Source organism: Castor canadensis, chromosome 12 (assembly GCF_047511655.1).
Source record: "Castor canadensis chromosome 12, mCasCan1.hap1v2, whole genome shotgun sequence".
Classification (NCBI taxonomy): domain Eukaryota; kingdom Metazoa; phylum Chordata; class Mammalia; order Rodentia; family Castoridae; genus Castor; species Castor canadensis.
The window spans coordinates 40,747,609-40,885,148 of NC_133397.1; the positions used below are offsets into that span (position 1 = coordinate 40,747,609).

General features: G+C 41.1%; 2 protein-coding genes across 3 annotated transcripts; both read left to right on the forward strand.

Annotated features, from left to right (window-relative positions):
• The first annotated feature begins 33,170 nt into the window (after window positions 1–33,170).
• Window positions 33,171–44,394, forward strand: Epcam (epithelial cell adhesion molecule). Its single transcript, XM_020171707.2, has 9 exons — window positions 33,171–33,368; window positions 35,449–35,556; window positions 35,824–36,064; window positions 36,968–37,033; window positions 38,494–38,557; window positions 39,728–39,829; window positions 40,163–40,363; window positions 42,618–42,662; window positions 43,947–44,394. The coding sequence occupies exons 1-9, from the start codon at window positions 33,302–33,304 to the stop codon at window positions 43,986–43,988; spliced, it is 936 nt and encodes a 311-aa protein (XP_020027296.2). The 5' UTR covers window positions 33,171–33,301; the 3' UTR covers window positions 43,989–44,394.
• Window positions 44,395–51,800: 7,406 nt separating this feature from the next.
• Msh2 (mutS homolog 2) lies at window positions 51,801–118,374 on the forward strand. Of its 2 annotated transcripts, XM_074049635.1 has the most exons (16): window positions 51,801–52,101; window positions 57,958–58,112; window positions 61,780–62,058; window positions 63,320–63,466; window positions 65,717–65,866; window positions 66,581–66,714; window positions 81,544–81,743; window positions 89,025–89,134; window positions 104,403–104,526; window positions 105,468–105,618; window positions 106,607–106,704; window positions 110,208–110,453; window positions 111,476–111,680; window positions 113,398–113,645; window positions 115,788–115,963; window positions 117,938–118,374. In XM_074049635.1, exons 1-16 carry the CDS (start codon window positions 51,891–51,893, stop codon window positions 118,106–118,108), a joined length of 2,805 nt encoding a protein of 934 aa, XP_073905736.1. In that variant the 5' UTR covers window positions 51,801–51,890; the 3' UTR covers window positions 118,109–118,374. The 2 variants fall into 2 exon arrangements, with proteins under 2 accessions (XP_073905736.1, XP_073905737.1); XM_074049636.1 differs by lacking the exons at window positions 51,801–52,101; window positions 57,958–58,112; window positions 61,780–62,058; ... (2 more) ...; window positions 66,581–66,714; window positions 89,025–89,134 and having other exon boundaries at window positions 81,574–81,743.
• The last annotated feature ends 19,166 nt before the right edge of the window (window positions 118,375–137,540 follow it).

Sequence of the window (137,540 nt, forward strand, 5' to 3'; positions counted from 1 at the left end):
TAACAATGCGAAAGTAACAATTCCAGCACCTAATAAAAAATTAGCAGTCATAGCAAACAAGGAAGGAAAGTATGACTTTCCTCCACAACAATGAGAAAAGTCAGTAAGAACAGACCCAGAAACAGCATAGATTATGGAGCTAACCAACTAAGACACTAAAATCACTATGTTTAAGGATTTAAATGAACACGTGGCACCATGAGAAAAGAGGTAGAAGATCTAAAAAAGATACAAATGGTGCTTCTAGACATGGAGTTAACAGTAGACTAAACACTGTAAAAGAAAAGATCACTGAACTTTGAGACACAACAAAAGAAATTGATCAAAGGGAAACAGAGAAAAAAGAAAAATGAGGGCTGATGGAGTGGCTCAAATGATAAAGCACCTGCCTAGCAAGCATGTGGCCCTGAGTTCAAACACCAATACTGACAAAAATATAAATAAATAAATAAATAAATAAATAAATATGAAAAAAGAAAAACTAACAGCACCTCAGTCATCTGTGGGAAAATACCAAGTACTCTAACATAATTGCTGCCCCTCTACCACAAAATGAGAGAAAGGCAGAGAAAATATTGGAAGAAATAATAGCCAAAACTTTTCAAACTCTGATACCATTTAAAGTAAAAATATTAATAACAATAGTAATGTATTAAGGGTTTCTAATACATGTGGAAGGGAAATTTGTGGTCATACTAGCACCAAGGGTGGGGGAGAAAAAAGGAAATACAACCTTGTTGTATGTGAAGGGACATAACAGCATCTGAAAGTACCCTGAGTTGTGCAGTCCATCCAAGGTTGCACATCAGTGAAGCTGAGACACAGATGAATCTTGCAAGTTGCAACACCTGCTGGGGAGATGAGTCATGAGGTCAGGCTCTCACAGCCTTAGAGCATACTCTTTCCAAGACAGCATTTTACCAGAGGCTGTGGGAATTCAGCTCTTCCATCTCTGAAGAATTGTATCTCCTAAATAGTTATGCTCAAGTCCTAACCCCCATATTTGACCTTATTTGGAAATAAGATCTTTACAGATGTAATCCAGTCATATTGAGTTAAGGTAGATCCTAAGCCACCTTATAAAAAGAAGGGAGAAACTGGGTACCAGTGGCTCATCCTAGCTACTCAGCAGGCAGAGATCAGGAGGATCGTGGTTTGAGGCCAGCCCAGGCAAATAGTTCATGAGACACTATCTCGAAAAAATCTATCACAAAAAAGGGTTGGGTAGGCTGGGGTCATGGCTTAAGAGCTAGAGCACCTTACAAGGCCATGGGTTCAAACCCCAATACTGAAAACAAAAACAACAACAAAAAAGGGCTGGTGGAGTGGCTTAAGTTTTATGCCCTGAATTCAAGCCCCAGTACTACAAAAAAAAAGAAAGGAGAAGACAAGTACAATAGTCCCAGCTACTTGAAAGGCTGAGGACAAAGAATCACTTAAGCCCAGGAGTGGGTTTTTTGTTTTATCTTTTTGGTGGCACTGGAGTTTGAACTCAGGGCCTCATGCTTGCTAGGCAGGCATTCTTACTGCTTGAGCCCTCCACCAGCCCTGTTTTGTGCTGAGTTTTTTTGAGATAGAGTCTGGTGAACTATTTGCCTGGGCTGCCTTCAAACCATGATCCTCTTGATCTCAGTCTCCTAAGTAGCTAGGATTACAGGTGTGAGCCATTTGGCACCTGGCTTAGCCCAGGAGTTTGAAAGCAACCTGGGCAGCATAGTGGGGCCCTGTCTCTGAAAGAAATAAGTAAGAGGGCTGGGAGTGTAGCTCAGTGGTAGTGTGCATTCCAGGCCCTGGGTCTGATCCCCAGCACTGCAACAATGACAACTGTTGGCAATAATGGCGCCGATGGGTTTTGGTTCTTACTGCACACTTAAGCTTCTGTTTCCCAGGGTCACAGTCCTGCCTCAAGTCTAGCTTGAATTCTCCTTCTGCCCCAACCTCCAATCAGCATGAACCATAAGATCCTAACCAATCAGATCATGCCGAGTCTCACTGAGGGGTATTTAAGCACCTGCCCCCCTCTCTCTCTCTCTCTTGGCTCTCTCCATCTCCCACCTGGCAATAAAGAATCTCTTGGCCAGATCACTCCTCTCAGCGTGGTCACTTTGGGGCCTACATTTGGTGCCGTGACTTGGATCGGGTTCCCCCACTAATCCTGGTGGGACCCCGATTCCGATTCACCCCACAACCACCCTGAGGACGTGACTGGCCAGGACTCATCCTCCTGATTGCCCTCACTCGCATCCAACACCGGACATCCTTTGGTGAGTCCACATACCCTTATTGGGCTTCCTTTATGGTCTCTCCCTTCGGTGTCTCCAGGGTTCTAGCGTATCCCCCTTTCTGATCATCTCTGGGGCTCAGACGGTAGAGGAAAGACCTCTTTCCCAATCAGCCTCAGCTCAGGTCTTTTTCATTCTCAGTCTCAGAGGCTGCCCTCTGAAAAGCCTGGCGCCAGGTGACCCACAGCCCCCTTGGCCTTTTGGCCCTACAAGCCACCAGAACACAGTGACAACTGCTTCTCATGCGTCTTGTACCGTTCTCAGATATTTGAGCCATGTGGGGATGCCCCGCAATTCATAATATCCTCCCAACCCCTTTTCAGGACCAGGTCCCACCATGGAGGCCTCCTCCTCTTTGCCATCTGACTCCCCACTGAGATGCCTCCTCAATAATTTGGACACCTTGGGTTTAACCCCAGATATAAAACCAAAAAATTTGATCTGCTTTTGTACCCAAATCTGGCCCACTTATCCTTTAGACAACCGAAGTCACAGGTCCTTTTTCGGGTCTTTAGATCCCAGTCTCCTGCGGGACCTATATAACTACTGTGAGCGATCAGGATGATGGGGAAAGATTCCATATGCCCAAGCTTTTCATACCTCCATCTAAATCCGGCTCTCTGCACCACTTGCAAACCTAAACATGTACTTCTTGCTCTAAAGCCCTCAACCTTAACCTCCGCCCTCTCTTCAGATTTCGACCTGGCCATTGAACCTCCTCCATACCGCCGACAGGCTCCACCCAATCCTCCTCTTCTGCAACCTACTCCACCATCTTTAACAGCCCCTCCACTTCCTTCTTCATCATCCCCTTCATTGCTGTCACCCTCCACCCCCACCGCTCCCTTGGCGCCTCCTCCTCCACTTCCTGCTTCTTCATCCCCTTCATCACCACCAGCTCCTACCCCCACTCCACCCTCTGCCCCTTCTCCTCCCTCCTCCTCCTTCAGCCGCCCTGCTACTCGATCACACACACTCGCTGCCCAGCTCCCCCCTTCCCTCCTGGCACCCCTTCAGGAGGTGGCTGGATCAGAGGGAATTGTCAGGATTCATGTCCCCTTCTCCATGCTCGATCTCTCCCAAATCGAAGCCCGCCTGGGCTCCTATACAACTAACCCCTCAGCTTATGTCAAACAATTTCAGTATCTATTCCAGTCTTACAGCCTAACCTACCATGATATATATATCATTCTCTCTAGTACCCTCCTACCCAAGGAACATAGAAGGGTTTGGGAACAGGCTCACACATATGCAGATGAGGTCCATCAGACAACTCCCACTCACCCTACAGGTGCCCTTGCGGTGCCTGACCATGATCCCAATTGGGACTACAACACCCAGGCTGGACTTACCTTCCGGGACCAATTTGCCACCTGCCTCCTGGCAGGACCAAAACGGGCATCACAAAAGGCCATTAATTTTGAAAAACTCCAGGAAATTATCCAGGATAGAACAGAAAACCCCTTTACCTTCCTAGACAGGTTAACCAGGGCTCTCCAAAAATACACTAACATTGACCCAGAATCCACAGTTGGTAGACAACTCCTTATGACTTATTTTTTCTCCCAAAGTTACCCCAACATTAGGGCAAAATTAAAGAAACTTGATAGAGGCTCCCTCACACCTCAGACTGAGGTACTGGCAACCGCCTTCAAAGTGTTCCACTCCCGGGATGAAAAGGTGAAACGCCAAAAATACCAGATATTGGCTCAGGTTATGAGAGGCCCAAACCCCCAACCTTAACGGGGAAATCAACACCCACCAAACAGGAGCCCACCAGGCCCCTGTTTCAAATGCAGAAAGGAGGGACACTGGGCCAGATTCTGCCCTAATCCCAGGATGCCGCCTCGGCCTTGCCCTAGATGTCATGCTCATGGGCATTGGGCGACTGATTGCCCCAGCTCCCGGCAGGGGGCCAGATCAAACTCTCGCTCCAGTCCCGACCTCATAGGGCTGGCAACAGATGATTGAAGGGACCTTGGGACTTCCCTCCCGGCAACTACCATCTTGTTTCTGGAGCCCAAGGTAAGCCTTTTGGTTGATGGGTGCCCCATCTGCCTCCTCCTGGACACCGGTGCCACTTTCTGTCCTGACAGAGTTTTGGGGGGCCACCAGCCCATCACAAACCCCTATTGTCGGGGTAGGGGGACAAATCATTTTTCCCAGAAAAACTCCCACACTTTCCTGCTCCTTTTTGGGTCATCCTTTTGCCCATCAGTTTCTGGTCATGCCCCAATGTCCCACCCCTTTTTTGGGAAGAGATATTTTAACCAAATTTCAGGACTCCATCTCATTTAACCTCAGGCCTATCCCCCTTCTCGTCCTTATGGCTACGGATGGCCCCTCTGATTCCACTGGTCAAATCCTCCCTTCAGGGGTGGACCCTAAAGTAAGGGACACTGAAACTCCTTCTCTGGCAACTTGTCCTCCCATTAAGATCCTCTTACAGGACCCTCATCACTTTCCATGCCAGCCTCAGTACCCCCTCCCTACTTCCAGCCTGTTGGGGTTACAATCATTACTGATTTACTCCACAAGGGGCTCCTCAGACCCACCCATTCCCCATACAACTCTCCCATCCTAGCTGTAAAAAAGCCAAATGGCACCTACTGCCTTGTCCAAGATCTTAGACTCATTAATAATGCTGTTAAACCTATACACCCCCTCGTCTCTAACCCTTACACCATTCTTCCTTCTATTCCTGCCTCCTCCACTCACTTCTCTGTCCTTGATCTCAAGGATGCCTTTTTTACCATTCGCCTCTCCCCCGAGTCACAGGACATTTTTGCCTTTACCTGGATGGATCCACACACACATCACTCACAGCAACCCACCTGGATGGTCCTCCCTCAGGGTTTTAGGGATAGCCCACATCTGTTTGGACAGGCACTTGCCAAAGATCTCAGGGACCTCCACCTCTCTAGGTCTACCCTCCTCCAATATGTAGATGATCTACTCTTGTGTAGCCCTTCTCTGGGCATCTCTCAATCTGACACCACTCTACTCTTAAACTTTCTGGCTGACAAAGGATACCAGGCTTCCCTCCATAAGGCCCAACTTTCCCAAGTAACAGTCACATACTTGGGAGTTCAATTGTCCCATGACTCCAAGGCAATTACTCTGGACAGAAAGCAGCTCATCTGAGAAATATCAGCTCCCAAGACAAAGGAGGAAATATTTTCCTTTTTGGGGCTGGCCGGACACTTCCATGTCTGGATTCCCAACTATTCCCTCTTGGCAACCCCCTTATAAGATGCCACTAAGGGAGACCTCTCTGAACCCCTACTTACTTCTGTCAACACCCCTTTCTGGCATCTTCAACAGGCACTTCTCTAGGCCCCGGCCCTCCATTTGCCAGATACCCAAAAAACGTTCACCCTCTATGTCTGTGAAAATAAAGGCTTAACCTTGGGAGTTCTGGGTCAGGGCAAGGGTCCAACATTTGCCCCAGTAGCATATCTATCAAAAAAACTTGACCCCACAGTCTGGGGATGGGCCCCCTGTCTACAGGCCTTGTCAGCAGCTTATGTTCTAGTTCAGGAAGCAAAAAAACTTACTTTCAGGAGGTCAATCACAATCATCTCCTCCTATCACCTTGTGGAACTCTTGACATATAAGGGCTTAAAAACCCTTTCCTCTTGCTGGATCTTGTTGCCTCTTGTCTCTTTCTTCCATGACTCCTCCATTACTCTCCGTGCTTGCTCTTCCTTAAATCCCACCACCCTCCTGCCCACCTCTACTGCCATGCCTACCCACTACTGCATTGAGACCCTGGAGGCCCTTCTCCCCTGCCCTTCACACATCCAGGAGGGGCCCCTGCAGGGCTCCACCTACACTTGGTTCACGATGGCAGCTCATATGTAGTGGGGGGGGGTATACGGAGAGCGGGTTATGTTATAGTGTCCCTAACCCAAGTCGTTGAGGCACAGCCCCTCCCTCCCAGTACCACCAATTAACAGGCTGAACTGTTTGCAGTCACGAGGGCTTTTGAGCTGGCAGCCAACCATTCTCTCACTCTATACACTGACTCTAAATATGTCCTCCACATCCTCCTCTTCCACTCAGCTATCTGGAAGGAAAGGGGATTATTAACCACAAGAGGGACCTTTGTCACCAACTCCACTTTCATTACCAACCTTCTCTGGGCCTCTCTCCTTCCTTCTAAGATTAGGATCGCCCACTGCCTGACCCACCAAACAGATTCATCACCCATAACTATGGGCAACTCTAAGGCAGATCAGGCTGCCCGACAGGCGGCAAGGGAGAATTACTCCACTCTGGCTCTTGTAAAGCCTCAAGACCAAACTCCTGAGCTGGCCCATGAGTCACTCCCCAGACACATTCTCCTTTCGTATTTACACTCCATCTTCCACACTAGCACTCAGAATCTCAAGGTCTTCTTAAATTCATTCTTCCCCCTTGCCCCGGAGGATTCCCAATACCTACACCACCTCACCTCCACATGTCCCACCTGTCAGAGGACTAACCCACACACCCCTTTAAGGCCTGGCTCATTCCCTACTCACCAGGCCAGGGGACAAATCCCGGGGGTGGATTGGCAGGTGGACTTTACAAATATGCCCAGAGTAAAGAAACACAATTACCTTCTGGTCCTGGTAGATACCTTTTCAGGATGGGTAGAAGCCTTCCCAACCTCCAATATGAGGGCATCAACTGTGGTCTCTCTTATTGTAACCCATATCATCCCTAGGTTTGGAATGCTTACCTCCTTCCAATCAGATAATGGCCCAGAGTTCACATCCCAGGTAACACAAACAATTATCAAGGCCCTTAATATCTCATGGCATTTCCATATCCCTTATCATCCCCCCTCATCAGGAAAGGTAGAGCGCACTAACCATACCTTAAAGGAGGGTCTCACTGAACTCACCTTGGAACTACACCTGGATGGAGTTCAACTCCTTCCACTAGCCCTCTTCCACCTATGGGTACTCCCATGGAAACCCACACAAATATCCCCTTTTGAGGTGATGTTCAGTCGCCCAGCTCTGCCTCCAGGAATCACCTCCTCCCCGGGCCCCCTCACCTTTCCTCTTCTCTCCTTCACTCGAACCCAGTTATGGTGACACCATGACACTTTATCTCCAGACCTTTCATACACCCATCTCTCTTTCCCTTTAAACCCAGGGGACTGGGTCTACTTCTCACCCCCTTTCCCTGAAAAGAAACCCCTTACCCCAAAATGGAAAGGGCCCCTAAAAATCATCCTCTGTACTCCTACTGCAGCCCAGTTAGAAGAAACCCCAGGAAAACTAACATCTTGGATTCATAACTTCAGGCTAAAGTCAGCCCAATCCCCCTGGAACATCCAGCAGGACAGCCCCATCGGCCCTCCGTCTCTGCTTCCTCTCCTGGCTTCGTTTGCACCCCCTCCCTTTGAAACCCCTTAAAACTCCACATCTCTCAGCTTCATGTTCCTTCCCCCGTCCCTGAGGATGTGCATTAACCTTCCCCTTTTGTTCTCTGTTCTCAACCTCCTATTTGTGGGTGGGCTGACTAGCACCAGAGGGTACTTCTGGAGATTTAAGATATGGGAAACCTACACCATCTCACAAACTTCTATCACCAGCCTAGTCGGCACTGGTGACTGTTATCCTAAGGGATGTCAGGTCCCTATGTCAATCCCCTTCAAACCCAGGTTTGGTTCCACCCTAAGGAGTGGCTCCTTTGCATTCACTTGCCCTTTCTTCACCCAAACAAAAAATTACAGTAAAAGGGGAGCAAAATGGGCCCAGGAGAACAGGGGATGTCCCTATTGGTCTTGTCAGGTCTACTGGGTACTAGGATCAAAAGGACCAGACAACCAGTTTCACTTTTATCTGGGAAAAAATGGGACTACCATGCTCCACATCCCTGACCCATGGGACAACAAATGGGCTCAGGGTGAACAGGCAGCCATTTATGCTCAGGGTGACTCCTCAAAACACTCGGCTCACATTATGATATCCAGAGAACTAACCCTTCCAATTACCGCTCAGGAGGTCGCTACTAAGGTTCTACAATCCGAACAGAATTTACACAAATCCCTTCACCAGCCCTCCACCCCCCTAACCTGGCTCCAACTATTCCAGGCCTCACTACAACTCTTAAACCTGATCGTGCCCAATAATGTCACTGACTGCTTTCTTTGTGCCTCCCTCCAACGTCCTTTACTGACCACAGTTCCCATTAATGTTTCATCTTCTATCAAAGCTTCCCCTGCCTTGTGGAACTTCTCATGTGCTCCTCCCTTGCCCTCTGTACCTTTATGGGAACCTGACTTTGCACAAGGTCCTCCTCCCACACACACCTGCTATGTCCAGTCCTCAGTGCCTTGGTCCAACTTTTCTCTTTCCTGTCATACAAATTTTATGATTACAGAATAACTGGCATCCCCCCCGGGGCTATATTTCTGGTGCCACAACACCCTACACTCTTGCATAACAAGCTACTCCCGGGCCCTGCACACTGGTAGTTATAGTCCTCCAACTCACTCTCTACAGGGAAGCTGAATTCTCCCTCCTATTTGGTGCTCGACCAAAGCACACCGCCTTCTTGCCCATCATGGTTGGTATAAGTCTGACGACCTCCGTTGTTGCTGCAGCTTTGTGGGGGGAGCCCTTGGCCATAGTTTTATTACTGCAAAAGACTTTGAAGATCGCATACAGATCACCCTCAAATCCACCTCAGCCTCACTGGCTTTCCTTCAACGTCAGCTCACTTCTCTAGCCCAGGTGGCCCTACAAAATCGCAGGGCCCTAGACATCTTAATGGCTGAAAAAGGGGGCACCTGCTTCTTCCTCCAGGAGAAATGTTGCTACTATATCAATGAGTCTGGGATTGTAGAACAGAATGTAAAAAAATTAACAGACTTGGCCGAGGACCTCCTAAAGAGACCCACTAAAAACACCTTAACCAACCTGGTAAACTCTCCTCTTGTCACCTGGCTCCTGCCTTTCTTGGGCCCTTTGCTTGTGCTCGTTACTCTATGCACCCTCCTACACTATTTACTACAATTTCTCAGATCCCAGGTAAACAAAATCTCTAAGCAAACTTTCAACCAGCTTCTCCTCCAAGGGTACCAACCCCTCATAGCTCAACCAGAGGACACCTATGATGGATCCTACTGGGACACCGGGTTATAAGCACCATGGACCCCTCACAGAACACCTGCTTCAATTCCTCAACTCCCTACACGAAGATGGATGGCTATTACCCGCCATACGGAGCTCGGAGGATTGGCTCCAGACTCCTTATGACCTATGGCTACAAGGGATCTTCATCAACCTCAGGGAAGAGGAAATCTTCATTTTTGGAGCCTGGGTGTACACCATCATGAGGCTCACCATCCCAACATTGTTTGCCAACTAACCCTCCCTTCCCCTACGCCGCCCCTTGCCAGCTCAAAGAAGCCAGAGCGAACACAACGCCCCCCTTCCCTAACAAACAAAAAAGGGAGGAATGTTGGCAATAATGGCGCTGATGGGTTTCGGTTCTTACTGCACCCTTAAGCTCTTGTTTTCCAGGGTCACAGTCCTGCCTCAAGTCTAACTTGAATCCTCCTTCTGCCCCAACCTCCAATCAGCATGAACCATAAGATCCTAACCAATCAGATCATGCTGAGTCCCACTGAGGGGTATTTAAGCCCCTGCTCCTCTCTCCCTCTTCCACCTGGCAATAAAGAATCTTGGCCAGATCACTCCTCTCCGAGTGGTTACTTTGGGGCCTACAACAATGACAAAATTTAGAATCATAATAAGTTAAAAAAAAAGAAAAAAAAAAGAGGGAAATTTGTATACACAGAGTAGACACACAGGGCAAATGCCATGTAATGATGCTCAGCATCTATAAGCCAAGAAACACTCTCAGGATCGAGAAGAGGCCAGCAAGTAGAATCTTCTGGAGCCTTCAGGGAAAACACGGGCCTGCCAACACCTTGATTTTGGATTTCTGGCCTCCAGGACTCTGGGAGAATAAATTTCTGTTATTTCAAGCTGCCAAATTTGTGGCATCATCCTTGGGGAACGAATACAGTCCCTAAAACTTCCTTTTTCTAGATGCTCCCAGTCTTTACAGGTTAAAGTGTTGACAAAACAGACCTACTTCAGGAACTTAGAGCAGAGGAGAAAGCTGAAGAGTAAAACCAGTTGGACTGGTTTTCTCATGAATCCCTGTGACTTTAATCCGAACCAGGGAGAATTTTAAAGTCAATTGATTCAGGGAATAAAAGCCCTTGGAGCAGTACCTGTGTGAGGCCCTGTTTTTGGCCCAGTGGGGAAGCCAGATGAGTCAGCTGCTCTTGATCTTTGAGGAGCTCTTTCTACCAGGATTCACCTGTGTGCAAGGTGTAGCGGACTAGGTCAGTAATTAGTCAAAGTGTGAGTAACAGGCTGGAGGAGGAGGGGGAGGAGATGTCTCACTCAGCAATGCCTGACTGGAGTCCATGGTCCAGAGAAGACAATGTTATGTGTCATTGAGAAGACACCTACCGGAAATGCTGGTGGTTTTCTGGGGAGTGTTTCACTGATAATGGAGTGGTGCTCTGTGCTGGGATGGGGTAGAGTACAAAGTTGTCAGCCCTGGCTTGCACAGAGCGTCATTCACTGGGCTCTCAGAATCCCTTCTGGCCATCCACTTGGGGACAGTGCGTGTCACCACCTTTTGCACAGCTGAGGAATGAGGAGAAGCAGCTCTCTTGCTGTGGTCCCCTCCGCAGGGCTCCTTCCCGGAACAATAAATGCAGTGCTGGAGTTTGAGCCTCTCTCTGCCTCTTCCAAGTCTCTTTCATTTCTAACAGTACAAAGGTGACATACAACATCTACGTTTTCTTAGAGAGCTGATGGCAGACCCTTTTCTTACATTTAGTGGTTCAATAAAGAGTATGGCCACTCTGTCTAACCTCCATCTGCATTGCCAAAAATTGACACCCATCAGCCCCACTTGAGGGTCCCTAGTGGCATGGCCTACAATCTAAAGAAGAGACCCAGAGAAGAGGCCATTAATGTTGGAGGTTTCACAGCCATGGCTGGTGCAGACTTCCAAATTCTTTGTGTCCCACCGGGAAGAACCCATGGCAGGACACATGGATATAAAGGGAGTTTATTAAATGTTAGGGAACGGAAATACAAAAGGGAGCCTGGTGGGCGCAGGTGGAGTCTGCCAGCAGAGAGAGAGCGTGCTTCTGTTGTTAGCTGCTTTTACAATTTACACTAATCTAGGGGAAAGGATGAACCAGGTGATTCCCACCAATAATCAATGAGTGGGGAGGGGCATGGGTGTGTCCTGGCCAGGTGAGTTTCGAACTTTCCCTACTTCTAGCCTGCCTCAGAAGGACCTGGACCTTCGAGGGAAGTGGGTCATAGAAGCAAAGGTGAACTTGGGACTGCACTATCAGCCTGAACAAGTGGACTTGGGGGCCAGGAATAGGCTGTACCACCTAAGACCAGTCAGTCCTGACTTGTTGATTCCTTCCTTGTACAACATTGTCATCCACCATGCCTACCATCCTCTGCACAGGGGAAGCTCTCCATCTAACTAAATCTTCAGTACTTACGCTGACTACCTGGGTTTTCCTGTACGGCAACACTGTCCTTGCCTCACAGTGTCTACTTTTCTTTATCAGGCTGTGGAGCTCTAGACATGGGCAGAATTTAGACTTAGGTCCGGGTCATGCTCAGCTGAGCAGCCACTCCCCCAGAGCAGCAAGGGGTCTGGAGGGATGTTTGGGACATTTTACCACGTCTCAGGCCATTTCCTCTTTGGAATTTGAAGGCTGGGACCCCAGAAGTTCTGGGGTCTAACAACTTTCCTGGCTCCTAAAACACTCTTTCCAGTAATGTTTTTTCTTTGAAATATTTCCCAAATAATTAGCTGAGCAAAGAGGGAAGGAGCAGATTCTCATTGTTTACTTTTAATTTTTGCAGGGCTGGTGATTGAACTCAGAGCATTGCACATGATAGGCAAGTGATCTATACTGATCTACCAAGAGGGTACTTTTACCATGCAACCAATTCTTGATGAGTCGGGGGAGGGGATTCTCACATTTTAGAAATCTTCTTTTCTCCCAGGCTTTTTTTTTTTTTCATTCCTTCCTTATTATCTGGCATCTGCTAGGTCCCAGGGCCCGTGCAAGCACAGGTGCACGGCCATTTTTCTTGCATAATATTAGCCAAGCTGACCCTCAGATTTAACACCTCAGTCAGTAAAGGGAGAAGAGCACTGATGAAATATTTGCTAGGCAATTTCACTAGCATCAAAACAATGTTACGAGAAATAACTCTAGTCTTAGTGCTTTGGAGTGGGTACGTGAGGGTACCTTTAAGAACAAGGTATAATAGAGGAAGGGGAAGGTGACTGGTTGCTTTTACAAGCACCTCAAACTGGTGCATTTCCTAGAAATATAGCACCCACTCCTTTGGATAGCTGAGAACTACTGGTAAGCATCGATTTTTAGAATTGAAACAAAGTGTCCCTTTTGCAGTAAGAATATATAAGCTTAATGTTACTTTAAAAAAGTTTCCACTGACCTTAAAAATATTGAGATCTAAGAAACCGGATTCTGGAGTTGGAGGGTGAGGGAATCCCAGGATGGTGGTCACACAGTCACACCACCAACAAAAACAAAAGGGAAATGAGAAAAATGGGGCAGCCACCTAAATACTAGGAATCCTCGTCCCAGCAGGGAGCCCAGGGCACTGCCAGGAACACAGCCCCATTCAGGCCACGTGATCATCCTCTAGTCTTCCCCTGGGGCTGGGAGACAAAGGAAAGGGAGGAGACTTGGGGACAAAGAGCGAGCACTATAGAAACTAGCTTCGGGGCGAGGATGCCTCTGCTCCCTGGGTCTGAGTTTCTGTCTTCTGCTTTATCTCACCCAGCAGGTGTTAAAAATTAACCCGAGCTGTAAAAAGACAACATAAGGCAGGGCACCTGTGAGGAGCGCTGGGACTTTGGCTCGCCAGGCTGAGAGAAGAGGGAAAAGGCTTTCCAGCCCCCACTCTTCCTTTAGGTCTCTTGTCTTTTCATGGTCTCCCCTTTTGCCTCTCCCCAACCCCTCCGGATCTCTGGGCAGACCTGTCTCTCTTGGCTTCCTTCTTAGCATTCATGCCTTAATTTGCTGTCCCTAGGCAGGGATAGTAAAGGGGTGTCACCAACACACAAACTGTGGGGAAGGAGAGTGCTTTTATTTGATGATGTTTTAACAAATGCAAGCATCAGGATAAGGAGGCTAGTCTAGAAGATACTTGAAAGCAGGACAGAGAATCAATCCTGACCCTGCCTGACCACAGAGTTCATTTCTTCTGAACACCATGAAACTATTTCTTCTAGCTTCACATGTATAAAGATTTCCACTGTTTGGAATGCTTGTGACTCATTTTCTCTCTCTCTCTCTCTCTCTCTCACACACACACACACACTGAGAGCTAGATGAAATTTAGAAATCAAATCTACTGAACAGTGAATTTAAATTTTGCAGAAAAGGAATAAAATCTCATTCTGTAATTCAGTGTTGAATTGTATTTCAATAAATACAATTGTATGTATTTATGTGCTTTGTGTTTTTTTGCAGTTTTGCCTTGGACTTTTACCTGTCCTACTCTCCTGAGTTCTCTTCTGGCTCAGGGAGAACGAACTTGGATGTGGAAACACACACCAAACTCCTAGAAGAGCCTATGGATATTTGACCAGTCAAAGTGAGGATTCACATTGACAGAATCAGTCTCTTAAAAATTGTGTGGCTCATTCCTCTATCAAAACATAGAGCATTTCCATTACACCCAAAAAGTTTCCGCACGCCCCTTATAGCCCCTCCCCCCCTTGGGAGGTATCTCTCCCAAGCAATTTGATTCTGATTTCTGGCCTATAGATTAGCTTTGCCTGTGTAGAATTCCATATAAATGGGATTGTGTGGAATGCACCTTTCTGTATCTGGCTTCTACTGCCAAGCGTAATGCTCTTGAGGTTCACTGTGTTGCTCCTCTGTAGTTTTCTTTCTTTTTTTGGTGGTAGTGGGGTTTGAACTCAGGACTTTGTGCTTGCTAGGAACGCACTCTGTCACTTGAATCAACCTCCAGACCCCCTTTTCTTTGAGACAGGGTCTTTGTAGCCCAGACTGGTCTCAAAGTCATGATCTTCCTGCCTCAGCTTCCTGAGTACTGGGATTATAGGAGGCACATACCACACCTGGTTTATAGAAACTTTTGGTAGAAAACCCCAGAAGTTTTTAAGTCCCTTTGCATAGGATGTATTCCCAGGCATTCTCTTGGATTGTGATGGCTTTCTTCTGGGTCAACTTAGTTGAGGTGGGCCAAAGTTTTCCAGAATCAGGCTGGGTGCCAGGGACTCATGCCTGTAATCTTAGCTACTCAGGAGACAGAGATCAGGAGGATCAAGACTCAAGACCAGCCTGGGCAAATAGTTCACGAGACCCTATCTCGAAAAAACCCATCACAAAAAAGGGCTGGTGGAGTGCCTTAAGCTGTAGGCCCTGAGTTCAAACCCCAATACCTAAAAAAACGAACTAAAACAAAGTTTTCCATGACCTGGGCGCTGTATGTTCCAGGTTAATGTTGGCTACAAGAGGAATTTGCATGATATTTGGAAGTTATAATGAAGCAGCAGCCAGGTTTTTTGTTTGTTTGTTTGTTTTGTGGTACTGGACTTGAACTTAGGGCCTACACCTTGTGCCACTCCACCAGCCCTTTTTTTGTGAAATAGGTTTTTCAAGATAGGGTCTTGCGGATTATTTGCCCAGGCTGGCTTCAAACCTCGATCCTCCTGATCTCTGCCTCTTGAGTAGCTAGGATTACAGGCGTGAGCCACCAGCACCTAGCTATTTTCTATTTTTTAAGAATTGTAGAACTGTCTTTTTTATTTTTTATTAGCATATAGTAATTGTACAAGAGGTTTCATTGTGATATTTTCATACAAGTATATAATATACTTTGACCAAATTCACCCCCTCTAGTACTTTCTCATCCCTCCCTCTGTTTTTAATAATTTTAATGGGGTTTCATTATTTTCATACATGTGTATGAAATTAATTTGATCCTATTCAAATTCTTCATCCTCTCCTTTCATCCTCCCCTCTTCCTCTGGTTCCCCACCCCCAGTCAACTCCCCCACCACCATCATTTAACACTCTTGTCATTTTCTTTTTAAGGCCTAGATTCCACATATGAGAGAACATATGGGTTTTGTCTTTGTCAGGACTATTTATTTCACTTAACATGATGATTTTCAGTTTCACTCATAGTCTTGCAAAGGACATAATTGCATTCTTACTTGTGGCTGAATAGTACTCCACTGTGTGTACACATCACATTTCTTTACCATTCTTCACTTGATAGGCACCTAGGCTGATTCCATAGTTTGGCTGTTATGAATTGCACTGCTATGAACATGGGTGTGCAGGTATGGGTCTTTTGTATGCTGACTCACATTCCTTGGGATTTCTGCCCAGGGGTGATATAGTAGAATCATTACAGAGTTCTATCTTAGGCTTTTGAGGAAACTTCATACTAATATACTGATTTCCATAGTGGCTACACTAATTTACATTCTCACCAACAATATGTAAGTGTTCTTCAGAAATGAGTTACCTAAGCCAGGTGCTGGTGGTTCACACCTGTAATCCTAGCTACTCAGGAGGCAGAAATCAGGAGGATCGAAGTTCAAAGCCAGCCTGGGCAAATGGAGACCCTATCTCAAAAATACCTAACACAAAAAAAGGGCTGGTGGAGTGGCTCAAGTGGTAGAGTGCCTGTGTAGCAAGTGTGAAGCCCTGAGTTCAAACCTCAGTAACAACCCCCCCCTGAAAAAAAGATTGCCAGTATCTATATTTTCAAGGGTCTTCTCTATGTTTTCCTTTAAAAGTTTATTTTATTTTATTAGTAGTCTGCATTTGAACTCAGGGCCTCATACTTGCTAGGGCAATGCTCTACCACTAGAACCACATCCCCAGCCCTTTTTTGCTTTAGTTATTTTTCAAGCAGGGTCTCACTTTTGCCCAGGGAAGGACTCATATGGACAGCCTCCTATGTATGCCATCCCACATATCTTACCTATGCTCCCTGTGGGATCATAAATGTGCACCACCATGAGAGAGATGAGGTCTCTCTAACTTTTTGCCTGGACTGACCTCAAATCTCAATCCTTCTGATCTCTGCCTCCCAAGTAGCTGGTATTACAGGTATAAGCTATCCCACCTATCTTTCCTCTAATAATTTAGACCGTTAATCCATTTAAATTAATTTTTGTACAGGATGAGTGGTAGGGGCCTAACTTCAGTCTTCTACATGTGGATGTCCAGATTTCCCAACACCATTTGTTGACGGGGCTGTTTTTTTTCTCCAGCATATGCAAAACTGTTTTTCTTTAAAAGACCTTTATTACAAATTTAAAATCTGGGGAAGCCCTTTATTCCTACCCAAAGAGCTCATAAATTTGGAGAGCATAGCAAATTTTTCATTTAAAAAGATAATGTTGAAAATTAGAGATAAGGGCAAAATTTTTTCTGCCTGGTATTGGGGGGGAGAGGGAGGGGGTGGAGTGGGTGGTAAGGGAGGGGGTGGGGGCAGGGGGGAGAAATGGCCCAAGCCTTGTATGCACATATGAATAATAAAACAAACAAACAAACAAAAAGATAATGTTGAGAGCCAGGCATGGTACTATACACCTGTAATCCTAGCACTAGGGAAGCTGAAGCCAGAAGATTGAAAGTTTAAGGCTATGTAGCAAGACCTTATCTCAGTCACTCCCCCTTGCAAAAAAAAAAATCATGTTGAAAATGGTAAAAGATGATATCCAGGCATTAGTCCCACTTCTTTTTTCTTTTTGGTGGTACTGGGGTTTGCACTCAGTGCTTCATGCTTGCTAAGCAGGCCCTCTACTGCTTGAACCATTCTTCCAGTCCTGTTTTGTGTTGGGTATTTTCAAGATAGGGTCTCAGGAACTATTTGCTCAGGGGTGGCTTCAAATCTCAATCCTCCTGATCTCTGCCTCCTGAGTAGCTGGGATTATAGGTGTGAGCCACCAGCACCCAGCAATCCCATGTCTAAGAGGCAGTGAAAACCTCAAGCAGTCAGAGCACCAAGGTTAGTAAGGTTACTACACCTTCCAGACTTTATAGCTTAATTTTGATACTCAACAGGGTTTTTTGGTTTTTTTTTTTCTTATACTCAATAAGGTTTTTATGGCTCAACAAGGGAAAACTGACCCCAGGTAACACTCCTGGATGGATTCTCAAGTAGTCAACTTCACATAACATTGAGCATGTCTGTCCCACTGGCCTTTTAGATTCAGGACTATTATCCTATGTCTTTTTTTTTAATCACAAAGTTTATTGGAAACTTTCTTTGACTGTAGTATGATACTAGGATGTGGCCAGTAAAATCTAATTGTACCGGATCGTCTGTGGTTGGACTTTCAGTGAGAGTAGTTTATGGGGGTATTCATGAGCCTGATGACACACTAGAAGATAAAGGACTCAAAAGGAATCTGACTCAACTGTGGTCACAAGGCAAGCATAGCCTAGGTACTGTGTGTGTAGCTGAGCTTGTAAATTATTCACTATGGATGCTCCTCTTACTCTAACCTGGAGTCAGGATGTACAGGTTACAGACAAATCAGCAAATCCATGAATCAACACACAAAGCATGAGGAGCCTAACATGCCAGAAATCTCCATCATTGCTGGAAACCTCAATCCAGGTGTCAGGAAGCAGGAAACCCAACAGGCAGGTTTTTTAATGCTCTGAAGGTAAGGAGCAGGCAGCTGGTACTGAGCAGCTCAAGCGTGTCATTATTGAGATGCTAGATCACAGGCACGAGGAAACACCTGGATCTTAGCTCTTCTAGTTCCCAGCAGAACACCTTTAGCTTCCAAAGTCTGCGTTGAATACATGCAACTGCCACTGAAGTGTCACAGCATCTTCTGCAAGGCAGCAGAAGAGGTGTGATTCAGATCTGGCTTTTAGTTAGTCCTCGTAGTGTGTCGTTGTCCTCATAAATTCCTGTGCATCCTTGCTGGCATCCAAATCTGGCTTTCTTTCCTGACTGCCATGTGGACACTTACAATGACTTCAGGCTACACATTAGATGCAGAGGAAACACCTGCTGTCTTTCTCCTATTCCTTCAATTTGGTGATTGTATCTAATCCCTCCAATAAATCATTCAATCATTATTGTTCACAGTGGACCTGATTCTGTGGTCAAATCCCAACCAATTCAACAGGCTCAAGATGTCAGCACACAAGTGGACTATGCACCCAGCATCCAACCTCACCTCCTTGCTCCTTAGTCTTGGAGCCAGCCATCATCACCTACTGTTCACTTCAGCAGTCCTCTGCTGGGACCATACCCTGGATACTGGGAACCCCCAGAGACCATTCCACCTCTGTTTCTCCCTATCCAGATTCTTGTTCTTCCCATTTTCTTATTCCCTGAACCACATCTTGACCGTATCCTTGACCTTGGTCTGACAGCCTTCTTTGGCTTCCCTTTTCCTCTTCTCCTGTTTATACCTCATAGACTATCACCTTACTTGTTTTCTTGCTAGCAGCTTCAGAGCTGTTAAGAAAAATTATCCAGGGCTGGTGGAGTGGCTTAAGTGGTAGAGTGCCTGCCTAGTAAACCCCAATACTGCCAAAAAAAAAAGAAAGAAAAAGAAAAGTAAAATTATCAAGGCTCAAGGGGTAGAATGCCTGCTTTGCAAGTGTAAAGTCCTGAGTTCAAACACGATACCACCAAAAGAAAATTATCCAAAACTCAGAAATTCTGTATTCCTTTCCCATTTTTATTTATGGATTATTTTTGTTCAATAAGAAATTTTTAGTCATGTGCCAGTGGCTCACACCTGTAATCCTAGCTAGAGGTAGAGATCAGGAGGATCATAGTTCAAGGCCAGCCCAGGCAAATAGTTTTTGAGACCCAATCTTGAAAATACCCAACACAGAAAAGGGCCGGCAGATGGTTCAAGGGGTAGAGTGCCTGTGTAGGAAGTGTGAGGCCCTGAGTTCAAACCCCAGTACTGCAAAAGCAGGAAGGAAGAAAGGAAGGGTGAGAGGGAGAGAAGAAAGGAGGAAACATAAAAGAATAGAGGGTTGGTGGAGTGGCTTGAGTGGTAGAACGACTGCCTAGCAAGCATGAGGACCTGAGTTCAAACCCCAGTGCTACCAAGGTTTTTTTTAAAAAAAACTTAAAAAATAAAAGAATAGAAAGAATCACTTTAAGTTATTTAATTTCCAAGTACAGGAACTGTTGTTTTACTATACAGTGAGGACAAATCAAGATCCCGCTCCCCAATCTCCTCCAGCCCTTTCTCAGAAAAACCTTTATTGTATTCCTATAATCAATTTTCTGTCAAAATGACTATTTTCACCAATAATTTGTCAGAATTAACAGGAGAAACAGCAAGATAGGAAAACAACAGAATGGAGCTAATGTGTGCAAGGCCCCAGGGTTTGGTCCCCAGTGCCACACACACACACAAATTTCCAGTATCACTGCATGAGTTATATTCATCTCTTGTAAAGATAAGCATTCAATAACAAGCTCCTTTGAGAATGAATCAGAAGTTAAATGCCTGACTTTATCTGATACACAAACATTTTTCAAAGTTTTCACTACTGAGACATAAACCTTAGAGTTGACAAAAGCATTAAATTAGTTAATGTGGGCTGGTGGAGTGGCTGTAGTGGTAGCATAACTGCCCAGAAAACATGAGGCCATGAGTTCAAACCCCAGTACTGCCAAAAGAAAAATATGTTAATTTGTATATGTTATCGCTATTAATGTCACAAATTACTGAAATGTTGAGGTTTCATGTCCAAATTATTCTAAGTTGCTAAGAATGAACTTGCAGAGAAAATTAAAGCATAATAATAAATATGCTTAATTATTAGCCAAAATGCTCTTTAGCTAAAATGCTTTCTCATTGGTCCGTGGTGAGTGCTTTCAAATAACAATCAGTCTCTTTGGTGTTAGGAACAGATCCATATCCAGGCTGAACTTTCGAGTCCTGAAAGAAAAATGATGAACTTTTGCTGAAAGACATTTATGGAGTTTAGTTTAAGACTCCACCAACCCCAGCCTCATGGTGCAGCTGGGCACCGTGATGTCTCTGTTTTTCTGAAAAACTCAGTGTTGCACCCTAGTGCTATTGCCTGGTATTTTTTAACTTCCCACATACCTCTGATTTCTCCCAACTGGGCTGGTGCTCCTCAAGAGCCTATGTGTTTTACTTCCTGGATACCATTAATACTTGGTACATAGTTTCTTGCACATAAATTTTCCAGTGGTTAAATTACAAATTAATCCCATGCCAAGCTGTGCTTCAGTGGAATGATTAGAAAGGTCATAAAAGCTGCTTATAAATGACCAGCTGTCTCAAATATGTCCCTCAAAGATATCCACCATGTCTTAGATTCTCACCATTACCTGCTTCTTTTGGATAAAGCGTTAGTTCCAGAAGGTTTGTATGAAAGCATGAGTATCTAAGCTAGGGCATGCAACTCTCTAGAACACTGTCCCTGTTTCTTAACAGAGCTCTTAGGTGTAGAATTGTGTCCAGGAAAAGAGCTAGAGAACCTGGAGCCTCACTTTGGGGGTGCTGATGAAATGCTGCTTCCCATGAGAGTGTGAACAGGGTAGTGTCTAACCGGATGAGAGGGCATCTTCAAATAACCAGAGTTTATCTGTAGCCTGGATCCTTCACAAACTAACCAGTGCTGTTGGTTATGAACCAATCACTAGAGTGAATTCCCCTCAGACATTGGTGGACAAATGACTGACCCAAGTTACACTCACAGTGCTCTTGGTGGGCTGCTCTACTTTCGGAAATGCTTGCTGCTCTAACTGGTCTCATTGCAAGTACAATGAACAGAGAGAAGCAATTTCTGTGATATCCAGAGGGCTTTGTGAACTCAAGTTCTCATCTGGACTGTCCTCAATAATCATGCAGGGATGGGTTGAAATGGCACGTCCCTTGACCTACAGTAGAGTTTCTAAATTCCGAATGATCTGTACAAAGCACACCCATGCCTATGTGTTACATTTAAGGGCTCCATGTCCCTAACGCCAGTGTGTTTTCATAAGAGCTACTTGCTAGGTTGATGGGTGGAGCCAGAAGTCAGCAGGTTCCTGAGTGGATAGGTGATAGCTGCCATGCAGGATCTCTGACCTCCAGCAACCCCCAACAGGATAGCAGACAGGGAAGGTTTCTATGGCTACAAGGGCTTGGCTGCTTTATTACTTTATGCTGATGAGCGCTTTTACAAGATATAAGCAAAGTACAGACTCTTGGATAGGCATTTGGGTAGAAAGGCTGACACCCCATGTGAAAGAACGAAGGCCCTCTGTAGAGACACAAGTGTGTCCTTTGGGAATCACCCAGAAGTTAAGTACCAGACCTTATCTGATACACAAATGAACACTTTCTCTAACTTTTGACTTTTGAGACATAAGTTTGGGTTGACATTAGGGAGGCTACATAGTGTAGGTTTTAGAGCCTACAGACCTAGATCAAGCCTTTTGGCCGCCTTCACCAGCAGTGGGATCTTAGGTACTACCTAACATTGCTAACCCGGTTTGCCCATTTGTTTTTGTTGGAAATAAGTGATACCTCGTTTACAGTCTCTGTGACGATTAAATGAGATATGGAAGAAAGCACATTGTGAATGCTTACCAAACTTTCATTTTCCTATCTCTTCCTTTATCAATGGTCAGCTGAGTTAACTAACTACTAAGGAGGATTTCTGACCAGAAGCTAAAAAAGGCTCTGAAAACTCTCAACGGAAGAAGAATCTAAAAAAATAACTCACAAAAAGAAAAGTAGTGTGTTTCAATTAAGACTCGTAATTGTTGCTGGGATTACATGCTGAAATGGAAGGCTCCTGAATTTGCTGCCAGCCTAGGCTACATAGTAAGATGCTATGCCAAAAAAAAAAAAAAAATTTATAATTATCTAGACCTGGATAGTGGCTGGGCCAGTCCTATGAGTTGGGGACATCTCTCTGGCCACTGAAGTTGAATACAGGAGGACCAAGAACCCCATCTGTGGAACCTGAATCTCCACAGAACTTGTATAGCGCCTCAAAGAGTTTGATTGCTTATTAAAATGGAATCATTTTTGCGGGGCATGGTGGCATATGCTATGATCCTAGAACTTAGGAGGCTAAGGCAGGAGGATCAGGAGTTCAAGACCAGTCTAAGCTACATAGTGAAATCCTGTGTCAAGAAAACATATTTTTAAAAGGACTAATTTTGAGGCAGGCTAAAATTAGAGAAAATTTGGGACTCATAGAAAAATAGTACATGTTAGATTAACCGTGCTTTGGCTCCGGAACCACACTCACCTGGCCAGGAACTACCCATGCCCCGCCCCACTCCACTCACAGATTACTGGGTGGGAATCATCTGGTTTTCCCCTTCCCATAGGTTACCATAGGTTTTAAAAGCACCTGAAGAGCAGAAACATGCTCACTTGGCCGGCAGACTCCACCTAGGTCCTGCCATGCTTTGTATTTTCCTTTCCCAACTTTTAATAAACTCTCTTTACACCCACATGTCCTGCCATGGATTCTCCCCGGTGGTATACAAAGATCTGGGAAGTCTTCTGGTCACAGACTGCGCCAGTGCCGGTAACAATTTCATCTCTCTTCTCACCAATTGATTCTGAAAGAACATTCTTAGGTAATTCTGAATGCCCTTAATTTTCACTCATAAGCTGCTCAAACATTTTTGTCCCATTTTATGCCCAATGACATGCACTGAATGGTCACCTGTGCTTTTGGACAGAATTTTTTTTTTTATAAGAGTGAGTTGAGGGTAATGTACAAGCCAAAATATGCCTGTGTCCTTATCTACACCTGCATACCTCCAACTGGCTAGTGATGTCCATTGAGTGGGTTTCTGCTTTCTCCTACAAAGCCTTTTGTACCTTAGCATAGAGGGCAAGTGACATGTCCTCCATGTCTAAGGCTTACTAACCCTTTACCACTCTGATGCATTCCTGGAGTTGTTTGTAGAATGTAGACCCACAAGCTATTTTTCCTGGCCTGACTCTTTGACCAAAGAAAGAGGATATGGAAACCTGGGTCTTAACTTTGCTCCAGCTGTGTAAGTAACTCATCGTTCACCACTTGCTACCTGAATTCTACCAAGCTGTGTGAGCTGCTGTTGAGGGAGGTGGGGAAGGAGAATGCTAACTGTAGATTTACTTTCTATAGAATATTTTATCATCGTATCACTACCACTATTCCAACCAGCTGCTCGTCCACCTAATAAATTGTGCATGGAAATGGAAATGTGGTCACTTCTTTATCTGTTCACAAGACTTCTCTCCAGACTCCTGGAAGTTCCCCCTTCTTTTTCAAACAGGGAACCTACAAAGGCATGACATCCCATCCCCCCATATTGGTTTCCTTCTTTCACTTCCTTCTGCAATGCACTGCAATCATTCTTCCTCTTACTCACTCAGTCCTCAATGACTGCTGATCCTCAGACCTAGAGGATGGACAGCTAGGACTCCCCAGAACATTATCAAGCTGGGTTTATTCTGAGTCAGTTTCATATACAGTGCTGATGTGTATTATGTGTGGCTCATCCGGGCTATGACATCTGATAACTAACTCATCCTGAGGCGTAGTACAAATGAAATGAAGTTTGTGATGTTTAGTGCATTCTTTTCACACACCCTGTTTTTCCACGACCATCTCAGGAGTTGGGATACATAGATCATTCCAGAAAGGAAAGCTATCTAAGTGTGAATTTTTTCTTTTTCTTTCATTCTTCCCTGCTCCACACATACACCTGGGGGATTGACCCATGGACTTAAGCATGCTAGGTAAATGCTCTAACACTCGAGTCCCACCCCCAGCCCTCTTTTCTTTCCTTTTTTCTTTCTGTTTCCTCATCATGGCTTGCAAGTAGCCAGTGCCTTTGCTCTCAACCACCTTCTTGAAAACCCACAGACACATCCTTGTTTGCCCTTGTCTGGCTACCAAGCGAGGGAACTTCCTCATAGCTATGTATGTATATGTGGTCGTTTTAGAAGTATCATTAAACATGATACTGCCATGTTGGAAAAAAAAAAAACGCTCTCAGGTTTCCTCAGGGCTGTTACACACGCTGTAAATGACCGGTCATAAAGACCCACCCCTCTGGTTCTGATAAGGCAAAGGTGAAGGTCCTCTGTTTGCCACACTCTATTTCCTTCTAAGTCAGAATAGTCTCTGGAACCACTGTTTCCTCTCACCTGGCTTAAAGGGCACTGCCTTCTTTTCACAGTATTGAATGGTTCAATTATAAACCAAGTGGCTGCCCAGTGAATACTTATTAATGTATTCTTTCTGGTGGTTATTAAGGTAACGGTAGTCGCCCCCACAACCTCCCTGCTATCATATGTTCCCGGAGAGAGTACTTCTGTCCACACCCCCAACACACAGGTCGCCACCACCAGACATTGTAGGGGAGAACAGGCATCCAGAAGTTCCCTGACCTACCTATCAACTCTCCAAATTTCACACAATTTAGGCTGATTTCCTGTCTCCCTCCATCAACCTCTAGAGCTAGTCCCATTTGCCTCTGTCACTCCCAGAAGAATGAGCCTCTAGGTCAGCCAACATCACCACTGAATACTCATTCGGGTACCTCTGAGTCCATCCTCTAATCTGATCAAAAGCCTCTCCCTTGGTTTCCCAAACTCTTTCACCGAGCCCTTGGAAACTCCAGATCTGTCACCATCACACACCCTCATTGCCTGATCCACTTCTTCGAATGTTTCCTTGAAGGTATTTTTACTTTTCCCCTGGCATCACAGGTACCTCAGGGCCTGAGGCTATAGAACATTTTCTAGTTGCCACTGCCCAACTACTCTTTTTACTTTCCTCCTTCAAACACCCAGGGTGCCAGTGGCTCACACCTGTAATCTTAGCTACTCAGGAGGCAGAGATCCAAGTTCGAAGCCAGCCCTCGAGACCCTATCTTGAAAAAACCCATCACATAATAGGGCTGGCAGAGTGGCTCAAAGTGTAAGCCCTGACTTCAAACCCCAGTTCTTCAACCTGGCCCAACGTCCATTGCTTTGAGCTCTTGTCTTTACTTCCAAAGCCTGCTTTGGTTCCACGGTCCATCATTTCCATCCACTTTTGCAAACACCTTCCTCAACAATCTTGTCCTTCTTTTTCTATCATATTGGCCCAGAATATCTCATTCATGTTGCATCCAAATACCTGTCATAGGCCACACTTATGCAACTGGTCACTGCTAGAGAAAATCACAGCATGTAATTAACTGATTTCATCTTGAAATTGCCCTAACCCTCAAAAGGACACTGACTAGAAATATTATCACAGTTTTTAGGGAAGTTCACCTGACTACTCTAAAATGACTATTGCTTACTTTTTCCCAAAAAATTTCCATATCTTGAAGAAAAACAGAATGTCTGTTAGCTTCAACTGTCTCCTCCAGAGTATTTATTATAACTCTAATGGTTGTAAGGTATATCCACAAATTCTTCATTATCCCTTCCTTTAGTGGATGGTGCTTAATTTCCCTCCCCTCAGGCTAGACATAGTGACCACTTCCTCCTTTTTTTTCCAAAGTGGTGCTATGAATCAAACCCAGGGCCTTGCATATATGAAGTACTACTGAGCACTCTCAGCCCCTTACTTCTGATGAATAGAGTACAAAAAGTAGACATTTTTTTCTAAAGGTGCAGGAGAGAAAAAGTAGAAACTTAACAGTGGAACAATCTGGAGGTACCACCTTATCCAAGTGATCAAGGTTAACATCACCAGTAATAAACTGTGTTGATGTCATGATACCAATATGATTTGATAAGAAGGGAGTAACACTCTCTGGCATTCTTTTCCCAAACTCATAACCTCTGTCTCATGAGAAAACATGAAACAAACCCCAGGTGAGTACATTCTCCCAAACACCTGACCAAAATTCTTCAAAAGTGTCAAGGTTGAGCTAGGGGCTTGGTTCAAGAGGTAGAGCACCTGCCTAGCAAGTGTGAGGCCCTGAGTTCAAACTGAATTAATGCCAAAAAAAAAAAAAAGAAAAAAGTCAAGGTCACAAAGGTAATGAAAGGAGAGGAAAAGACTGAGAGGAGAGCTAGCTCTTAGATAAGAGGAGATCAAGGTGATTAGTGACTAAATGAAATGTGGAAATACAGTAGTGGAAGAACAGAGGAATTCCAAATAAAGTCTATAGATCAGTTAGTAATATTGTACCAGGGATAATGTCTTAGTGTTAGTAAAGTTACATCTTGTAAGATGTGACCATTGCCAATAACTTGGTAAAGGACATATGGAAACTGTCATATTATATTTACAATGCTTTTGTAAATTTGAAATTATTTCAAAATAAAAGTTTAAAAAAAAAAGACTCCCTTATCTCCTCATTCCTTTATTCTTCCCTCAGCTGGTGACGTCACCTCACACACTGGGGTTGAAGTAAGTGTGAGCACAGAATCCTGTCATCTTCCCAGCATCTCTGCAGCTAACTCACAGACCTCTGCTATTCTGCTCTTGAAAATGAAACTCCTTCTAGCTCCTCTCAAGGCCATCCCCTCTGCTGGCACCTTGGGTCTCATCCTCTCTGCCTCTCCCTTCCTCCATGTCTTTCCTTTCGTTGTTTCTGTTCTTCCCATGCCATCAATCTCCCCTCTCCTCTGAAGCATTTTCATCTTCATATAAACATGCTATACAGTTTCTCAGATTAGCAAAAGACTTGAGTCTATATATCTCTCATTTTACTACTCCATTTCTCTCCTCCTCTTAGGAAATATTTTGCAAAACTTATCTGTATTTGTTCTCTCTAGTGTTGATTGCCATTTTCTCTCAATTCCTTCCATGCTGGCTAGCAGTCCATGAAATTACCAAATGCTGTGGAATGTTCTATGTCATCTAATTTGGTTATCAGCAGCATGCGGCTTCATTGACCATTAACTATGTGTTGAAAAGTTGGATTCTGGGTGCCCAGCTAAGGGGTATTAGGTTTTTTGAGACGTAGTCTCAGTATGTAGCCCAGACTGGCCTCAAACTTGAGATCCTTCTACCTACTGGGATTACAGGTGTGAGCCACCACATCCAGCCCTTCACAGGCATTTTGAAAGCCCCTTCTCCTAATTTATGCCTACTTCATTGGCACTGCTCTTCCATCTTCTTTCCTGCCTCCTCCAACCCCTAAACGAGGGAATACCTCAGGGCTCTGTCCTGAATGTTTCTCTTTGTCTATATTCTTTCCCTAGCTACTTCATATACTCCCTTAGCATTTTAAGCTGGGTGCCAGTGGCTCAGGCATGTAATCCTAGCTACTTGGGAGGCTGAGGTTGGGAGGATCACAGTTTGAGGCCAACAAATAGTTCGCAAGACCCCATCTCCAAAATAACTAGGGCGAAATGGACTGAAGGTGTGACTCAACCAGTAGAGCACCTGATTTGCAAGCAGGAAGCCCTGAGTTCAAACCCCAGTGCAAGCAAAAATGAATAAATAAATAAAAGCTACCTACACTAGGGAGGCTAAAGCAGAAAGATCATGAGTTCTAGGTCAGCCAGTGCTAAATATTGAGTTCAAGACCAACCTGGACCATGGAGTAAGATCCTCTCCCCAAAACTAAACTAAACTAAATTAAACAAAAGTAAACTAAGTAAAAAGTAAAATAAAACACCACCTATAGGAGCTGAGGGTGTAGCTCAGTGATAAAGCACTTGGCTAGCATGCTTGAGGCCCTGGTTCAATCCCTAACTCTGGAGAAATAAATAAAACACCACTCACATGCAGATGATTTCCACAAGGACTTGGACTTGCAGAGCCAAGCTCTGCCTTGACGTCTCTGTGCGGATGATTAACAGGTCCCTCCAACTCCTCTCCCAAGTCCCTTCCTTTCTTAATCTTCCCCTTGTCAGCAAATGCCAACATCATCCTCCCACAGCTGCTCTAGCTAAAAACCTGAAAGCCTATTTGATTCCTCCTTTTTCCTTATAGCCTCACATTGGTATTAGCAATTCCTATCTGCTCTAACTCTGAAAATATATCTCTTATGTATGGGTATTTCTCTCCATCCTCATTGAACTGTCCTTGCCCAAATTAACATAATTTCTCCCCTAGACTACTCTAATAGCCTCTTAGTTCATCCCCACTCTCATCCTTACAATCCAAAGCACCCAAAAGTGACCTTTTTTACAGCATAAATCATGTCTGTCCCTACGTTAGAATAATCTGGAAATTCATTACCTTTTTATAAGACTTTGCAGGAGCTTACTCTTGCCATTGTACTCTTTGCCTCTCAGTCATCAAATCAGGCCCCTGCCACTCTGACCCCCTTTCTATTCTCCCAGTGTACTATGCATATAGCCCACATTTTTCTATCTTATCAATAAGCAATATTGAGACATTAGGTTAAATGTGTTCCTGAAATCAACATATGCTGTGATTTAAGGCAGTAGCTCTCAAGGAGAAGACTACTGCATTCCCCAGAAGGCTGGAAATGTGTGGGGGCTCTTCTGGGGGCACCGTATGGAACCGTAGAGGGGAGAGGAGGGATCCAGAGCAGGTGAAGACCAATATGGGCCCTTGCTGAGGGTGAGCAGGTGGGGTAGTGCAGCTTAGGCCAGCATCTTCCAGCTGTATTTCCTAGGCAAGATGCTGATACACTGTGAGCCACTCAGAGGTCGGGCATAGGGGTACCCAGATTTTAAGCATCCTGTTCCCAGGGGCAGGCATCCTCAGGGTGCAACCCTGAAACATGACCCGTGGGCCTTGGAGCAAGCCCAGATCCAGTGTGGTGAGAGATGCCCTCACACGAGGGTCATGGAATCTCTAAGCAGTGGGGGGTGTTCAGCTCTGAAGCATTTGGCAAATAAGCACAGAGACAGAAAGTGGTGCGGGAGACAGAGTGAGAAAGTTGAGAAGAAAAAAGTCAGTAAAATAACATCTTGAAGTACAATCTGAGGTCTCACCCTAGGTCTCCTGGCTGGCTCACCACAATGCAGTAGGCAGGTGCAGTCTCTGATCAGAAAATTTCCAAATTCTTTGTGTCCTGCCTGGAAGCTTCCAGGTTGATACAGTAAGGGAGATAATAGCATTTATTAAGGATTAAGGAGAGGAGTTACAAGAGGCCATCCATGGTGGGACAGATGGGAGCTGGAAGCAGGGAGAGAATCTTTCTATTTCCAGGTGCTTTTAAACTTATGCTAACCTGTGGGAAGGAAGAACCTGAACCTGGAGATTCCTAGCCACCTGTAACAGTCAATGAGTGAGGAGGGCATGGGTGGTCCCTGGGCTCAGATGGGGGTAGTTTGAGTTGTCCCCAGGCCTGGGTGTGAATAACCTACACACATTTGCAACTGAAAAGAAGGCTTAGAAAAAGACAAAAATGTTTAACCTGAGATACAATATCAAGTCATATATGTTTTAAGAGTCTTAAACTTTTCATAAGTCTAGCCTGTCTCAGGTTGTCAGATGACTAAGGGATTGATTGAGGTGGAGGTGAATCTTGAAATGCTATGAAGACTACCTTCTCCAAAATTCCATTAGTGCTCTATGTAGAGACATTATTCATAATAGATCCAAACTGGAAATGAGTGTTCACTAATAACAGGATAAGTGAACTGTGGTTTATTCATGTGATGAAATACTGCTCAATAAGTTATCCATTCATATAACATCATGAATCTCAAAAGCATTACACTGAGCAAAAGAACCTTTACATAAAAATTGCAAATGGATGGGTTGGTGGAGTAGCTTAAGTGGTAGAGCACCTGCCTAGGAAGTGTGAGGCCCTGAGTTCAAAACCCAGTACTGCAAAAAAAAAAGTTAATAACAACATTCTCATATATATAAAAACCTCAGTTCTAAGAAAGTAAAAAGAAAAGTTACAAATGGTATGAAAATTCTAGCAGGACCAGCTACCTAATTCCTGGAGCCATGTACAAAATGAAAATGTGTGGACCCTTGTCACAATATCATTAAGAACTTCTGGCCTGGCAGAGTGGCTTAAGTGGTAAAGCACCAAAACAAACAAACAAAAAAACAAAACCAAAAAAACCTTCAAGATAATGATAACAGGCTCGGCACCAGTGGCTTACACTTGTAATCCTAGCTACTCAGGAGGCAGAAATCAGGAGGATCACGGTTTGAAGCCAGCCTGGACAAATAGTTCCCTGAGACCCTATCTCAAAAAACCCTTCACAAAAAATAGAGCTGGTGGAGTGGCTCAAGGTGAAGTTCCTGAGTTCAAACACTAGTAGTACAAAAAAAAAAAAAAAAAAGAAAGAAAAAGATAATGACAATAGAGTATTAAGCCAAGTATGGGACCCTTCTACACATGGGGTACTATGTGACTGAACAGTCTATGTGCCCATAAAGTTGTCCTTGAGTTCAGAATAGGCAAAATTATTTATGGTGGGAGAAAAATCAGAACTGGAGTCATATCTTGGTGGGGGGGATTGAATAAGAAGGGAAAATGGAACTTCCTGGAAATAATGGATATGTTTATCTTGATGGAGTCTGGATAACAGATGCATGCATTTGTCAAATTCATTTAATGTTATGTTTTTTTTTCTTTTAGCTGGGCATGGTTAATTTTGAATGACAGATATGAGGACATGCCAAACATATGCACACAACATAATCAAAATTAAAGAATCAAAAATTAAAAATGTTACACATACCATATGGGCTCTGAATATATTATCCCCTTCTTTGTGACTACAACCTATGAATTCAGGTACTTCAGGATGTGTGAGAAGAATGAATGAGAAGCATCAAACTATTAACAAAGAGACAGAGAGGGCTTGCTGTGTAGTGGTCAGGGGGCGCTGTTACCCTTCTTGTATAAAGTACTCTCCTTTCTGCTCATGTATCAATCATGGAACAACAAAAAAATTAAGAACTGATAGGCTACTTATAATAAACACTTACATATTACACCCTTTTAACCATATGCGACAATAAAATTCATCACACTTAAGAGTTTTGTTAAATTTTTTTTTTTTTTGGTGGTACTACAATCCTCCCAATCGCAGCCTTCCAAATAGGTAGGATTACAGGCGAGAGTCACAGCACCCAGAAGAGTTTCAGTAAGTTCTTACTCTCTCTGCCCTTCCCCCCTCTTTCTTTCTCTCTCAGATCTATGTGACGTTGTATTAGCTGGGCATGGTGGTACATGTCTGCAATCCTGGCACTCAGAGATTGAGGTAGGATGATTCAGAGTTTTGTTTTGTTTCGTTTTTGTTATCATTTTTTCTGATTCAGAATTTGAGGACAGCCTGGGATACAGAGTGAGAACCTGTCTCCAAAAAAAAAAAAAAAAAAAAAAGTATAAAAATAAATAATTCCTCAGATGCTAGGAATCACAGGTTAGCGTGACAGTTTGTTATCTATTTAACAAGCATATTTACTCGATTCACTTTATTGCAATGAACAATTTATTTAGCACCTGTCAAATTACAAGATGAGGTTCTTCTTGATGAGGCAACAGAATCACATCTGTCAATAGAACATTTTACAAATGAAGCCAAAAGAGTCAGAATATTCTAGGGGAAAAACATGTAGTTTTGGGGCTGCAAGGATTCAACTTTCTGAAAACACCTCAAATTAGCAGGTAAAAATCTGGTTGATAACATACTCTTGTTTCATTAGTAGCATTCTTTTCTTTTTCTTTTTTTTTTAATTTGGAAAATGGTTAAATGGATTTTTTTTTTGTAGTGTTCTTTTCATTAAACAAATTGCTCAACATATCATCAAGTTCCAAAATGAGGTCTGGCAACTAAGAATTAGATTCAAAACACTGACAGGATATCCTTAAGATGTCAAACATCTAATAATTATTTTTAATTATTGTACCAACTAAAGTTCAAATTATAGCAGTACTTGTAACTGTGATTATTTACACTAATCAACTTGCCTACACTCCAACAGGAAAGTATGACACACACATTATTGATCAATGAAGACAACGTTCAATCAAATTTTGTGGAATCTTAAAATTGCTTTTCATTTTCTTTTGAACTCTTCCTCCTATGATTTAAGCAGATAAAGTCTCTTAAACAGACTACAGCTAATAAATAACGTTTAAAAACACTTAATATTTTATTCTCTCTTTTTTTTTCCTGGCAGCCCTAGGGTTTAAATTCAGGGCCTCACACTTGCCAGGCAAGGAGTTCTACCACTTGAGCCACACCGCCGGCCCCAAAACACTTACTCCTTTAATAGTTATTAAAAGCTTGACATCATTACAATAATTTTAAGACTGTAAAAATAGCGTTACGATTCGAATTTATTTGCATTGAAATAAATTGTCTCTATGTTCCTAAATTTTCGAAGAAAAGAGAATTGCTTTTTAATATGAAAACGGAAGAACTTTCGGCTCCCAGCATTTGGCATCAAGGAAATAACTTTCCTTACATCTTCAAAGGCCAAAAACAGGAAAGAACTTTTGAGAGTTATAAAGATTTGCGCATCCCCGGAGAACTGGGGCGAGTTTTCTTCTCGATGTAGCTTCAGTGGCAGTGCCAGGTAAAGCTCAGAGATCGCCAGTCTATTGTGCTTGGCGTTGGTGGCCCTCGCTTTCTCCGTGTGCTCCACCTTGGCTCTCACGTTCCTGTGGCCGTCCTCACCTTTCCCCCCACATCGTACCCCGAGCGGTACAGGGCAGCCTCCGAGGCCACTAAGTGTCCCTGTCGCCAGTGCTACAGAAAAAGCGCCCCCGGGGCTGTCGCACCTGGGGCGCGCGTTGGCGCACGGGGACGGGGACCGGCGCCCCTCCCCCGCCCCGGGCGGTGACTCACGACGCAGCCGGGCGCCGAAGTGCGCGGCGGGGACGGGGCGGGGGGCGGAGGGCGGAGCCGCCAGGTCCGGCAGGTCGGCGCCCGCCTTCCGCGCGTTCAGAGCGCGCAGTCCGTCGGCGAGTTCGCACCTGGCTGGGCCCGCGGCGCGCCCGGTCGCTGTCCACCGCCGCGGACCCGCGCCTTCCCTCCCGCAGCCTCCCGCGGCCCTCGGCGCGCGCAGCATGGCGCTCCCCCAGGCCCTCGCGTTCGGGCTCCTGCTTACGGCCGCGGTGGCCGCGGCTCAGACAGGTGAGGAGCGGAGGTGTACGGTTGGGCTTGCCCGGGCCGGCATGGCGGCCATCGGTGCCCGGGACAGGATAATGGACAGGGGACGGAGACGGGCCGCGCTTTCCCGCCTGGAGACTGGACGGCGCGGACAATGAGTCTGAGCCTCCCGCGGGAGGGCGGCGGGAAGCGCCCTCGCGCCGGCTGGAGGGAGCACCCCCCCCTTTTGCAGTTCTTTCTAGGGAAGTGGCCTGGGTGGGGGCGAGGGGGGTCGGGGGGACCCTGCGGTTAGAGAAGCAGCACCTCCTTCCCAGGCCGGCTGGGGACTCGGGATCCCCAGCCGGCCTGAGCCGGTGGTGGAGTTTGTGGCTGTGACCAGCCCGCCCGCCCCTCCCCGGAGCACCTGCGACAGGGCCCCGGATGTGCGCCCCGGGCGGGGACAGGTAGCCGAGAGGAGCCGGCTGTGCACCTGTGCATCGGAGAGGGCCTCCTGGGCTTCACTACCAGAGGTGTGATTTCCTTTTTGTAAGGATCGGGAGTAATGCCAAGTTTATTATAGGGAACACAGAAATAAAGGTAACCGGAAGGAATAAAAATCCCGCAATTCCACCCAGAATCCCATAACTAAACCTTGTGTAAAGTCTCTTTTAGACATTGCTCTAAACACTGCTTAAGCCTAAATACTCTGGTTTATGTTTTGATTTTTATTCCCACCCCACACCATCTAGGGTTTTCCATTTCCTTTATTCTTCAAATCACATAATGTCTGTAGAGTGGAAGAGCACGCCATTGTCTCCAGTTGGATAGGTAGTTTTATTCCAGGTTTTTGAGGTTTTTTTTTTTTTTTTTTTTTTACCTTTTCGAGGTACTGGAGTTTGAACTCAAGTCATCACACTTGTTAGGCGGGTCCTCTACCACTCGAGCCACTCCGCCGCCCAGTTTTGGTTGGATATTTTTTCGAGATAGGTTCTCAAGTACTCTTTGCCCCGTCTGGCTTCAAACCTCAGTCCTCGTAGCTCTGCCTTTTGAGTAGCTAGGATTACAGGAGTGAGCCACTGGTCCTCGGCATGATTCCAATTCTTACTACTCTAGAATAGAGAACTTGGTTGTGATCTTTAGCTTTTTTTGTAATATGGTCCCTAGAAGTGGAAAGAATTGACCAAACTTCACTGCAAAGGATTTTAAGCATCACTAACAGGGTGGATCACATTGATGAATTACACTTTCAAAGTAATTTAATCAACTCATGTTCTTCTACATTCTACAATATAGGGCTAAATACTCAATCAGAAATTGGAATTTAGTGCTGGGATGTAGCTCAGTGGTAGAGCACTTGCCTAACATTTGAAGGACCCTGGGCTCTCTCCATCCACAGCACATTTAAAAAGTTATTTTTTTACGTTCTTGTCTTTAAGGTGTAAGAGGGAGAGAACGGAATCTGAGTGGAAAAAAAATTATTTTTAAAAAATCTGAACAGTTGTGGTGGCCAATTTCTGTAATCCCAGCCCTGGGGAGTCAGAGGCAGGAGGATCTGGAGTTGGAGGCTAGACTGGGCTACAGAGTGAGACTTTGTCTCATGAAACAAAAACCAGGCTGAGAGGATATAGCTCGTTGGTAGAATGCTTCACTAGCATGAATGAAGCCCAGAGTTTGATCCGCAGCACCACTTAAAAGAAAGAAAGCCTAGCACTGGTGGCTCACGCATCCTAGCTCCTCAGGAGGCAGAGATCAGAAGGATGAAGTTCGAAGCCAGTTCTGGCAAATAGTTCTCTAGAACCTATCTCAAAAATACCCAACAGGAAACAGGGCTGGTGGAGTGGCTCAAGTTGTAGAGCACCTGCCTAGCAAGCATGAATCCCTGAGTTCAAACCTCAATACCACCAAAAAAACAAAAGTAAAAAGAGAGAGAAAGAAACTGCATACAGATTAGACTGTTGAATGTCTGTGTAATGTATACAAACTAAGTATGAGTACTTGCAAAGCACTTAAATTATAGCTAAAAAAAATCATTCAGGATCCCTTCTTAAGGACATAACTCTGCAGGGGCATCAAAGTTGGTAGATGTAACCACATTTTAAAGTGGAGTTTTAAAATTTTTTTCTAGGCTGTACCTGTGAAAACTATAAGTTGACTACAAACTGCTTTTTGAATGAAAATAAGGAATGCCAGTGTACATCCTTTGGTACACAAAATACTGTCGTTTGCACTAAATGTGAGTAAAGTATTCATGCCTTTAATCTTTATCTTGATAATACTTTTTAAATTGATGTGCTTTGAATCAGGAAGTTTTATGATTATCGAAACCTGCATTATGTTATTTTGTTAAAATTATATCACATCAGAAATTTCTTATCTTCAGCAAGTAATTAACTGAGAAGATGGAAGTATGATCTTTGGTCTGGGAGTTTGGACTTGAATGTTTTTCTCCATGCACATGAAGTTGGTTATTTTTCAGTTTGACATTCACCTTTCTTTTCAGTGGCTTCCAAATGTTTGGTGATGAAGGCAGAAATGAGTCACTCTAAGACTGGGAGAAGACTGAAACCTGATGATGCAATTCAGAACAATGATGGGCTATATGACCCTGACTGTGATGAGAAGGGACTCTTCAAAGCCAAGCAATGCAATGGTACTGCCACATGCTGGTGTGTGAATACTGCTGGGGTCCGGAGAACTGACAAGGATACCGAAATAACCTGCTCTGAACGAGTTCGGACCTAGTGAGTGAGGCTGAGATTGTTACTGTTTGCATGCTTTTCTAATTCATTTAATTCCATTTGCTTTCTGGATATGCAATATAATTTCATGGTTTAGAATCCAGAAGCTAGGAAAGGGTGTACAGTGAACAGTGTCCATCCATTCCCAGTTCCCCAGCTCTAAGCAGCGTACCTCCACAGAAATGATACCAGTTTATTCCATCACCTTCTGGAGATAGATTATAAATTTTCTGTGTAGATATATATTCATATAAATGGTAACATACTAGGTTTAGTTTTCCTCTCATATTTTTACTTAATACTGTTCAGTATTTTAAAGTTGGATTAGTGTTAAAATGTATGTGAATAACATAAGCTCATTTACTGTGTTTTAAAAGTGAGATGTGTGGGCAGGCTGGGGATGTAACTCAGTGGTGGAAGGCCCTGGGCTCAATGTTTTAGGAAAAAACAGGAGTTATTTCATGAAAAGAAACAGAAATAAACTCAGGCTTTGTTTAAGCAAAAAGACTTTACTGGAAGGGACCAGAAACTGGGAGGGTGTCAAGCCCAAAGCCAGCGCTCTCTAGCTCTGACTTCTGGACCCTCATGAGTTTTCTGTTTCTCTTGATCCCTTTTTTGTCTTTTCACTTGAACAGAGCCTGACATGACCAGCTTGGCCTTAATTTCCCATGATCTAGGTGTTATAGCCAGAGACCAGAGGGTCAGTATTAGAAAGGTTGTTCCCTATGGGTGGATTCTCTGTGAAGTACTCATGAAAGCAAGGGAAGAAATTAAAGGCATGTTTACTACATCAATCCTTGTTCTGTTAGCTCTACTTTTTTCCACATGGGAATTTTAGTATTAGCCTATTTGGAAACAGTATGAATGACTTGACTCATAGACAGGTGTCACTTTTTTACTTTGCAGCTGGATCATCATTGAACTAAAACACAAAGAAAGAGAAAAACCTTACGATGTTAAAAGTTTGCAGACGTAAGTGAAATTACATGCAGCCTATTCTTGCAAAATTGCTACTCAAAGTTTCTATCCTACACCATTAGAAAATCTAAGTCTACATGCCTTTTCTTATTTCTGTCAAATAGTTTTTTGAAATAGACTTGCAATAATAATACAATGATTCCTATATTCCCTTCACTCAGATTCATGAAGTAACTTTTTTTTTTTCCCAAATTTTTTGTTGTTTTGTTTTTTTGAGACAAGTTCTCATTACATAGCCCATGCTGGCCTCATACTTGCTATGTATCCCAAACTGGCCCTGAACTCAAGATCAAGTGCTGGGAAAACAGGCCTGTGCCTGTTTTTCTACATGCCAAGCTTTTCTACATTTTCATATGTGTTTTTGTGTATGCCTTGTATCTGTTTACCTGTATGAATATTTTTCCAGGACCTTTGGAGAGCAAGTTGTAGATGTCATGTCCCTTTTCTCCTAAGTACTTTTAAGTATTTAAGTATCTTTTCTTTCCTTCCTTTACTTTCCCTTTTCCTTCCTCCCTCCTTCTCCTCCTCCCTCCTTCCTTCCCTTTCTGTTATTTTTTTTTTTTAGGCAGAGTCTTATAAAATAGTCCATGCTAGCCTCAAACTCAAGATTGTCTTGCTTTAGCATCCCACCATGCTGAGCTGTAGTTTATTTTTCAAAGAATAAAAGGCATTGTTCTATAACACTGTATAATGACCAAATTCAGGATATTTAACATAATCCCATATTGTGCCACTTTTCCCATTTTGTCCTTTGTAGCAAAATTTCCCCTCTGATCCAGGACTCAATCCAAGATTGTGTATCACATTTAGCTGTCATCGCTCTTTTACTTTAGTCTCTTAATATGGAACAGTTTCTTGGCCTTTCTCTGTCTTTCAAGACATTGGGGACTGGAGTCATGGCTCAACCAGTAGAGAACCTGCTTGGCAAGCAGGAAGTCCTGAGTTCAAACCCCAGTCCCACCCTCCCCCCCCCAAATAAAAATCAAGAGATTGGTGTTTTTAAGTAATATGGGCATGTTGTTTTATATGTCCTTCAGATTTGGATTTGTCTGACATTTCCTCTTAAAACTACTTAGGTGATCTTGTGTCCTTCCCAGTACTCACATCAGGAGGCCCATGGTGCCATCTTGTCCCTTTACTGGTCATGTTAGCTGATTAAAGTGGATTGTACCAGGTTTCTTCACTGTACAGTTACCATTTTTCCCTTTGTAATAAATAATTTGTATACAGATCCTTGGTGCTGTGCAAATGTCCTGTTTCTAATCAAACTGACACTTAACAGTATCAATGAATGATGCTAGCCTGAGCCAATTATTTAAGTGTGAAATGACATAAAATTTTTAATAACTTTTGTTAATAACTCTAGATCTTTAACTATCTGCTTAAAAAGTAGAGCTTCCTACTATTATGTGGTACAAAGTTTTTTTTTAAAACAGATTTTTAATTATTTACAGTGCGCTTCAGGAGGTGATCACATCTCGTTACCTACTGGATTCAAAGTTTATCACAAATATTCTGGTATGTTTTTTTTTTAAATCAGCTTTAGCAGAAAGTTGGTGGTGGGACAGTATGGTTTCAGTATAAAGGATAGCCAGTGCTTTTTTATTAGTGGCTAAATACATTAGAGTAACAGTTTTAAGACCTGTAAAATTCTTGCTGTTTTCCTTCCACAGTCTTTAAAACCCCCCAGGTTTTTGCTTGTTTGTTTGTTTTCATTTTTATTAGCATATATTCATTGTACAGGGGGGATTCTTTGTGACAATTCTGAATAGCCTTACATTGTACATTGGTTAGATTACCCCAACCATCTACCCCCAACCTCCTCGCCTCCCCACTTAAAGCAAACAAGAGGTTTTATCATTTTATTTCATATATGTATATGAAGCCCATCAACCATATTCCCTCACCCTCATCTCCTCCATTTCCCCTCCCTCTTCCATAAGTACTCCCCATACACACTGTACCTATTTTACAGCCCTGTCTTTCATTTTTAGTTCCAAAGTCAATGTTCAAAGGGGTTTCTCTCTCTCTCTTTTTTTTTTTTTGTCAGTACTGGGTTTGAATTCAAGGCCTTGAGCTTGCTAGGCCAGTGCTGTACCACTTGAGCCATTCTGCCAGCCCTCAAAGGGGTTTCTCTATGTATCTTAGCTGTGAATATACTTAACTTTGGTTAGTTCAGCCCTCTCTGTTATTCATTCTCCTTTATCCCTTCCTTCCCCGCCCCGGCAAAAAAAATCCCAGTTTGGCCCTTAAACATGCCAGTCTTTTCACTTTGGGGAACCTCTCTGTGATTGCTCTTAGCACATATTACTTTTGTTTTTGGTGGGACTGGGGTTTGAATTCATGGCTTCATGCATGCAAAGCAGGTGCTCTACCACTAGAACCATGCCCCAGTCTAGCACATACTACTTCAGATGCTGTTCTGGCTCCCGTCTTTTGTGGTTTAACGAATTAGTCCTTACTACCCAGTTAGCCCTTCTTTACTGTTTCAACTCTGTTTTGTTTCTAAAAATACTTGTAATTGTTTGTATTGAAACCTCCCAAAGATTTTTTTCAGTTATTATTAATTATATACTAATTGAAAGGACACTAATGCATGTAGATTACAGAAACTCAAACACTGGATATTCTGGCTGTTGAATGTAATTTTCATATAATTTTGATTGTTAATTTGTATTTTTCCTCCAGTATGAGAATAATGTTATCACTATTGACCTGATGCAAAATTCTTCTCAGAAGACTCAGAATGATGTGGACATAGCTGATGTGGCTTATTATTTTGAAAAAGACGTGAGTACATTTAAACTTCAGTATATTATAGTGAGGTATTTTCTGCTAAAATCTGGGATTGGCATCAAAATGATGTGGTCTGGTAGATGGAGAGATGGGAAGAAGAATAGTGGAAGTCAAATTGGCAATGTGTTTGTTTGTCTGAGCCTGGATGATAGGTAGATGGGCTTCATGATACTTTATGGCTTCATTAAAGCCATAAAGATTCACTTTTTTTTCTCTTTTAGCCATAAAAATTCTTGGCAGTGGTTCTTTAAGCCTATAATTGGTGTATACTTATAGGGGCCATTGTTGCTTTTCTTAAATGCTTTTGTTTTTCTCTTTTTGATGTAGATTAAAGGCGAATCCTTGTTCCTTTCTAAGAAAATGGACCTGAGAGTGAATGGGGAACAACTAGAACTGGATCCTGGTGAAACTCAAATTTACTATGTTGATGAAAAAGCACCTGAGTTTTCAATGAAGGGCCTTACAGCTGGTATTATTGCTGTTATTGTGGTTGTGACAGTAGCGATTATTGCTGGAATTGTTGTGCTGGTGAGTACAGCACAAGTAAAATTTCATCTAAGGATATATTCTTAAAAGAAAAGGCACCAGTGGCTCATGCCTGTAATCTTAGCTACTCAGGAGGGTTGAGGTTCAAAGCCAGCCTAGGCAAACAGTCCTTGAGACCCTATCTGGAAAAAAACCCATCACAAAAAAGGGCTGGTGGAATCCCTGAAGGTGTAAGCCCTGAGTTCAAGCCCCAGTACCACACACACACACACACACACACACACAAAAGGTAATTAAAAAAAAAAAAAACTCTACCCATGTTCCAAAACATTAATGAAGCAAGATCTTTATTTTTTACAACTCTCTACAGGGAATGAATCTTTTGCATTTCTGGTCCCTTTTTATAAAACAGGCACTTTATGAAGCCAGAAAGGATACTCACCTGAAAAAATCTTGCACCTGAGCACCTCACAGGCCACTTACATTGCCTGCAAGCAACAAATACCCTTCAGTTCTCCTTCCACTGCAAAGAATTCAGTGCTCCTGCCAGGGTTAGAACAAAATACCTGAATTCCCAAAGCATTCAGTGAGATGGAACAACAGAATATTTCTGGCTTTTTGTTGTTGTTGTTTTTGTTTTATGGGACTGGAAATTGAAATCAGGGCCTCAAGCATGCCATATGAGCACTGTACCACTGAGTAACATTCCCACCACCAGAACACAGTAGCTATGAAGCAGCAACTCTAGCAAGTTGAATTTAGCAGTTCTTAAAAAGAACTGTCACCTGAAGAAGTTGGGTTTACTCTAGGAAAGTAAAGATGCTTGAACCAGTATATCTTGTGTTGACAACAGAATAGAGATAGACTTGAGTGGAGCTGGTGGCACACACCAGCTCTCAGGAAGTTGAGACAGGAGATCTCAAGTTCAAGGCAAGCCTGGGGTACATAGCCTGTCTCAAAAAAAAAAGATTTGAGGCTATGTGGGAACTTAGTTTTCAGTTCAGTGGAGTTAACCATTCTTGATTCTCCATCTGAAGAAAAGTTGAATTCCTATTTCACCCCACTGCAGTTGGCCATGTTACCCACTGTGTGTGGTGGGCCCATCCAGGCCACAGTAATGTGAAAGGAGTTGGGCTATGCACCCATGTTCAAACACAAATTCCAGATGGATTTTTGTATAAAATATAAAAAAGATAACTTCTCAAGAAAATTAATGTAGGGAATGTTGATACAATCTTGCAATAAGAGAAATCTAAAGTGAAGAAATATATATCTACATATAAATTAAGCTTTTTTTCTTTCTTTTTTTTGAGGTGAGGTCACCAAGGCTGGTCATGAATTCCTAGGCTCATTTGATTTTTCTGTCTTGCTGGGACTGTAGGCATGTTCTACTGTGCCTGGCCAAAATTAAACATTTTAACATTTCGAGCTGGGCATGGTGGTACACACTTGTAATTCAGCACTTGGGAGGCTGAGGCAGAAGGATCAAGAGTTTGAGGCCCGGCTGTATTACATTTGTTTTAAAACAAAACAAAACAAAAAAAAGAATACTGCCATTTTGTATGGTAAAGATACTGTAAAGTAAAAGGTATAAATGATAGACTCAGGAAAATATTCATGATACATTAAATAAAAATGGATATTATGCATAAATTACAGAGAATTCTTGCCAATTGATAAGAAAACCTAAAGAAAAGAAGGGCAACAAATATAAATAGAGGGTTTATAGAGAAGGAACTTCTCATGGCAAACAAACACATTAAAAAGTCATAGAAATCTAATTGTCCTACAGAAATGAAAGTACAAGTACAATAAGGAAGCAAGGTTGTGTATTGCGGTCTTGCTCGTAAAGGTGAATGTGGAAAACACCCCGAGTGTATGTTAGCAAGACAAGGAATGGGTAAATAGCAGGTGTCCATGCTGTGGATATTTTGTGTGAGTTCAGTTGGTTCAGAAAGGGAACTGGTATTACTTGATCCCATTTTTAGACCCCCAAGTTTATAGGCATGTGCTTATACATTTGTATTAATGTGGAAAAATAAGGGTGCACACCAAACTTACATTGCATTAAAGATTATTCATTGTTTTCTTGTTACATCTTTTGGTCTGTTTCACTGGTTGTGTCAGACTTCTTTTTTTTTAGTTGTGAAATTTTAATCTAAGAAACATGTTTATGGATAGATTTTTAAATTGTTCAGATTAGAATTATGTACATAAAAAGTATATATGTTAATTTTGACCAACTTTTTTGTTCAGGTAGTGGTTTCTAAATAGGAATCATTTTTCTTTCACTCAGGTTATTTCTAGAAGGAAGAAAACAACAAAGTATGAGAAGGCTGAGGTAAATAAATTACTTACCTACTAAGTTTAATCTCTTATTTCTAGCAATCACTGTACTTTTGCTCCTGATGGATTTCAGTTACACTGAATTTGCTTTACACCATGGTCCTTAGGGTCTTTGGGACTCTTAGAGTGCTCTTACCTAACTCTTTCCTACCATGGGGCAGACCACCTTATCCTGAATTCTTCTTTGTGGAAGAGTAGAATGGAAAAGCATACCATTTTCAACATTTAGGGGAATCTTTTAGAGGAATAGTCTGGTGGAGCCATAACAGAGAAACTCAGAGTGCCTATGACCTTATTTCTTGTCACTGTACCATGAATAATAACCATTTATGATGAACCTAATTTGTCATAGTAAATCTATTACATGTTAACCAGTAATACATACTGGTGTGAAATTAGAGTCGGATTGCCAGTGCATTTGGGGATACGGACATGTATCCCTGAATTCTGTCAATAACTTTATGTATGTTCACCAATTCTGGTTTAGCTAGGTATTTGTAATTATATATGTGCCACTTACTAATATTTTTAAATAACACAAAAAAATAGAAATGTAAAAGAATATTGAAAAAACCTAATGGGGCCAGAAAGTCCTAATATTTTCTTCCCATTCTATAACAGATCATCTGGCTTATCTGATTTGGTGACCACAGGTCTAGGGGACTACCCCTGACCTGAACTGAATTGTTACAGTCAGAATGACGATATAGCATTATAGTTAAGAACAAAGTAGACTTGGTTTTTACCACTTATTATCCAGGCAGTAGTAATAACTTCCTTAAGCCTCCATTTTCCCTCATCTGCAAAGTGAAGCTAATAGTACAGACTTGTGAGGATTAAACGAAGTATTTGCTGCATGTTGAGAAGTTATCCTGCAGCAGTAAGTCATTGTCATTGTGTCTCAGCTCTGCCTGTAACTCATTTTGGGACCTGGAGAGGGTCATCTAACTCTGAACTTCAGTTTCCTGACCTATGAAAGATTGATAATAGAAAATGAATTGGTTTTTCCTAGCTGTAAAAATAGCATGTTTAGTAGAAATCTTACCTATTTAAGATGTAGCTTACTGTTACTCTCCTAGGCACTTTAGCCATCTTGTTCCAAATACTTGATCATGCACTCGATGCGTGTTTGTAATACAGTTTTGTCCTTTTTTTATTTAAATAAGTCTTGTGTGAGAGTCACCTTGCTTTCCTCTTTGTTTTTTAAAGGCTAATTTCAGAATGAACAAAAGATTGAAAGTTACTTAAAAATTTCTTCTGTACTTTTCCTGTGTTTCAGATAAAGGAGATGGGTGAGATACATAGAGAGCTCAATGCATAACTACTCTGATTTGAAGATTAACTACAAAAAAGGGAGTTAGCAAATGGCCTCAGATGACAAATGTATGGACATGGGACAAAAAGAAGTTCTTGGAGGATGACTGTTTTGTTAGTTAACATGGTATATTTTTAATAGTGAAATCTGTACTCAGAATATAAGCAGCTTGAAATTGGCAATATCAATCTTAAAATCTGACAAGTGTCTTATAAATGCAGATCTAATATGAAACCCAGAACTTGAACTTCACAGTTAATTTAGGCATAATATTGAAGTGTGCATTAAATATGCTAACAGTAGAGTTGAATGACCACTCTCATTCATCTGTGATTGACAGCTGCCTTTCTATTTACTTTGAGTCTTGTACATAAAGCCTTTTTTTTATGAAATAAAACATTTTAAAACTGAATTTTCTCACTTTTTTTTGAGTCCAGTTTCCTAGTATACACACATAAGATATAGGCTAAAAAAATACTCTTGAGAGCTGGAGATATAGCTTAATGGAAGAGCTTGTGCTTAGCATGTGAGAGACCCTGGGTTCAATCCCCAGCACCAAGAAACAAAACGCTGTGAATGCTAATTACAGAGTTTTGCATAAGTACACACACCACATGCATATACACACATAAATATACAAGCCCAGTACTGCAAAAAAAAAATATCTATAATATAAAAATATGACTTACAGAACTTCTACACAGAAAAATAATTTTATTATGAATGAATCTTAAGACTGTCTTACACAAAAATTGGTATTTTGGTACAGCATTTGTACCTTGAAGCAGAACAGAAGAGGAGAGGCTGGAGAGTATTGTGAATTCTACAGTTAGTTACAGCACTGTTGAACAAACCACTTTATGAATATCTTAAATAATGAACAATTATACTTTACTTTCAGTAACCTAGCAAAGTTCTATCAAGTTAAAAGTATCTTGAAATATTTTCTCTTTTTTTTTTGAAGTGCTGGGATTTAAACTCAGGGTGGCCTACACCTTAAGCCACTCCACCAGCCCTTTTTGTGATTTTTTTTCGAGATAAGGTCTGGAGAATTATTTGCCTGTGCTGAGTTTGAACCCTCCATCCTCCTGATCTCTACCACCTGAGTAGCTAGGATTTCAGGTGTGGCCACAGATATTTGATTCACAATCTAATGTAGCCTAGAAGTAGTCAAAGATGGCTGATATGTGAAAATGATAATGAAATAAATTTTAGTGTTCATAGTAAAGTTTTTGGAGCACAGCTGCCCTCATTCATTTACATACGTGGTTGTTTTGCCATACAAGACCAAAGGTTTTTGTTGTTTTTTGTAGTACTGGGATTTTGAACTCAGGGTCTCATGCTAGCTGGGCAGGTGCTCTACCACTTGAGCCACTCCACCAGCGCACAACAGCAGGGTTGAGTAGTTGTGATTAACTTGATGCCTTTCTAGTCCTTGACAGGAAGATAGCTGAGTACTGGAGGGAAGCTATTTAGTGAAGTGTTTAGGCAGACACCAAAGGCACCCTATAAAATTGTCCTAGCAGGTGTGTGTATGTGGGGCAGACACCTCAGGAAAGCTGCTGGGTTGTGTCTGCTGCACTTGCAGCAGGGTGCTGGAGAAGCCACCCATATTGCAAGAACCAGATGGAGGGACATTCCTGAGCACTGCAGCAGCCTGCAGTCAGAACTAGAACAACCCTTTCCTCTTTCAGTGTCTCTCTGGTGCCCTCTGCTGGCAGAGCATCGGATCCACTTTCACAGAGCAAGTGAAAAAGGTGAATTGAGAAGAGGCAATGAATCACAACTGGTACATCCTTCAACCCATTGCCTTCTTGCTAAGGGCAACACTGACCTACTAAATTGCCAATGAATTCTCTCCCCAGCCTATCACTGTGATAACTGCTGTAGCATTTTCCCCATACATTATCTTCCTTAGTCTCTCCTGGTTATTTTCCTCTTCTACTGACTCTGATATATTGTCGTTTCCAGGAATTGTTCTTCCTTCTGTTTTTCCTCCTGGAGGATTTCATACACCCCTTTAGTTGCCATCTAAGCCTAAACACTAGGAGAAGCACCATCTCCATTTCTTTTTTTCTTTTTTTTTTTGCAGTACTGGGGTTTGAACTCAGGGCCTACACCTTGAGTCACTCCACCAGCCCTTTTTTGTGATGAGTTTTTTGAGATAGGGTTTCATGAACTATTTGCTCAGGCTGGCTTCAAACCACGATCCTCCTGATCTCCTCCTCCTGAGCCCCTAAGATTACAGGCGTGAGCTCCCGGTGCCTGGCCACAATCTCCATTTCTGTCCTTCATCGTGAGTTCTCAACTATGTTTCATGTAACAGCCTTCAATGATCTCATCATCCTCTGCCACAAACATTTCATCTCTCTATCTCTACAGTGCTGGGGATTGAACCCCAGGCTTATGCACATTAGACAAGTACATGCATCCGCTACATCCGCTGCGCCATTTCATCTCTCATATTCTCAGTTAATGGGTTTTACCATGAACCAAGTCCCAAATGCCTTTCTCTCTCACATCCATTCTTTTAGTCACCAGACCCTGTCATTCTCCCTCAGAAATAATGCTCTTCCAATGTGTCTTGTCTTAAATGTTTTCACTGATCTCTTTGCTAACAATGGATTCTCTCCCTTGCCCAAACACCACAATTCCAACTTTCCCCAAAATTATAGCTAAAATTGATCAAACCACTTTTATGTTTTTTTCTTTTGGTGATAGGTCTTGAACCCAGAATTTCATGTGCAATAGGTAATCACTCTACCACTGAGCTATACTCCTAGTCCCTTCCCAGTTTTTTTTTTTTAAAGAAATTTACAGTTGCCAATGTGAGACTAGAAAGTACGTGAAATTTCAGCAAGACACAACTATTTGACCTAACTGTGTTGCCCTGCCCTAATCTTATACTGCCTACAACGATCTAGCTGAATTTCTACCCCCATCCTACTCTTATGTTTGAAGACAGGATGTCTATAGGCTAGAAGTCCCTCTTCAAGTGCACTACCAGAAACTGGTATGCTTTAAGGTGACTCCTAGAGTGACCATGAAATAACCTCTAACTTCATTATTATTTCATCTACATGTGAAATGACTCATACCTCAGGCACCATGACATTTGACAATTGGCATGATTACAACCAGAAAGAACCATAGAAGAAACAAAAAGAAGCAGTGCCCAAATTCTCAGAATATCTGCCCATTCCCAGAAAATACATGAATATCCTTCTCCCCTTTACTACCTCTCCCTCTCATTTCTTTTTCCTTATATCTATAATCTTCCAATCTGTAATCCAAAAACTGGTCCCCTGGCCTCAATGCCAATTCACAATCTACAAATAAAGAGAGAAGGGTTTTGAGGAAAAGGAAATAAGGTTTATTATTCATCAGACGAAGAGAAGGACGGGGAAAGTCAATCTCTCAAAGCACTGTCTTTCCCCCTTCTGAGAGAAAATGTCCTCCTTTCAAAGGGTGGACTGAGTTCAGAGGCTCAGTGTGACTGCATGACCAGATCCATGTTCACCATGGTCATTGGCCTTGATTCTCTAGGTGTGTGGCACCACTTCTTTGAATCTGTCTTGCTGGCAGGTTTACTGCTCTGGAGGTCAGAGAGAGAAAAGGAGTAGAAGACTGCATAGTGTAACTGAAGAGCAAAGGGAGTTAACCTTGGCTCTCCAGCATGTAGACAAAGCGGGGAAAGATGTCAGTTTAATTAATAAGTAAACTGTCGAGCATGCAAGCTGGCTATACAAAAGTTTTTTTTCCTTTTGTAGTCCCAGTTACATTTTCCCCACTGTCTATTTATTCCTTCCATTTCTGTGGAAAAGAGGCATTGTAATCATCTGTTTCTTGCCTTTAGTTAATTCCTGGGCCCAAGTAAAGGGTCAATGCTCTTCAACAAGATTTGTAAAGGGGTTAAGCCCCCATTACAAACCCACAATGAGTGGAGAAGTTGGCTTAGGGGTTTACTACCATTTCTAGTCTTGGACAAGCATGTAAGTGTCCTTGGATATTCAATTGGCACTTTGTCTTGTTACTGGTTCCACAATTCTGAGAAGGAAAAAGGACCCAGTTTGGGGTCAGAAATTTGAAAACTTTACATAAGAATTTATTACTAACAGTTAATATGTGCATATGGATGGGGGAAAAGATACTGTTAAAATAACCTCTCAGACAAAATGAATACAAACACAAATCAAATTGATTTCAAGCTGGTCTCTAAGCAGGCCACAGATTTCTGTTCAGACATTTTGCAGGAAAAAGCAAGTTAGGGTCATTGTTATTAGTCTGGACAAAGTAAAGAATGTCTGGAATCATCAGCTATCTCCTAAATCTGGGTAAAGGTCAATGTTTTCCACCAAGGCTAACAGCCAGCTAGATGAATTCTCCACTTTACGCCCATTAAAGTCTACCAGAAACCATAATGAGTGGCTCATACCTTTAATCCTTTACTTGGGAGGCTGAGATAGGGATTCTGTTGAAGTCCGGCCCAGGTAAATAGTTCACAAACCTTCATCTCAATATCAATAGCTGGATACAGTGGGATGCACCTGTCATCCTAGTAACATCAGGAAACCTAAAACAGGAGGATCATGGTTTAGGCCAGAGTGGCCTGGACAAAAATCAAGATCCTATCTCCAAAACACTCAAAGCAAAAAGGGCTGGAGGTGTGGGTCAAACAATAGAGCACCTGCCTAGCAAGTGTGAAGTCTTGAGTTCAGTTTTTTGGTGGTAGTACTACTACCACCAAAAAAAAAGGATAATGTCCCAAAATAGTCATCATATGTAAAAATTTAAATACCTGACAACTACTAAATGTTGAGAAATGTTAGCTAATGTTAATACTATGAATAAATAAAGTATACATGTCCCTTCCAGATGTTTAGTAGAAAGACAGGTGAGGAGGTACTTATGGAGAATTATGCTGCCCGACCTGACTTAACTGATCAGCCCTTAAAAAGCCCAGATCTAGAATTATACACTGACGGCAGTTCCTTTTTCAAGAATGGTGTCAGACATGCAGGGTTTGCAGTTGTAACAGAATTTGGCATCCTCAAATCAGGTCCTCTTCCTCCTAATATAAGAGCTCAATTGGCAGAATTAGTGGCCCTAACAGAAGCCCTAAAACTGTCAAAAGAACAGAGTCAACATCTGTACAGATTCTAAGTATGCCTTCCTGATCCTTCCACATGCAGCCATATGGAAGGAAAGGGGAATGCTGGGATCTCCCATTAGACATGCTCATGACATATACTAGCCCTCCTAGATCCTGTTCTATTCTATAAAGAGGTCTTGGTGATTCATTGTATAGGTTACCAAAAAGGGAAACAAAGCAGCTGAGGAAGTAGCTAAATGGGCAGCCATGCAGGAATATTTAGCTGGCCCTCTCCTCTGGGAGGGGACTCCTCTTCCCCCAGAGAGTTTGTCTAAACAAACAAGGGAGGGTATGTGCCATTGCCAATACTTCCTGTTGCACATATATAAATACTTTAGGCACCGTAGAGGAATGTGCAGACAACATTCTCCAACAGGCTAAGTGACTCTGGGAACAGTCCCTTGAAACTCAGGTTTCTACACAGGTATCAGACCAAATAAAATCCTGGCTCCCCTCCAGGACTTGGTGCTTCCCCTTTCTGGGGTCTATAGTTGCCATTATTCTCTTACTTGTGTTTGGGTCTTGCATTTCAAACTTACTTGTCAAGTTTGTTTCCTCTCACCTAGAATCCATCAAACTAAGATGCCCCTGATGGAAATGAAGATGACCTATCATCGTGATCCCCTTGATAACCCCACATGGTCAGCCCTGATGCTGTAGGCCCTTTCATCACCCCATCAGCAGGAAGCAGTCATTGAATGGACTTCATAGTCCCTATCCCTAATAGCAGTTAGGGCGATCATTGAGAGGGGGGACTTGAAGGACGGACTGCAGGAGGTCCCAAAGGTGATAATTGGCCAAGGAGACACTTCTCTTTCCCAGGAAATATCTGTTTGCACCTGAGAGACATCTCTGCCCTTGGGCAATACAAAAAGGCTATAAAACCCAATTTCCAACCTGACCCATGGGACCACTGGTTTCTGGGTCCTGCTGCAGGCCCCCATGCAGCCTTTCTCTCCTCTTCTCTACAAATAAAATCTTTCTGACCTCTGCTGCGCGAGTCTGCCTCTGCTTTCAATTCCAGAGAGGACCCAAGAACCCTGAACACCCCAAAATTCCTGCGTGTCACCTGTGTATCAGAAGGAGGGCGCTGTACCGCTTCAGTCACTCCTACAGTTTGAACAGAAAATATTCCTAAAACAAAGTGGTAAGTACTGGATCAGAGATACAAGGATAAGGTGGGACCTCAAAAGAAAATGCAGCTGGGTATTGGTGGCTCACACCTGTCATCCTAGCTACTCAGGAGGCAGAGATCAGCAGGATTTCAGTTGGAAGCGTTAGGGAAAAGTAGTTCATGAGATCCTATCTCAAAAAAACACCCATCATGAAAAAGGGCTGAAGGAGTGGCTCAAGGTGTAGGTCCTGGGTTCAAAAGTCATTGGGGGGGTGGGGGGGAAGCAGGGAGAAAAAAAAAAAAGCTACTCTTTATACCACAGGAAACTGGGCAGGCTTTCCAGAGGAGACAATTAAACTTTGTTTGCAATACAAAGCACAGGGGAGGGCCATTCCAGATCTAAAGGTCAAGTATTCAGCAGAAACCATAAATCTTAAGGGAAGGGAAGGTCAAGGCCCCTATATTACAGGGAGTGCTGCCATGCTGCTGATGTCCCAGTGAAGACTGTCCAAACTTCTCCAAGTCATTTGGGTTTCAGCTTGCAAGCCAGTAATTTCTAAATTGAGCTGTGAGGAATACTCAGGAAGCTTTTTAAAAGAATTGGAAGGCCCCCTTCCTCCAGAAGTTACAACTCTAATGTGGGTGGGGCCCAGGAATGTCTTGAAAAGCCCCTAAGGTACTTTTGCTGCTGAATGAAGTTTAGGGGCCACCTTCTTGGGGCAAGGGTGACCCAAATGGGAGCCTGTAATCGATACCTTTCCTCTGGGAGTTTCCTAAGTCAGCAGAAGAATCCTGGCCTGTCTCTGTATTTATATATACATCGAACCCACTTATCTTCTATGGCTTTATTTCAGTTATCCACTGTATTATCTGAATCTATTCATTAGAATGTAAGTAGAACAAAGGCTGTGATTTTTCTCTTTGAAATCCTCAGAGCCAAGAGCAATATGGCACATAGATAGCAGGTCACAGAAGTCTTCCTTTTTTTGTGTGTGTGATAAGAATTAAACCCAGGATCTCACATATGCTAGGCAAGAAATATGTTTTTGAATGAATTAAATCAAAGCGTGGACGAAACAAAAAATTCGACTAACAGGGAGGCCTGTGGAGAATAAACCTGAAATCTTGAATACTATCTGGTTGCTTAAAAAGGAAAAAGGTGACATTTGGAGAGAAAAACAAGTTTAAAAGCTAGACTGCGATAGAAAGGCAAGTTATTCTTCGTTGTAACTTTCTTTGTGATTTCATTTCCTTGCCTCCGGGCACTTAAAAATATCTATACCTGCAGGTAATCTCCCACCAGATTCCCGCCTACTCAACAGTCCGCCCACCTGAAATGGAAGCCTTGCCGCCAGGAAAACCCTGAACTATTTTAAGGATGCGCGTGTACCGGTCAGCGCGCGACCGAGCCGCAAGCATGCGCAGTAGACAGAGACCCCAGCGTGCGCGGGAAGCTAGGCCTTGTCCGCTCATGACTGGTTGTCGCGGCGGACTCCCGCCCACCAGAGCTCAACGTTGGATGCTGATTGGATGTGTCTTCAGAGGCCGGACGCGGCCAGGGGCGGAGGAGGGGAGGCGGGAAATAGCCTAGTGGGTACCGGGCCGCGCGTTTCTCCTATCTGGACTGTGGAGCGGTTCCGAAATGGCGGTGCAGCCGAAGGAGACGCTGCAGCTGGAGGGCCCGGCCGAGGTCGGCTTCGTGCGCTTCTTCGAGGGCATGCCAGAGAAACCGACTACCACGGTGCGCTTATTCGACCGGGGCGACTTCTACACGGCGCACGGCGAGGACGCGCTGCTGGCCGCCCGCGAGGTGTTCAAGACCCAAGGCGTGATCAAGTACATGGGGCCGGCAGGTGAGGATGGGGAGAGCGGGATGCGAGGCCTGTGCGCCCCGCCATTGCCTCTCGGGAAGCTCCGAGTCCCGGGGGGGCGCGGACGTTGGTGTCGTGAGAATTCCGCTTCCTGCGGTTCCTGCGCCCGAACTCGGAACCAGCACGCGTTGTGGTTCATCTTAAAGCAGCCTTGCAGAGCTCGCCTTGGCCCTGTGGATCTCATTACAGACATCGCCAAGTCTCTGATTTCTTGTTTGTTTTTGAGACATGTAGCCAGGCTGGCCTGGAACTTGCGATCCTTCTGCCTCCGCCTCCCGAGTGCTGGGATTGCCCTGGTTCATCACTTACATCACTCAGATTTTTTTTTTTTTTTTGGGCTATATTGGGGTTTGAACCCAGGACCTCGCGCTTGCTAGGCAGACGCCCTACCTCTTGAGTCACTCCCCCAGCCCCGGTTTTCTAAACCCCTGCACCAGGCACAGTTGAATGGAGATGGGGGCTCTAAATTATTATTCTCGAAAGCATCTTTCTTTCTTTCTTTCTTTCTTTTTGTTTGCCGTACTGAGGCTTGAACTCGGCCTACACCTTGAGCCACTCCACCAGCCCTTTTTTGTGAAGGATTTTTTTCAAGGTAGGGTCTCGCGCAACTATGCCGGGCTGGCTTCGAACCACGGTTCTCCAGGTCTCTGCCTCCTGAGTAGCTAGGATTACAGGCGCGAGCCACCAGCACCCAGCTCTCAAAAGCATCTTACACTAACGTGATATTCCTTCCAGGTGGAGGCGAGTAGCTTTCAATTCCGGTACCCTATTTACACCAGGAGATGGAAATCCTATTCCCCAGCTAGTCTAACTTCAAGCCTACAGCTAGGATAGTTAGGAACGTAGACTAACTGCACTGCCACTCAGTGTGTGTCACACAAACTCCTTTGAGAATATTATCTTTGGAGGATAACTTTTTTTGAGACAAGGGTTCAGTAGGTAGTTCAGGCTGGCCTTGAACTGGCAAACCTCCTGCCTCTGCAGTGCTGTGATTACAGGAGGACACCACTCCAGCTTGAAGACTGAGTGGCCCACGTATTCCTAATGGGTTTAGGGAAGGCCCAGGTTGGAAGGGACTCCTCTCCTTATGTTCATAACCACAACAACAACAACAAAAATCACCATAGTTCTTAACTAGAGTTCTGTTGAATGTGTTAGTAAAAAGACAGAACCATTTGTCTGGGTCCTTCTGTCCAGTGACAGGCGGATAAAATTGATGTGAAAAGTAATCAGGTCAATCAGGTGTAAGAGTAGAGAGACTTAGGAATCTGAGAAGGCTTGTTCCTCTGCAAATGCTTACAAACAAACAAAAAACCCAAAATCCTGTACTGACCAGACAATTCTGCTTGCACATCCTCCTCTCCTCCTGGAGTGATACAAGGTAGACCAATGTTTCTTTCTCTCACTTTTGGTGAGTTGGACTTTGTGTTTTGCATTTTAAATTGAGGGATGATATAGAAACTGGTTTTTTTTTTGGTGGTGGCAGTACTGGATTTTGATCTCGGCCTCATGCTTGCTAGGCAGGCGCTCTACCACTTAATCCACTGCTGGCTGTAGAAACTGCTTTTAATATTCATAATGGCTAATGGCATTTATGAGTGTCTCTGGGAGGAGAAATTTTCTCTGGGTTTGTATTAGCTCTGGTGCAGTGATTTCCTTGACTAAGTTTTGATTTTTTTTTAAATGATGTTTCATCATATGCATAATATAATTTATGTGGGATTTAGCTAGATAGGCTAATAGTATAACCAATCATTTGCTTTGCTTGGGGCTGAAGGGCTCCCTGAGTCACGGAGCTTTCAGTACTAACACTGGGAAAGGCTTGGGCAAACCCGGATGCTTGGGCTACCTCACATTAGAAGCAAAACTGGGAACTAATTTAAATGGAACCTGACATTCTCCTTTGAGGTTCTGATCTTAAAAGCGAGTGGTAAGTCTGCTGCAGCCTAGCCAGGCCTTGCTGAATGGGAGTCTAGAGCAAACATTTTTAACTCATCTGAAACTTGGGTTTTTTGGCAGTACTGAATTTAGGGACTCACCACTTGAGCCACTCAGCAAGCCCGAAACTTGCTATCTAAATGTATATTAAAGAAACAGTGGTCTGTTCAACTCTGTAAAAAATAAGATTTTGTTGAACTTACTGAGTTAAAGTCTAGTGGCCTGAAAAGTGTGGGGTTTTTTTTTTTTTTTTTTTTTTTTTGGATGGTTATTGGGGTTTGAACTTTGCTTCACACTTGCTAGGCAGGTACTCTACCACTTGAGCTACCCTGACAGCCTGAAAAATGTGGTGGTAAGAGTTGAATTAGTTGTCTATACTTGAAAATTGGGAGATTTCATGAAAAATTCAGATTTTGAGTTTCTGAAAAGTCTGCTAAATTGGGGACTCTGGGCAAAAGTATTCCTTCCTATAGTTTATTTGGTTGATACTGAGTAGCTGCTGCCTCTGAACTTGTGAGTCCAGAGTCTTACTTTCTCATTTTGTCACAAGTCTCATCATTCCATGTAGTCTCTATTTTAGCCATTTGCCATCTTATCATTTTTTTTTTTGGTGGTTCTGGGGTTTGAACCCTGGGATTCCTGCTTGCTGAGCAGGTGTTCTACCACATGAGCCACACTTCCAGTCCATTTTGCTACGGTTATTTTGAAGATAGGGTCTTGGGAACTATTTGCCCAGGCTGGCTTTGAACTTTGATCCTCCTGATGTCAGCCTCTCAAGTAGCTAGCATTGCAGGCACCCGACTAGATCTGTAATTTTTATCTTTGGCCTTTGCTCATTTGCTACTTGCCTTGCCTCTAGATGCTGTGATTTGCCAGTCCTGCATAAGATTATTACTGACTAATCTAGAGATCCAGATTTAAGCCAGTATTTGGTTGTCTGCTGACGGGAGACTGACTAATGATTTGATACTGAAGTATGAACTATGTCCAAATGCTCAGTATAAATCTTACATCATTTAAGATTCAGAAATTATCAGGGTAATCTTCAAGTATGTGTGTGTATAATATACATACTTTTTGGTGTGTGGTGCTATGGATCCACCCTCATGCATGCTGGACAAGTGTTTGTCACTGAGCCATATCCCCAGCCTGTGTATTTATATCTCTGCAGGGTTGGGGATTGAACCAAGGACTTTGCGCATATTAGGAAAGTGCTCTTTCCCCCAAGCTGAACTCTACTCCCAGCCCTATAAGTACATTCTTTAAGTATTTATATTACATGAACATTGGTTTTTGATTCCAGTTGATGGTGTGAGTGGTTTTATTTATTTTATAAAGCAATTGGTATTTGCAGGTCAGAACTAAGCAAAAGCACTTAATTTTCCATCTAAGAGGTTCTTTGATGGCACTGTTAATTCTGTACTGTGCATGCTTGACACTAGATCCACTAGTATCCACTGTTCCCCTTTGTGACAACCCACATGTCTCTAGAAATTGCCAGGTGCCCGAGAAGCAGAGGCCCAAGTTGAGAATCAGTGATCTAAGATTAACACCAGGAAGTTTGAAAACTTTGTTGATTGTATAGGAGTAATAGATATACTCATAACCAAGTATGCTAGTCTTCAGTATTTCTTACAATGACAAATGTCCTTTAATACAATCCAGTTTTAGAACTTTATTTTACAGATATACTTACACACTGGGACACTGGAGCACTGTAATAGCAAAAGGCCATAACAGCGTGTATAACCTTCAGTAGGAACTAGTTATGTTTAGAGCATCCTTATAGTCACTGGAATGTTTGTAGCTATAAACAAAGAGTCAAGCTATATACTGTTGGAATAATCTCCAAAAATAGTTTAAAAATGTGATACAGAACAGTATGTGTAGTGTGCAGCTTTATGGAAGAGGAAAATAGACTGTATTTGCCTGTGTGGAACAGAGTATGTTTGGAAATACATGCTCTAAACTTTTTTTTTTTTGGGGGGGGACTGGGGTTTGAACTCAGGACTTCTCACTTGCAAAGCAGGCTCTCTACTACTTGAGCTACGCCTCCAGTCCAGAAACTGATGAGGTTGGTAAAGTGGCTACATAGGGGACAGTGCTGAGAGAAACTGCTGTACTTTGTTTAATGTTTGAATTTCAAGCTGTGGAATGGATGACTTTTTGTAGGGGTGTTGCTGAGGGTCAACCCAGGGCTTCACATGCTAGACAAGTGCTCTAATACTGTGCTGTATCCCTAGTCCTGAATAATTAATTTTCATGGACCTTTTGGGAAAAAAAAATCATTTTATACAAGTGTATAGACCTGCAACTATGGAGGTATTTTTTTTTCCGGTACTGGGGCTTGAACTCAGGGCCTACACCTTGAGTTACTCTAACAGCCTTTTTTGTGATCTTTTTTTTTTTTTCTGAGATAAGAGTCTCCCAAGCTATTTGCCCAGGCCGGTTTCGAACTGCAATCCTCCTGATCTCTGCTTTATGAGTAACTAGGATTATAGGTGTGAGCCACCTGTGCCTGGCTGGTGTTTTTTTTTTTTTTAATGTTCTGGGGGTTAAACTCAGGCCCTCATTTTTGCCTAGTGCTCTACTACTTGAGTCATACCCCGGCACCTTTTGTTGTTTGGTTTTTGAGCCAGGGTCTCATTTCATAGTCCAGGCTGCATTGGAAGAACTCTCTCTTAAAACAGGCGCTCTACTACTTGAGCCACATTTCCAGCTTCAAACAGTGATTATCCCAATCTCAGCCTCCCAGGTAGCTAGGATTGTAGGCATTGCCTTTTGTTTTTTAGTTTGTTTTTCAGATAGGGCTTTTTTTTTTATGCGGTACTGGGCTTTGACCTTGGCCTACACCTTGAGCCACTCCACTAGCCCTGAGTAGCTAGGATTACAGGTGTGAACCACCAGTGCCCAGCTTCAGAAAGGATCTTGTGCCAACTTTGCCTATTCCTGAGTAGTTGGACCACAGGCATGTACTACCATGCCTGGCCCTTTATTTTTATTTTTTTGTGGCACTGGAGTTTGAACTCAGGGCCTTTTACTTGCCAGGCAGACACTCTGTCACTTGAGCCATCTACCCAGCCCTGCATTTTGTGTTTTTGAGAAAGACTTTCACAGTATAGCACGGGCTGGTCTGGAATTTGCTATGTATCAAGACCCTCCTACCTCAGCTTCCTGAGTGCTGGAATTACAGGTGTGGGCTACCATGCCCCCAACTTCTGCTCTCAAGCAGTCCTCCTCCCTCAGCCTCCCAAGTAGCTAGAGTACATATTCTTGCCACTCTGCTACCTTGTGATTTTTTTGGGGGGGTACTGGGGTTTGAACTCAGGGCCTACACCTTGAGCCACTCCACCAGCCCTTTTTTGTGTTAGGTATTTTCCAGATAGAGTCTCGAAGAATTAATTGCCTGGGGTTGGCTTCGAACTGCAATCCTCCTGATCTCTGCCTCCTGAGTAGCTAGGATTACAGGCGTGAGCCACCGGCGCCCGGCTCACCTTGTGATTTTTAAAATTTAATTAATGAGTTAATTTTGTGGTGCTGGGGATCAAGCCCAGGGCTTGGGCTAGGCTCTACCACCAAGCCACATTTCCAGCCCCATAGTTGTTCTATAAGACAAAATTTTTATTTGGGAAAAACACTTCATAAGAAAGGACAAGCTAAGGTTAGCTATCTGTATTTCCTCATTCTTTTATCTTTGTATCTTACCAGTATTTGTTATGTTGATGAGTGGGGTGGGGGACTGTGTCTGTTCATCATTTTGTACTACTTATTTGTCCCTGGGACATATGATAGGTGCTTGATAAACACTTTGGAATGATTGCAATCCTGAGAGAACTCTGTAGGTGCTTGAATAGTTACTACCTCAAATTCTCAATCTATAACATTTTTTTCTTTTTTTAGGAGCAAAGACTCTGCAGAGTGTTGTGCTCAGTAAAATGAACTTTGAGTCTTTTGTAAAAGATCTTCTTCTGATTCGTCAGTATAGAGTTGAAGTGTTTAAGAATAGAGCTGGAAATAAGGCATCCAAGGAGAACGATTGGTATTTGGCATTTAAGGTAATTATTTTTCTTTCTGTTGTTGGTGTTTTGGAGATAAGGTCTTGCTATTAAGTCGTTGGTCTTGACTTTTTCATCCTCTTACCCCAGTTTTGTGGTTATGTGTGTGCCACCAGGCCTGGCTAAATAGAATTTGTTTTTCTTTCTTTGTTTGGGGTGGTGCTGGAGATTCATCTCTCTAGTGGTGAGCAAGTGCTCTGCCACTGAGTTACCTCTTCCTTTTTCTTTTAAATTTACATATTTGTTTTTAGGAACAGAGAAAAGCAAAAATTTTCAACTGTATGTTTTCATACTTTGGCCATATTGTGATAAAAGTTACAGTTCAATAGCTGTAACTTAGAATTTACAACTCCATTAGGTCCTCCATGATTTTGAACACTCTGAGCCTTGTCACTTCCTAAGACATGACTGTGGATAATAACTTGGACATAAAATACTATTCTTAAACTAGGATCTCATTTACCTTACTTGTTTGGTGGTATGGAGTTTGAACTCAGAACCTCATACTTGCTAGGCAGGTGCTACTACCACTTGAGCCACTCTGCCAGCCCTTTTTTGTACTGGATATTTTTAAGGTGAAGTTTTGTGAACTATTTCCCCTGGCTGGCTTTGCCTGATCTCTGCCACTTGAGTAGTTGGGATTATAGGAGTGAGCCACCCATGCCTGGCTTCATTTTACTTTTTTTCGAGACTTGATTTCACTGGCCTGGTACTCAAAATCCTCTTACTTTTTACCTGGGATTACAGACGTGCACTCCCAAGTATATCAAGAAGTTGATACTGTCCAGATATTTCATTTATACACATTTGTCATGTTTGTCTTTGTACATACCTTTCCCATTAGGTGTAAACTTATGTAAGCCTGAAACTTTTTTTTTGTTGGTGGTACTGGAGTTTGAACCCAGGGTCTCACACTTGCTAGGCAGGTACTCACTTGAGCCCTGAAACATTGTTGATGGTAATTATATTCCTCAGCGTGCCTGGAAGACACTCTGGTGCACATGCTTGACGATACCCTCAAGGAGATAACAGTGCTACTGATTTTTGTTTCATTTAGTTAATGGCTTTTTTCTTATTAGTCATAAGGTCATGTTTTTGTTTATTCACACACACACACACACACCCCATATCTGTATAGAGTAAGTTCTCAATAAATGTTGAACTAAATTAATGACTAAGATGTTGGGGAAGTGAGAATTATTCTTAAAATGGGATGAAGGGTTAGGGGACAGTGCTTTGGGCTTATAGTGAGCAGACTTCTCTTCTCTGTCCCTGGTGGGTGACCTTGGCAAATCTAGCCTTTTAAATCCTTTTTCCATAAATGGTGAAATTAGGAAGTTGTGAATGTTTTTAGAGGCTGGATTGTCATCATCATGTTGCAGGCTGGCCTCTAATTCCTAAGCCTCCCGAGTGCTGGGGCCACAGGCATGTGCCATCTTGCCTCCCTTAGAAGGTTTTTAAGATGCTTTCTGAAGTCCTGTGTTTGTTTTTGTTCTTGGTGAGGTTTAATGTACTATTTAAACATTTGACGGAGCTGCTTCCAATATTCCCCCATGCCCCTCGTAAATGCATACATTTACTGTGGATTATATGTGGAGAATTCAGCATCCTACCTTCAGTCCTAGGGATTTTTATTGCTACTATACCGAGAAAAGTGGGACTTAGATTTTTAGCCTGTCTTGAAAGATTTTAACAGAAAATTGAGGATATTACAAAGAAATGTTTTCCCTCCTCTCTCTCTTTTTTTTTTTTTAGGGTAGTGCTGGGAATACAACCTTGGGTGTGCATGCTCGGCAAGTCCTCTAACTGAGCTATATCCCCAGCCTGAAGGGGAAGGTTTCATTTTGTTTTGAGAGGATCTTCCTATGTAGCCCAGGCTGGCCTTAAACTTGGAATTCTCTTGCCCCCCGACTCCTAATCCAGGGATTATAGGCATGTATAATTATAACCTAATTATAAGCTGGGTGGTTGCTCCGGCCTGTAATCCTAGTTACTTGGGAGGCTGAGATCTGGAGAATCTCACTTCAAGGCCAGCCCCAGGCAAATAGTTTGGGAGACCAACATCTTCAAAATAACCAGAGCAAAATGGACTGGAGGTGTGGCTGAAGCGGTAGCACATCTGCTTTGCAAGTTCTAAGCCTTGAGTTCAAACCACAGTCCCACAAAAAAAAAAAACAAAAGCAAAAAAACCTAATTTTATTACCTACTCGTTCACATTGGAGTATCTTTTTGCTTTTTTTTTTTTTTTGTGGTGCTATAGATTGAGGCCAGTGCCTTATATATGCTAGGCAGGTACCCTGCCACTGAGTTACATTCCAGCTCCAGTTTTTTTTATGGCGTACATAACTTGTGCATGAAAATCCAAAGCTTATATGTGAAAATACATTTGTGATTGAATTCATATTTTTTTCACTTGAATATCAGATGCTTTGGTTTTTTTTGGCAGTACTGGATTTGAACTTAGGGCCTCATGCTTGCTAGGTAAGCATCCTACCACTTAAGCCACTCCACCAACTCTTTTTTGTGTTGAGTTTTACATACTCATTACCTATTTGCTCAGGCTGGCTTCGGCCTATGATCTCTTGATCTCTGCCTCCCAAGAGGCTAGGATGGTAGGCGTGAGCCACTAGAGCCCAGCTGATGCTGCTCCTTTCTCATTTCAGTCTTGATCCAGATTCTAATCAACCATCCATAGTTACAAGGAATTCAGAATTATGAAGAGATAAATGATTGTCATGATCATGGTGCTAAAGACATTAACAAACTCCTGCTAGCTGCTGGTTGTTTAATTTGGCAATTCTGTGCTGTTGGAGATGTTCATGTATCTTGTGTAATAGAGGCTGAGTATCCTGTATCTAAGTACTTGGGACTATAAGTGTTTCTGGTTTTGGAATATTTGCATATACATTAGATGTCTTTGGGATAGGACTCAAGTCTAAACATGAAGTTCTTTTATGTTTTATATATATCTTATACACATAGCCTGATGGTAATTTTATATACTGTTTAATACTTTAGTGCACAGAGTTTCACGGTGTGGAATTTTCTACTTGGGACACCATGATGGTATTCAAAAATTTTTGGATTTCGGAGCATCTCTATTTTGGATTTTCAGATTATGATTGTTCAACCTGCACCATGGTCCATCAGTGGCCCCAGAAGTGCCTAATGTTAATAATGTCTGTCACTGGTAAAGACACTTGAAACCATTTAGTTAGCTGGTATGGTCCATTTTTTTTAAAAAAATTATTTTTTTATGCAGATACTGAGGTTTGAACTCAGGATTTCACACTTGCTAAGCAGGTGCTCTACCACTTGAACCACTCTGACAGACCTATTAGGTGTTGGAGGTTTTGGAGATAGGGTCTTTCAAACTGTTTGCCCTGACTAAATTCAAACTGCAAGCCTCCTGATTTCTGCCTCCCGAGTAGCTAAGATTACAGGCATGGGCCACTGGTGCCTGACTGCAAATTATTGTGAGAACAATTGGAAAAGGAAGAGAGGGTACTTTGTAGCAAATGTAACAGTATTTAGGACGTGGGGACAGGCAATTTTTTGTAAGAAAAATTTTATTAATAAAATTCATTGAGGTTGGATAATTCTCATTTGTTAATGAAGTCTTAAACTATGAACAACTTTATTAAAGTTTTCCTTTATTTTTGATTAGGCTTCTCCTGGCAATCTTTCTCAGTTTGAAGACATCCTATTTGGTAACAATGATATGTCAGCCTCCATTGGTGTTGTGGGTGTTAAAATGTCCACAGTTGACGGTCAAAGACAGGTTGGAGTTGGGTATGTTGATTCCATACAGAGGAAGCTGGGACTGTGTGAGTTCCCTGATAATGATCAGTTCTCCAATCTTGAGGCTCTTCTGATTCAGATTGGACCAAAGGAGTGTGTTCTACCAGGAGGAGAGACTGCTGGTGACATGGGAAAACTGAGGCAGGTAAGGGAAGCAAGTCTAGTGATGGAGAATCCAAGCCTGTAAAAGACCCTTTGTTTAACATGATGCTGTTCTATTCATGGGAGAAAATAATTAAAAAGTTATTTTAAAAAATCCAATTAAAATAATGTTTTAATTTGAACAGTATTTTTGTCTTTGAAAGAAATTAATGTGCTTAAGAAGGCATCATAACTAGCTATTTCTTTTGTAAGACTGTTCTACCTTATATCTTTTCTCCTCTTTGTCTTCCTCCTTTCCTTTCTGCTGTCCTTCATTCCAAAAGAATAATTATAGTAAGTATTACTGTATTTAATGATAAATAACGTGTAGTTCTTTAGGATTTTTTTTTTTTTTTTTTGGTGGTGCTGTAGATCTAACCCAGGGTCTGTAGCTTGCTAAGCACGTACTCTACCACTAAGTGACAGTCCCAGACCTAGGATTTTTTTTTGATCATTCGAGTGGAGCTTGTAGCCTGTTCTTACTTTTTTTTTTTTGGTGGTACAGGGTTTGAATTCAGGGCTTCATGGTTGTTAGGCAGGTACTCTACCACTTGAGCCACTGCATCAGCTTAGCCTCTTCTTAATCAGTTTCTTTTTATGTTAACCAAATTATGTTTGTACCATTTGTAGCACAAGGTTTATTATTTAGATATTTTTTTCTCTCCTTTTCTTTGGTTAGTACTGGGATTTGAACTCAGGGTATCTTGCTAAAAGGGCTCTTAACCCCTTAAGCCAGCCCTTTTTTGTGTTGGGTGGTTTTGAGATAAAGTCTTGAACTATTTGCCTGGCCTGGTTTTAAACCTTGATCCACCTGATCGCTTCCTCCCCAGTAGTAAGATTGTAGGTGTGAGCCACCGGCACCTGGCCTGTTATTCAGATATTTCTTAAGGGATGTTGTATCTCCCAAGGATTCTTTTCTTTTGGTGGGCTCCAGATTCCGTAAGAACTGGTAGGAGTTAGCAAATCTATGGTGAGGATTTTTGGTATAGACTTAATGCAGTGTTCCACAAGTAATATTCTGTTCAGTTTTTAACTATAGGGACTGATTTTGAAAGCTTTATGTCTATACAACCTTAAATTTCCATTAAAATTTATTTATAGATCTAAAAAATATGTTAAGTAATGTTTTCAGTGTCTTGCACATTGTGCAAAAACTAGGTGTATGTTAATAATCTGTAAAACTGCTATCACTGTATGTCAGTGTTATAATTTCCCTTTTCTCATTGCTTTTCTCCTAGTAATTTAAAATATTTCCTGTAAAATAGGTTATTCAGAGAGGAGGAATTCTGATCACAGAAAGGAAAAAAGCTGAATTTTCTACAAAAGACATTTATCAGGACCTCAATCGGTTGTTGAAAGGCAAAAAGGGAGAACAGATGAATAGCTCTGCTTTGCCAGAAATGGAGAATCAGGTATGCGGATTACAAGTGCGAATTTATTCTTAGATTGTAGTGGTGACTTTTTAGAAGGTTACTTCTGTCATGTTTACCTCAAAACCAAAGCCATGGATCAGTAATACTAACCTTATTTGATCTATAGTGAGGTTTGTGAAAAACTCAAGGAAACAAGTAGAGAAGTTTAAACATAGTCTTAAATTGAATTTCATTGTATTTATGTGACACATATCCCTGGGGTATGGAAGGGTTTTAGTGGTTTCACATGAGATAGCCTGATTACTGTTGCTAAAGTAGGGAGCTAGCACAGGGAAATCATCTCGCCTTTCTGAGAGGCAGTTTAATGATGTGTTAATAAGGCTAAAAATACTTGCTTTAAATGATTGTTGATGGAGGTTAGTAGGTAATAAGGCTGAAGACTATTCGGCGCGTAGTAATTGTATCAGAGGTGCTAGGTGTAAGCAGTTTGGCTTAGAAGTTAGCATGAGTTGCGCGTGTTCCGCAGGGGCAGAGGTAGAGTTGCTTAGCTTAGCATGTGCAGGGCTGTGGGTTGGATTCCCCAGCATTACGAAGGAGAAAGAATACACACATGTAGCTTGTATGGAATTTCCAGTGCCTGAGGTGGGTATGGTTTGAGAGGTGTACTTTTATGATAAAATACTGCAAATTCTTGACCAGATATTTGTAGATCCCTAATGAGTAAAATGAAAATGTCTGTTTAGACAAGACAGAATAGATTTATAACTGCTTACAATTTCCAAAGTAGATTTCAAAGAGTGAACTGAGACTGTTATGACTCAGGATTTGAAGTGATTATTAATTTAAGCAAATATGGATGAGTGATAATCCCAGGATTTATCCCTTTTATTGAAAATAGGAAGTGTTTAGAGATACTAAAAAGGTGTTTATGTCTGCTGATGATGCCTGGACGTCGCTGTGACAGCCTTATGCATTAATTGGAGTTTGGCAAGAGCAGATATGTTACTCTGTTATCGGATAGAAAGACCTAGGTAAATTCACAATGGATGTGATGTCAAGTACAGTTTAATTCTGTTTCGTTTTTCATGGTGCTGTGGAACAAATCCAGGGCCTCAGGCATGCTAAGCATGCACTCTTAACACTGAGTTACAAACCTAGTCCCTCAAGCATGTATGCATTTATCTTTTTTGTATGTGGTTTCTTTTTTTTCTTTTGATGGTTCTGAGGGTTGAACTCAGGGCTTCTATGGCCTGAGTTATACTTCCAGCTGTGTTTCAGGCCCAGGCTGGCCTGAAACTTGAGTTCCCCCTGCTGCATTCTCCTAGGTGCTGGGATTACAGGATTACAGGTGCTGGGATTATAAGTGTGATCACCATGCCCAGCTCTTAAGTCTATTTTAATTTGTAATTGGCTATGAGTTTGAGGTCTTGAACTTTTTATGTTATAGTAACATAAAGCAGTATATAATATGGATAAACTTATTTTCTTATGTACTTGTGCATATACCACAAGAGTACAACTGAATTTTCATAAACTGAACATACTTCCTAACCAGCATCTGTGAACAGAATATTACTAGGTCCTTAAAAGCCCCTACTGTGCTTCCTTGTAATTATTATCCCCACCAAGGGTAGTCTTGCTTCTAACCTCTAACACAATAATTTTGCCTGTTTTTTTAGTTTATATAAAAGGAATCACATGGTATATACTTTTGAGGTTAGCTTTTTCCATTTGGTATTAGGTTTATAAGGTTCATCCATACTGTTGGGTATAATTATTGATTGCTTATGATCAGATTTATTGTCGTGTATATTCTGTATGCTGAACATGCTAGAATTTATTCATCTTACTTTTTTTTTTTTTTTTGTGGTACTGGTGCTTGAACTTGGGGCCTTCACTTTGAGCCACTCTACTAGTCCTATTTTTATGAAGAGTTTTTTGAGATAGGGTCTTGTGAACTAGCTGCCTAGGCTGGCTTCAAACAGCGATCCTCCTGATCTCTGCCTCCTGAGTAGCTAGGATTATAGGTGTGAGCCACTAGCGCCCAGTTTAATCTATCTTATTCTTGATGGGCATTTGGGTAGTTTCCATTTTTTGACTGTTTTAAGTAGTGCTGCTATTTCAGGTAATTTTCACTTTATAAAAATTGTTTTAACTTTGGTTTTCTTGGTTTGAATGGGGAAGAATCACTAAAAAAATTCTCATTCTCATTTTGCATTTGTCTTTTAATAATCTTTAGAATTATTCTTGTAAATGAAGGAATCTTTTATTTTAAATTCTTATTTTTAGGTTGCAGTTTCATCATTGTCTGCAGTAATCAAGTTTTTAGAACTCTTATCAGATGATTCAAATTTTGGACAGTTTGACTTGACTACTTTTGACTTCAGCCAGTACATGAAGTTGGATATTGCAGCGGTTAGAGCACTTAACCTTTTCCAGGTAATAAAAATAATATGAACTGATACTGAATGATTAAAAAATGCTTCCCTTGATTCTGAAAATTCCTAATAAGGAATTTATTAAGGAAGACTCTTATTAACTATTTGAAATGCTATATTTAGAATAGATAAGTTTTGAATTGTTGTATTAATTTTTCTAGTTCCAAGCTGTATTTATAATATTTGTCTTAGCTTTCTGAATAATTTTACATATTAACATTTTTGAATAATTTTGTATATCTATCTATCTATGTATTTATTTGGTAAGGCTTGAACTCAGGGCCTACACCTTGAACCACTCCACCAGCCCTTTTTGTGTTAGGTATTTTTGAGATAGGGTTTCACATACTATTTGCTTGGGTTGGTCTCAAACTGCAGTCTTCCTGATTTCTGCCTTCCACGTAGCTGTCATTACAGGCGTGAGCCATCAGTGCCTGACAACAGCAGTTCTTTAAAATTATGTTCTGAATAGTTTTATGTCTAAAACTACAGTAATTATAAATTAGTCTTGGCTTAGGGAAAAATCTACAGCTGAAAATCCAGATTAATAGGTTGAAAGTTGACCTTAGCTTAGTTAGAGGAATTTTTGTGGAAATTTCTCATTTTGTATTTAAAGAGTATTATGTGTTCTGTTCCACAAATTATTTAATTACTTTTTGTAGCATAGTTAGTTTTTACTAATAAGCATACCATTCTTTTACTTTTTATTTTTTAGGGCTCTGTCGAAGATACCACTGGCTCTCAGTCTCTGGCTGCATTGTTAAATAAATGCAAAACCCCTCAAGGTCAGAGACTAGTCAACCAATGGATTAAGCAGCCTCTCATGGATAAGAACAGAATAGAAGAGAGGTACGTCATTTAGTGTGCTTTTGTTAATTTTGAGTGCCTTGCATTTTCTCCATATAGTCATGCCACTTACACTAATAGTTTATTTTGCAACCGTATTTTAGCATTTAACTGTACAGTCTCTCTCTCAAAACTCAGGGCTTTGCACTTGAAAAACAGGAGCTCTACCACTTGAGCCATGCCTTCAGTCCATTTCATTCTTGTTACTTTGGAGATGGGGGTCTTGGAAACTATTTGCCTAGTGTGGCCTCAAACTGTGATCTTCCTGAATGCAGCCTCTCATGTAGCTAGGATTACAGATGTGAGTCACTAGTGCCCAGCTTCTTTAAAAGTTTTTAAAGGAGGCTGGGTGTCATAGCTCATGCCTGTAATCTCAGTTACTTGAGAGACAAATAAAGCTGGGCAAGTTGGTGCGCACCTGTCGTTGTGGTCCAGGCCAGCACAAGGCAAAAACTTGAGACTCTATTACCAAAATAACTAAAAGTCTAGGGCATGGGGCAAGTGGTAGATTGCTTGCCTAGCAGTCATGACATCCTGTGTTCAGCCTCTAGTACCACCAGAAAACCTACCAGATTTCAAAATAATGGGTAATTTCCACAACTTTCCATGTATGAGTCATTGGTTCTGTTTTTCCATGCCTTGGGGCATGGGAGAAAAGGAAGTCAGTGGTCCTCTTCTGGCTTAACAGCCAGAACATGCATATATTTAGGCCTATTGGAAACCTCAGACGTGATGTATATCTTATTATCAGAGTAACTAATCATTTAGAAGCCCAGCTATTCAGATCAGATTTTTTTCCCAAGAGGGCAAGTAAAGGTTACTTTCCTTGGCTAAAACATTAATTTCTCAAATCTCATAGTCTTTTGTATAGGGTCTTGAGCATACTATGCAAGTGCTCTTCCACTGAGCTGTGCTTCCAGCCCCAGATCTGGTAGTCTTGGAAGACGTTTATTAGAAGTAACATCTGTGAGGGTGCCTTTATGAGTCAGAATTTTTCTTTGTTTCTTTTTGGTGGTGCTGGGGATGGTTTCCAGGGCCTCAGTCACTCTAGGCAGGCGCTGTACTGCTGAACCATGCCCTTAGCTCTATGAGTCAGAATTTTATTTCCTTCTTTATATATAGGTGAGAATTTGTTTTACTATGAAGTAGGAAGGCCTGTGGTTTTCAAGACGAAGTGTTGAAACTCTGCATAGTGGGAATAAATGGTTTATTTCTATTGCTTACACAGCTGTTTGGACCATCTCCTTGTTTTATCACCCTTTCTCAACTGTTCTTGCTCTGGTACCTCATGCTTCCTTATTTAAGTTGTTTGGGGGGGCAGGCAGTGGTGGTGCTCAGGGTAAATCTGTTACCTTCATTTGTTACTAAGCATTTAGGATTTTTCTTCAGTGTTGCACAAAGTCAAGCTTTCCCTCCTTTTCTCCCTTCCTGCACCACTGGTGCCCAGTAAGTTTTCATTGTTTTGCAGAGGAGGAATCACCTACTTCTAAAAGATAGTAGAGTCAATTCCACCCTCTTATGCTATGAGGAGTTAATTTTAAGGTATGTGATTGGGCTGAATTTCCTTAAAGCAAATATTTCTCTTTTTCTTCTATATTTTTTTTTAGAGTAGATGTCAGGGCAAATTTGTGATTAGATTTTGTTGTTACTGTCTTCTGAGACGGTGTCTCATATAGCCTAGACTGGAGATCCCCCTGCCTCAGCCTTGTGAGCACTGAAATTACTACAAGTGTGAACCTCCATGCCAGCCTGTGACTGGATTTTTGAGTTTGGCAGATGGATCTTGTCAAGGACTATAGATAGCTAATGATGGGTTCAGGAATAAGGAAGAAGATGTAATTACTTTCTTTCATATTATTATAAAGAGGTGATGAGGAAGAGGAAAGTGATAACACTGGTATGGTATCTTATTATGTCTTAGCACTTTACCAAGCACCTCGTGTGCTCTAGCTGTAACGTAGAGTGAGTATAAAGCTAGACTGACTTACTGTAGAGCCCGTCCCTTAGCCATCATACTGTATTGCTTCTATTAGTTGTATTTAATTTGATCTCAAGTAGATTTTATATCAGAGATGAAAGTTTTTAGATCTTTAAGTTATATCTATGAATCAATTATATTCATCTTTGCATTCAGTAAAATGCACTTGCTGAGATTAGAAGTGATTTTTAGCCAATGGCTTGACAACTCTTATTTCCAAGAAGAATGATGATATGGTACAGCCCTGTAAGTAAGTTTTTAGGGCATTCTTCATTTCTTTACTTTACCTAATAATAACATCAGAAATTATTTATAATTAGAACTCTGAGCATTGGAGATCGATGTATAGCTCAGCATAGAGCACTTGTCTCACATGCATGAGGCTCTGAGTTCAATCTCTAGCACCCCCGAAAAAAATCTCATGCCAATGTGGTTAAATTTATAAAAACAAACAATTACTTTTTTTTCCTTCCAGTGCTGGGGATTGAACCCAGTGCCTGGTACACGCTAGTCAAGTGTTCAGCCATTGAGCTGTATCTCCAGGCCCCCCCTCCCCCCAACTCCCACACTGGTTTTTCACCTGTTTTTTGGTAAGTTCCAAGTCCTCATGTTGCATAAATACTTGGACTGCTGCTTGTTTCTTTCAGGCTTTTATTTGTCTTTCCATAGCGTCATCTGAAGCTTTAGTAATTTTTCCACATTTTTTTTCCAAAGTTAGAATTCTAAAAGGTATGTTGAATATTTGTTAGCATATAGAATAGTTCACTCTTGTGAAATTCCTGTTGGAATAATTTGTGTGTGTTGAATTTGGCTTCTTAATGCAACAGTGAGTATTTTACATACAATTAAAACTGAGTATTTTACATATACTTTATTTAGATTAATGTGGCAATTTAAATTAGAAATGCCAAATAAAAAGTGTGGCTCTTACAAATTTATATGTGTGTGTACCATACTTGTGGAAGTGGTGTGCTCCTGCAGTCCTTAGACTTCTTTCTAGGTTGAATTTTCATTTTGACCTCATAATGCTTGTGCAAGAATATCTCTAGTTTGTCCATGTTCGACCTGGAGGTTTCTTAAACTGCAGTTTCTGAAACAGTGAAACACCACTGCTTTAGCCATTGAGATAAAAGAAGAGGGCCTGTGTTTTTCTTTCTAACTCAAGTCTAGTGGAGACTTCTTTCTTCTGGCCTCTGGGCTGATAGCTCTCTTGAGTTTCTTTTGTTTTCCTATCCAGCCTGTACCTCAGAGGCACATGTTTTTCCAGTGCTTTCAGAGGGGACTGTAGAATTCCTACCCACTGACCTTTTGTCATTTTGACCCCCCTCTACTACTTACCTTTCTCCTCAATTGAAAGTTTCTGGTGAAGGTCACACAATCCTGATTGGATCCATTATACTTTGAGGCTGCATAGCTTTCACTGTTTCTGAAACAGTGTTATTTCATGACTCACAGGACTCAATCGCCAATTTTTTATTTTCCTTGAAAGCCTCAGGTATCTCCAGCCTCTTAAGTAGGTGATTTCCTCCTTAATTGTTAGAATCTCAAAATATACCTATATTTTCAGTTCCTTACTCTTTTTCTTAGAAATAGAAATTATACCTTTTTTTTTTTTCCTTTCCAAAGCCAGCCTTTTCATTTTTGCCTCTGGTTGTAGGTTTTTCCTGCTCCTTCTCTGCTTCAGTTTTCTTTAGTGCATCCTGTGCTTTGCTCTCTTTAAGTCTGTGCTGTTGCCTCTGCACCTCCACCTCTACCCCAGAGTATTTTCTTTAAAGTCTTATCTCAATAAATCTCATCTGTCTAGAAGACTGGCCAGTGAAAAACCCTAAATTAAAGTTTCCAGACTCCTGTAGGAATTCCTTGCTTTCTTACCATATAACATTTTGTATCTCCATTTTGATTTGGTCCTGACTGTAAAATAGAAACATGTCCATCCCTTTTACCAGATTGAAAATTCCTTATATTTTCCTTGAAAATTCCTTTTATATCATGACATGCTTTTTTTCCCTTTCTTTTTAAATTTTCCTCAGAGCTAGCACAACATCTGGGTTTAATGTTCTAATTGCATTAACCCATGTGAAGAATCGATTAAAAGAGATTCAGAAACTTGTAATTTGAGTTCTTTAGTTTAGATGCCACATTTATTCATAGCCTTAATAAATATGCTATCATGCACGTCCACTGAATTTTTTTTTTTTCTCTTCCTGTGTAGCCCAAACTGGCCAACCATTTGCATTGTAGCCCAGGCTGGCCTTGAACTTGAGACTTACCTGCCCTAGCATCCAATATGATTGGATTACAGGTGTGCACCACACCTAGCCTGTCAATTCTTCTAATGAGAGATTAGAAATGTTAGTTTCAAAGAAAACAGCAGAACACTGTTCTTGAAATACCAAAAATTCATGATTAGTTCTGTTGGATTTTGTTTTGGAGGGGAATGGTGGATGGGGCGGCAGTATGGGATTTGAACTTGGCCTTGCACTTGCTAGGCAGGAACTCTGCTACTTGAGCCACGTCCCCAGCCCTGTTGAAATTTTAAGGATTAACTGATCCTAAAAATTGATTCGTAGTCTAGTCAATTTGGAAATTAATACTGTAGCAAATTGCGTACAACTGAGAAATTTAAATCAGAAGGACTACAGGAATACTATATGCCAATAATAGCTTTGATATTTTTAAAGTTGTGGTTTTAAAAGTGGCATTGTCATGGAAACAGCAGAGCACTCTTTTTTTTTTCTCCTTTTCCTTTTAGTCAGAAACATAAACTGACACTGTAATTATTTCTGAAGGGGTATCTGGAATAGAATTGTCAAACTAGCAATTTATTAAGCCTTTCATGATACCTGAACCAACAACTCACGGATTAATGTGTAATGCTTTGTGCTACATGCTGCTTTTTAGAAGGTTTTTGTTTCTGCTTGTTTTACTTCTTAATGCTTTTCATTTTTTTGAAGTAATCCCAGCAGTTGGCTGGCTAAGGCAGGAGGAGGATTAGGTGATCAGGCCAGCCTAGGCTCCATGTCAGACCCTGTCTCAAAACTAAAATGAGACAAAAACTAGGGACTGGAAGTGTGATTCAAGTGATAGAGTGCCTGTCTGGTAAGCATGACGACCTGAGTTCAAACCCCAGTACCACAAAAAAGACATAGACACACACACACACACACACACACACACACACACACACACACACACACACACACACAGAGCTAGTTTTTTTTTTTGAGAAATTACCTAATGTAAGAGAAGGAGTGAAGGATATAGTTGGTTCTGAAATATCTGGAAATGCTTAGAAAATGAATTTTGATAGTCACTATATGTGAAGTCCAGTTTGGAAAGAAGATTGTCCATGGAAAGGGAGGAATTGGTTCAAGGTAAAGATTTGTTCTGGATAAAATATTTGATCATTTGGAAATGGTTTTAATGTCTTAATAAGCAGTTAGGCTAGGCTAGAGGTCTAACGTCTCTCATGGGCTTTGGAGAAATAAAACAAGCATAAAGATGATGTATCTTAAGTGAGGGTGGTTTTCTTACTCTGAAGTACTTACCAGTAGTGCATCCCCACCGTGTTGGTTATGTGGAACCTGCCATTGGTTTTCTGTTATTGATCAGGTTTGCTTGGTGTTGCTTTTATTTTTTTTTGGTGACACTGGGGTGTGAACTCATGCTTGCTAGGCAGGTGCTATACCTCTTGAGCCACTCCACCAGCGGAAGTTTGCTTAGTTCTTGGCCTTCTTTTGTAAGGCTTGAAGGGAATGTGAAACAAATGGAAGTTACATTGTTGTTGCTTGAGGGAAGCTTTAGTATTTGTTGGCAAACTGAGAATTTGTTAAAAGAATACCAAAAATGTCTTCTGACTTTTAGTTCCTTGTCATTGCCGTACCTCACAACTTGTTAAACTTTTCTGCTGGTTTTGCACGTACTGAGAGAGCTGGGAGTATAGCTCTGTGGAAGCACCGCACTCCATCCTTGTTGCTTGCCCTCCCTGCTCCAGATAATAAACTAAAAAGTAAGCACCATGTGGTCCTTGTTTTAAGAAGTCAAGTAAGGAAATAAATACTCACTTTTATTTCAACCCTTCTGCCTACTTAACTGTTTAGTTTAATTCCTTACCCTTCTAGGTCTTGTTTAGTTTAATTCCTTACCCTTCCAGGTCTTTTTCCCCTTGTGTGTGTGTTTGTGCCTCAAAAATACAAGTTTCTTTTTTCTGTTTCATTTTATACCTATTATAGTAAACAAAATTTTATTTCTAAACTTTTTTTGTGGTACTGGGGTTTAAACTCAGGGCCTACACCTTGAGCCACTCCAGTCTTTTTTTGTGATGGCTTTTTTTTTTGGTTGGAATCTTTTTATTCAGGAAAAAAAAAATGTTTTTCCATTCACACACAGGAGGGTTATGAGTACAGGGAGGTATCTGTCCATCCACTCCTGGCCTCCAGCCCCCAGCCCATGTGTTTTGGCAGGAATAAAGGATATAGGGTAGTGACCCAAAACTAAGAGTGGAATGTGTGTGTATGGAAATGAGGGGTTGTAAAAGCTATGGGGTGGGTGGGGGAAAGGAACAGGTGAGATCAGTACTAAGCACATGGCAGGCAAGAGGCCATTTCATAACATTCCTTATTGATCAAACTACCATGGATACCTTCTTTGTCCATCAGCAGGACCAGTGTCTTGGCACTCATGGTGACACTGACATTGAAGATGGGGGCTCTGCCAGTCCTTTTGGTACAAAGATCCATGGTAAATTCCCCATCCTGTAGCAGTGAGTCCTGGATCACAGAACATTTGTGACCCCCAAGTGTCAGCCCATTCACAAAAATATTTGACCAGTCTTTGGCAACCAGGACACCAACTTCAGCTGGCGTGATATTGAGGAAGGTTTTCCCAGGGATGGCAGCCCACCCGGGCATAGCTGTGGCCTGGGCTCGGGCTGTGGGTGGGAGGGTGGGGAGGGCAAAGAGCTCAGGCTCACAGCCATCTGGACAGCAGCTCTGCTAGCTATGTAGCAGCCCTAACACCACCACTTCTGTGATGGGTTCTTATGAGATAGAGTCTTGCAAACTATTTGCCTAGGCTGACTTTGAACCAGTATCCTCCTGATCTCTGCCTCCTGAGTAGCTAGGATTACAGGCATGAGCCACTGGTGCCCAGCTATTTTAATTTTAATTTTATTTAATTGACTTTGGAAAGCAATAAAATTATTTCAGTTTTTTAATTAGCCTTTTGGCTTTTACTTTAAGAAATAATTTTCAAAAGCATTCCAATAAATTATAAGATCTTCTAATGGAATGAGTACTGGATTTGACAACAATGTTGAGCTGTCCATGTATGAATGCGTCAGTTAAAACAGTGTTCCAGTAATGAAAGTTTCCCACTTAACAAATGTCACTTTGAAAGTTGAACAATGCAAGATGTATTTCAGTATGTTAATAACACGGTTTGATATTACTGTGACTCTTAGCTAATCAGGAAATGCTTATCTCATAGTTTCATACAGCTTTCCACCCTGTTAAAAAAGCTAACATTTTAGAATAGGTTCAAATTTTTTTTAAATTTTTATTTTATTCATATGTGCATACAATGTTTGGGTCATTTCTCCCCCCTTCCCCCACCCCCTTCCTTACCCCCCCACCCCCTCCCTCTCACCCCATACCCCCTCGCTACCCGGCAGAAACTATTTTGCCCTTATCTCTAATTTTGTTGAAGAGAGAGTATAAGCAATAATAGGAAGGAACAAGGGTTTTTGCTAGTTGAGATAAGGATAGCTGTATAGGGAGTTGCCTCACATTGAATTCCTGTGCATGTGTGTTACCTTCTAAGTTAATTCTTCTTGAACTAACCTTTTCTTTAGTTCCTGGTCCCCTTCTCCTATTGGCCTCAGTTGCTTTAAAGTATCTGCTTTAGTTTCTCTGCGTTGAGGGCAACAAATGCTAGCTAATTTTTTAGGTGTCTTACCTATCCTCACCCCTCCCTTGCGTGCTCTCGCTTTATCATGTGATCAAAGTCCAATCCCCTTGTTGTGTTTGCCCTTGATCTAATGTCCCCATATGAGGGAGAACATATGATTTTTGGTCTTTTGGACCAGGCTAATCTCACTCAGAATGATGTTCTCCAATTCCGTCCATTTACCAACGAATGATAACATTTCGTTCTCCTTCATGGCTGCATAAAATTCCATTGTGTATAGATACCACATTTTCTTAATCCATTCATCAGTGATGGGGCATCTTGGCTATTTCCATAACTTGGCTATTGTGAATAGTGCCGAAATAAACATGGGTATGCAGGTACCTCTGGAGTAACCTGTGTCACATTCTTTTGGGTATATCCCCAAGAGTGGATTGCTGGATCAAATGGTAGATCTATGTTTAGATTTTTAAGTAGCCTCGAAATTTTTTTCCAGAGTGGTTGTACTAGTTTACATTCCCACCAGCAATGTAAAAGGGTTCCTTTTTCCCTGCATCCTCGCCAACATATGTTGGTGGTGGTGTTGGTAATGATGGCTATTCTAACGGGTGAGGTGGAATCTTAGTGTGGTTTTAATTTGCATTTCCTTTATTGCTAGAGATGGTGAACATTTTTTCGTGTGTTTTTTGGTCATTTGAATTTCTGCTTTTGAGAAAGTTCTGTTTAGTTCACTTGCCCATTTCTTTATTGGTGCATTAATTTTGGGAGAATATAGTTTTTTGAATTCCCTGTATATTCTGGTTTTCAGTCCTTTGTCTGATGTGTAGCTGGCAAATATTTTCTCCCACTCTGTGGGTGTTCTCTTCAGTTTAGAGACCATTTCTTTTGTTGAGCAGAAGCTATCTCTTAGTTGCTGAGCTGCTGGGGTTCCATTGAGAAAGTTCTTTCCTATACCTATTAATTCCAGAGTATTTCCTACTCTTTCCTGTACCAACTTCAGAGTTTCAGGTCTGATTTTAAGATCCTTGATCCATTTTGAGTTAATATTGGTATAGGATGATATACATGGATCTAGTTTCAGTTTTTTGCAGACTGCTAACCAGTTTTCCCAGCAGTTTTTGTTGAAGAGGCTGTCTTTTCTCCATCGTATATTTTTAGCACCTTTGTCAAAGACAAGTTGGTTATAGTTGTGTGACTTCATATCTGAGTCCTCTATTCTGTTCCACTGGTCTTCATGTCTGTTTTTGTGCCAGTACCATGCTGTTTTTATTGTTACTGCTTTGTAATATAGTTTGAAGTCAGGTATTGTGATACCTCCAGCATTGTTCTTTTGACTGAGTATTGCTTTGGCTTTTCATGGCCTCTTGTGTTTCCATATAAGTTTAATGGTAGATTTATCAGTATCTTTAATGAATGTCATTGGAATTTTGATGGGAATTGCATTAAACATGTAGATTACTTTTGGGAGTATAGACATTTTTACTATGTTGATTCTACCAATCCATGAGCATGGGAGACCTCTCCACTTTTTATAGTCTTCCTTAATCTCTTTCTTCAGAAATTTATAGTTTTCCTTGTAGAGGTCTTTCACATCCTTTGCTAGGTTTACACCTAGGTATTTGACTTTTTTTGAGGCTATTGTGAATGAAATTGTTTTCATATATTCTTTTCAGTTGTTCATTATTAGTATATAGAAATGCCAATAATTTCTCTATGTTGATTTTATATCCTGCTACCCTGGTATAGCTATTGATGGTGTCTAGGAGCTTTTGAGTAGAGTTTTTTGGGTCTTTAAGGTATAGGATCATATTGTCTGCAAATAGGGATATTTTGACAGTTTCTTTACCTATTTGTATTCCTTTTATTCCTTCTTCTTGCCTAATTGCTCTGGCTAGGAATTCCAGTACTATGTTGAATAGGAGTGGAGATAGTGGGCATCCTTGTCTAGTTCCTGATTTTAGAGGGAATGGTTTCAGTTTTTCTCCGTTAAGTATAATGCTGGCTCTAGGTTTGTCATATATAGCTTTTAAAATGTTGAGGTACTTTCCTTCCATTCCTAGTTTTCCTAGAGCTTTTATCATGAAATGGTGTTGGATCTTATCAAAGGCTTTTTCTGCATCTACTGAGATGATCAAGTGGTTTTTGTCTTTGCTTCTGTTAATGTGGTTTATTACGTTTGTTGATTTTCGTATGTTGAACCACCCCTGCATCCCTGGGATGAAGCCTGCTTGGTCGTTGTGAATGATCTTTTTGATGTGTTGTTGAATTCGGTTTACCATTATTTTATTGTGGATTTTTGCGTTAGTGTTCATTAAGGAGATTGGCCTGTAATTCTCCTTTTTGGAGCTGTCTTTGCCTGGTTTTGGGATAAGTGTAATACTGGCTTCATAAAATGTGTTAGGCAGTTTTCCTTCCCTTTCTATTTCATGGAACAGTTTAAGGAGAGTTGGTATCAGTTCTTTAAAGGTCTGATAGAATTCAGCAGAGAATCCATCAGGTCCTGGACTTTTCTTTTGGGGGAGACTCTTGATTGCTGCTTCAATTTCATTTTGTGTTATAGATCTATTCAGGTGATTAATATCCTCTTGGTTCAGTTTTGGACGATCATATGTATCTAGAAATCTGTCCATTTCTTTAAGATTTTCGAATTTATTTGAATATAGGTTCTTGAAGTAGTCTCTGATGATTTCCTGGACTTCCATGGTGTTTGTTGTTATCTTCCCTTTTGCATTCCTGATTCTACTATTTTGGGTTTTTTCTCCTCATTTTAGTCAGGTTTGCCAGGGGTCTGTCGATCTTGTTTATTTTTTCCAAGAACCAACTTTTTGTTTCATTAATTCTTTGTATGGTTTTTTTGGTTTCTATTTCATTGATTTCAGCTCTTATTTTTATTATTTCTCTCCTTCTATTTATTTTGGGACTTTCTTGTTTTTGTTTTCCTAGGAGTTTCAGATGTATCATTGGATCATTGATTTGGGATCTTTCAGTCTTTTTAATATATGCATTTATGGCTATAAACTTTCCTCTCCGGACCGCCTTTGCTGTGTCCCATAGGTTCTGGTAGGTTGTGTTTTCATTTTCATTGACTTCCAGGAACTTTTTAAATTTCCTCTTTTATTTCATGAATGAGCCATTGTTCATTAAGCAATGAGTTACTCAGTTTCCAGCTGTTTGCTTGTTTTTTGTCTTTACTTTTGTTGTTGAGTTCTAGTTTTACTGCATTTTGATCAGATAGAATGCATGATACAATTTCTATTTTCTTATATTTGCTGAGGCTTGCTTTGTGCCCTAGGATATGATCTATTCTGGAGAAGGTTCTGTGGGTTGCTGAGAAGAATGTATATTGTGTAGAAGTTGGATGAAATGTTCTGTAGACATCAACTAGGTCCATTTGATCTAGTGTATATTTTTGATCTAGGATTTCTTTATTGATTTTTTTGCTTGGATGACCTATCTATTGATGATAATGGGGTGTTAAAGTCTCCCATGACCACTGTGTTGAAGTTAACAGATGCTTTTAGGTCCTTCAGGGTATGTTTGATGAAATTGGGTGCGTTGACATTGGGTGCATATAGGTTAATAATTATTATTTCCTTTTGGTCTATTTCCCCTTTTATTAGTATGGAATGTCCTTCTTTATCTCGTTTGATCAATGTAGGTTTGAAGTCTACTTTGTCAGAGATAAGTATTGCTGCTCCTACTTGTTTTCGGAGGCCATTGGCTTGTTAAATCTTCTTCCAGCCTTTCATCCTAAGCCTGTGCTTATTTCTGTCAGTGAGATGGATCTCCTCTAAGCAACAAGTTGTTGAATCTTCCTTTTTAATCCATTTCGTCAAATGGGGGAATTAAGTCCATTAACATTAAGCGTTAGTACTGATAGGTATGTGGTGATTCCTGTCATTTAGTTGTCTTAGTTTTTTGAAGGTTTGATTGTGTGTACCTAAATTGATGTTACTCTCTACTTTTTTGCTTTTCTTTTCCTGTAGTTTGGTGCTGCCTGCCCTTTCATGGTTATGTTGGGTTTCATTTTCTGTGTGCAGAATCCCTTGAAGAATCTTTTGTAGTGGTGGCTTTGTGGTCATATATTGTTTTAGTTTCTGCTTATTATGGAAGACTTTTAATTGCTCCATCTATTTTGAGTAATAGTTTTGCTGGGTAAAGTATCCTAGGGGTGAAGTTATTTTCATTCAGTGCCCGGAAGATCTCACCCCAAGCTCTTCTTGCTTTTAATGTTTGTGTTGAGAAGTCTGCTGTGATTTTGATGGGTTTACCTTTGTATGTTATTTGTTTTTTGTCTCTTACAGCCTTCAGTAATCTTTCTCGGGTCTCTGCATTTGTTGTTTTAATGATACTATGCCGTGGGGTAGATCTATTTTGGTCTGGTCTGTTTGGTATTCTGGAGGCCTCTTGCATCTGTATGGGAATAGATTTCTCTAGATTTGGGAAATTTTCTGTTATTATTTTCTTTAATATATTATGCATTCCCTTTTCTTGCACCTCTTCTCCTTCTTCGATGCCCATGATTCTCAAGTTTGGTCTTTTGATGGAGTCGGTGAGTTCTTGCATTTTCTTTTCACAGGTCTTGAGTTGTTTAATTAATAGTTCGGTTTTTCCTTTAATTACCATTTCATCTTCGAGTTCTGAGATTCTGTCTTCTGTTTGTTCTATTCTGCTGGATTGGCCTTCCATTTTGTTTTGTAATTCTGTTTCGTTCTTTTTTCTGCGATTTTCTGTATCCTGAGTCCTTTCCTCTTTTATGTTGTCTGTTTTTGTCCTGAGTTCATTTATCTCTTTATTAATCGTGTTTTTGTTTCACTTTGGTATTTATACAGTGCTTCTGTGGTTCCTTTTATTTCTTCTTCTGCTTTTTCTTTTTCTTTTTCTTTTTTTTTTTTTTTTGGTGCTGGGGACCGAACTCAGGGCCTTGCACTTGCCAGGCAAGTGCTCTTCCACTGAGCTAAATCCCCAACCCCTCTTTTTCAAATTCTCTATTTTTGTTGTCTTGGAACTTCTTGAGTGTCTCCTGTACATTTTGGTTGGCCATATCCAGTATCATCTCTATAAAATTCTCATTGATTACCTGTAGTATTTCTTCTTTTAAATTATTCTTGTGGGCTTCATTGGGTTCTTTGGCATAGTTTGTCTTCATTTTGTTGGAGTCTGGATCTGAGTATCTGTTTTCTTCATTTCCCTCTGGTTCCTATACTGATTTTTTGCTGTGGGGAAACTGGTTTCCCTGTTTTTTTTGTTTTCTTGTCGTTCCCCTTGGTGTTGTTACTGTCCCTGTACTGTGTGCAATTAAGTATTTTGTAGCTTGTAATAGTAACAACGGTGATATTTAGAATGGAAGGGTGAGAGGAGAGGGAAAGCAACGAAGTTAAAGAGGGAAAAACAAATAAACAAGTAAAAAAACCAAAACAAACAAACAAAAGTTTCAAAGGTATAAGCAGGGAGACATAGTATACTAATCAACAGTAAGCTGAACCAGCATTAGAGAGACAGCGAGAGGATTGAGAAAAAAAAAAAAATTTCCAAGTTCAAATGCAATAAAGTTTCATTCTTAATAATTTTGGTGTTAGTCCCTCAGCCTCCAATCCTGGAGATGGTGTCTCAGAATTAGTTCTGTCATTATCTCATGAAAGGGGAAAAAAACCAAATCAAAACAAAACAAAACAAAAAAACACCACAAAGTGTCCCAAGTTCGAATGCAATACAGTTTCAGTAAGGTTTTCAGCATGCAGGTGTAGTTCGGTTGTTGTCTCAAAGGAAGAGAGAAAAAAAAAAGAGTATGGAGACAGTTCTGTGAATGTCTATCTGAGGCTGTGGCTCATCTGCCCGCAGCTGTCAGCCTGATGTTGCTGGAGGTGTTATTTATGCAGATCTCAGGGGTGAGCTTAGCACTCACCTGGCCCTGCAGGCTTTGTTTACTCAGAGTTCTCCTGGGCTCAAAGGTATAAGGTTTTCCCTTTCCAAGCACACTGGGGGAGGTGACACTGCACCCGCTTTCTCAGGCCAAAGCCGGCTTGTTTATTTACAGGTCATGTGGGAAGTGGGCCTTCTCCCCTCTCCTGTGGAGTTTTCCTCCCACCGCCACTTTTACAAGCTTTCCTGCTTCTGGTTGCTGGGCGAGTTCCTCTGCTCCTGCCTTCTTTGTGTTTATTTACAGTTCTGTGAGGAATTGCCCTTCCCCCTCTCTGGCACTCAGGGTGCCCCGCCCTCTTTGCTATGTGTCTTTTTTGTTGTTATTGCTTATTATTCAGTTTTTTTTTTCCCCTGGGTTGGGGTCAGTCTGTCCAGAGGGCTATGCTGATCTCACCCAGGGTTGTCTGTGGGCGTACTGCGTGCCGCTTAGCTCACCTTGTGGTCTGCGTTTTCCCAAGTGGTCTGGGCGCTGGCTAGGTTCAGATTTTTTATATACATTTTTTTTTTTTTTGGTGGTGCTGGAGTTGTTTGAACTCACCCTCACACTTGCTAAGTAGGCGCTCTATCACGTGAGCCACTCCTTTTTGTGTTTTTTTTCCCCCTTGTCTGTACAAGTGTGTTTATTACTTGTACAAATACGAGGAAGGAGGAAAAGCCAGTGAGGATAGGGGAGAATTGTTAGATAAACAGTGTATGTGTTGGGTATTTTCAGTTTAGGGTCTCTCGAAATATTTGCCCAGACTAGCTTTGAATTGTGAGCCTCCTAATCTCTGTGTCTTGAGTAGCTAGAATTACAGGTATGAGCAACTGGCACCCAGTATTTATGTGAAATTTTTTAGTTTGTTATTTTTGAGACTTTATAAGGTTAGTTGAAAGATTTTTCTTTTCTCTTTTTTTTTTTGGCTAGTTGTTGGGATCTAACCTAGTGCAAGGACTCTACTACTCAGCTATATCCTCTGCTTTAGATGGCAGATTTAATTTTATATTAAAATATTTGACATTTGTTGTAATGTAATTTATTTCAGATTAAATTTGGTGGAAGCTTTTGTAGAAGATGCAGAGTTGAGGCAGAGTTTACAAGAAGATTTACTTCGGCGATTCCCAGATCTTAACCGACTTGCCAAGAAATTTCAAAGACAAGCAGCAAACTTGCAAGATTGTTACCGACTCTACCAGGGCATAAATCAACTCCCTAATGTTATACAGGCTCTGGAAAAATACGAAGGTAACAAAATAATTTTGATTTTTGTTTTCCTTTATTCTTATAGTATGTTGGGTAAGTATACTCAAGGTTGATGCTAGTGACTCCCTCTTTGACACATTGGTTTTTCAAATAGGTTTGCATTGCGCTAAGGTTCATGGCAGAAACTGGCAGTCAAGAGACAAGTTAGAATTTTCACTTATTTATTTTGCAGTGCTGGGATTGAACCTATAGGTATTGTTTTTTAGAAGTGAATGTTATAATTACTAGGTTTATTATTAACAGGTTAATTGTACTAACAGTGGGAGTTAAACAGGATTTGGTTACTAAAGAAGACCCATGGACTCAAAATGACAGTGCTTACAAATACAGTTTGTTACAGGAAAAAGTCACAAATCAGGAGCAGCATTAAAGTGAGGATGCACATCTTAGCCCAGGGCTGTCTCAGCCTAGTTGTCTTTCCTTTTGTGAAGTCCATGGTGGGGTTCACTTTCTCTCTGAGATAAAGGTATGGGGGCAGAACACCCAGGGGACAGGAAGCACACAGTGGAGTCTTACCTGGACTGTTCTATTTTTGCTGGTCAGGTGAACATATTCTTACTTGGTAGCTATCCTGTATATGAGAACCTGGGGTGGGGGTTGGGGGATCACTGAGGCCAGGTACAAATCAATCTCTTTTCTCCTTTTTGGTGGTACTGGAGTTTGAACTCAGGGCCTCATACTTGCTAGGCAGGTGCTCCTGAGCCACTCCATCAGTCCTGTTTTATGTTGGGTTTTTTCGAGATAGTGTCTCAAGAACTATTTGCCTTGGCTGGCTTCCAAATGTGATCCTTTTGATCTCTGCCTCCTGAGTATCTAGGATTAGAGGCGTGAGACACTGGTGCCCAGCTACACAGGATATTTGAGATCCTTCATCATTGGGAACATAATCCATTTCTCTGAGTGGTTTTTTTGTTGGTGGTGTTGTTGGCTGTTTGTTTTGGAGGTGCTGGGGTTTGACAGCATTTTTTTTTTTTAAATGGCACTTTGAAGAACTCAGCAGCTCTCCTTAGCTTATTAATTTCATGGGGGAAAACCAGAATGTGGGACTAATTTATATAGAAAATAAAGCAAATGTATTGTCTTTAAGAACAAAACCATGATTTAAGTTTTTATTTATTTAATTTTTGAAACAGGGTCATGCTTTGTATATAGTTCAGGCTGGCCTGGAACCCTTGATCCTCCTGCCTCAGCCTCCCACGTTCTGGGATCACATCAGTCATCATCACACCTGGCAAAAAAGTATATTAGTATTTTGCTAGAAATTGAGTATGTTCTGTCATCCTGTGGTGTTTCTGGTTTTTGATCAACTCTAAGCTTAATGTTGTTTTAGAAAAACTGAACGTAAAGTAGGTTCACAGACAGCAGGGGGCAGCAACAGTACAGAAAGAGAGTTGCACTGGTGCTGGAGATTGAACACAGGGTCTTGTGGCCAGGACATTTTATTGGGAATGTTTAGTCGGACCTGGGTGACTGGTCACTTGAATGGAAGGATAACGACTCAAGAGTATAGTTGTAGTGCTGTGAAAGCGTTTATCATTTAAGAGGAAGATTGAAGATAGTAGGGGGCAGGGGGAAGGGGGAGAAATGACCCAAACATTGTATGCACATATAAATAAAAGAAAAAAAAAGGTTGAAGATAGTAAAGGTGATGCTCTTAAGTAATGGGAGGAGGGAAAAGATACTTAGATTATATAAAATGAGCAAATTACTGTATGACATGCTAGGTGAGAAAGGATGGAAAAATAACCTTAGTGTTGACTGACAATGAGTGAAAAATGAGGAAGAATAAAGAGGCCAGTCAGCTGAGTAAAGCACTGGAAGAAGAGCAGAGAGCCTTATGTTGAAAGTAGTTGAGCAGAGTGATTAAATTGTTACTGTTACCATAACTCACCTGTACTTTTACTGCTGACTCCTTTGGTAATTTGGTAATTTGTTAGAGCCAGTACAATAGTGGTGTAATTATTTACCAGTAATTTAAGTGCAGTTGTACCATAAGCTTTCATTAATGATATTTTACCAGCCTTTTTTCTACTTAACATGGTTTTCAAATCCATTTTATAGAGGCAGACAAAATTTAATTATACTTAATACAACTGCTAAATTGGAATTAATAGTACAAGGAATTTGTGTGAAATTAGCCAAGGGAATGTGGGCATCGAGTACATTATTTAAATCTTTGTTAATTGAAACTCATGTCCTTCAATTCCATTTTCCAAAATTTTTAATGATTATGAAGATCATTATTGTTTTATAATTAAGACTTTAGATTGATTTTTCTCAGTCTGCATAGACTATTTGGAAATCTGCTTAGTCAGCTTGTGACTAATATCAGACTTTGTATCTGAGGGTAATGTCAGGAGGATACATATAAGGAGGGATCCAGAACTGTCCTGTTGATTCTTGTATTACTTGCTTCTTGACCTTGATTGGAAAGTCTTAGTGTCTTTTCCTTAATTACTTTGCAGCAGTTTCCAATTATTTATGAGGTTTTTTTGTTGTTGTTGTTGTTACTGTTTTGGTAGTACTGGGGTACTGCCAAACACAGGACCCTGGGCTTGCTACTGCCTGAGCCACTCCGCCAGCCCTTGAGTTATTTTAAATAAAATGTTGTGCATGCTTTGAGAGAGAAAGACATTTACCAGTAATTTAAGTGCAATTATAGCCAGTTTGCTTTACAGTCTCAACTTTGCCAGATAACAGTTAGGAAAGGCTTCTTTGAGGTGGGAAGGTCCAGGTCCCAGGCATAGTTGATGGCTGCTGCTGATGGTTCCAGCAGGGATTGCATGCACAGATGCCTTAGGGCAGGCAGGTTATAAGTCATAGGAAAGCAATGGGCTGATAACTCTGCTGACCTAGAGAACTCACGTGTGACTAAAACTGATAAGTCCATATGCACGCCACTCCATGGGAATTCTGGCCAAGTATTTCCCATACAGTCACATGTTTTAATGTCCAATTTGAATTCAAGTCTCTAAACTTTTTTTAATGTTCTGTACCTCAGTAAATGAGCTCATAATCTAGGCCCGGTTGCCTTAGCCTTGGGGGCCAGTCTTGACTTCTTTCCCTTATTGTATGCACTCAGTCACCAAGTACTACTGATTTTACATTGTAAATATTTTTGCCTCTGACACCTTTCTCCAGTGCCAGCACCCAAGTCCAGGCTAGAGTCATTTCTTACCTGATCCTGTTGTCAGCCCTAATGCTCTTACTGCCCCGTCTTTGCTTTCAGTCCATTCCCTTTGTTCTAGCAGCTGTTCCTTATATATAAATGTAAATGCATCACTAATCTGTTCAAACGCTACGGAGGGTTCTCACTTCTTTTGTATTAAAGTCTATAAACTAGTTTAAAAGAGCCCGAATAAATCACCTGCCTACTTTTTTTCTCCTTTCTTTCCTAGTACTCATTGCTAGTGTTTGAGACTTTTCTTAGAACCACATTAAGAAACGTGTTTCATCATGACAGTGCATACCCTTGGGTGTAAGCACACATATATACACACTACGTATAAAAGCTGAAGTAAGCATATGTAAGTTGTTTAAACCTGAAACAGTATATATAAAACTGAAATAATTAAAATGCTGTTATGTACTTCAACATTTTGTATTTAACTGAAAAACACTAGTAAAGGCTTACTAAATTTTATGACCTATGGTAGAGGAAGGCCCACTATTTGAAAAAGCACTATTCTGCACATCAGTACAGGTGAACTTGAACAACATCCCCTAAATGATATGTATATCACACACTTCATCTCCAAGCCATCGTATGTGCTGTTTAGACTCACATCTTTTTGCCTGGCTTTGTTCTTTTCTTTGACTTCCACCTTAAAAGTTTTTTTTTTTTGTTTTTTTTTTTTTATGGCAGTTGGGATTGAACTTAGAACCTCCTGCTTGCTTTGGTTATTTTTGAGATAGGACCTTACTTTGATGCCTGAGCTGGCCTGAATCATGAACCTCCTGTACATGCCTTTCACCTGCCCAGCCTTTTCCTTGTTGAGATAGGGTCTTGTTAACTTTTTTGCCCAAGCTGGACTCAAACCGTGATCGTCCTCATCTTTGCCTCCCGAATGGCTAGGGTTATAGGCATGAGCCACCACACCTGGCTGAATATGGAGGTTTTAACAAAAGTTATGTAATGGCTTGATTATTGGAAAGTTATGTTTTGATTTACTTACAAAGCTAACAATTACTTCCCTGTCTGATCTTTGAAATCTTTACTGGACGAATATTGTATATATGAAAGCTAATGACCAGTGATTGATTGCTTCATTAGTCTCTCGCTCTCTTCTTTCATGAAGTCATTCATTCAGTAAGTAGCTCTCAGTTGCCTCTTTTATGCCATACGTTGTTCTAGAAGGTAGAATGGTAGATATGACAGATAAGGTCCCTATTTTGTAGAGGTTCTATAATAGTGGAAGGGTAGAAGATAGACAATAAAGAAATAAATAAGCAAGTTCAGATTTATAGTGAGAAGTGTAATGAAGAAAACACAGGAGTGACAATAGACCTGGTGGTCAAGGAAGGCTGCCCTAAGGAGCTTTACCACTTGAGCCATGCCCCCAACTCTTGAGGAGGGGCTAGGGAGGCTAGTGGAATCAGCCAGTGCAAGTATACAAGACCAGCCTGGACTGGACTTGCTGAAAGACAGAAGAAAAGCTGGAATAGTCAAACATAGCAGTAGGGAATTAGGGAGAAGTTGGTTGGAGGTGAGGCCTAGCTGATGTTCTTAACCTTTTGGCTTCCAATAAAGCCTATCCTCAGAATAGTGGTGTTTTGTTTTTGTTTTTTCTGGGACTAGGGCTTGAACTCAGGGCTTTGTGTTACAAAGCAGGTACTCTACTGCATGAGTCACACCTCTAGTCCATTTTGCTGTGGTTATTTTGGAGATGGAGTCTTATGAACTATTTGCCTGGGCTGGCCTCGAACTGAGATCTTCCTGGTCTCAGCTTCCCAAGTAGCTAGGATTACAGACATGGGCCACTAGCGCCCAGCTAGAATAGTGCTATTATTTTCTATTTTTGGCAATACTGGGGTTTGAACTCAAGGCCTCACGCTTGCTAGGCAGCTGGTGGAATGGCTTAAGTGGTAGAGCACCTGCCTAGCAAGTGTGAGGCCCTGAGTTCAAACCCCAGTACCATCAAAACAAACTTTAGTAAAGGTACAACCTTCATTGAGTTTGTACCTGGTACCAGCATCAACTCTCCAATCTTAGAATCTGAGATTCTTGTTTCCTCCTTAAGATAGAGGTTCTTGAAGGCCTTTGCTTCTATACTGGTGAGTTTAATCAAAATTAAAATCTATACTGAGGGATAAAAGTCAGTCCTTTTTTTTTTTTTTTTTTGACAATGGTAAATGTTTTTGTATTCTTCATCTTTGGGAGGGGGGTCAGTACTGGGATTTGAACTCTTCCTCACATGTACTAGGCAGTTGCCATACAGCTGCCACTCTACCAGCCCTTTTTCGTGATGAGTGTTTTTAAGATAAGGTATTTTTGCCTCAGGCTGGCTTCGAATGGTGATCCTTCTGATCTCTGTCTCCTGAGTAGCTAGGATTACAGGCATGAACCACTAGCTCCTACTCATCTATTTATCTTTAACAGTGAAAAGTACAGTGGCTATTAAGTCAGCTGAGGTTTTCACTGCATTTCGTGTTTCATTTGAAAACATTAATGGATCGGGAAAAAAAAATCATAAATGAAACACCACTACTGCTATGGTTGCTGATGTTCATCCTGTTTACCAATAGTGCATAAGCTAACTGGGAATAAAGAACAGGCATTATAGCACGACAGACATTATGTAGGCTAAGTGTTGTTTATGGGCTGTCTAAATGTTTCACACATAGATGCTGTTGTGATTAATAATAAAACAAGATTTTTTTTTCTTTTTCATTTTTCTTTTATTATTCATATGTGCATACAAGGCTTGGTTCATTTCTCCCTCCTGCCCCCACCCCCTCCCTTACCACCCACTCCGCCCCCTCCCTCTCCCTACCCCTCAATACCCAGCAGAAACTATTTTGCCCTTATTTCTAATTTTGTTGTAGAGAGAGTATAAGCAATAATAGGAAGGAACAAGGGTTTTTGCTGGTTGAGATAAGGATAGCTATACAGGGCATTGACTCACATTGATTTCCTGTGCGTGGGTGTTACCTTCTAGGTTAATTCTTTTTGATCTAACCTTTTCTCTAGTACCTGTTCCCCTTTTCCTATTGGCCTCAGTTGCTTTAAGGTATCTGCTTTAGTTTCTCTGCGTTAAGGGCAGCAAATGCTAGCTAGTTTTTTAGGTGTCTTACCTATCCTCACCCCTCCCTTGTGTGCTCTCGCTATAAAACAAGATTTTTAAAAACAGTTGTGCTGACTTCATGGTAGCTTTCCATCATTCTCAATCAAGAGCTACTAAAAGTTCTGGAAATTTGAGAGCTATTACTTTGGAGTAAAATGCAGTGTGCTAGAAATATTTATAGAACACCTGTAAGACTTTATTGGAGATTAGAAGAAAAAGTCTTGTTATAGTAGTAGTACTGCATAGTAAGTTCTCACAGTTAAGCTTCTGTTAGGTGAGAAGCAGTGTGCTAAGTGTCAGATGTAGTTCTCTCATATGCATCTGGGCATCTGTAGTTATTCCATTGTACAGACACACAAGGCTCAGAGCAACACGTTCCAGACGACAAAGGCAGTGGGCAGCAAAGCTGCGACTGGCATCCAGGCCTTTACTCCTACTGTTCACATGTCTACTTTGTTGATTCCCTATGTCTCCTCGTCTTATTTTCCAGTCTGTACTCTTAAATAGCATTAAGCAAGTTCCAAAATTAAGTACTTGACTTTATTTAACCTTTGTTAATTGGAACACTGTGTTATTGATGGAAATTAGAAATACAAGCTAGAGGTCTTATTTTAATGGTTTTAACTCTGGGTTATTAGATCTACAACAAATGACATTCATTTAGTTTTAATTAATGTCGTGTGTTTCTGCATCTCTAGTACTTTCTACGAAGGAGATGACAGACATGCAGGGGAGGTAGTGTTTTGTTAGTGGGAAACCTTGAGTGCTAGATCACATCACTCCCTGCCTACAAAATACGTTTAGTACTAATTTAGAATAAAGCATCTAAGTAAAATAGGAACTTTGGGGACCTACTATACAGTTTTGCTTTCTGGGTCAAATGATGTTCATTATCTTAAACTTTTATGATCTATAATCTTGTACTTTTGAAAATGAGATCTTTTAAATTAATTAATTAATTTGTTTTGCTTTGTTTTAGGAAGACACCAGGCATTGTTGCTCGCAGTTTTTGTTGTTCCTCTTGTTGATCTTCGTTCTGATTTCTCTAAGTTTCAGGAAATGATAGAAACAACATTAGATATGGATCAGGTATGCAATATACATTTTAATTCAAGCAGCAGAATAGTTTTGAAACGTAAAGGAAAACCAAAACAAAGCAAAACTGTAAAGGCAAATGAGAAAAAAATATCAGGTTTCTCTTTTTAGTGTCTAATTTTGGCACTTTTGTGTGATATACCTTTGCTGACAGTGGATATAAGATTAAGTGTGAGAAAACAAATAAGTGAAGTAGAGGGCCAGTGCTAGGGATCAAACCCAGGCCTTAAAGATGGTAGACAAGTGATATACCACTGTGCAACATCCCCAACTCCAGAATTTTTTTTAAATGATTGTTTCAGGGGCTGGTGGAGTGGCTCAAGCAGTAAGAGCACCTGCCAAGCATATGTGAGGCCCTGAGTTCAAATTCCAGTACCACCAATAAAAAAGAAGAACCCACAGTTATTTCAGTGAATGAAAATAAAGATCAACTGAGGAAATGATTGTTGAGTGTAAGTGGCTTTCTTAAAGGAAATCTTTTTTTTTTTTGAGACATGTTCTTACTGGCCTTGAACTCATGGCCTTTCTGCTTCTGCTTCAGGAGTGCTGGGATGATAAATGTGTCCTACTACATTCAGCTTTAAAGGAAATCTTATAAGAAAACAATTTCGCATATGAAACTGAATTTATTATCTTTAATTCTAAGAGAAAGGGTAAATTAATCACTGGAAAAGAAACATTAAGAGGTAAATGTAGGCTAAGAGAGAAAACTGTTTATCTTCCTTGAAAAGAAGCTCTTTGGGGGAGTTTAATTTGTATATAAAGTGAAAATAGTTCCCGAAACAGTTGAAATATTCTCAGGAAAATGATTTTTTTTTTTTTTTTTTTTTTTGAGGCAGTGATGCTAGAACTCAGAGCCTACATCTTGAGCCACTTCACCAGCCCTTTTTTTGTGATTTTTTTTTTTTTTGTCAAGATAGGGTCTCACAAACTATTTGCCTGAGCTGGCTTTTAACAGTAATCTTCCCAATCTCTGCTTCCTGAGTAGCTAGGATTACAGGCGTGAGTCACCAGCCTGAAGAAATGAAAATGAATTTCATAACAAAATTTATAAAATGGTAAAGTTTTGTTTTGTATCCATTAAAAATTTGTTTATATGAACAAGTTCAATATGCTGGAATCACTGAGTATAATCTTTTTAAATTTTGTTACTTTAAAAATAGTATTGAAATTTTTCCAAACTAAATTTCCTGTTAAAATGATCACTCAGGGAAAATGTGCTTGAATTATTAAGGTAATAGTTTGGTTTGCTAATTGTTAGATTTCTTATATCTGCAGGTTTAAGTTAATATTTGCCCTGTACGATCTTGATTTATTTTGTTTTTACTGGGTCCATTATTTAAGGATCCAGTAAAATTAATTAAGAAATTAATTTCCCTTTGCTCTATGCTCTCTGGATTTTAAAGGTGTATGAGTGTGTCTTAGTGTGTATTGTTACAAATACTTCTCTTAGCCAGGTGATACATGCCTGTAGTCTCAGCATGATTACTTTTCTCCTGGTGGTGACAGTCAATCTCTTGTCCCTAGAGGGGATCTGTACAATTTAGTTGTTTTAAGAGGCTCTTCTTTTAAAGTAGATACTGAAATTCAGGAAAAAAAGTGTTGTCGGATGCTATAATTTCTGTGTCATCATACCGTATTCTGGATCTCTTCAACATTAATGCTGTGCCAAGAAGATATAAGCTGGGGAATTCTTTCTTTTTCTTCCCCCGAGGAGATAGACTATTTGAGGTTATACTTACATGAATTTATTTTACAGAACCCCAAATTCAGCATAATCCAGCTCATGTAATTAAGAATCTAGAGATACTACAGGCTTTATTTAGAGTTCCTCGATGGAAGTGACTCAGAGATGCCATACGGAGGGCCTAATTTCTTTATCGTTTCTAGGGCCAGTTCTCCTTTTGGCCCTAGGATGACTGCCAGTGGCAATTGAGGCACGTAAGAGTCCTGCCATTTGCCATGATGGAACCATTTAAACAGTGATTGTGGCCAGGGAATTAGAGTGGGGTGATTGGTCCAAGGGGACCAGGGTTGGCTATACAACCAGCTTCCCTCCAGGAGGAGCTACACTGTATGAGCACTGCAGGGTAGGAGGAAGAGGGGAAGGACTGCTGTGTTTACCACCAGCAATGACTCTTGAGGCACTGTCCTGTAACTGCAGGCTTTCATGGGTTATACTATAATGTTACTTTTCATTGCTTGAGATGGAGTTTCTCAAACTTTTTGTTCAGGCTGGCCTTGAATCTTCCACCTCCTCCTCCTGAGTAGCTAGGATTCTAGGCTTGAGCGACTGTACCTGGCTTTCTTCTTTTCTTTTTTTTTGGTGGTGCTGGAGATTGAACACAGGACTGAGTGAATGCTAAGCAGGTGCTTTATCAACTGAGCCACATCCATAGCGCAGCCCCTACCCCCCGGCCCACTTTTAAATTTTTATTTACTTTTTTTTTTTTTTTTTTTTGCTTTAGTTATTTTTCCCGATAATGTCTTGTGTTTTTTGCCCAGGGTGGCCTTGATTGAGATCCTCCACAGACAGGCTCATGCCACCACACCTGGCTTGTTGAGAATGTGGTCTTGCCAACTTTGCCTAGGCTATGAACTTTGATCCTTCCAAGTAGCTGGAATTACAGGTGTGTATCACCATACCTGACTTCCCTTAAAGTAAATCAGACTCCTACTTAAAACCTGTTCTAAATTCTCTAGGAGCTGATCTAGTATACTATCATCTTTATCCTCAGTTACAAACCTTCAAATTTAACTCAGGTTATAAAGGTGAATTCAGCCCTTCACTGTCAAAGATATTTGTAATGAATGTAGGCATTTAAATTACATGCTTCAGAAGCACTTTGAGGAACTCTCCAGGGAATATCAGTTGTTTCATGTGTAACTTCTGAAAGCCTCACTGTTTTGCAGCTGTTCACTTGAGTTCATGTGATGAAGGCTCGGTTACTTATACAGTGGGTTTGGTTGTTTCTTCCCGACTCCTTTTAGATTTAGCTGTATGTATTATGATTCTGCTGCTTTCCATAAACACTATAAAGTTTTTCTATTTTTGAAATAAGTGTAGATCAAAACCACCCCAAGTCAAAGCTCAGAGGAGGCAGTGCTTTTCACAAATAAATAGTTTCCTTTAGATTAGGTGAGTTAATGAAATGTATTAAATTTAAACCTTCCTATGCTGCATTTGGACCATCTTAATTTTAATTTTCCATATATATTTTCTTTATTATTGGAAAAGTAGTATCTTTTATTGAAAATACTGAAAAAAATTATTTAAAAAAATTTTTTTTTTTTTACAGTATTGGGGATTGAACTCAGGGCCTCGTGCTTATTAGGCAGGCACTCAACCACTTGAGCTATGCCACCACCAGCCTCAATTTTTTTTTTTTTTTCATTTTTCTTTTATTATTCATATGTGCATACAAGGCTTGGTTCATTTCTCCCCCCTGCCCCCACCCCCTCCCTTACCACCCACTCCACCCCCTTCCTCTCCCCCCCCCCAATACCCAGCAGAAACTATTTTGCCCTTATTTCTAATTTTGTTGTAGAGAGAGTATAAGCAATAATAGGAAGGAACAAGGGTTTTTGCTGGTTGAGATAAGGATAGCTATACAGGGCATTGACTCACATTGATTTCCTGTGCGTGGGTGTTACCTTCTAGGTTAATTCTTTTTGATCTAACCTTTTCTCTAGTACCTGTTCCCCTTTTCCTATTGGCCTCAGTTGCTTTAAGGTATCTGCTTTAGTTTCTCTGCGTTAAGGGCAGCAAATGCTAGCTAGTTTTTTAGGTGTCTTACCTATCCTTACCCCTCCCTTGTGTGCTCTCGCTTTTATCATGTGCTCATAGTCCAGTCCCCTTGTTGTGTTTGCCCTTCATCTAATGTCCACATATGAGGGAGAACATACGATTTTTGGTTTTTTGAGCCAGGCTAACCTCACTCAGAATGATGTTCTCCAATTCCATCCATTTACCAGCGAATGATAACATTTCGTTCTTCTTCATGGCTGCGTAGAATTCCATTGTGTATAGATACCACATTTTCTTAATCCATTCGTCAGTGCTGGGGCATCTTGGCTGTTTCCATAACTTGCCAGCCTCAAATTTTTAAAAAAGTCACAATTCCATGATCCTTATACAACTTAACATTATCATATTAGTATGCATAAGTTGTGAAGATAGTGTGTATAAATGCTTTACAGTTTTTATTCTTGGAAGTGAAAAATAAACATAAAAAGAGGGAATGTTAAACAAAAACTTGAGACTGAAGAATCTTTAAAATAAAAGGGTTTATTGAGCCATCACAGATGCTGGCAGCATCTAGATAGCAATTGGAAAATGCCTGCTGGACCAGAGCTAAGAGAATTTTTTGGTGGTACTGGGGTTCGAACTCAGGGCCTCACTCTTGCCAGGCAGGTGCTCTACCACTTGAGCCTCTCTGCCAGCAAGAGCATTTTTTAAAAAGAACATTTCATCTATGATGAAAATGTGGGGAAAGAAAGGGTAAGTTCTTACCTTGTGCCTGCCTTGGCTCTAGATGTGAACATTGTAGGGAAGCCAGGAAGGCTTTGGTTAGGGGAAGTAATTGCTGCTTTTGGATGGGTTGACCTTATAAGCAGGAGAGGGGCGGGATGGTGCCTAGAAGGTTATGGTTAGATATGAGTTAAGGTTTTAACAAAAACACATTGAGAAACATAAAATGGTGTTTTGTTCTTTTCTGCCTATAGCTTATTAATTTTATTAATCTCCCCATCTCTCCTCCCTTCCATTTTGCATCATCCCTTGTGATTAAATTTAGGTCATCTTAGAAATTTTCTCTCTTTTTTTTTTTCTTTCTTTTTTCTGTGGCACTGGGGTTTGAACTCAGGGCCTACACCTTGAGCCACTCCACCAGTGTTTTTTATGATAGGTGCTTTTGAAATAGGGTCTCACAAACTATTTGCCTGGGCTGGCTTTGAACCTTGATCCTCCTGATCTCTGCCTCTTGAGTAGGTAGGGTTACAGGTGTGAGCCACAAGTGCCCGGCTAGAAATGTTCTCTTATCAGTATTCATATTCTCCCTACCTAGAATTATTCTTTCAACATGTTGAACTTTTATTTCTAGTTATTGTTTTTTAAGACAAATTGCAGAACACTGCTGTATAATGCATTTAAACGGTTCAAAAAGGTAAAGAGAGGAAAGTTAAAAGTATTCCCAATCAAAACAAAAGTAATAAAAGAGAAAAAAATGTCCCCCCATCTACCACTCAAAAACAACCATTGTTCAATGTTAAGTCTGCTCTCAACTACAGGTGGTATTGAGGGTTTCGAGGACAGCTTTTGAAAATTTGCATGGCTGTGTCTTCCTACTATGGGGATCAGGTCATTTATGTAGTTGAATGCATGGGTTAGTCCCTTACAACAAAGTATTGTCATGTTTAAAATGCTAGTAGTTGGGCTGGTGGAGTGATTAAAGTGGCAGGGCGCCTGCCTAGCAAGCATGAGGCCCTGAGTTCAAACCACAGTATCATTAAAAAAAAAAAAATGCTAGTAGTTCGCCCATAAAAGAGAATGAAATTAAGTTGTTTGCAGGAAAGTGGATGGATTTGGAAGTCATATTAAGTGTGAAATAAGCCAGACTGAGAAAGACAAATATTGCATGTTCTCTCTCATAGGCAGAATCTAGACCTTAAAATAAAAAAAAGCTTGGTGCCTGTGTCTCACACCTGTAAGCCCAGCTACTCAGAAGGTAGAGATCAGGAAGATGATGGTTTGAAGCCAGCCCAGGCAGATGGTTCGAGAGACCTTATCTCAAAGAAACCCTACACAGAAACAGAGCTGGTGGAGTGGCTCAGTTGGTAGAGCACCTGCCTTAGCAAGTTTTTGAAGCCCTGAGTTCAAAAACTGCAGTGCCATGTGTGCCCCCCAGCCCCAAAAAAGAAAGTATGGCAGTGGGGGGCAATCCTGTTTGGGAGTGGAAACCAGAGGGAGAGGGGAGGGTAGGAGAAGTGAATATTATCCAAGTGCTTCATACTCATTTATGAAAGCCACACCTCCAGCCCTAGAATAATGAAACCTTCTAAATTGCTTAAAAGAGAAGAAGAGGGAGAATAATAGAGGAGTGAATTTAATCAAAGTACATTATATTCATGTATGAAAATATCACAGTTAAACACCTTTGTACAATTAATACATGCTAATAGAAAAATAAAGAAAATGCCATTAGTTTTCCTTGTTAAGAAACGGGCAATCTTTTCAGTGTTCCCTCAGTATATAAAAAAAATTATGGAAGGAATCGTTGAATTTCAAATGAATTATTTTTCATTATAGGCACCATGAAAGGGGGGAAAAAGTCTAAAATACAGGTGAAAGAAACTAGAGATCCAAATGCCCTGGCTGTTAGCTGCAATCCCAGTTACTTGGGTGGAGATAGGAGGGTCTTGGTTTGAGACTGGCCCTGGGCAAAAGCTTGAGATTCTGTCTGAAACATAACTAAAGAAAAAGAGAAAGGAAGGAAGAAAAGTGTAGGAGCATAGCTCAAGATAAAAGCACTTGCTAGAGGCCCTGAGTTCCAAACCCTAGTGCTACCAAAAACAGAAAAAGAGAAAAGAAATTAAATGATAAAAACATAAATGAAGAGATTAGAGATTTCTTTGGCAAGTTTTTTCGGACAGTATTATTCCCCTGCCATGAGAGTCAAGTATTTCCTCTTTTACGTTTACTCTCACAGCTATTTTCTTTGGGGAGTACGGGGCCTTGCTCATTTTAGGTAGGTGCTCTACCACTCAGCCCAGGTTGGCCTCTTGCTCATTCTCCTGCCTCTGCCTCTACCTCCCATGTTCTGGAATTTCAGGCATGTGCCATCACACACAGGTTACCTGATGATGTCATCCAGATTTAAAGTATGCGCAATAGCTGTTTAAGTGTAGTGCTTACTTGATTCTAATTTCTGGTGTTCTTTAGCTTAATGTTCTTTTTTGTGTATGAATGGATTTGGTATTTATCAGTCCTTTCATTCTTTTTTTTTTTTTTTTGGCTATACTAGGGATTGAACTCAGGGCTCTTGTTTGGTAGGCAAGCATTCTACCACTTGAGACATGCCTCCAGTCCAGTCCTTGTACTCTTATCATGGCTTTTACATTCCTGGATTTATTTTATTTTATTTATTGATTTTGTGTATTTGATTTTATTTTGCTACGGAGGGTTAAACCCAGGACCTCTTGCTTGCTAGGTAAGTACTCTTTATCACTTGAGTGATGGCCCCAGCCCTGAAATTCTGGATTCTTTTTAAAATCTCATTAGATTTGGTTTTTTCAGGCTCTTTTCTTGGGGTGTGGGGCACATGTGTACTGTACTACCAAGCTACACTCATAGCTCCTCGTTTTTTAAAAAATGTAAAAGTTGATGGTATTTTGAGGGAAGAAGTTTTCTACCCTATTAAGTTCTATGGCTGGAGCCTAAGAAATAAACTGATGAAAACACAGATTAACAGGGGAAAAGGTATAAAATTTTTCATATCACACATATGGGGGAGGGTCTCAGAAAAAAGGTGAAAATGTTTTAGATTTGGGGCTTACAGTCCATTCTAAGAGAGGGTAAATGCATTGTGCACTGTAAGTAAGTAGACCAAAGAAAGTGGGTTTGAACTCCTAGAGTGATAAAATTAGAACTGTGACTAAGAATATGTTTAGATAAGGGTTTTTATGTGTACTCTATTCTTCCTAGTATAGACTTCCTGGAATGAGAGAGGAACTTATTTACAAAAGGAAATTTGTTACCTTTACAAAGGAAATGTAAACCCTGCCCTAGGCAGTGTCTGCTGTTTTTCAGTCTCATTCAACCCCAGGTAATCCTTATTCCAAAGTGGCACATTCTCATCACTCTCATTATTGCAGTCTTTGAGCAGTGCTTGAAAAAATGTCTGTCTTTTAGCGCTATTCTCCAACAAATCTTGACTAGTGAAGTTTCTTAAACTTGGAGAGTGCTGTGCCATGCTCTCTGATACTAGGTATTACCACTTTGATTGCTATTACTCCACTTCCTCCTCCAGGTGATTTGCTTTTTCTGCCCTTGTATCTTCTTTCCTTGTATTCGTTCCTTCATACTTTGCCTTTTCTCTATTTTTTCCTCTCTCTTCTTTCCCTCTTTGCTCTGCCCCTAGGTCTTCTTTTTCCCTGTCCACACCCTTTCTCCCACTAATTTCTCCACCTAGTTTCCTTTTTGGGAGTATCTTAAGTTTTTACAGATTTAAGATTATAAAATCAACATTTATCTCAGAGTCCTGTTTGTACACATCCTACCACAGAAATACATGCTTTTCTGAAATTGCTGTTTGCTATAATTTTCATGCATTTAATTACCACAGTGTGAACTGCAGATTATTTCTAAACTTTATTTTGTATTTATTTTTTTGATGGCACTGGGGCTTGAACTCAAGGCCTCATGCTTACTAGTCAGGTGCTGTGCTACTTGAACCACTCTACCAGCTATGATTTGTGTCAGGTTTTTTTGAGATAGCATCTTGCAAACTATTTGCTCAAGCTGGCCTCTAATCACAGTCCTTCTGATCTCTGCCTCCTGAGTAGCTAGGATTACAGGTATGAGCCACGAGTGCCCAGCATTTCTAAACTTTATAAATACGTTGTCAGTGTTTTAACTAAAATTGTATTTAAGGATTAACTTAGTGGAGAATTGAAATTATAACATCATTGAGTCCACCCATGAGCATTAGTCTTTCCTTTTTTCTCCTCCAAGTGATATCCATTTTTTAAAATTGAGGTAAATTTTACACAACAAAATTAATTATTTTAAAGTGTACCATTCACTGGCTTTTAGCACTTTCACAGTGTTGTGAAACAAAACAATCACTACTACCTAGTTCTAAAACATTTTCATTATCACCAAAAGAAAAACCCATACCTATTAACAGCCTTTCTGATACCCTATTTCCCCAGATGCCAGAAGCCATGGGTCCAGTTTTTGTCTACAGATTTACCAATTCTGTACTTTTCTTATGAATGAAATAATATTGCATGTTCTTTTTTGACTGACTTCTTTCACTCAGCATATTCTAAATAATATCCATGTTGTGGGATGCTTCATCATTTCACTGCTTTTCAAGGCTGAATTTTACTCAGCTTGGTAGATAGATATTGTTCACCCATTTACTTGTTAATGAATATTGAATTGTTTCTACCTTTTGACTATTGTGACTACTACTCCACAGATGTTGTGTACGCATATTTGTTTGAATACCTGTTTTCAATTATATATATGTGTATATATAATTGTGATTGCATACTCCCCCCTTGTTCTTGAAGGATAATATCTGGGTGTACAATTCTAGCTTAACAGTTACTTTTCCTTAGTTACATGATTATGTTGTGTTGTGCTTCGGTTTGTATTACTATGGATGTTTATAAGTCTTGGTTCCAGATAGTGATTACTCTAGTTCTTGGTGTTCAAAGGTAGGTTTCTTTTTAATTTTCCTATTTGGATTTATCATGTTTTCTAAACAGAATTCATGTCTTGATGAGTTCTAGAAAATTTACCAGTCATTATCTGTTTGAATACTGTCTTCCATTTTTTTTTTCTTCATTTTCTAAAACTATAGTTGGACATATGTTAGACGTTTTCTGCCATGTGTCTGGTGCTGCTCTCTTTGTGATTACTTCAGATGTTCTAATTCTCTGGAGAGCTCTTCAGCTCTAATGTGTGTTATAACTAGTGCATCAATTTTTTTCCTCAGCAATGACTATATTTTTATATAGGTTGGTATAGAAGTTAATTAGTTCATTTTTAAAGTAGTGGCTATTCTCTCATATTTTTAAAATGTTTAAAATATACTTACTTAAAGATCCATGTCTAGAATTACTTTGTTGTTTGTCTGTGGTGCTGGAGGTGGAGGTTGAACCCAGGGCTTCACACATGCTTAGCACAAGCTCTATCACGGTGCTCTATCTATAGCGCTGTTGTGAGTTTTCATCTGTTCCTTGTTTCTGTTGAATCCCTTTTTTTTTTTTTTTTTTTAAATTCACTCTTGATGTCTTATTTCCTTGTCTGTTTTGTGTGTTTTATTTTTTTTCATGTCATGTGTTTATTTACAAACATATGCTATGAGTTCGAGTTTGATCCATTTTCCAAAGAGATGGCCCAGCCCTCTTAAAGCATTCTTCATATCTTTTAAGTAGATGAATTTAAACACCCTTCTTTCTTTTCTTTTTTTTTTTTTTGTTGTTTTATTATTCATATGTGCATAAAACGCTTGGGTCATTTCTCCCCCCTGCCCCCACCCCCTCCCTTACCACCCACTCCACCCTCTCCCTCTCCCCTCCACCCCCTCAATACCCAGCAGAAACTATTTTGCCCCTTATCTCTAATTTTGTTGAAGAGAGAGGATAAGCAATAATAGGAAGGAACAAGGGTTTTTGCTAGTTGAGATAAGGATAGCTATACAGGGGGTTGAGTCACATTGATTTCCTGTGCGTGAGTGTTACCTTCTAGGTTAATTCTTTTTGATCTAACCTTTTCTCTAGTTCCTGTTCCCCTTTTCCTATTGGCCTCAGTTGCTTTAAGGTATCTGCTTTAGTTTCTCTGCGTTAAGGGCAACAAACGCTAGCTAATTTTTTAGGTGTCTTACCTATCCTCACCCCTCCCTTGTGTGCTCTCGCTTTTATCATGTGCTCAAAGTCCAGTCCCCTTGTTTGTTTGCCCTTGATTAATGTCCACATATGAGGGAGAACATACAATTTTTGGTATTTTGGGCCAGGATAACCTCACTCAGAATGATGTTCTCCAATTCCATCCATTTACCAGCAAATGATAACATTTCGTTCTTCTTCATGGCTGCATAAAATTCCATTGTGTATAGATACCACATTTTCTTAATCTATTCATCAGTAGTGGGGCATCTTGGCTGTTTCCATAACTTGGCTATTGTGAATAGTGCCGCAATAAACATGGATGTGCAGGTACCTCTGGAGTAACCTGTGTCACAGTCTTTTGGGTATATCCCCAAGAGAAACACCCTTATTTCTTAAGCAGTTGATGTCTTATTATAAAGAAAGGCACGGAAAATCCAGAACCAGAGTACAAGGTCATCATAACCAGTAACTACCACTTGTTTTCTTCTGAAAGTGGTATATTCTTCTTGGGGTGCTCCTCATAATGTCTATGAGGTCACAGAGGTTGTGCACCCCAGATGCTCTGCCCCAACATAGCGAGTGCTGTTGGAAGCTTTGTAAAAGGTGCAGAGATGATAGGCAAAGAAAGGACTGAACTACACCAAGTCTGTCTTGCCTCATGACCTTGTTCTCTCCAGCGCCAAGATTAAAAGGTGTTTTGTATGTTTTAGATTGAGTTCTTGGTTAGCTGGTTTCTATACAAATCATACTCCCAGATAAAATTTGCTTTTACTTTTGCCAGACACCCCACAATGTAAGGTAATTACCCTAGGAAAACTTTTAAATTTACCTCTCAGCCTGGAGCTTTCCAGATTTATTAGGGTGAAGATTGAGCTGCAGAAAAAAAAACCCAGAGTAAATAATGGTGGCTTAAACAAGAGTAGAGATTTAGTTTTTATCACGATAATCTGGGTTTACCAGCGCCAGGCAGGCTGGCTGAGCAAGCAAACAGGGCCTCTGTATGTGGGACCTTGCTCTTCCCTTATTGTTCCACTATCCTTAGCATGTTGCTTTCAGCCTCAAAGTGCAAGGTGACTTACCACCTTATCTTCATTCCAGCTGATGCAAAAGGGCAGAAGGGAAAAGGAGAGCACATTCTGGAAACAGTATACTTCATTTCTGCTACATTCTATGGCCAGAATTTATTCAGAAGCTCTCACCTAATGGCAAGGGAAGCTTGGAAATGCACTCTTTGTTCTAGCACTGTAAAAGGAGGGCATGATAGAAAAAACCAGCAACTAGCAGCCTCTTTGCCAACACCAGTAGTAGACATTTGAAACTCAAAGTCTATTGTTGGCAGGATTTTAGTCACACGTTGTCAGGGAGGAGATTCTGCCCCCATGTTTCCTTCTACATTTATCATGAAGTGGATTTAAAAAATGGTCCCTTGGTTTTATGCTGGGGATTCTTCACAGGACCTTACAGCTCTACTTTTCTTCAACTCAACCATACATTTATTTAGAAGAATGCTTATAATATTTTATATCATGTTTCTTGAAAGGTGGAGCTTTTAAAAAATTATCTAATGATACCTAGTTTTCCATATTAATTTTCTCTAATTCTTTAATCCTCACATCTTTCCTATGCATTCTCTCTGATTATAGCAACTCTTTCTACTTATTCAAAACAGGTAATTGATTTCAACAGAATTTCTTCTTTTTCCTATGTTATATTTATTAGTTTGCAGTACTGGGGTTTGAACCCAGGGCCTCATGCTTGCTCTACCACTTGAGCCTCCACCAGCCCTTTTTTGCAATGGGTTTTTTTCAAGCTAGGGTCTTATGAACTATTTGTCCAGATTGGCTTCCAACAGTGATCCTCCTGATCTCTACCTACTGAATAGCTAGGATTACAGGTGTGAGACACTGGTGCCTGGTTTATTAGTTTTTTAATGATGTTGGTTCAAGTCTAACTTCCATGGTTTTTTTGTTTTTCATCTTATTTCTTGGTTCATCCCACTTATGAGTGCCAAACCTAGGTTTCTTTTATCCTGTCTCTTTTTGTGCAGTGACTTTTTCTAGTGCCTAGATTGGTGATACTGTTGAAAAGACAGCTAGTAGAGATGAGAGGCCCTGTTTGTAGAATAGCTCTGTACTGGATTAAAATACCTAGTTGGGCAATATATTTTATTGTTCCAGATTGTTTGGGAGGAGCGATGTTTTGCTAAAGGATGTCCCATTTGACGTGTAAGCCCTTTGAAACATTTCAGTAAGTTAAGCCTAAACCTAGTTGTTCATTTTCCCCTTGTTTTACTTGAGCCTGTTTTGCCAGCCTTCCTTTCTGTCTATATAAGGAAAATGTAAAGATACCCACTCCATTTTCTTCTCTCCACATTTGTCATTGTTAGTGAGAATTCTCAGGATTTGTTGACTCACCATTAGGTTTCTGGAAGGTGAGGGTGAGTATAGGAACTTGGCCCCTGCCTCTGACCTCTCCTTCATTCATTGGAAGGAGGTGAATTCTGGAGCAGTTTCAATTCACCATTGTAGCATTACTTTTTTCCATGTAATTATCATAAATCTTGGTCCTTGTTTCTAGATAATCTTCATTATATCTTTAAATAACCGCATGATAATCTATTCTGTTGATGAATCATTGTGCAAATATTGTGTTTTATTACCTTCAGATTTTGCTATAACAGAAAAATCTGTAGAGGTTTTTTCCAGCCTTGTGTTGTTTTGTTTCTATTTCATTATTTCCTTAGAATAAATTTCTAAGAGTAGAATTGCTATGTCAAAGAATATAACAAAATATCTCTGAATCTCATTTCATCTTTCTTTTCTTTCTCTCCCTCACTCTCTCTCCCCCCTCCCCCACCCCCTTCCCTACTTCCTTCCCTTCCTTGACTGGTGTTTGAACTAGGACTTCATGCTTGCAAAGGAAGTGTTCTACTACTTGAGCTACACCTCCAGGCTGCTCTTTTCATTTTTGTGAGACAATCTACTTGTGTAGCCCAGGCTGGCTTTGAACTCTCAATCTTCTGCCTTAGCCTAGTGGTGTACACTACCACATCTGGCTATTTTCATTTTTGTTCATTTTTAAATTTTATAACAACTTACTTTCTTACCAGACGTGAATGAATATACTCATTTCATGACAGTCTCACTTGTACTTGGTGGTGATTTCTTTTTCTTAAAAAAAAAAAAAAACTGGCCAGAGCAAAGGATTCATGAGACCCCATCTCTAAAATAACTAGAGCAAAATGGACTGGAGGTGTGACTTAAGTGGTAGAGTGCCTGCTTTGCAAGCAGAGAGCCCTGAGTTCAAAGCCCAGTTTCCCCCCAACCCCACCCCCACCAAAAAAAAAAAAAAGTACTGTAGTGGAGTGGAATCATTGCCTGTCATGGGGGAAAGCTGTAGAGCAGTACCTTAAAGTTAGTAAGTATTTCCCTGTGGACTACTTTACTGTTTCTCATCTGAGTTTCAGGTGCCTATGTTCACCCATTTCATAACTGATGTTTTTCTTATGTGAAAATGGTGCCTTTCGAAAGATTTCAGCAAAACTGACTGTACAACTCTTTCATCTTTTAAAAATAGATCTATTCAAAAATTTAAACTAATCTTTTATATAGTTGAATATATATTTTGTTGATTTAAATTTTTATTCCCTCTTTTGGTAACTTTCTGTAATTTGATTTTAATTCCTTTGTTCTTTGTTAAAGTTCACTTTAGATTGTGAAGATGTACTCTGATTGAGTGGATAATAATTAGGAGCAATTTATCTCTACCTCATTTATTGAATATGTTTTTATCATCTTGCTTAGAAAACTGACTCACTCTCTGATAAGCTTTTATGTATAATTACCTATTTAATAATTTTTAATGTCTAGTACAGATAGACTTCATTCTTAATGTTCTTTTTTTTTTTTTTGTTTAGAAGTTAGTCATTTTGTTTTGTTTCAAGAAAGAACACCTATTGAACAGTCACTAGGCATGAAGAGCTATTAATACGTGATCTAGTTTTCTGTTTCCATAGTTTTGCCTCTTCACTTACCAGTTCTTTAAATCTTTGAATACGTTGTTCTTATAAAGGTCCAATATAAGCAAGACTTTTTTCCAAGTGTTGTGTGTATGTTTTTGCTATTGTAAATTAATTCTATTTTTTTTTTTTTTACTGTGGTTCCTTGTTGATTTATACTGAAGAATTTAGAAAATAAAGTGCTTAGGACTATGTTTTTAAATAATGAAATTTTGATGAACTTTAAGTTTGAAGGAAAAAAACCAATAGTTTTTTTACAGGTACTTTTTTTCTTGCAGTACTGGATTAGTGCTAACTTTGCAATTTCTGTTATAGTTTTGAACATTCTTAGTAATGTTTAGGGGAAATATCGATAAAAATACTGTCGGGTCATGTGCATCATTAGCCCTGTGTCTTCTTCACATGGATACTTTTATACATCTAGGACTATGTTCCTAATAAAGAGAACTTTACATCTGTTAATAAGTAGAACCCCCTTAATAGTATGATTGAGTAACTTAGGATGGTGACTCATTCAACTTAAAACATTAGGCAAATTAAATAAATAGAAGACAGTGTTTGCTGCATAATTTCTGTCTTTACCCATTGTTTATTTAATTTAGCTTTTCTTTGTTCTATTCCTAGGTGGAAAACCATGAATTCCTTGTCAAACCTTCATTTGATCCCAATCTGAGTGAATTAAGGGAAGTAATGGATAACTTGGAAAAGAAGATGCAGGCTACATTATCACGTGCAGCTCGAGAGCTTGGTAAGAATGGGTCATTGGAGGTTTGGATACTTCCTTTGTCTGTGTAGTGTCCACAGTAGTACCACAATTATCTTAACTAACTTTCTGTCCCCAAGATGACTCACATCCTGCCAAATAGAAAGTGAGTGGTCCTTTGGTTTGAGACTGGGAATGGCTGATTGCAAGTTTTCACTGTAACCACTACTTCCTGTATTAGAGTTAGTCTGATTTTATTTCTGCATGGGTCTCTCCTGTCCTTTCCTTTCTGGCCAAGTGAGGACTGTTGTTAGTTGCTTGTTGCTTCTAACACTCAGTTGCCTTGCTTTAGCAGATAAATTTTCTCTTCTGGTTTGTAGTCTAAAGATTATATCAATGAATGAAATTATGAGGAGAGACTATAATTATAAAATCTCAAAAATATTAAATGCATAAAATCTAGCTCATCAGCCAGATTGTTTACTTTGTGAAGTTTTCTGCACAAAGAAAATACATGTCCTAGTTTTCCTGGAATTTCATTGTCAGTTTCAAGTTTTTATTTTGAAATTGCATTTGGTCACTTTAATTATACCTTATGTTAGCTCTAAAGAAAAGCTTTGGTTAAGAAAAGAATTCTTATACAAAACTCGTGAAGGGTGGGCCATACCTTACCCGTCTTCAAGTGCCTACAATATCTGGATTAGTGTGTGCTGCCTAATGCTGGTGCTCTTAAGCCGTTGATGGGTTTGCCCAGAAAGCAGCTTCCAAATCAGCTAACATTTATAGGGAATTGTCAGGATTTCATAGGTATTCTTACTTCATATGGTTTTCTTATAAAGTGGGATTTGAATCTTTTCCAATTTATAATTACCAGTATGCTAAATTATAATAAAAGTATGTATATTTAGATTTAATGGCATTAAAATTTGCATTGAAATAGCTGCTGATATTTATGACATACTTTCTCTTTTTTCCTGATCATGAAGGATTGGACCCTGGCAAACAGATTAAATTGGATTCCAGTGCACAGTTTGGATATTACTTTCGAGTAACCTGCAAGGAAGAAAAAGTCCTTCGTAACAATAAAAACTTCAGTACAGTAGATATCCAGAAGAATGGTGTTAAATTTACCAACAGGTTTGCAAGCCTCTGTTATGTTTTAAGCATTTGGTAGTTTCATGGATTCACTGATGAAATGTGAATGCTCTGCAAAGAGGAAATTTTACCATATTATTTGTTCAGTGACCTGAGGCATCTAGTAAGAATCAAGCTTTATTTTCTTCCAGGAGGCTAGTCATGTCTCAGTGCCATGATACATCTCTCCTTCATTGTCTGAAGTGATACTTTGGGTCTATTTAAGACTGTTCTTTGCTGTCTCACCATTCTTTTGTCAACACATAATTCATTTAATTACTTGTTTTATGTTTCTATATCCATTAGAGCTACTTCTCCTTCACATCTCGGCTTTATGTATTTTTATTTATTTTATTTATTTATTTTTTCTAAGAAAACCTTGCTATTAATCAAATAAATGTATCTTAACTGGTTCCCACCCCCTCACTTCAGATACTTCTCTTTCCCTTTCCTCTATATCCCTTCTTTTTGCTTCTCTTAATTTTATTTCCTTCTTTTCATGCCAATGAATTTTTTTTCCTCATTTTATTGTCATCTTCAGTATTTTTTATCCTAACTATAATTTTTACTTTCTGTTGAAATTATTCAATAAGATTTAGTTTTCAAAGCATTTTCCTTACTTTTAAAACTTTGAGTCTAAAAGATAACAATAATAAGAAAAACCCGTGTGTGTTTTATGGGGACAGCCTCCATTCTGAATGAGGATGTCATTGAAATATTTTATAAAAGGTCACAGACAGGAATTTTAATCAAGGGAATAGTTGTTATGGCAAGAACTGTGTTATTCCAAACAACATAAAAGAACATTAATAAACCAAATTCCAGCCACATCTGCACCTCATCAGTATTTCAGGTTTAATTGTATTTCAATTTTAGTTATCATTGTTTTGATGCTTCATAGGACAAATATTCTACATGCATTTTGTGTAATGCACATTACTGCTAGTAAATATATTGATATTTTTAAATAATACCATATTTGTATTTGCAGTGAGTTGTCTTCTTTCAATGAAGAATATGCTAAAAATAAAGCCGAATATGAGGAGGCCCAGGATGCCATTGTTAAAGAAATTGTCAATATTTCTTCAGGTAAATTTAATAGAACTGGCTGGAGGTGAGGATCAAGTGGTAGAATGTCTGTTTTGTAAGTTGAAGCCCTGAGTTCAAACCCTAGGCCCACAAAAAAATTATAAATAAAAATTAATAGAACCAGTACATTAAATGTTCTGAACATAACTTCATTTTTGTTAATCGAAGAGCATGTGAATGGTTGAATGTTGTTTTGTTTTTATTTTGAGACTACCACCATGTGTGTATTTTCTGTAAACTTTATTCTACCCTTCAGAAGTGTCTGATGAAAGTTAGCGTCACCAATCTGGGGTAGATGCTAGTATGTGCTTGCTGACGTAATGCAAAGGGAAGGATGCAATATCACCTTTGAACTATGCTTGACTTTTTTTTTTTTGGTGGGACTGGGGTTTGTGCTCAGGACCTTTTGCTTGCTAAGCAGGCACACTATCGCTTGAGCCACACCTCTAGTCCATTTTGCTCTGGTTATTTTGGAGATGGAGTCTCATGAACTATTTATTCTGGCTGGCCTCAAACTAGAATCCTTTCAATATCAACCTCACAAGTAGCTAGGATTACAGGAGTGAGTCACCAGGGCCGATGCTTGACAAAAATATTTAAACTGATTATAAACAAGAAAATTTAAATTTAGATTGTAGGACATTCTTTTTAAGGTTTGCACTGTAAGAAAATGTCCTTGTCATGAAGCAAAAATAAGGACAGGATATGTTCTAAGTTAAAGGAAAATTAGACAGGAAAACCAAATTCAGTGGTCGCTTATTGATTGGATCCAAGATAAGGAGGAGGAATTAGGGAACAGCTAAAGAGGACACTGTTGGGACAAAATAGGAAAGTTTTGTATGAGACGTCATGATATTGGTGCTCAATTTCTTTGGTGTATTAATGGCGTTATGAAAAATTCGGAGGATGTCCTCTTTCTCGGAATATGGATGTTATTTTGTGGTAAAGAGTCAGTTTTTAAAAAGCTGTATGCATGTAAAGTTCAGCAAATTGTTTTACTTTTATGAATGTTCATAGTAAATCAGAAGGAAATACAAAACTTAAAAGGGTTTATTTTAATGTGTTTTATGTATTGGTATTGAGATGAATAGGATTGATTTGTAAAGATTACATTTTTTTCCTAGGTGGTATTTAGTAATTAGCTGAATTATTATTATATTTTATTATTATTATTATTTTGTGGTTCTGGGGCTTGAACTCAGTTCCTCATGCTGGCACTGTACCATTTGAACCACTCTGCCAGCCACTAATGATGTTTTTGAACCTAGATTGCATTTTTAAGAACTCTGTAGAGACTGTTTATTTAAACTAAGTCTTCTTAATAATAATAATAGTAGTTAGAAATAGGCAGTGTTGGCACACCCCTGTAATTCCAGTACTTGGGAGGTAGAGGAAGAGGATCATGAGTGTGAAGCTAGCCAGGGCTACAAAGTGAGACCCTGTTTCAAGAAGCAAAACAAAAAAATTTAAAAATAAACTAGTATTCATCACATAGCAGGTTAAAAGGTCTAAGTTCTAACATTTAAATTGGAAATTTTGTATTTGAAGTCAACCTGAATTTAAACAAAACCTCTTTTTGGTCTGATATATAAATTATGAAGTAAATATAATAGATCATTTTTATGATTTTGGTTTTTGTTTTTTGGAGACAACATTGTCTTGCATGTTGGCCAGGCTGGCCCTGAACTTGTGATCCTTCTACTGCTGCCTCCTGAGTGCTGGGATTTCTGGTGTGTGCCACCACCCCAGCTCTTGTTTTCCATCTTAATATTAATCTAGGAAGGGGTGTCATTAATGAGAGACATGATGTGAAGTGCTAAGGACTGTATAGGCTCTCTTAATGAAGAAGCTCTTTTTGAAAAAAATTATAGCATTCTTTTTGATATATTAGGAGTTTTACAAATTTTGAAGTCATTTTAAGGGTTGGAGGTGGCCTATAGCTCCATGGTATAGTGCTTGTCTAGCGTGTCTAAGGCTCTGAGTTCAATTGCCAGCACTGCAAAATAAATTTATTATAGTAAGTACTCTACTTATGTTTAAATTCCTAGAGGTTCCTATTGTTTCATGATTGGCTAGTGTGAACTCTTTTTCTTCTTAAATTTAAATTTCATTTTTGAATTATATATAAATAACACAAGGGGATTTCATTGTGATAATTCCTTTTATACATGCATAAAAATTAGTAACCACCTTGTTTTTTTTGTTTTGGTTTTGTGGTACTAGAGTTTAAACTCAGGACTTCACACTTGGTAGGCAGTTGCTTTACTGCTTGAGCCACACCTCTAGCCTTCTTTTCCTTTTTAAACAAATCTGTTAGGTAAAAGAAGAGGAAGAGAGTACATTTACTTAGCCATTTAGAAGGTAATTTTTATTATCAAAACATTTTATCCCTCTTGCCAGGCTCCAGTGGCTTACGCCTATAATTAGCTACTCAGGAGGCAGAGATCAGGAGGATCACCGTTCAAAGCCAGCCCAGGCAAATAATTTGTGAGACCCTATCTTAAAAACACCCATCACCAAAAAGGACTGGTGGTGTGGCTTAAAGTGTAGGCCCTGAGTTCAAGCTCCAATACTGCAAAAAAGAAAAAATATTACCACTTTTATGGGGTGTACTCAAGGGAACCAAAAATAAGTCAGATTTCCAGCTGTTTGACTAAACACACAATTTTGTGTTTTCCTAAAACTAAACACTTTTCTAATGTCCAGTGAAGCATTTGATATGACCAGTGTCTGTGTGGTACTCTGACATGTTGGGACTGTTAATGCCAGCCACTCCAAGCTGTTAGCATTTAGACCATTATACCGTCTTCACACACTTTGTTTAGATGGGATCAGGGACTTTTTAATTTGTGATAGCTCTTAGCTTTAATGCTGTAGCAGAGTAGAAACTTAAGAATGTTTTAAATGGCACCTGGGCTCTGAATTTATGGTGAAATTCTCTGTATGTGATCCTGATGGGAAAAGGCCTTCGCTAACAGTCCTCTAGTTTGCACACACACAGCCTTGGCAGTCTCATTACAGCTTGCTGCTGAGTGCTTGCTCATTTCTTATGATGACGGTAAGGTGTCACCCTCTTTTCCTAAACCCCTAAAAAGTGTGCTTTAAAATTGAAAGTCTGCTGTTTTCATTGGATTTTGGTAAAGGAAGGCACAATACTCTTTATTTTTTACAAAATCTTTTTTTTTTTTTTTTTTTTTTTTTGACAGTACTGGGATTTGAACTCGGCTTCACACTTGCTAGGCAGACGCTCTACCGCTTGAGCCACCCTGCCAGTCCACAATACTCTATTTTTAAATGTTTTTACAGTGGGGAAGGATGCAGTAAAACATTTAACCCCATGCTGAGTTTTAGGTATTTCAAAATTCATTATAACAAACTTTTCTTAATTTTTTAAAGTATGTAAATTAGGCAGTGGGGCTTGAATTTTTAAGCTCTTATAGCTTGCGTCTACTTTTTATTATTTGATATTCCTGTGTACATTTCCTGTTTTTCTTTCTATGCAGGCTATGTAGAACCAATGCAGACACTCAATGATGTGTTGGCTCAGCTAGATGCTGTTGTCAGCTTTGCTTATGTGTCAAATGGAGCACCTGTACCGTATGTACGACCAGTCATTTTAGAGAAAGGACAAGGAAGAATTATATTGAAAGCGTCCAGGCATGCTTGTGTTGAAGTTCAAGATGATGTTGCATTTATTCCTAATGATGTGCACTTTGAAAAAGATAAACAGATGTTCCACATCATTACTGGTAAAAAAAAAAATCTAGTTTATGGGCTTGTGTGTGTGTGGGTAACATTTCCCATTTTTAATGTCATAGTAGGAATATGTTTTAAATTGATGAAGCAAGTCCCTGTCCTTGACATTAGTTAAAAAACATTTTTCATTCTTGTCGGTAATATATTCACATTTGGATTAGATGGGCAATTTGGAAGGAGAGATTAAAGCTTTAGAGAGAATGTTGTATCTGTGTGAAACTTCTATTCCAGGGGTTCAGAAAGAGCATTTAAAAATGAACATCACTTTGCCCTCAAAGCTTACTACAGAGTGAGTCCTTTCAGTAGTGAGGTCATTGAAGGACAGGCAGAATTTACATGTTAGAAGAATCTCAGCTTAAGGCAGCAATTCTTTTAAGACACTATACCCTTATTCATGTGAAACTCAAAATAAGTAGCCTTCTGTTTAGACTAACATAGCATGTCTCAGCTGAGGTGTTTTGAGAGGTCCTAATAAGATTCTGTAAGACAAAAGGGAAGGTAGGAGTCTTAGCACAGATATATTTGGGAAACAGTTATGGTTATATTCTATTTCCCCAAATGTTTTTTTTTTTTTAAGTTATTTAACCTAATCCTAATGAATAAGTTGTACATTTCCCCAAAGAAGAGTCAGGTCCTAGGACTTTGGTGTGTATTTTAAGATATGAGGAGCTTGACCATGCTGACGTACCCACTAGTACAGCTGCATTTACTGATGAATAAAAATGTTGAGTTAAGTAATCAATTAGGCCTGTACTACTTTTTTGGAAGTCATTAAATTAACCTCCAGGCATCTCTGTGAGCTTTGGGGAAATAGCTGCATGATCTTTGTAGGCCACAGTTAAATTACAGGTAAGCCAAAGTGACTTCACTTATCCATCTCTCTGGGTGGCTTCTGGTTTTGTTTCTAATTTGTCATATTGTTGTGACTTAGGGGTGACTCATCAGTGTATAGTCCACTTATTAGTAGCAGAAAAGACATGAATAATCTTGCTTGTTGATGTAATTTGTTTTGTAGGCCCCAATATGGGAGGTAAATCAACTTATATTCGCCAGACTGGAGTGATAGTACTCATGGCCCAAATTGGGTGTTTTGTGCCATGTGAGTCAGCAGAAGTGTCCATTGTAGATTGCATCTTGGCACGGGTCGGGGCTGGTGACAGTCAGTTGAAAGGAATCTCCACATTCATGGCTGAAATGCTGGAAACTGCTTCCATCCTCAGGTAAGTGTATGTCCCAGTCCCCTGAAAACAGAAATGAGTATACCTATCTCATGAGAAGTACATTTGCAGATTCATCCATAAAACATCTAAAGACATTTGTCTTTTGTGAACTTACGTACTTTTTTTTTTTTTTTTAGCAGTACTGGGGCTTGAACTCAGGGCCTTGTTCTTGAGCCACACCCCCAGCCCTTTTCTCTTTCTTTTTCAGATACGGTGTTGAGCTTCCTAGGGCCAGCCTTGGACTATAACTTCCCTACCTTTGCCCCTTGTGTAGCTGTGATCACAGGCATGAGCCGGCACATTTCACTTGATTTTTTTAGATACAGTCTTACTAACTTTTTGCCCAAGTTGGCCTCGAACCACAGTCCACCCATCTTGTACTTTATATTATCTTGAAAGGATGATTGGAGCTAGGAGTGCCTTTTGTCCCAGTTACTGAGGAGGCTAAGGGGAGGGGGAGTCACATGAGTCCAGGAGTTTGAGACAGCTTGGGCAACATAGAAAGTGGGGAGGGGCGATTGTTGGTAATTACGGAAAACTTTTCTTAAGGTTTCATGGTAGCCCATGCTTTTGCTTCCACCGTTCATACTATCTAGAATGGTCCTTCCTGCCTTTCACCCAATCTTTAGAGCCCCAGTGATAAAAATTCTACTTCTCTGATGATTTTTCTAACTGTGTGAGTATAGGATCATGGGTGTTTTTTCTCTAAATTACTCTTTAACATGCCTGTAACGCAGCTAGGTTTTTGTTTTGGAGGTCACTGAAATCCTGTGTCTTTATTGTACCGTTTAGCAGTTTCTTTGTAGTCAGGGACTTTGTTTTCTGTTTCTTGGTATCTTCTAAAATACTTTGCATATAGTAGTTCCTTAGTAAGTTTTGTGCTGATTTTATTTCTGAGAGGTTCTTTTGTTAGGTTGTAAGGGATTATAAAACAATGCAAATTTTGGTGTAGTAATTAGTAGATTGATATTTATAACTTAAAAGATGAGAAAAATAGGGCCAGAAATGTAGCATAGTGGTAAAGTTTTTGCATGTTTTTGCATGTACAAGCCCAGAGAGAGAGAAAAGAGAGGTTTAAGCTGGCAATTCACAGGAAAACAAACAATGAGTGAGCACATCAAGGGCTGTTAAATTCACTAATTACAAAAAAAAAAAAAAAAATCCCTTCGCTTTTGGTTAAAGATAGAAAAGAGTAGCAATAATAATGGGGTTGTGACAGGCGCACGAGCAGTGTGTTTGTGCGTCTCCCTGACAGACCCTAGTCCTATCTTTATTGAGTTTTATATGTACATTTTGCGGGCGGGGCAGGGGGAGGAGAGGGATTTAGTACTTAGGGTTTGAACTCAGGGTTTCCTGCTTGCTAGGTAGTCACTCTACCACCTCAGCCATGCCTCCACACCAGTTTTACATACTTTTTTACTCTTGACGGATTTGATTGGTGTGAAATGAATGATGGCTGCTTTATTTTCTTTGATTACTACTAGTTTGATAACTTAAAAAAGATTTATTTACCATTTGTTTCCTCTTCCATCAGTTTTTGTTTGTGTGCATGCCTCTTTCTGCTAAAGTTTTAGTGCTTTTTATTGAATTTTTTTTTTAAATTTTTATACATTGTTGTATTTATGGCATGTCTTTCTTTCCCAGTGTCTTAGTTTTGTTTTTGGTGTCATCACATTTTATATCATGGAAATTTCTCCATGTGATTAATGTGTTTCAGGTCTGCAACCAAAGATTCTTTAATAATCATAGATGAATTGGGAAGAGGAACCTCTACTTATGATGGATTTGGGTTAGCCTGGGCTATATCAGACTATATCGCAACAAAGATTGGCGCTTTTTGCATGTTTGCCACCCATTTCCATGAACTTACTGCACTGGCCAGTCAGATTCCCATCGTTAACAACCTACATGTCACGGCACTAACCACTGAAGAGACCTTAACTATGCTTTATCAGGTGAAGAAAGGTAAGTATGTGTCACTGCTGTTTAAAATGAGAGCATGACATGGGAAACTCAGTGCATTTGCAATATTAGTAATTGCCTTGTTTCTTTTAAGTTAGGATTGATTGATTTATTGATTGATGATTGATTGGTAGGGCTGGGATTTGGATTCAGGTGCTAGACTGCTTGAGCCACACGTCCACTCCATTTTGCCCTGATAAGTTTGGAAATGGGGTCTCATGGGCTGGCCTGAAACTTCAGTCCTCCTGTAGCCAGCTTCATTGATGTTTTTATAGAACATATTTACTTTCCAGCCTAGCGGTAGAAGCATTGTACATTATATTTCTTTGTGTCATAGTAGGACCACACATTCTAAAGCAATGGCAGAAAGAATAATTTGTATGTCTAAATATCCCCACAGAGGGATTTACCTGTCTTCATAGCAGTATGTTTCTTGATAGATTAACTTTTAGATAATAATAATTAGTATACTGTGAAATTCCAGGTTCTAAATGTTACTGCTGAATAAAATATTTCTTGTAGCAAGATGTTGTGAAACAATCCTGTAATCCCATCTGTAATCCCAGTACTATGAGAGGAGGATCACGAGTGGGAGGTCAGCCTGAGTTACATGCTTGGAAACTATCTCAAAAAAAAAAAATTGTTGTAATTATTTTATAGTATCTTTAAGGTTGGGTTATTGAAATGGTTTGGGTTCATCCAAACTAGGGGTTCCAGATATCCTGAAATTGTTTCTAATGACCTATGGAGTGGCTTATCTGTTGGTATTTCATCCTTTTGGAAAAACTTGTTGATTGTGCTTACAGCACCTACTCAGACTCAGATTACTGAGTTGGTGAGGCTAACACACTGTAAGGTTTTATAAGGTTTCTTTTTATCATACTGTATGACTTAATTTCACCAGTCATCAGAATGACTTTTTTTAGTGGTTTTCTGATTTCCCATTCTTTTGTCCTTCATTGTTCATTCTTCAGTGGAAATCCTTTTTTGAGTCAGTGCTTGCACTGTTGCTGTTAGAGAATACAGGCACTTGGATCTGATCCGCCATTGAGGAGGGGTCTGAACTCAGGACCTCGCACTTGCTAGGCCGGAGCTCACTCTATCACTGAGCCACTCCACTAGTCCTGATCATGAATTTAGCATGAAATTGTGGTATTCCTTTTAAATCATTTCTGTGTGTGTGTGTGTGTGTGCGCGTGCGTGTGTGTGAAGTCCATGTGATGTGCAGAGAAGATAGCATCAAGTTCTTCCTTCACTGGGATTGTGTATCAGATACTTCTACTTCATTTTGTGTTTATCTCTCAATTATGCAGCATTTGCAGCTTTAGAATGCGTAGCATAAATAACTAGACCAACCTTTTTTCATAGTTGACATATAACTGAGTCAAAGCCAGAAGCTATATAATAATTTTGCAACCATTGTTTGTATTAAATGCTTATTAGAAAGACTGTCTTAATTCAGTTTATTTCTTACAAATGGGAATAAAGGTAAGCTACCTAATCTATAAATTTATTCATTAATTTGAGTAAAAAATTCCATTGTCTTTTAAGAATGTAAATAACTTCCAAGAAAGATACTTTAAATTCTTCAAACTATTGTTAATTCTTCTAAATTATCCAGTTGCTTTTGATCTCTAGGAAATTATTTTGTTAGATCCAAAGGCTAAAACGTCACTGTTAATTTAATAGGTCATATTTTGAATTAAATGCTATTCTTAGTGATACTTATATGTATCTCTTCCCGCCCTCTATTTTTGTTTTTTTTTTTGTGTGTGTGTGTGTTTCTTTGTACTATAGTTTCTTTTTCATGAAATCAGAAAACTAGAGATAGGGGGTTGATTTTTTTTTTTAAGATTAAAATACTAGGACCTTGAAAATGTCTGCCAAGCTTTTCCTTGGTTATTTTTATTTTTCCTATTATACTTGTCAAAGATAAAATACAGTACTGTGTGTCAAATCATAATCGTTTTTCATTTGAGGCTTAATTAAAATTCTTTTATCTAAGTTTCTCTGAAACATTTGACTAATATATTTGAAATAATCCACATTCAAGTTTTTTGATGCCAAGGTAAGAAGGGTAAATTCTGTTTACATAAATGATGGCTCTCTCCTTGTCCTCACCTACCCCACCTCAATCTCTCATAGGTGTCTGTGATCAGAGTTTTGGAATTCATGTTGCAGAGCTTGCAAATTTCCCCAAGCACGTAATAGAGTGCGCCAAGCAAAAAGCTCTGGAGCTCGAGGAGTTTCAGAATATCGGAGCCTCACAAGGGCGCAGTGAAATGGAACCAGCGGCAAAGAGGTGCTATCTGGAAAGAGAGGTTTGTCTTTTTTTTTTTTTTTTTCCTTAAAGGTACTGGGGTTTGAACTCAGGGCCACTCCACCAGCCCTTTTTTTGTGATGGGTTTTTTAAAGATTGGGTCTTGTGAACTATTCACCCAGGCTAGGTTCAAACCTCAGTCTCCTGATCTCTGTCTCCTGAATAGCTAGGATTACAGGTGTGAACCACTGGTGCCCAGCTGTCAGTTTGTTTTTACAATTACTTAATAAACCAAGTAACCAAGATCGAGGGGGTTTTTTCCCCCCTTTAATTCTAGTTTACTTTTTTCATCATTCTTACTGACTTTCACTCTTATTTCTTTGCTTGACCAAGAATCCATCTCTGCTAATTTGATTTTTGCAGTGTACATCAGCAAAAAGATGAAAAGATAGGGTTGCAGATGTAACTAAGTGTGGAGCACGTGTAGTTCAGTCCTTTTCACTCCCCCTGGATAAGAGTGCATTTTCAGGCACCAGGTTTAATGGTAGGAGTGAGGGAACATCAATGCAGATTTAAAATTACTCAAAGGAGGGCTGAGGGCGTAGTGCAAGTGATAGTGTTTACCTAGCGTGCTCATGGCCCTGGGTTCAAACCCAAGGACTGAAAGGAAAGAAAACTCATTCAAAGGAGCTATAAGTGCGCAGTTAAATTGCATATTTACCTGGGTAGGATAATAACAAGAAAATGAAAAGAAATAATCCCTTCCTCCAGTGATTTAGAAAATAGTTGAACAGATGAGAATAATGAATTTGTCCTAAGAGTATACAGTGGTACATGACAAATGTTTATTAAAGAAAGCTATGTGTGGGCAAGGTGTTTATTTTCATGGGAAAAGGCCTTTGTAAGCTAACGGCCCAAATTTACAGAGGTGCAACATATGCTTTTTTCTTTCTTTCTTTTTTTTTTAGTTGAAGGCTTGCTCATTAATAAAAGTAAAAGAATCTTAATGCACTGCCTGTCCTGGCAACATTTACTGTGGTGTACGTTGTGACAGCTTTTTACTTACTACAGTTTTAGCTTTTACCCAGAGAATTTTGTTGTTGTTTTTTCATGCTTGATAGTTGGTATATAAACTGGAAAAATATTATAATCTGTTAATACTTTGAGGTATGGAAGGTTACCATCCTAAACATGAAATGGTTTTTGTTTCAGTAATGTATCAAACCATTCTTGCTCTTGTTGATGTGGGATTAGGCAGGCTTTTTTGTATAATGTCTGGTTTTTTGATTAGAAGTCTTGTATTTTGATACCTTAAAAAATTTTTTTTCTTTGATGGGACTGGGGTTTGAACTTGACTCCAGCTTGCAAAGCAGGTGTTCTAGCACTTGAGCCATGCCTCTGGTCCATTTTGTGCTGGTTATTTTGGAGGTGAGGTCTCAAAAACTATTTACCCTGGACTGGCCTCAAACCTCAATCCTCCCCATATCAGCCTCCAAAGTAGCTAGGATTACGGGCGTGAGCAACCAGTACCTGGCTAACCATGTCTTTTGGAATAGCAATAACTGGACAGTACACTAAAGTGGAAGCTCTGTGTGTGTGTGTGTGTGTGTGTGTGTGTGTGTGTGTGTGTGTGTGAGAGAGAGAGAGAGAGAGAGAGAAAGAGGAGAGAAGGGAGAAAAACTTCAGTTGACTGTTTATACCTTACAGTATTCTTTGTAAATCTTGACTTCTTTTGTCCTCAGAGAATTAAGTTTGTATATTAATATAAAAGAGGGATTTGAGAACTTTAAATTTCAATCCTTTTGTCATTACCTGCTGTAAAGAAATTTATAAATGTCATTTTGATGAATTTCTATTGGTGGCAACTGAGGGCTTTGCTATGTTTTCTAGACATTGCACACTTATAATAATAAAAGTGGTCTTTAAATATTGGGTAGTGTGTTTAAATTGAGATTTAATTTCATTTCATTGCTGTCTAATACAACTTTTAGAAATGACATTTTAATGACTATTGGAATGTTCACATGTTTTCCAGCAAGGTGAAAAAATTATTCAGGAATTTCTAGCCAAGGTGAAGCAAGTGCCCTTTACTGAAATGTCGGAAGAAAACATCGCAAAAAAGTTAAAACAGTTGAAAGCTGAGGTGATGGCAAAGAATAATAGTTTTATAAATGAACTTATTTCACGAATAAAGGTTACTACGTGAGAAAACCCCACCAGTGGAATGAAGATAATATGGATAAGCTACTGTCTGCGATACTTTTACATTTTGCATTAACCCTTTTCCATAGTGTTGACTATCAGTGCCCAGGTATCAGTTTAATAAAATATTTAGTACTGCTTTATCTGAGTACATTTCCAAAGATTTGTGTTTTGAAAATTGAGTGCTGTAATTGAGGACTATTTAAATGAATGTGGGCAATAGTTAACCACAGGCTGAATTTTATAAATAAAACCATGTAGTTTAAGGAATGTGAGTGTGTTTTATTTCTTTGCAATTATGACTCTTACCATTATAAATAAGTAGCCAAGGACCTTGTGAAGTATAGAGTCTTAAAGCTGAGGACACCATGGAGAGCATTCCCAGTGATGCTCTCTGTGTCCATCTTTATCTAATCTGGCAGGAGCCAGGTTAGCTGCACACACGTTGACCAAAGAATTTATTAATCCAGAATTGGAGTGTGATCTTCACCCTGTCTGCCATTCTCCCATCGCTCATCTATGGTGAGACAGAAATCTGGATTTTTATAAAGCCTTTCAGTTTGAGAAACCTGATTTAATCCACTACTCTTACTTTACAGGAAAGACATGGAGGGATTGAGAATTAGTGGCTGACTGGTTCTGTAGAATGTGAGGGAAAAAGGACAAAAAGGACAGGCTTTCAATAAATGGCAGTAGGATGGTATTCATGCAGAAACTAACAAAAGTGGCCCTACTCCATGCCACATAAAAATGAACTCCGGTGAATTTGAGACCAAATGTTCAAGACAAAACTACTAAGCTTTTAGTACTTAGTTTTTTTATTTCTGTAAAAAATGTAGAAAAGAATATTTCCTTAGCTTAGGGAAAAATTCCTTATCACATCCCCCCAAAAAATCGTAATGTTTTTGCACATTTAGCTGTATTGGATTAAGTACTTCATTAAAAGGCACCACAAAGTGAAAAGAAGATCCATTTTTGGAGAACATTGATACTACATAAAGTAACAATTTATATCTAGAATAAACTTATATAAAATCACTAAGAAAAGGGTTAATTAAGGGTCTCCAGACTCCTAAGAGTAATATTGGACACGGGTCACACTAAGGGGAGACCACACGCAGGAGGGGTAAGGAAGGGGAAGGAAACCTAAATCTTGAATGTGGTTGATGTGCTCACTGTAGAGGAGCGAATATAGTAATCTTAAACTGGCAGAGGCCACTAGGGGAAGGGGACCAGGAAGTAGCGAAGAGGTCTCGTGGAGATGAACCAATGTGGGTTGCAGTACTCAAGTACATGGAAGCAACGATAGGAATCTCTCTATATAGCTATCTTTTATCTCAAACTCAAGCAAAATCACCATGTTTTTCTTTTATGTTTTTTCTTCTACAAAATTGGAGAAAAAGAGGGCAGAACAGGCTCTGCCATAAGGCGGGGAAGGGGGGAGGTGGCCCAAATAATGTATACACATGTAAGTAAATGCAAAAACTATTTTTAAAAGTCTCCAGACAGCTCAATAATAAAAAGAGCCCAATTTTAAAAGGACCAAAGATCTTAATAGATATTTTTCAAGGGGATATGCAAATGACCAATAAGGATATGAAAATTTGAGATCAGGGAAATGCAGCTCAAAACTTCAAGGGACAACTACTTAACCATCAATTAGGATAGTTAAAAGGTCAGGTGATCATTGTTAGCAAGAATTGGATAAATTGAAACCTCATGTCCTGTTGGGAATGTAAAGTGGTACAACTGCTTTGGAAAACAATATGGCAGGTTCTCAAAAGTCACCAGGAGGCCCAGTAGCTCCTCTTCTATATGTGTATCTAAGAAATAAAACATGTTCATACACAAGCTTGCATACAAAGGCTGATAGGATTATTCAATAGGTAAAAACAACCCAAATGTCTATCAGTGAGTGTATAAGGAGATGGTATATCCATACAGTGGAATATTATTCTGCCATAAAAATGAAGTAATTCATGGTAAAGCTTGGATGAACCCTGAAAATGTGCTAAGCCAAAGAAGCTAGCTACAGGAGTCGACATCAGACGGTTCCCTTTATGTGACAGTTCAGAGAAAGCCAGAGACTAGATAGTGGTTTAGGGTTGGGGGAGTGGTAGCTAATGGGGTCGGTGTTCCTTTGTGAGATGAAAGTTTTGAGATTAGTGATGGTTCTACATGTGTGAATATACTAAAACCATCTAGTTGTATGCTTAAGTAAGACGATCATATGGTGTATTAATTGCACCAGTAAAGCTTTTTGAAAAAAGTTTCAGAGGAAATCTGGTCATAGATAGGAAAAAGGCTTCAATCACTGTACAGGAAAATGAAAATGAAAACCAGGTCAGGTCACTCCTTACTGCCCTCCTCCCTCCAGATTGATAAGCATTTCAAGCGACCGTGCCCAGTGTTGGTGAGGGTGTGGCAACTGCTGGTGGGCATAAACCTGTTCTAATCCTAGGGGCATGTTCTAGAGACGCATCCCAGCATCTGATAATCTGGCTGTGAAAATGACCTACAGCTGCGTATTCTAACATGATGGAACCTTAAAACATGAGGCAGAAGAAATGATGTAAAAAAGATACATAAACAGGTGATGTTTAGGGGTGTGTTCAGAGAACCTGGAAACTATGAAGGAAAAACAAGAAAGTAATTATCGCACTGGGTGAGTGGCTCAAGTGCTAAGAGCTGCCTTACGAGAGTGATGCCCTGAGTTCAAATGCCAGTGCTGCCAAAAAAAAAATGTGATCATGTAATTTGGTGATTGTGTAATGCCCTGGTCATTGTGTAGGGCAGGGGGGCTGATGGAGAGGGTAAAGTAGGGCCTCCGGAGGGCTGCTGTATTCTATTTTTTGACCCAAGTGGTGATTTTGCAGGTGCCTGCTTTACAGTATTGTTAAGCTATGCAATTTTGTTTTTACATGTAAAATGTTTTAAAACATTTTACTGTTATTTTTCTTCATCATTGATAATTTAGAGTGCATTACATTAGCTTTTTTTCTTTGGATACCAAAGATTGGAAAGAGAGCCAAATGAACAGGAAGGGGTGTGTGTGTGTGTGTGTGCGTGTGTGTGTGCATGCGCAGGTTTTGTTTTGGAGACCTGGTCTCGCTGTGTAGTGTGGCTTGCTTTGAACTTTTGATCCACGGGCTTCAGCCTCCTGAGTGCTGCACCATGCCTGGCTTCAGAGGAGTTTTTATATAGTTCAGAAAGCAATTTTTGGATCCCAGTGAAATAGTTCATCCGTTGGTTGGCTGTGAAAGAGTGTGTTTAGACTGCTGCATAAAAGCATGTTTAAAATGGAAATCAGCTAGTGGTTTTAGCTGCTAGGGCTACACGAAATGGAGCAAGCTAGTGCTGCTTCCAAGCCTATCAAATGCTGAACATCAGGCTACTTTCATTCCTCTGTGAGAGGCTTGGTGTTTAGTTCTAAGACATTTTTGAAAGTGATGAAACATAACAGATCTGCTTAAAGATGTTTCAGACTTAGGCTGTACTTATTACATGAATATGCTAATGAGACAGCCAGGCCTTCAATTACAGTCCCCTTCCTTTTGGATGGTGCACGTAAAGCAAATAAACTAATTTCTGACCTGTCAAAGACAATTATGTTGAAAAATTTTAAGTGTAATTTGGTTTGGTTTTCCATTCCTTCTCAAAACATAAATTTAGGTAATAACAGAATAAAGCTGAATACATAAATATCCGGGATTAGGAACTCAACCATACTATTCTCACGAAATCTGTTGGCCACATCACATTTTAGAAAAAAGTACTTGGGTTTTTGTTTTGTTTTGTTTTTTGCCTTTTAAAATACTTAAGAATCCAAAATGCTGTAATTGTTTTGTAATTAGATTTTCCCCTCTTAAAATAGTGATTAGGGTTTAAAACTTGTGTCAAAACAGGTAAAGGAAAAACGTTTTAGGGTAGATATATTTAAGAGTCTCTCTCAGGCTTTACAGACTCAGCTAGTCCAGTGACTAGGGTAGATATATTTAAAGAATAACTTGTTCCCCTTAAAATCTCCGTGTTCCACGTACTAAGCACATCCTGTTAGACTTCTTGAGTATTAAATACGTTTTCTATCCTTGGTCTTTCTGCATTTAGCTTTTTGGGGGAAGTATGTTTTTACCCTCAGCATATGGTATGAGCTGCTGATTCAGTATTGAATGGCTTTTAAGCTTGTTAGTTACATTCTGTTGATTAAAATGGAGTGCAGAATAGGAAAAGCCAGTCCTTGGCCTGAAATAAATTAAACATTGTTAATTAGCTTAAGGGGAAGAATAAAAAAGTGAAAAGGATTTTCATATACAAAGGATGTCTTTGCTATCGCCTTCGTCAGTCAGTACGTTAGGGTTAAAGAGATAGGGTGTGGCTGGGAAGAAAATGCCCAGAATGATACACGTATTTTTAGATTAAAACTGGAAATGCAGCCCAAGTTAAAAGAATAGTGTTCTGCCTGTTCCCTCCACCCGTGCCGCCTCCTTGATAGAGCCACTGCTTTCTCTTACTGCTCTCCCTCACAGCTCACTTTCGCTGCCACTTCTAGATGTGCGTATCCTGGTGCGGTACTGGGATATGGCAGAGGAAGTGACTCCTTGTGGGTGGCATGTCCCTGTGTTTGTGATATGTGTCTTCCAATCTCTCACAGGACGGAAGTGGAAGCCCTTGTCTTGGATTTGCCATGGCAGTTTCTCCCCTCCCTGGAGGGAAGAACCCCTTCCTGGGGTCAGACAACATTAGAATGTGATCAAATGCAGTATATGCCAGCATGTTTTCACTTTTGTGGGAAATTCAGCTTGTGCATGAACCATATGGTGATGGTGGATGTTAGGTGGCCTTGACTGGGCTGCTCTATTTTTTTTTTTTTTTTTTTTGAGATTGGTGTCATTATGTAGCCCAAGCTGGCCTCTAACTCAAGGTCCTCCTGCTTCAGTCTCCCAAGTGCTAGGATTACAGGTGTGTGTCATTATGCCCAGCTTCTGACTAAACTTATGATTAAGCTACATGGCCCTGGATACAATTGAATTAAATGAGCAGCAATGTGGTATATTAGGCAGACTGACTATTCCTTGTTTCACTGCTTAGCTGTGTACCTTTAGTCACTACCGCTCCTTTTGTTTTTTTTTAATTTATTTTTTGCCCTCTGTAACTTAAAGGACGAGTTCTCTAATGCTATACATTCAGGGCTAGAGAGCAGTGGGGTTCATGTGAGTGCCCCAACCTTAAAACATTCCAAAAACTTAAAAATACAACTAGCCAAACAACTATGTCTTCAAGCCTGAGTTTGGCTCTGGGTCACAATCTTGGACCCCTGGGATTTGTGACTATGAAAAAGAGCTCAGGGCCCAGCTGCAGTTAGTTTGTGTCAGCATCCAAGTAGCTACCAAAGGCGTCTCCATCCCTCCCTCCTTGTAAGTACCACATTAATAATCCAGCCCAGAATTCTCTAAGCAAAGTATGTAGCATTTTGCTGATTTTATTATTAGCAGCCCAAGTATATTGAGGCTTAGAAATATTTCTCAGTGCTGCTTTTCCCTGAAGTCCTTGTAGTGACCAGACAGCAAGGACATGGTTTCAAAACAAAATTAACCCTGTGACTTCTGAGCAGACAGAACAGGGGCGGAGCTATTGACCTTTTGCCTGTCGAGCAGCCTAAGTGTAGGTTTGGAGTGAGTCCAAATTGGTGGGAGTGAGGAAGTAGACTGTGTCCTTCAGAAGTGAGAAAGGCCCAGGTAATTTGCAAAATTAAAGAATGGTATCTTGGAGCAAATCCAGAGCATGGCCAGGTGGAGGACAGGGCCTCGGGTGGGATGTGTGCCAGGAAGAATGGGAACGAATGTGATGCACGGATGACACGCGCAGGAATTTCAGGTGCTCAGGGTTCTTGAGCCTGCTCTGAGAATGAAAGCACAGACAGACTCTAACAGCAGAGGTCGGAAAGATTTTATTTGTAGAGAATTTATTTGTAGAGAAGAGAAGAGAAAGACCTGGAAACAGGTGATCCCATGAGCCAGGAGTAGATACACCATCCTACTTACAAGGAGGAAAGAGACATGCAGAGTGACTTACCTAAGAGTGGATTAGGACAGACATTATTTTTCTTCCGTGTAAAAGAACTCTGGAGGTACACAGCCCAGTGCTGATAAGGTGGCTCCATGAGGACCAGGGACCCGGCATTCTTTGAGCTTGCTTGCCACTGTGCACGACTTCTCCTCTCAGGTTCACCTCATGGCCAAGACAAAGTGCTGGGGCTCCAACCAATGCAGCCACATTTTAGGCTACAGGAAGGAGACAGTGCAAGGATGCTCTTCCTACCTGTAAGGAAACACCAGAGAACCCAGTGCTTCCACTTGCATCTTCCTTGGGAAAATGGAATCGTACACCTGGCCCAGTAGAGTGTCAAAGCCGGAATGCTGGGATGGGAGATGTGCTCCTTTCTGGCTGGTGGCAGAGCATACCTGGAGGGAGCTCTTGACCCTTAGGTGCCTCTTCCCACCACGCAACTTCTCCCCACCACTTTCCAGGCAGGGTCATTAAGTAAAATAGAAATAGATAATAATTTTTTTGTGTGTGCAGAAACCACCTCTCTCCTCCCCTCTTCTTGGGGTTGATTAACTTAGCTGGAACAAATGAACCTAAAGTGATTTTTGAGTGCCATCTCTAAGTGGTAATTACTGAGTGTTTATTGAGTTCTTCTGAAGGCGGTAATCCTTATTAAGGGGATCCTTTCTCTCCCCTGTCTCCCAGTTTCTTCTTCAGTGTGAGACTGGCAAGTCGGAAAATAAATGAGCTGGAAGAAAACTTTTCTTTTTTCTAGGAGTTGTGTCATGTTTTTGAAGGACAGTGCTGAAAGTACTGTCCTCCCTTCAGGGAAGAAATAGTGCTTCAAGGATGCCTCAGTGAGAGCAACTCCAGAATCAGCAGGGCCAGTTCAGGATTTACCCAGGCAACCACTAGCCAAATGTCTTCCTTCCCAGGATCTTGCTAATGGAGGCCACATGTTCATCTCATGGGGCTTTTGGAGGTCATTGACATTTTCTTCAGATTTTTTTCAGTAGACATTGGTGGCTTTCTTAGTGACTGACATTCTCTCTCAGACCCACTTGGAATCAATCCTGTCTCCTGGTTCCTCGTATAACAAAGACTCCTATATGTCCTCACCTGGCCTCACTCAGGTTACCTGAGTCCTCTGTGACTCAGGTAATCGAGCAATTCCATCGTTGTGGTTTGAGAGCCTTGGTGAGCTCCTAGAAGACATCACATTCTACCCTAGGGTGACATCTGCCCCTGTGGTCACCAGAGGTCCCAGGTGTCAATTCAGAAGCGGGTGCCATCCTGTGGTGTCAAAGGACATGGGCACTGATTGATTTTAAACCATTGCATCTATGTACATATGTATGTATGTCTGTATGTGTCTATCTGTTGTCTGTCTCTGCAGTAGCAGGGATTGTGCATGCTAGGCCAGTTCTTCACTGAGCTACAGCCCTCACCTATGACATTCTCTTGTTATCCCAAAAGCTAGGGAAAAGCCTGATTTCCTTGACCTGAGGCTGAATTGCTGCACTCCCTATGTAGCTTTTGCCATCTCTGGTCCCTGTCCTTGGAGCTTCTAGGCCTCCTTCTGTCACCTGACCGCGTATCCTCTTCAGTGGCACAGGCAGCCCGGGGACTCATCTGACAGTGCCCTCACCACTTGGAATAGGCTGATCAGTCCTTCCCAGCCTGGTTATTTACTCATAAGTAATTTGACCTTCCAAGGCTTCCCCTGCCTGACTGCTTCCTGGCTTTGGCTCTGCTTGGTCTGGCTTCCTCTTTTCTTGGCTTCAGCTCTTTCTCTGCCTGCCCTACTCCTGTACCAGCTGCTACACAGCTGGAGGTTAGAGCTGTGGCAGGGCCCTCTTCTCCAAGAGGGCTTCATTTCACAGAGCTATTAGTCCTTGGATATTCAGAGCTGTGAGGAGATTCAGCCAACTCCATCAAGTTCTAAACTAATCAGAAATGAGGAAACTGAGGACCTAAGGCCACACAGATGGTGTGAATGTCATTTCCAGGGATGGCGGTGGTGAGCACCTATGTGCCCCATGTCTGGGGCAGGTCATACTGGAGGACCACCACTAAGCTGCTAATCAGCCTTGACAGTGAGGCAAAGTCTGATGTCTAGTGTGTGCACCATCCCCTTCTCAGCTTTCCTGGTAGGCTCCTCTCTGCAGTTGTGAAGGGACTGACAGTCACAGGGCCCATTGTCTTAGCCACAGAGTGGCCCGTGACCCAAGCTGTGCTATCAGAGTTAATATGCAGATTCTGAGAAAGAGAATATCTTCATCCACCATTGTTAGACTTGCATGTTGTGCAGCTGTGGGCCTGCCCCATTTCCCTTCTTCCCACTCAACCATCCCAGAGAGACTGCAGTGGGAAGAATTAGGTCAACATGCACAGAGTGGATAGCTATTGGTTATTGATGGAAGGTTGCAAGATCAAGAAAGCCAGATGCCCACAGCAATGGAATCCAGGGAGTTTCTGAGGTTAACTCCAACTCTGCACCTCTAAGTCATGAAGCAACCAGTTCCTTTTTGGTTTAAGCTGCTCTCTGATTCTCCAACACCAACTGGGTGTCCAGCAATTCAATGTAATTCTGACACTAACCACCCAAAGTTAGTGAGCCCCATAGGTTAAGGCTTCAGTCCCAAAAGACCACTCTCACTTTGGATACTGGCTACAAATGGGATGCCCAGAACACCCATATTTCTGCCCATCTGACAGCAGATTTGGGGGTTCCCACAAGCCCTCCTCAGATTTGCTAATTCACTAAAACAATTAAAGAGGGCAGAGCTCAGGGGAGCACTTTTCTATTACTGGTGTATTGTAAGGGATGCAACTCAAGAACAGCCAAGTGGAAGAGAGGCATAGGGCAAAGTATGGGGGCGGCGTGGGGGGTGATGGCTCAGAGCTACCATGCCACCTCCCAGTCCCTCAGTGTACCCAATTATAAGTTCCTTGGATCTTATCTTTTAGGTTGTTTTCTTTCTTTCTTTTTTTACTTTCCATTAAATAGGCATGCTTAATTAAATAATTGACCACAAGTGATTGAACTCAAGCTCCAGCCTTCTTCTTTCTCTGAGCTAAGGAATGGGGGGCTGAAAGTTCTAGCACTCATGGGGGTTGGTTGCTTTGGCTCTCTGGCCCTTTTCTGAAGGTATTTAGGGCTCCCTAAGAGCTACCTCATTAACATAAGCTTAGCTTGAAAGGAGTTCATTATGAATAATAGCATATACCACCACCACCCAGGAAATCCCAAGGGTTTTAGGAGGTCTGTGTCAGTGACTGGGAGCAAAGACCAAGTGTATTTTGTATTATTCTAGAGATACTCATAGCGCAGTTTCTCTGGATGCTTCATGTACCCATTGAGCCAGACTGAAACCCGTGATAGCTAGTTCCCAATGGGCTTCAAAAGAGACGAATGGCACTCACATTTGGTGAATATTCAGATTCCAAATGCACCAAAGATAGCCATATTTAAGGCAGTACTAATGTGAGTTGTTTTGTGGCATCATACAGACTGTAAATAAAGCTTTGCACACATGGGTTTGACTAAAGTGAGGTTATATCAGCAGCAAGTTAGTCACCGCTTTCCTGGATTGTCACTTGTGAGAACACCCATTTCTATGCAGTTCTATGTGTTTGGCATCCAGCATATGGCCACACAGGACACTCAAATAGGATGAAATAAATTCATACTGGAGTCCCTGTGTGGCAGGAAGGAAGGGAGGGAGAAGGGAGTTGATGAGTGCTACAATGAAACAAAAGACAAACTTGAGTTAGGGAAGGTTACCTGGAGACCAGAGAAAAGGTCACCTCACCCCAGAGGTTAGAGTGGCCAATGCAATGACATGTGATTATGTATGGGACAAGCTATACTCCACCCCCTCTCCCAATTCTGGAGCCTGCTCTAAATGGTACATAAGGAAAGCCCCCTTTGTTCTCAGGGCTCAGCCTTTGGACATGAGTCCGCTGTCTCTACCACCTTCGTTAATAAACTTGCTTCCCGAAAGCTTTGGTGCCCTCTCAATCTCTGTCTGAGCCCTCCTGCAACACCTGCTCTGTCTCTGAACCTCAGACACTTAGAACCATTTTCTGTAGTTGTAAAATGAGGGTAACAATCGAATCCATACAATTTACCTGTCTATTAATAATCACAACTCCTTAGTTTCCTGGTGAGAGAAAAATGATCCATACTAACTTCTACCAAAAGGACCATCTGGGCCAGGATTCAGGGGTGCTGACCTCAGGCTCAGCTGGGTCCAGAGACTACAACAGTTTCTTCCCTCGCTTCCTCTAATCCTGGCCTATTTGAGTATCATCCTTGTGTTGGGTTTCTTCATGTGATCAGGGAGAGGTGGGGTGGTGGTGTGGAACAAGATGGAGGGACAGGACAGGAAGGGACTTGGCCACTGACAGACAGCAATAAGAGCAAATCCCTACAGCATTTTCTCATAGGGAAAGATGGCCTCTTTCCTTGGGGTCCTTATAGAAAATTCCAGAAAGGATTCCAATCACCAGATGCCAAGGCCAGCCCTCCTGAGCCATGTGGATGGGGGAGTATGGGGGAGGAGAGCCTCCCCAGGGAAGTCCTCACAAACATTCTCCTTTAACCAAAACTTTGGTGAGCTCCCTAAGCCCCTTCTGACCAGGCTGAACTTGGGCTTCCCCCTGTCCTTATAGAATCCAGTTTAAACAAGAACCTTGCTAAGTCAGGCTTGGGAAATTCCTCCCTTGATTTCAGATCACCAGCAACACCTCACCTCCACCCTGGCCCCTCTTCAGCAGGGATTCTGTTGAGTGGGTCTCACAGAAATTCCCTTCCCTCTGATGTCTCCTTTTAGTAATTTTCCATTCACCAACTCCCACCCTATCCTTGCTATAAATCCCCACTTTCTCATGCTGCATTCAGAGTGCTGTACTATCCTGCCCCACTGAAGACCCCAGTGCAGGGGTCCCTGTAGCTACCGCCATGGCTCCCCTTGAGTAAATTCCTGCCTTTCCCTCTTCAGTCTTTAGCAAGTGTCGTGAATAACTTTTTCTTTAATAGTACCATGTCTCAAAGGCTGAAGAAGGGGTGTGGGCTACGTCCACACGCTGTTCTATAGCCCTATTACAGAGGGAAGGCAGGACAAAAGCGGGGCACAGTGTCTGGCTCCTCACAAGCTCTCAGTAAACAGCTGCCCCTATGATTAAGATGGCCATGGTGGTAACAAGGAGAAGTGGAAGGAGCTAGAGCAGGGATGGAGTGTGCTCTGCGCCTCATATGCGGGCGACCACCAGCTGCAAGGCGTGCCCCGTGTGGGGCTAGGTCTTCTGGCGACTGAATCTCCTTCTACTTCACACAGAGGTGCTGGAGGAGCCAGCAAAGGCTCTAGGAAGAAGGAGCTCTTTGCACTGAGGCAGAGAGTCCCAGATCCCCAAGCATATCAAAGGCCAGAGCTGGGAAGATGACTCTAAAGTTTTGTAATGAGCAGCTGGGAATCTGTGGCTGGTGATATGGTAAAATGAGAAAAGGTTTAGGAAAATAATTTTCTTGGAGCCAGAAGCTGCTGAGCCTGGATTGGATTCTGAGTGGGAACCAGCCCAAGACAACAGAGGATGGGGACACCATGTCACGTTCTGTGGCCTTAGCTTGGGGTGTAGCAGACTCTCTGCCTCCTGACCTCTACAGAGGGAAACTCTGCTGAGGTGAAGGGCAAACATTAAGGGGAAAGGCACCAACACCCACTGAGACTTGAGTGTGCTATCACCTGTCATAGAAAGCGCACTTGACCTGCACTTGACCTGACAGGCTGCAGCCACAGAAAATGGAGGCTCAGGATGAGATTTGCCTGAGGTCTCTGACTAAGAGGAGGAAGGATTGGCTTCCGGCCCTGCCTCCCTCTCCTGTGAGTGGCTTCCAGTGCACTGCCCCATCATTGTCACTGTGGCATTCAAAACAAGCCAGTCACATAGGCAAGGTGGATGATTTCCCCACAGACAGCAGAGTAAGCCGAGCTGAAGAGGGCTGGGCCCAAGGCCTCACTCAGACTTGTATAGCTCACAAGTGGCCGGGTTGGATACTCCGTCTCAATCCACCACACCAAGCTTCTCAACCATGGTGCTTTCCCAGAAATCTTTGCAGGAATCTTGCAGTTAGTTCCTCTGCAGGGGTGCCTGGCTGTCTGGGGAGGGAGGTGGAGATGCAGTGTTTCATTCAACACAATCTTTTTTTTTTTAAAGTATTGGGGATTGAACCCAGGATCTTGGAACTTGAGCTGTGCCCCTAGCAATTTTGCTCTTTGGATTTTTTATTTTGTTTTTGAGACAGTCTCCTTAACTTTGCCTAGGCTGGCCTCAAACTCTCAGTCTTCTTGCTTCTACTTTCTGAGTAGATGGGATTAGAGGCACAACCCACCACACCCAGCTCATTCAGCATTTTGATGTGTCCTTGTTCTAACATAGCAACAAAATGTATGACTTTTTCTCCTTCATCAGCTTCAAACTATGGAACTACGGTAGTAACCCAGCACTTTCATAGATAATATTTTTCCTCTCCTTCCCGCTGCCCCCTGCACCTGCCCTCCCAGTAGGCAGGACTCAGGACTCAAGAGTTGAACTTTACCTGCTGGCTGCAAAGCCCTCCACTTGCTACTCCCCTGCTCACTGCGTGCAGGAAAGGGCAGGCCACAAAGACCATCTTTAATGTATCCATTTCCTCCTCATTTAGATCATTTCTTGGGTTTCAAAATCCATCGTGCAAGGTCCGATTAATTTCTTGGCGGGAATCTGGGCTCTGTACGTTGTCCTCAGGGGAATAACTAAACACCGAATACAGGGAAATGAAAGGCGAGACACAGCCACTGCTCAGGTTAGAATAATTAGAATTTGAGGCATCTTCCTGGTGGAATAGGAAAAAAAAAATATCCTGGTGTTCTTCATTAGAAAGAGACAAATACTTTATTAAATAAAATGAAATTCTGTCATTTGCCTCCAAAGAGAGCTTGGAAAGAGGCCTGGGAGTGTTCTCTGTGCCTCTCTCAGGACACTTTGTTACTTATATTTAGGTTTGGATATTTAGTTTTTCTTTCTAGATTGTATTGTTCCATATCTACTGCTGTGGACAACTTGTAGCAATTTGTGCATAGTATGTATCGTGACATGATCCAGGGGTAGGGGATGGAGAGAGATAAGTGGATGAATGGATGGATGGATGGATAAGTAAATGGCTGGCTGGCTGGCTGGCTGGCTGGAGAGATGGATGGATGGATAAGTGGATGAATAGATGGATAAGTGGATGGATGAATGGATGAGTGGATAGATGGATATAGATGGATGGGTAAGTAGATGGATGAATAATCCTGGATATTCAGGTTGGCACTGGAACAGATGTTTGCACTAGACAAAGTGTTTGGCACTTTATAAATGTCCCTTCATTATTCGTCACACCAATGCAGTTAAGTAGGTTTGTTTTCCCATTTCATGATGTTAAAATTGATTCTTGAGAGGTTAAGGAATTTGATTAATAGACTGTCATCTAGGTCAATGTGAATGAAAACAACCAGCACAGTCTAAAGGCCAACCCCATACCAAGTAGACCCCAAAAGTTACTTTTATGACATTGTATACAGAGAAGTGTTGACTCAGAAAGCATGTACACGCGGGATTAAAGTAAACCGACTCAGGCACTACTGAGGGGCTGAGGGAAAGTTGGCCTCCACAAGGCTTGGGTGATTCAAGTGCCAACCACAGAAGCCCACCCCCTCCTCCATGTCTGAAGAGCCTGAGGACAGGTGTTGCTGAATAGTGCTAGGGTGCTGGGCCTCTCTATCAAGATCCTTCTCTTCTTCCATGTCCCTCAGCCTTGTCTCTCTGATGAGCTGCAGGCCACACCCTCTCACAGAAAAGGGGCTGAGAGCACCCTTGCATAGGTGGGCAAACTTTAGAGGAGGGGTCAGAAGAGGCCTCACTGCTGGAGTTGGGGCTGCCCAGGAACAGTGTCTGCGAGGCCCAGCATCAAGCCTACATCACAATCAGAGGACACAGCTCTGCGGAGCCAGCAGGTCCAGGAGTTTGGGAGCCCAGTGTGGATTTGGTTCTGGAGACCGAATCTGTGGTGTTTATGTCCCAACCTCCCAGTTCCAAAGCCTACCGCCACCCTGGCTGCAGGTTTGTCTTTCATAGAAGCCTTATCTGAGGTTAGGCACCTATTGGCAGAACCCACCCAAGGAAACCAGCCACCCTAATGGCTCTGTCCTCTTTGAGGCTGGGATTCTGACTCACCCTCCCTGCTCACCACTCCCCATATGCTCCAGGCCTATTTTTTGTCATGCCGTGAACAGCTCTTTGGAGGATTCTGCTATCAGTCACCTGTACTGCGGCATAACTGAAAACCACAGTCTTTGCTTCCTTCCCAATTATTCATATTTTAGATCATTTGGTAGAGAAAAAAGTTTCTGTTAGCAAAACAAATAAAAACCACACATAAACAAAACCCAATAACCCTCCTCATTTCTATTTGCATGGCTTCTAATAGTTGACATTATTTTTTCACATGTCATCTTTTGGGGATGAATTAGTATAACCCTGTTTTGCTTTCATCTCTCAGGAGGTTCATGTGCTGACATGCCAGACTGTGACAGGCCCAGGAAGTACTGAAATATATGTGTACAAGTACCCTGGGCTTTGGAGTGAATGTTTGGGTTCCAGAACACGTCCCCAAGATGGAGGACAGAGGTTTCCTCTCCCTATCCACCAGGGAGTTGGCAAGGTAGAGAGGAAACTTGCCAGGATGTTGTAGACTCAAGGCACTGCATTGGAGCATGGAATTCTATGGGGATAGGCGCTGCTTCAACAGGTTGGTAGATGGCGGTGTCACTTTCTCTTTCCTGATCCTCATAAACTTGAATCTGCAAAGTCAAGCAAATGCTCCTTTGTCCTCTTAGCCATGGCAATGCACGTGAATGCCAGAATTGAAAAGATCAGTTCTATAAAGTTTTGCTTTGTGTCTTACTACAACCTGTGGAACAATTTTAATATGCTCTTATTTGGTAAGTTCACGTACCCCCCCAAAAAATCTATGTACAACACCAAAGTCTAGGACTGTTGTGGTTGGAAGGGCTTCCATTTTACATACACTAGTATAGAGTCACAAGGTGACATGAGCCATATGTTCTCGTGGGAAAGATGGGAGGCCTCTGGTGCACATCAGATTGGGGGCTTTGCATTGGGAACAAGGGAGAAGAGATGAGTTGGAGGTGGAGAAGAGCATGGGTGGGGCACAGTGGTGAGGGCAGGGCATCCATTTCAACTCCCCCAACCTTAAGGCTGCCCGGGAGCGCAGGCCTTCTGATCTTACACCTCTCTAGAGGTCACACTATGTCAGAGACCTTTTTGTTGTAAGGACAGAAACATTCTATGTTTGTGCTGTCCGATATAGTGATATAGTGATATAGTGAGTCTGTCTCAATATGGCTATTATTTGAAATGTGATTACTGCAATAGAAAAGTTGGAAATTTAATTTAAGTTCATTTAAATGTAAATAGCTGTGCATGGTTAGTCGTTACATTAGTGGGCAGCCCACCTCCAGAGAATAGTATTTTCCATGTGTGTCAAAGCAGAAGCTAATGTGAGCAAGGACCTGGAGCCTGTGTAGATTCTCACAGGACAGGGTATGAGTGTTGAAGCTGTGCCTTCAGCAGAAAGCTGGCCCATCATTAGTAAGGGACACTTCCTTCCATACTGCATCCAGGTGACTGCTCCTGCTCTACGCAGACCACATAAAAAGAACTGGACAAAACTGTCCAACCTGGCCAGATGTTTGCTGAGTGTGGCTCTTGATAGCAGCCCCTGTGGGACCCTTACGTTTTCTCTTTTCCCATTGCCTTCAGAGCTCAAAGGTCAGCTTGTCACATTGCTGGCGTGGTAAAGGAACCCGAGTGAGGGGAGAGAAAGTCTTGTGATCAGCAGAGAGGCAGAGCTAAGGCAGAAGTAGGGGTGCCTATTGCTTTCCGGTTATGCTTTTCTTTAGCGATTTTACAAGCATCCTATGAATATTTCCCTCAAAATGAAGTAGGAAGTCCTCAGAAATGAACAAGAATGGGGCACCATGGTGGGTGTCCTGTAGTTCCAGCTACTCAGGAGGCTGAGGCAGAAGGATGACTTGAACCCAGGAGTTTGAAACCAGCCTAGACAACATAGCAAGGCTCCATTTCAACAACCAAAAACCAAAATCAACGTATCTTTTCCCAGACACCAGTTCTTACAGTAAAAAAGGACTTTCTGGGAGCTTCAGGATGGTTAAAGTGCACTAGTGGGATGGCGGACCATTTTATACCTACTGCTTCTGAACTCTGTTTTGCATTGCTGAGGCTAGAAGTCTAAAAATTACATTTCCCAGAATTCCTTGCCAGTTTCCTTCTACATGGGTTTGTCAATGAGTGTTGAGGGGCAGAGAAGAACTCAGTTCTTGTTTGTAGCCAATAGCACACAGCTATGACCCCAGCCTCACCATGAGCCCTCCGAGGTCTCACTGCAGCTGAGCAATGTCCCTTCCGTGTTCTGAACATGCACTGGTCCCTACCCTTCTTGGCCCATGGCTAGCTTGAAGAAAGCCAAATTTTTCAGATTCTCTTGCAGCTAGGTCATGTGACCAAGTACTGGCCAATGACAAGGGAACAAGAATGATGCATATTTTTATGGAACCATGCCCTTGAAGAGAAGGGGTGTCCCTACCCTCTTTCCTTTTTACCAAAACATGGATACACTGAATCAGCTTGGACCATGGGAACTGGCAGTGTCATGACGGATGGTGGGACAGTAAAATAGAAATATCTGGCACACTGATGTCAAGCAGCAATACTGAATAGACCATGCTTGAACTCTAAAGAAAGAGAAATTCACTCTTACCCGCTGGTGGCTGTATTATTTGACTGTTAGCACAGCTGAATCACTTCTAACTGATTCCTAAGATGTGACTCAGGAAAACTAGACATGGCAGCCCATTTCAAAGGGCTCACACAGCCAAGGCCATTGATCTCCTCTGCCACTAAATCCAGGATGCATTTTTACTTCATCTGGAAGTCCTGCCTTCTCTCAGCTCTGTGACATCCCATGCCCTCGATTTGCTCCTATGTCTCTGATATAGTCTCTTTTTTTCTTTATTCATTTATTCATATGTGCATACATTGTTTGGGTTATTTTTCCCCCCATATCAGTCCCTATATCAGAGACTATTTCTGATATAGTCTCTTTTTTGGTCCTTCTTTAATCTCTTTTGCCTTTTTCTTCTTCTGCTTATCCTTTAATTGTTGGTTATTATCCTCTTTTTATCTCTTTTTTGCACACTCAGGCTGGGGGATTTCATTTGCCATCTTGAAGCTGAGAATTTCCAGAATGTTTGTCCAGCCTGGATCATCACTTGGTGCTCTAGACTCAGAAAGCCATTTGCTTAGTGGAAACCTGAGACACCTCATGGGCCCCTCAAACCCAACCTGTCCCTCATTAGACCCATAGTCTCTTCTGTCCAAGCCTCCTGGTTTGCAGACTCAGTGCTGGCCTCACTGTCCAGCCAGCTGCTCACCCGGCCTGAAACCTGGGATCATCCTAATTCTTCTTTTGCCCACAACCAAGCAAATCATTGATTCTGTTGATCTACTCTCATAGGTGTCTCTGCTCACCAATGTCACTCTCGCAGCCTTTGCCCACCTCATCATGTCAGTCCTGTTGTCCAAATTATCCTTCTGCAGCACAAACTTCCTAAAATCCCTCTACCAGTGTCCCAGTGTCCTTGGAATTAAGCAAAATACTTTGGTTTACAAGGGCCTGTATTATCTGGCCTCTTGTCATCTTACTGTGCAGCTCTAGTCCTGTAGAACTACATGCAGTGCCCCACATGAGCTCAGCTCTGATCTTTTCACATACCCTCCTTTTGCTTGATCCCTCTTCATGTTCTTCATCAGTTCCTATATCCCCATCTCTCTGTAGGCTCAGCTTGGACAACCTGCTGCTGAGAGCCTTCCCCTCCTGCAGGGTCGGGATGGCTGCCTCTCCTGGGTGTGCCATGGCAGCCCAGAGCACCTGTGGCTATGGAGCCCTTGCTATGCTGTCCGGCAGTGCCTGCTTCCTACGGGCCTCCAGAAGCCAGAGTCCACAGACTGCAGGAGCTCTCCTTTCTTTTTTACCTTTTTCTCTCAGCCCCTAACTCAGGGGTGCCAGACCCCAAACTAGACAAGCAACTTAACCTCTCTAACCCATGACAAAATGGAGGGAAATTACCAAATTCTATGGCTGCATATTTATTTTTTATTTTGTAAGTGTGATAAATATGAACAGCTCTTGTCAGCAGCCTGGCTTGGTAAATATAAGTTCTCTTTTTTCCTTGTTAGGAACACAGATATACTCATAGAACGGTAACTGACTCTAGATGGAACAGGGTTGGCTGTCCATCCAGGTATTGTCCACTGGGCATCTAAAGTGTCACAGCAATCACAGACCTTAGAACCTGAAAGACAGGTAAGGATCATCTGATACCTTCATGCAGATAAATACCCACCTGTACCCATTACACAGCTGGAGACCCCAAAAGGGGGCAGAGCTGGTCAGTGAGCATGTCCCCGCCTAGCTGATGGGTCTTAGCTAGAAGCAGGAACACAGGGAGAGCCCTCTCTCCAGAAACACTGTAGGCTGGTGTTCTTCAAATGGGGGTGTGTGATTCATGTAAATCATGAAATCAGTTCAGAATTTTTTTGTCCAATATTAAAACAAAGCAAAACAAAAACTAGAATGGAGACTAGCATAGGGCTGTAGCATACTGCTACAGCGCAGTTTGATGAAACTTCTTGTCTCCTTGTTACCATGTGATGTCATTGAAAGCCCCAGCTGTAGACAGAAGAGGGGAGAACTCCCACATTTGGGTGGTTGTGGTTGGCAGGTGGGAGCACAGGAGGCTGGAGTATGAGTTTGGAGATTGCGATGGGTGGGGCCAGGATGTGAGTGGCCAACTGATCACTACTCATTGCTAGGACACATGGAAGATGGTGTAGGGAGGGGGATGTGGAGGAGAAAGGAGGCCTCAGCAGAGTTTGCACTGTGATGTGGCAATTGAGGGCTACCGAACGGGAGAGGTTTGCCAAGGTACCATGGGCAGAAGTGGTGCCTTGGAATGACGTGGTTCCCTGCTGGAAAGGCTCCTGCAGAAGCAAGAGGGACTACTTGGTCCCTAGGTCTTCCTGAAATGCCTCTCATAGTGGGGACACTTCACATCACTTCTTCTCAGAGTTCCCAGTCTTTGTTTTCTTTGAAAAAAAAAAAATCCCAGTGTCTGCCTGAGTCCCTCCTCAGAACCTCTGGAGTGGGGCCTGGCCTCAGTATCTTTGTTTTGCTTTGCTTTGTCAGTACTGGGGACTGAACTCAG

Excerpts from the sequence above, each read along its gene's own strand:
- Epcam (XM_020171707.2), top strand. The coding sequence starts at position 33,302 with ATGGCGCTCCCCCAGGCCCTCGCGTTCGGGCTCCTGCTTACGGCCGCG. Across the intron at positions 36,065-36,967 it reads TCTGAACGAGTTCGGACCTA|CTGGATCATCATTGAACTAA; the intron begins GTGAGTGAGGCT and ends TTTACTTTGCAG. Across the intron at positions 40,364-42,617 it reads TTGCTGGAATTGTTGTGCTG|GTTATTTCTAGAAGGAAGAA; the intron begins GTGAGTACAGCA and ends TCTTTCACTCAG.
- Msh2 (XM_074049635.1), top strand. The coding sequence starts at position 51,891 with ATGGCGGTGCAGCCGAAGGAGACGCTGCAGCTGGAGGGCCCGGCCGAG. Across the intron at positions 81,744-89,024 it reads GGCTCTGGAAAAATACGAAG|GAAGACACCAGGCATTGTTG; the intron begins GTAACAAAATAA and ends GCTTTGTTTTAG. Across the intron at positions 115,964-117,937 it reads GGTGCTATCTGGAAAGAGAG|CAAGGTGAAAAAATTATTCA; the intron begins GTTTGTCTTTTT and ends CATGTTTTCCAG.